Source organism: Leptodactylus fuscus, chromosome 11 (genome assembly GCF_031893055.1).
Source record: "Leptodactylus fuscus isolate aLepFus1 chromosome 11, aLepFus1.hap2, whole genome shotgun sequence".
Lineage (NCBI taxonomy): Eukaryota > Metazoa > Chordata > Amphibia > Anura > Leptodactylidae > Leptodactylus > Leptodactylus fuscus.
Window position 1 is genome coordinate 27,434,132 of NC_134275.1, and position 144,179 is coordinate 27,578,310.

At 42.1% G+C, this 144,179-nt stretch overlaps 1 protein-coding gene across 1 annotated transcript; it reads left to right on the plus strand.

The window, feature by feature from the left end:
• The first annotated feature begins 1,812 nt into the window (after positions 1-1,812).
• On the plus strand, positions 1,813-102,618 carry NR5A1 (nuclear receptor subfamily 5 group A member 1). The gene is made up of 6 exons (XM_075259382.1): positions 1,813-1,929; positions 24,249-24,390; positions 30,585-31,231; positions 60,760-60,879; positions 69,725-69,872; positions 102,371-102,618. The coding sequence occupies exons 1-6, from the start codon at positions 1,828-1,830 to the stop codon at positions 102,616-102,618; spliced, it is 1,407 nt and encodes a 468-aa protein (XP_075115483.1). The 5' UTR covers positions 1,813-1,827.
• The last annotated feature ends 41,561 nt before the right edge of the window (positions 102,619-144,179 follow it).

Genomic DNA, 144,179 nt, shown 5'->3' on the forward strand with positions numbered 1-144,179 from the left:
TAATATACATTATCTATCTATCTATCTATCTATCTATCTATCTATCTATCATCTATCCATCCATCCATCCATCCATCCATCCATCCATCCATCCATCCATCCATCTATCATCCAGCTAGTGTAAATAAACAATGCATAGTAGATACATGGTTAGACAGATAATATAAATTGTCTAGTATATATGAATTATCTAGTATACACTCAATTTGCATATCAAGTATGCATATCAATTTAATATACATAGATGAATATATATTCTAGATATGTCCTATTTGATAGCTAGAAAAATGATGGATACTAGACAGAAGAATAGCTTATATATACTGGATCAATGGATAGATATATAAATAATATAAATTATGTAGTATACATATGATCTATCATTCTGTCTATCTATTTATCTATCATCTATTTATTATTAAGCATTCATAGACAATGCATATTAGATAAATGGTTAGGTGTTATAAAATATCTATCATATATGGTCTATCATTCTATCTAATATACATTATCTATCTATCTATCTATCTATCTCTTTATTATTAAACATTGATGGACAATGTATACTATATAAATGAATAGGCAGATAAAGTAAGATGTCTAATATATATATATATATATATATATATATATATATATATATATATATATATATATATATTCTAGTATACACTCTGTATGTCCAATTAATATACATAGTAATATATTCTAAATGAATAAATAGATGAATAGACAAACAGATAATATAAATCATGTAGTAAGCATTATCTGTATACAAAATAGACAAATAGTGAATATTAGCACGATCCTACTTAATAGATATACAGAGAATATGTAGAGAGATAATGTATGTTAGATCTACAGATTGTGACACTATAACACTAGATATACTAGAGAAATAATGTATGATAGATGATGTATACTAAATAGGTAGTGTATACTGGATACATAGATACTATACGTTATCTGTCCATTTATCAAGCACAATAAGATATCTTCTGTCTATGTATACCAGGTAAACCTGTACTATAGACATACAATATATGTTACATAGATGATATCCAAAGAGGGCAAATTATCAAGTGTATATATATATATATATATATATATATATATATATATATATATATATATATATATATATATCCATATGTACATACACACATATACTACATATTATATATAGACACAGTATATATACATACACACAGGAATATCTACATGCATTCTCTCTCTCTCTATATACACTAATACATGTACAAATGACAAATCATTTCCCACCATTAATCGCATTGCAGTTTATTCTAGAACAGAATAATACATAAGCTGATATCTGCGGTATATGCGCGGTATTTCGGTTTCATCAATTCTGCACAAAGTATAAAATGTCTAAAATATAAGATGAAGAAATTGAATGAAAGTCTGGTGAAGATGGCAGGTAGGTTAGAGTCTGAGGGCTGAGGATTCTGGTTTGTGTAGATATGAGCAAGTCCTTAAGTAATGTACTTAAGTAAGATACTTTGTTACCAGGCTATATTAGGCAGATAACCTGCCCGGTAACTGCTGTCCAGAAGTAACTGGTGAGTAAAGGAGCTTATAGAAAGGTTGCGGTATTCCTTTAAGTAAAGCTGTCATTCTGCACAATGTGCATGTGCACTTGGATGTGAGCTGCTCCTGGTGTCACATTCCGGCACTGAATCTCCATGTAGACAGTGATGAATGCCAGGAGGCGTCATTGTTCTTAAGTCTGACGTGATTGATATCGGTCGTGGGTCGGTCGCTCGATTGATGTCCTTTGTGTCACACGCAGGAAGTCGCCACAGAAGAATGGATTACACCTACGACGAGGATCTGGACGAGCTGTGCCCAGTGTGTGGGGACAAAGTGTCTGGCTATCACTATGGGCTCCTCACCTGTGAGAGCTGTAAGGTAAGTACACACAGGGTATGGTTAATATGCGGTGCCGCAACTGCTTCATAGGTAGATATTATAGAGGGATAACACTATATAACATAGTGCTCAGTATATTAATGGATATTACAGGGTGTTTATTAGTAATACAGTATTAGTATATACAGTGCTCAGTATAATAATATATTACAGGGGGTAGTAATACAGTATTAGTATATACAGTGCTCAGTATAATAATATATCACAGGGGGTAGTAATACAGTATTACTATATACAGTGCTTGGTATATTAATAGATATCACACGCGGATAGTAATACAGTTTTAGTATATACAGTGCTCAGCATAATATTAGATATCACAGGAGATAGTAATATAATAATAGTATATACAGTGCTTGGTATAATAATGTATCACATTAGTATATACAGTGCTCAGTATAATAGATATCACAGGGGATAGTAATACAGTATTAGTATATACAGTGCTCAGTATAATAATATATCACAAAGGGTAGTAATACAGTATTGGTATATACAGTGCTTGGTATAATATATCACAGGGGATAGCAATACAGTACTAGTATATACAGTGCTTCGTATAATAGATATCACAGGGTAGTAATAAAGTATTAGTATATACAGTGCTTGGTAATACAGTATTAGTATATACAGTGCTTGGTATAATAATATATCACAGGGGATAGTAATACAGTACTAGTATACAGTGCTTGGGATAATAATAGATATCACAGGGTAGTAATAAAGTATTACTATGTACAGTGCTTGGTAATACAGATCACAGGGGGTTGGTTAGTAAAACATTACTAGTATATACAGTGCTTAGTATAATAATATATATCACAATGGGGTTTTTAGTAATACAGTACTAGTATATACAGTGCTCAGTGTATTAATTAATATATATATTACAGTATATAATATAAATCATGTTGATAGTAAAACAACACTAGTATATACAGTGCTCAATAAATCCATACATATTAAAGGGGATTGTAATACAACACTAGTTGATAAAGTGCTCAGTATATTCATTTATATCACAGAGGATAGTAATACAGGAATAGTATACACAGTGCTTGATATAATACTAGATATCATAGGGGGTTACTATCGTATAAATTGCTCAGTATAGCTATATATATATATATATATATATATATATATATATATACATATATATATATATATGGAAATAATAGTAATACAGTACTGATACAATTTTTGCTTAGTATAAAAATACACACCACAGTGATAGTATAGTTTGAATATATATATATATATATATATATATATATATATATATATATATATTACATGATATAATTAGAACATATAACATATAATATACAGGGAGTAGTAATTCACTACTGATATATACAGTGCTAAATATATTCATTTACATCACAGAGGATAGTAATACAGTACTGATATATGCTGTGCTCAGTATATTCATAGATATCACAGGGGATAGTAATACAGTACTAGTATATACAGTGCTTAGTATGATTGGGATATTAGTGATAGTAATACAGATTATTAGATACAGTGCTCAGAATATCCACATATTTCACAGGGGATAGTAATACAGTACTGATAAAGTGCTTAATATAATAATAGAAATCCTAGTGATAGTAATACAGAACTATTATATACAGTGCTCAGTATATCCAAATATCTAACAGGGGATAGTAACACAGCCCTGACATATACAGTACTCAGTTTAGATATCACAGGGGATTGGTTAGTAATACACTACCAGAATACACAGTGGTTGGTATAGTCATGCATACCACAAGAAATAGTAACACAGTAAATAATAGCAATCATAATAAAGTACTAGTGTATAGTGGTTGTTATATTCATATATATCATAGAGCTTAGTAATACAGTACTAGTATATATACAGTGCTTAGTATATTACTAGCTATCACAGAGGATAGTAATACAGTACTGATATACAATGCTTCATATATCTATCTATCTATCTATCTATCTATCTATCTATCTATCTATCTATCTATCACAAAGCATAGTGAAACAGTACTAGTATATACAGTACTCAGTATATCCATATATACCACAGAGGACAGTCATACAACACAATAAATATCAGGTGGAGATAGTAATACAGTAGTATATTCAGTATTACATAGTATATATATATATATATATATATATATATATATATATATATATATATATACAGCATTTCATAGCTAACAGGTGGAGATAGTAATACAATAATATATATAATAGTATTTAAAGTACTCAGTATATTCATATCTATCAGGTGTAGATAGTAATACAGTAGTATATACAAAACTGTACTTTTGTAGTTATCAGGTGTTGATAGTAGGTGTTAATACAATAGTAGTTGTGTAAGTAGTAGTTCTCACAGGGGTAGTAATACAGTATTATATACAATGCTCAGTATAATGTCAGTTCTCACAGGGGTAGTAATACAGTACAGTAATACCCCCAAATGTAAAGCACCATCCCCCAAATGTAAAGCACCATCCCCCAAATGTAAAGCACCATGGAATTAATGGTGCTATATAAATAAATAATAATAATAAAAATAATAATAATAGTAGTATATACAGTAGTATTTACAGTACTCAGTATATTCATACATATCAAGTGGAGATAGTAATACAGTAGTAGTGTATACAGTAGTATTTACAGTACTCAGTAATACAGTAGTAAATACAGAACTCAGTATATTCATAGATATCCAGTGGTAATAATAATAGTATATATAGTAAATCTGAAGGGTGGAGATGTCACTTTCCGGTCTAAATTTAAACCCTGTTTCACCTTTTTATTTAAAAAGTTTCAAGTGTGGCAAAAAAATTACAAAAAAATCCAATTTTTGTACAAAACCCATGCACATGAGGGCAACACAGTGGCTCAGTGGTTAGCACTGCAGCCTTGCAGCACTGGAGTCTTGAGTTCAAATCCTGCCAGGAACAACATCTGCATGGAGTTTGTATGTCTTCTCTTTGTTTGCGTGAATTTCCTCCCACACTCTAAAGACATACTGATAGGGAAAAATGTACATTGTGAGCTGTATATGGGGCTCACAATTTACACCCCCCCCCCAAAAAAAAACCCCAAAAAACAACCCATGCTACAAAAATTGTGAATTTCACGCTAGAACAATTGCGTCCAGTAAATATATATTACAGAGATTAGTAATACAACACTAATAGATCAATGCTCTGTGTATTTGTGTATTCATACGGTAGTTTTTCTATCTATCTATCTATCTATCTATCTATCTATCTATCTATCTATCCATCCATCCATCCATCCACCCAGTACTATTACATATAGTGCTCATGTATTAATAGAGATCACAGGCTTTAGTAATACAGTACTATAGTATGCAGTGCTGTAGTAATACAGTAATATTATATACAGTGCTCCGTATATTCAGTGGCATCATTAGGTCAAAGTAGTACTATATGCAGTATATTCATAGGTACCATAGGAGAAAGAAATACATGTACAGCATTAATTATTTTGATTGGGTAACATGGTGACTCAGTGGTTAGCACAGCAGCCTTGCAGTGCTGGAGTCCTGGGTATGAAGACAATCAGATACAACATCTGCAAGGAGTTTGTGTGTAGTCCCCATGTTTGCGTGGGTTTCCTCTGGGTACTCCAATTTCCTTCCATACTTCAAAGACAGATAATGGTAGGGAAATGTAGATTGTGAGCCCTATATTGGACGGTGACTAACAATGTCTGTAAAAGCGCTATATAAGTAAATATATAATATATTGGTTTCACAGGATTGATAACACAGTACAATAATACACAGGGATAGTAGTTTACTCATTGGTCTCACAGGAAAGATATTTATACAATACAATTTTATACAATGCTTCATCTGTTAATAGATGTGACGAAAATAGTAGTACAGTACTGTTATATACAATGCTCAGTAAAATAATAGATATCACAGCAATTATACAGTACTATCTTGTAAAATGCTCAATATAAGAATTAGTTTCCCAGGGGTAGTGATACAATACTAATACATACAATGCTCAGTACAATGTCAGTTCTCACAGGGGTAGTAATACAGTATTATTATATACAATGCTCAGTATAATGTCAGTTCTCACAGGGGTAGTAATACAGTATTATTATATACAATGCCCAGTATAATGTCAGTTCTCACAGGGGTAGTAATACAGTATTATTATATACAATGCTCAGTATAATGCTAGTTCTCACAGGGGTAGTAATACAGTATTATTATATACAATGCCCAGTATAATGATAGTTCTCACAGGGGTAGTTATACAGTATTATTATATACAATGCTCAGTTCAATGACCGTTCTCACAGGGGTAGTAATACAGTATTATTATATACAATGTCCAGTATAATGATAGTTCTCACAGGGGTAGTTATACAGTATTATTATATACAATGCTCAGTATAATGACCGTTCTCACAGGGGTTGTAATACAGTATTATTATATACAATGCTCAGTATAATGATAGTTCTAACAGGGGTAGTAATACAGTATTATTATATACAATGCTCAGTATAATGACCGTTCTCACAGGGGTAGTAATACAATATTATATACAATGCTCAGTATAATGTCAGTTCTCACAGGGGTAGTAATACAGTATTATATACAATGCTCAGTATAATGTCAGTTCTCACAGAGGTAGTAATACAGTAGTATTATATACAATGCTCAGTATAGTGACAGTTCTCACAGGGGTAGTAATACAGTAGTATTATATACAATGCTCAGTATAATGACCGTTCTCACAGGGGCAGTAATACAGTATTATATACAATGCTCAGTATAATGTCAGTTCTCACAGGGGTAGTAATACAGTATTATTATATACAATGCTCAGTATAATGATAGTTCTCACAGGGGTAGTAATACAGTATTATTATATACAATGCTCAGTATAATGTCAGTTCTCACAGGGGTAGTAATACAGTATTATATACAATGCTCAGTATAATGACAGTTCTCACAGGGGTAGTAATACAGTATTATTATATATAATGCTCAGTATAATGATAGTTCTCACAGGGGTAGTAGTACAGTATTATTATATACAATGCCCAGTATAATGATAGTTCTCACAGGGGTAGTAATACAGTATTATATACAATGCTCAGTATAGTGTCAGTTCTCACAGGAGTAGTAATACAGTATTATTATATACAATGCCCAGTATAATGACAGTTCTCACAGGGGTAGTAATACAGTATTATATACAATGCTCAGTATAATGATAGTTCTCACAGGGGTAGTAATACAGTATTATTATATACAATGCCCAGTATAACGATAGTTCTCACAGAGGTTGTAATACAGTATTATTATATATAATACTCAGTATAATGTCAGTTCTCATAGGGGGTAGTAATTAGAGATGAGCGAACACTAAAATGTTCGAGGTTCGAAATTCGATTCGAACAGCCGCTCACTGTTCGAGTGTTCGAATGGGTTTCGAACCCCATTATAGTCTATGGGGAACATAAACTCGTTAAGGGGGAAACCCAAATTCGTGTCTGGAGGGTCACCAAGTCCACTATGACACCCCAGGAAATGATACCAACACCCTGGAATGACACTGGGACAGCAGGGGAAGCATGTCTGGGGGCATAAAAGTCACTTTATTTCATGGAAATCCCTGTCAGTTTGCGATTTTCGCAAGCTAACTTTTCCCCATAGAAATGCATTGGCCAGTGCTGATTGGCCAGAGTACGGAACTCGACCAATCAGCGCTGGCTCTGCTGGAGGAGGCGGAGTCTAAGATAGCTCCACACCAGTCTCCATTCAGGTCCGACCTTAGACTCCGCCTCCTCCGGCAGAGCCAGCGCTGATTGGCCGAAGGCTGGCCAATGCATTCCTATGCGAATGCAGACTTAGCAGTGCTGAGTCAGTTTTGCTCAACTACACATCTGATGCACACTCGGCACTGCTACATCAGATGTAGCAATCTGATGTAGCAGAGCCGAGGGTGCACTAGAACCCCTGTGCAAACTCAGTTCACGCTAATAGAATGCATTGGCCAGCGCTGATTGGCCAATGCATTCTATTAGCCCGATGAAGTAGAGCTGAATGTGTGTGCTAAGCACACACATTCAGCACTGCTTCATCAAGCCAATACAATGCATTAGCCAGTGCTGATTGGCCAGAGTACGGAATTCGGCCAATCAGCGCTGGCCAATGCATTCTATTAGCCCGATGAAGTAGAGCTGAATGTGTGTGCTAAGCACACACATTCAGCTCTACTTCATCGGGCTAATAGAATGCATTGGCCAGCGCTGATTGGCCAGAGTACGGAACTCGACCAATCAGCGCTGGCTCTGCTGGAGGAGGCGGAGTCTAAGGTCGGACCTGAATGGAGACTGGTGTGGAGCGATCTTAGACTCCGCCTCCTCCAGCAGAGCCAGCGCTGATTGGCCGAATTCCGTACTCTGGCCAATCAGCACTGGCTAATGCATTGTATTGGCTTGATGAAGCAGTGCTGAATGTGTGTGCTTAGCACACACATTCAGCTCTACTTCATCGGGCTAATAGAATGCATTGGCCAATCAGCGCTGGCCAATGCATTCTATTAGCGTGAACTGAGTTTGCACAGGGGTTCTAGTGCACCCTCGGCTCTGCTACATCAGATTGCTACATCTGATGTAGCAGTGCCGAGAGTGCATCAGATGTGTAGTTGAGCAAAACTGACTCAGCACTGCTAAGTCTGCATTCGCATAGGAATGCATTGGCCAGCCTTCGGCCAATCAGCGCTGGCTCTGCCGGAGGAGGCGGAGTCTAAGGTCGGACCTGAATGGAGACTGGTGTGGAGCGACCTTAGACTCCGCCTCCTCCAGCAGAGCCAGCGCTGATTGGCCGAATTCCGTACTCTGGCCAATCAGCACTGGCTAATGCATTGTATTGGCTTGATGAAGCAGTGCTGAATGTGTGTGCTTAGCACACACATTCAGCTCTACTTCATCGGGCTAATAGAATGCATTGGCCAATCAGCGCTGGCCAATGCATTCTATTAGCGTGAACTGAGTTTGCACAGGGGTTCTAGTGCACCCTCGGCTCTGCTACATCAGATTGCTACATCTGATGTAGCAGTGCCGAGTGTGCATCAGATGTGTAGTTGAGCAAAACTGACTCAGCACTGCTAAGTCTCTGCATTCGCATAGGAATGCATTGGCCAGCCTTCGGCCAATCAGCGCTGGCTCTGCCGGAGGAGGCGGAGTCTAAGGTCGGACCTGAATGGAGACTGGTGTGGAGCGATCTTAGACTCCGCCTCCTCCAGCAGAGCCAGCGCTGATTGGCCAGAGTACGGAACTCGACCAAACAGCGCTGGCCAATGCATTCTATTAGCCCGATGAAGTAGAGCTGAATGTGTGTGCTTAGCACACACATTCAGCTCTACTTCATCAGGCTAATAGAATACATTGGCCAATCAGCGCTGGCCAATGCATTCTATTAGCTTGATGAAGCAGAGTGTGCACAAGGGTTCAAGCGCACCCTCGGCTCTGATGTAGCAGAGCTGAGGGTGCACAAGGGTTCAAGTGCACCCTCGGCTCTCCTACATCAGAGCCGAGGGTGCGCTTGAACCCTTGTGCAGCCTCGGCTCTGCTACATCAGAGCCGAGGGTGCGCTTGAACCCTTGTGCACACTCTGCTTCATCAAGCTAATAGAATGCATTGGCCAGCACTGATTGGCCAGAGTACGGAATTCGGCCAATCAGCGCTGGCCAATGCATCCCTATGGGAAAAAGTTTATCTCACAAAAATCACAATTACACACCCGATAGAGCCCCAAAAAGTTATTTTTAATAACATTCCCCCCTAAATAAAGGTTATCCCTAGCTATCCCTGCCTGTACAGCTATCCCTGTCTCATAGTCACAAAGTTCACATTCTCATATGACCCGGATTTGAAATCCACTATTCGTCTAAAATGGAGGTCACCTGATTTCGGCAGCCAATGACTTTTTCCAATTTTTTTCAATGCCCCCAGTGTCGTAGTTCCTGTCCCACCTCCCCTGCGCTGTTATTGGTGCAAAAAAGGCGCCAGGGAAGGTGGGAGGGGAATCGAATTTTGGCGCACTTTACCACGTGGTGTTCGATTCGATTCGAACATGGCGAACACCCTGATATCCGATCGAACATGTGTTCGATAGAACACTGTTCGCTCATCTCTAGTAGTAATACAGTATTATTATATATAATGCTCATTATAATGTCAGTTCTCACAGGGGTAGTAATACAGTATTATTATATACAACGCTCAGTATAATGATAATTCTCACAGGGGTAGTAATACAGTATTATTATATATAATGCTCAGTATAATGATAGTTCTCACAAGGGTAGTAATACAGTATTATTATATACAATGCTCAGTATAATGAAAGTTCTCACAGGGGTAGTAATACAGTATTATATACAATGCTCAGTATAATGATAGTTCTCACAGGGGTAGTAATACAGTATTATTATATACAATGCCCAGTATAATGATAGTTCTCACAGAGGTTGTAATACAGTATTATTATATATAATACTCAGTATAATGTCAGTTCTCATAGGGGGTAGTAATACAGTATTATATACAATGCTCAATATAATGATAGTTCTCACAGGGGTAGTAATACAGTACTATTATATACAATGCTCAGTATAATGTCAGTTCTCACAGGGGTAGTAATACAGTATTATTATATACAATGCTCAGTATAATGTCAGTTCTCACAGGGGTAGTAATACAGTACTATTACATACAATGCTCAGTATAATGTCAGTTCTCACAGGGGTAGTAATACAGTACTATTATATACAATGCTCAGTATAATGTCAGTTCTCACAGGGGTAGTAATACAGTATTATTATATACAATGCTCAGTATAATGACCGTTCTCACAGGGGTAGTAATACAGTACTATTATATACAATGCTCAGTATAATGTCAGTTCTCACAGGGGTAGTAATACAGTATTATTATATACAATGCTCAGTATAATGTCAGTTCTCACAGGGGTAGTAATACAGTACTATTATATACAATGCTCAGTATAATGTCAGGTCTCACAGGGGTAGTAATACAGTATTATTATATACAATGCTCAGTATAATGATAATTCTCACAGTGGTAGTAATACAGTATTATTATATACAATGCTCAGTATAATGATAGTTCTCACAGGGGTAGTAATACAGTATTATTATATACAATGCTCAGTATAATGACCGTTCTCACAGGGGTAGTAATACAGTACTATTATATACAATGCTCAGTATAATGTCAGTTCTCACAGGGGTAGTAATACAGTATTATTATATACAATGCTCAGTATAATGTCAGTTCTCACAGGGGTAGTAATACAGTACTATTATATACAATGCTCAGTATAATGTCAGGTCTCACAGGGGTAGTAATACAGTATTATTATATACAATGCTCAGTATAATGATAATTCTCACAGTGGTAGTAATACAGTATTATTATATACAATGCTCAGTATAATGATAATTCTCACAGAGGTAGTAATACAGTATTATTATATACAATGCTCAGTATAATGACAGTTCTCACAGAGGTAGTAATACAGTATTATTATATACAATGCTCAGTATAATGATAATTCTCACAGGGGTAGTAATACAGTGTTATTATATACAATGCTCAGCATAATGATAGTTCCCACAGGGGTAGTAATACAATATTATTATATACAATGCTCAGTATAATGACAGTTCTCACAGAGGTAGTAATACAGTATTATTATATACAATGCTCAGTATATTCTTTCAAGGTGGCAAATGTACAGTATTCAATATAGCCATATATATCACAGGGGAAAGTAATACAGTACTAATATATTCAATACTTGCTATATTATTAGGTCTGATTTGGGATAGTCATACAGTACTACTATATACAGTGCTTAGTATATCAATAGATACCACGGGGATAGTAATACAGTACTATTATACAGTATACTCAGTGTATTAATAGTAATCATAGAGGAATAGTGATACAGTACTATTTTATACAATCTTCAATATATTAATATATGTCAGAAAGGAATAGTAATACAGTACTATTATCTATAATAGTGTAATATAGTACTATTATATACAATTCTCAGTATATGAATATATATCACAGGGGATAGTAATACTTTACTAACATATACAATACTCTGTATATTAATAGATATCACAGGGGATAGTAATACAATACTATTGTATACAGTACTTAGTATAATATACAGTACTAATGTAGTATCACATTCAATATTCAGTATGATAGTAGGTTTCACAGAGAGAATAATATGGTAGTGTTATCCCCCTGGGGGAGGATATACTTAATTTATCATATGGCGCAGACCTTGTCATAAATTAGGCACATTCTCCAGCAGTCTGTGCACCGATACTGAATATACCAGATCATAGTTCTCAGTATGTAGTTTTGTTTCAGAGAGGATAATGATGTAATACTCAATATATTCATTGGTTTCCCATGGAGGTAGTAATACCATACCATTATATACAGCTCTCTGTATATCCATTGGTTGTACAGGGGGATAGTAATATAGCCCTATTTCATACTGTGGTTAGTGTATCAATTGGTTTTGCAGGAATTGTTGGTAATACAGACAAATTTCATACAGAGTCCAGTATATCTAGTGGTTTTACAGTAGGGATAGTAGTACGGTGGTATTGTATATTGTACTCAGTAGATTCATAGATATCACAGGGCGGATACTAATACCATACTATTATAACCTGTATTCAGCATATTGAAAGTTTTCACAGAGGATAGGTATACAATGCTATTGTATACAGTATTGTTTTATACAGTGATCTGTATATTCATTAATCTCACAGGGGGAGTAATAATATAGTACTGTTTTATATAGGACACAGTATCTGTTATGAGGTGGGGGTGGTAATATTATATGGGGGGTGCTATTATATGCATTTCTGAGTAAATTCATTGATTTTCTAGGAAAGATAGTAATAGTACTACTGCATACAGTGATCAGGATATTGGTTTCATAGGAGGGTAGGAACATAGTACTATTATGTGCCGTACTAAATACATCCATCTGTTATAGAAAAGATAGTAACAGTACTACTATATACAGTGCTCAGTATATCCATTGGTCTCACAGGGAATAGTAATACATTACTATTATATAACAATACTCAGTATTCTCAATGTTCTATGACGAAAGGGGTTAGTAATACAGTACCAGTATATTATATGCTCAGTAAATTCATATATTTCACAGGGGATAATGCAATATTCCAGTACATAGTGATCAGTTTATTTATATATTTCACAGGGAATCCTACAGTACTATCATATACAGTGCTCAGTATAGTCATATATTTCACAGGGGGTTAATATATAGTATATTCACTAGTTTCACAGAGGAATACTATACCATACGATCGTATGAAATCCTTGGTATATTTACTGGTTTCTCAGGGTGATGGTAATATAGGACTAGTAAATATATTTCTATTGGCTTCACAAGGGGCTAGTAACACAGTACTGTTATATACAGTACTCAGTATAGTCATAGGTTCTTATAGGAGAGAAGTAAAAGAGTGCTATTACATGTAGTGTTCTGTATATTCCTTGATATCCTAGGGGGTGATAGTAATATAGTACTGCTATATACGGTCTGTCTGACTATCTATGTAATTGTCTCAAAAAGAAGCAGTGTAAAATGTTTTACTTTAAGAGAAAACTGTGTGAATATGTAAGATCAGGTAATCGAGAACTCCATCCATTTTATTCATCTCTTTTATTCTTTTATTACCACTAATAATTTGAGCAGATTTTAGTAGACCCTGGTGGCAATCTCATGTACAAGTTCAATGAAAGATAGAAGGAAATTTTTTTTTTTCTTTTTTGTAGATTGTGAGCCCCATATAGGGATCACAATGTACATTTTTTTTCTAGCAGTATGTCTTTGCAGAATGAGAGGAAATCCACGCAAACAGGGGGAGAACATACAAACTCCTTGCAGATGGTGTTCCTGTCGGGATTCAAACCAGGACTCCACCAGCACTGCAAGTATTAAAAACTTGGTAGCTGGTACATTCCTGGTAGCCTTGAATTTCACATTGAATATAGTATAGGTTATGGTTATAGTCGTCTGCTTTGGAAGATTGACTTGAAATTGCACACACACGTGTATAAATATATATATATATATATATATATATATATATATATATTTATTTATTTTATATAGATCTACAGTCTGATCCTATATTCAGGATTATAAATAAAGCATGTGAATGTGATAAGCTTTTCTTAAATTGCATAAATGTTATTCCAGATTTTGGACTTTGCTGGTCATGGCCATACTACAATGCTCACATTTCACTAGGTTCTATTCTTCTGAGTGTTTTCAATGTCGCATTTTAATATTGGTATTGTTATATCAAGTATATATTAACACAATCTGAATGTAGGAATGTAGGGTACAGATGTAGCAGAGCTGAAATGGTCATATGTTTTGTTTGTGCAATGTTGTTGAGTGACTTATAGTAATTCAGGCAATTGAATGGGGCTGTGCTGCAATACCAAGCATAGCCTCTATGATCTGGGGCATAGCTATAGGTGCAGCAGTAGTAGTTGCCACTATTAACACTATTACCTCTTACCAATGACACATGGTGGGTAGGGGCCTCACTGTAGATTTTGCATTGGGATACTGGAGCTTTAAGCTATGCCTCTGCCTACAAAATGTAACAGGTTGTACTCAGCATTTATTGAAAGGACCACAGTGGTTACCCAAATGTTGTGGCCTCTCTAACCACTTGTTCTTTGGGGTTCCCAAACATCTCACCATAAGGGGAAGTTCACATGAGTTTTTTTGGATTGGAACCTGAGGCGGAGGCTGCCTTAGGTTCCGATTCAAAAGATGGGTAGCCTTGACTGAAAGCTGGTGCACTGCACCGGCATCCAGCCGCGCACTCCGCTCTGGATTAGGCTTCTTTTTACCAGGAGCTGGAAGAAACGGAACAAAATCCTGTAACATCCCTTTAAGATAATGCAATAAGAAAGCATAAGTAGTAATTGTAGAAGTACAGTATATCACCTCTAAATAATTGTTGTTGTAACTTCTATAGAGCAGATCACATGATAAAGGAGGCAAATGGGGTATGTGTTCGGGGTGCTGGTTATCAGGGAGGGCGCCAGTGAGACACTTTTATGTATTTAGCTGAGCTTGATGTAATGTATTAAGCCACTTTGGTTTGGCTGAAGATACACTTTTTTCTTGCTTTTTCGTTGCAGATTATATGTGTTTTTTTTTTGTTTGTTTGTTTTTTCTCCAGGTAAAGCCAGGAGTAGATTCAGCAGGAAGGTGAAGAATTAGTCCTTTCTTTATATTTTCTATTCTTATTGAATCTACTCCCAGCTTTGGTTCAAAAACTCAGAGCAAAATTTCCTCCACAAAAAAAGCAACAAAAAACTGAGTCTTCAGCCTTTAATGGATTAGCCCCAACTTGTAAACTAGTAATCTGGTATCACATTTGTCCCACTATTAGCATAGCGCAGCATATTTTCTTATACTGATATCATGAGAACTTGAATTTATGGTGAGGATATTTATATCTTGACCAAATGAATCCTCTTCTTTTTACACCGCCGCATTTCACTGCGGTATTGCTTTGACAGAATGCTGATCCAGGGCTTTCCTCTGACATGAATAGTACTCCCGAGCCATGGAATCTGTGGCAAAATCGAGCAGGATGAGGATTTTTTTCCACATCCTACTGCAATCTTTGCCTCCAATTGGAAACAATGGTAGGCAGATTCAGGGCAGAGCCTGCCCCCAAATAAACAGCAGATTCCTATATGTGAACATACCCTAATTGTTCTTCCGATTTTATGCCATTTGTAGTGTTCATATAATCATAGTCAATAGCATCTGCTATTATGTCTCAAACAATGATAATCACAAGGTCATATTCATTGCACTTATGATCTATTTGCATTGTATTATAATTGCTTCTATAATAGACAACATATAGGCATGTATACATACTAGAATTAATAACATTAGGCTTATGACATTTGCACACAATAATAATGGCACTATAAAAACACCTTTTAGTTAACGTAAGGCTAATTCATTTTCAATACTGATGTAGCTGTCAATGTGTGTCTTAGAAATTTTGTATTATTAAAGGGGTTATGAGGGCCACCTGTCACATGGATTCTAAGCGGGGGACAAGAAAATATCTTCTATTTCAACCTGCTCTCCTGACATTCCAATAGACAGATCAGTTCCTGATGCTTTTACTCAGAATACAACGGGTTGGTCACATGACAAACTATTGGATCGTCGGGAGAGCAGACATACATAGATGGCGTCCAGTTTGCAAGGATGCTTTCATAAATAAAAGCATTAATAGTTTAGTGAATAAATAAATCCCATCAATATTTGGTGTTACCTTTGTCCCTTTGGAGGAAGAGTCCTGGAAGTGATGATAGGGCCCCCGCAGAGCGCTGATCTTATCATCATCCAGTCTGTCTGGCATTACATGAAGAGACAGAAGGATTGGAGCAGCCTACATCCGCAGAAGATATGGGCTTAGTTGTCCAAGATGGCAGCAACAACTTCCCTGCCGAGTTCCTTCAAAAATTGTCTGCAAAAACTGAACTGATGGAAGGCAAAGGACAAAGGTCACACCAAATAATGATGGGATTTAAATCTCTGCTTTCTTCATTCGCTTCATTTTGTCTATTGACAAAAATAAACTATTTCTATAAGCATTCTTTGCAGCATTTTACTACACCTGCCTGAATCTTTTTTTTTCACAGCATGGTGCATAGTGTAGTATATAGACCCTTCTGGTGTTGTATATGCACTGCTGGAAATTTACCCCCCCCCCCCCCCAAACCTCCTTTAAGACTAAGGCCCCATGTTGCAGAAACTCAGCTTTTTTTTTTTTTTTTTCTGCAGGTTTTGGTACATTTTTTAATCCAAAGACAAGAATGAGTACAAAATTAATGAGAAATATATAAGAAGCTCATATACTTGTACCTTCTGCTCAATCCATTTCTGGCTGTGGCTCAAAAAACTGCAGCAAAATCTGCAACAAAAAAGTTGCATTTCCACAATATGGGGCCTTATCCTAAAGGGGTTATCCACCCTTGTAATATTGCTGGTCTATCCTTAGGATAAGCCATTAATATTAGATGTGCGAGGGTCCGACATCCAGGCTCCCCATCAACTAGCTGTTCCAGGACAACTCCCAGTAATGTTTATAGGCAGTGGCGGATCCAGGGTTTGCGGGGCCCTGGGCAATTGACTTTGGAGGGGCCCTACGTGCAGTGCGCCGCAGCAAATTAGGCCCCGCCCACTTTTATGTTGACTCCGCCAATTCTCATTCATTTTTCATGTGATTCCACACAGTATAATCCTCCTACAGTCACCCGTAAATTATATGTCCCCCCCTCCATCTCTCCCCATTTTAATATACACCCTTCATCTACCCCTAGTTTCATGTCCCCCCCTCTATCTCTGTCCCCAGTTTCATGCCACTCTCCCCCTTTATCTGCCCGGTTTCATGTCCCCCCCCCCCGTCTCTGCCCCAGTGTCATGCCGTTCTCCCTCCTTCATCTGCCCCAATGTCATGCCATTCTCCCCCCCTTCATCTGCCCCAGTGTCATGCCGCCACCCCCCCTTCATCTGCCCCAGTATCATGCCATTCTCCCCCCTTCATCTGCCTCAGTGTCATGCTGTTCTCCCCCCTTCATTTGCCCCAGTGTCATGCCGTTCTTTCCCCCTTCATTTGCCCCAGTGTCATGCCGTTCTCGCCCCTTCATTTGCCCCAGTGTCATGCCGTTCTCGCCCCTTCATCTTCCCCAGTGTCATGCTGTTCTCCCCCCTCCATCCACCCCAGTGTCATGCTGTTCTCCCCCCTTCATCTGCCTCAGTGTCATGCCGTTCTCCTCCCCTTCATTTGCCACAGTGTTATGCTGTTCTCCCCCCCTTCATTTGCCAGTGTCATGCCGTTCTCCCCCCTCAATCCGCCCCAGTGTCATGCCGTTCTCCCCCCCTCTATCTGCCCCAGTGTCATGCTGTTCTCCCCCCTCCATCTGCCCCAGTGTCATGCTGTTCTCCCCCCTCCATCTGCCCCAGTTTCATGCTGTTCTCCCCCCCTCCATCTGCCCCAGTGTCATGCTGTTCCCCCCCTCCCCTTCATTTGCCCCCCAGTTTCTTTGGGCCCCCTCCATCTCTGTCCCCAGTTTCATGCCGTTCTCTCCCCACCCCCTTCATCTTCCCCAGTGTCATGCCGTTCCCCCCCCCTCCACTTCATTTGCCCCCCCAGTTTCATGGGCCCCCTTCATTATGTTCCACCTTTATATTTAATACAAAACAAACACTTACACTCACCTTCTATCACTCACCTTCCATCGTTCCCCCGACGCTCCTCTCTCTCACTCCAGTGCAGTCACATACGCGATGCAGGAGCTGTGACCTCAGCTCCTGCTTAGCTGCGGCCCGGCTTGCGTGTGTAAGCGTGATGACGTCATCGCGCCTACACACGCAAGCCGGGCCGGAGCTTTAAAACAGGAGCTGAGCTCACAGCTCCTGCTTTAATCGCGATTCAGCTCATCGACGGGTGGACGCCGATGAGCTGAAATCGTGACAGGCAAGTGCCGGGGGGCCCCCAGAGGCTCTGCAGGCCCTGGCACTTGCCCGACTATGCCGAGGCTGACTGGGACCATTTTGTTAGGGCTGGGCCGCGGGGCCCCGCTAAGCGCGGGGCCCCGGGCAGTTGCCCGGCTCGCCCAGCCCTGGATCCGCCTCTGTTTATAGGCTGGGAGCCACTCTGCTCTCCAAAGAAAAGTACAGGACTGTCCCATAGACTTCAGGAGGATAGCACTGCTTTACTTAAAATTGGCACTATATTTTGTATGGCGATTGAGTTTGGCTCCTGGTATATAATGATTACTGGGAGTTGTGCTGTCTTAGAACAGCTGATCTGTGGGGTCCCAGGTGTTGGAACCCCGTTGACCTAAGGACTGGCCATCAATGTTATGAAGATGAATAACCCCTTTTAGCATAGTCATAGTTAGGCTTGCTATAGCACTGATAATGTTCATTTTATTGTCTTGTATCTAATCACTCAGGTGACATCCCCTTCCCCTGGCACCCAGCACCCATGCTCAGTACCTTTAGTGATTTCACATTGGAATATGGAATGAATATTCCATATATAGGACAATGCTTTTCTTGCACAGCCCAGGATTTGTACTGTATCAAATAGACCTGAGCATCTAGGAATAGCAGATTCTACTTGCAAGTTATCGTGTTGGGAGAAGGTTGTCATTTAGTCTCCTACATAAAGGGATCTGTTGTTTGTATGGAGCAGATCTGAAAAATTTGAAACAATGTTGATAGAAAAATCCACAGAGAACATTGTAACAACCGGGATGAATGTAACTGCATTGTGTGAATATGGGCTCCTGGGTGGCTAGTATGTGCACAATTATTGGGAGGCTGCGAGTGGATACAAAGATATTGTATGGAGACATGTCAAGAATGCAACTCAATGAAGGAAAAGAGGAAACAATATAGTGTTGTCGTAAATCTGTAGAAATCTGTGTTCACCTGACACATCCTCAGCTCAGACTATTAAATGCTACTTGTGAAATGGAAAATCGTGGTTAGTCTGAAGTCTGTGCTTTGTTTAGAACAATATATGTACAGTACAGTGCAATAATTTTAGGCAGTTGTGAAAAAATGCTGTAAAATAAAAATGCTTTCAGGAATAGAAGTGTTAATAGTTTATTTTTTAGTGATTAACAAAATGAACAAAAAAAAATGTAAATCCCATCAATATTTGGTGCAAACTTTGCCTTTTGGAGGAGTCCTGACAGTGATGATATGGCCCCAACAGAGCTCTGATCTCAACATCATCCAGTCTGTCTGGGATTACATGGTAAGGGGGGTATCGTCACTTCTTGGGGAGAGACCACCATATAGGTATGTGTAGACTTATTAAGCCTTTAGCACTCCACTTTGCAAGAGACTATGGAAGAATATGCAAATCTGTCTTCCATGATGTAATTAGGAAGTCAGGTGCCTCAGTGTTGCAAACCAATAGAGGGCGCTCACTGGAATGCGCAAGCCTGTCTTCCCTGATGTAATTAGGAAGACAGAATCTCAGTGAAAATAGCCCAATAAAGGCTGCTCCCTTTAACATCATGCTCAACCTTCCAAGAGGCCTTTGTTTTGCAATGATGCTGGGATTATTACCAGGTACAGTCTCTCAACTGAGGACGGCCGTTTCGATGTTATTGCATCTCGTCAGCTCGACAGAAAGATTGGAGATTGCCTACATTCACAGAAGATCTGTGCCGAGTTCCTTCAAAAACTGTCCTAAACAATTGATGTGTTTTCAAGGGGTTATCCAGGAATATGATATCTATTGCTTACATGGCCAAATTCAATCTAATTCAAATGAGTGGGGCTGGCTGCAATAGCAAACACAGCCTCTATACAATGTATGACAATGAGCTTGGTAGGTAATAAAAAGGCCGCGGCAATCAATATCAAAATCCCAGAAAACCCTTTTAAAGGCAAAGGCTGGTTCCACCAAATATTGATGGGATTTAGATTCCTTTTTTTGTTCATTCACTTAATTTGGTTAATTGTCAAAAATAGAGATTTCTGCTGAAAGCAGGACCTTATTTTGTCCTGTTTTGGTCCTTTAATTTCATTGAAATCAATGGAAGACAGATTAAAGTGGTAGTGCCGATATGGACACAGGTGTCTGATCACTCTGACTGACTTCTAGAAGCCCCAAAGATCAGGAAGATGGGGGACCAAAAGTACCCCTAAAATCTCCTAGTGAAAGCAGCATACTTGAATGACGCTTCATTCACTTTAGTGGGGCTGCCTATACCAGCACCACCTGAAGCCCCATAAAAATGAATGGAGAGAGAGTCATGCAAACACATTGGTACTGAATTCAAAAGGAAGCTTGGGGGGGGGGGGGGGCAGGTTCAGTCCTTTATCCTCCTGATCATTGGGGGACCCTTGGACGGGGGGGAGGTTCAGTCCTTTATCCTCCTGATCATTGGGGGACCTTGTGGTTGGACACATGTCTCTTGTCCTGTGAATAAAGGTTAAGAGTCCATAATGACAAAACCTGTAAAGACAGAAAGAGAACGTGGCATGGATTTGAGGTAGATTTTGTGAGTAGGCCTTTAACACTACTATTTTTGAATGACTAACACATTTTCACAGTTCTGTATATACATTTGAAGAAAAGGGCCTAGAAACCTGCGTAAAAGAGAATCTGCCCAGAGCAACAAATCACAGCGCAGGTTTCAGTTTTCAAGGACAGACTATGAAATGAAAGCTGTGCTGTGTTTGGTTGCCATGGACCAGAGTTGTAACTTGATACTGAGGAAACTGAATGTGAAATCTGTAATGGGATCCCATCCTGCCTTGTGCCATTTAGAATGGTGGTGTATTTTATGTGGCAGAAAGACCTTTGTGGTCTCCTCAGGGTCCACGCCAAGGTAGCAACTGGCACAGTTGCATCCCTTATGGCTGTGCCCCTGCTATGGACAACTTACACAATGTTTCTAAATTACCTCTGTACAAAGTGATGAAGTTAAAATGGATACAATATTGATATTGACTGCCAGTTCTCTTTTCAGGCAGCGGCATCATGTCCTTTGGTCACATAGTCTTACTGCAGCTCAGTCCCATTCAAATTAATGGGGCAGAGCTGCAATAGCCAAGCACAGCCACTATACAAGGTATAGCGCTGCCTGTACTTGGTAAATAGTTTAGAGACTGCAGCAATCAATATGTCTTCTCTAGCCTGGGGCTTCACGTGGCATAAATGCCATGGTTTGGCTGCGGCAGAATCACCGTGGCAAAAAAACCACAGTATTTTACAGTTGCTGCAAAGTGGATGGGATTCTAGCATATCCCATCCACATATTGCATATTTGCAGTTTTCAAAAGCATTTCAATTATACCTATGGAAACACCGGCGGTTTCCCTATAAGTATAATGGAGACAGAAAGTCCGCAGAGGAAGCCTCTGGTGGACTTTTTGTGAAAATAGCTGCTGGAAATATGGTACTGCATTGCCACTGTGGTTTTTCCTGCAGTGGCCTGTACGTGAGACCTTAGCCTTAAAGCGATTGCCTCATATTTTAATGCAGAAGCTGGCCTGTCAGATAATCACTACGAGTCCAGTGATATAAACCACATACAGTCAGGAAAGCTCCAGACCACCATACAGTTAAATTAATGGCACTCCATGTATGTCCTTCAGAGGGATAGTAGAGGAGATTTATAAAGACTGGCATATTCAACACTAGTCTTCATATGCCCTGCACCAGCGAAGGGTGTGCCTCATTTTTGACAATCCTATTGCCTCCTTATAAATCAGGAGCAGCCTTTGCATGCCCACGCGCCTGCACTTAACCCCTTAAGGACCCGGCCATTTTTTGGTTTCGCATTTTCGTTTTTCCCTCCTCACATTTCAAGAGCCATAACTTTTTCATTTTTCAGTTCACAGAGTCACATGATGGCTTATTGTTTGCGGGACAAATTGTACTTTGTAATGGCATCATTCAATATGCTGTGCAATGTACTGGGAAGCTGGAAAAAAATTCAGAATGAGGTGCAATTGGAGAAAAAATGCATTTGCGCCATTTTCTTATGGGTTTAATTTTTACAGCGTTCACTGTTTGGTACAAATGACATGTTACCTGTGTTCTACGTGTCAGTACGAACACGGTGATACCAAATTTATATAGTATTTGAAATGTTTTGATACTTTTAAAAAAATGATAAACTTTGCAAAATAGAAAAAAATTTTTGTGTCATCATGTTCTAACACCTGTAACTTTTTCATATTTCCATGTATGGAGCTGGTTGTGGTGTCTTTTTATGCGGGACAAGATGACGTTTCTATTGATACCATTTGGGGAAAGATCTGATGGTTTGATCACTTTTTATTCAATTTTTTATAGGAGGCAAAGTGTTGAAAAAAACGCTTTTTGGCGGTTTTTATTTTTTTTGCCGCTATGCCGTTCGCAGTACGGGATAAATGTTTTAATATTCTAATAGTTCGGGCATTTTGGAGCGCGGGGATACCTAATATGTTTATGTTTAATGTTCTTTAATTACTTTTATAGCTAATCTAGGGAAAGGGGGGTGATTTGAACTTTTGTATTTTTTTTATTTTTTTAATACTTTTAAAAACTTTTTTTTTTCTTCTGTTACATTTATGATCAGACCCCTTAGGTACCTTGAAACCTAGGGGGTCTGATCGCTCATACTATTCACTGCAATACTACAGTATTGCAGTGAATAGGAAAATCGCAGCACTTCTATTAGACGATGCCTCTGGCATCGTCTAATAGATCTCATGCAGAGACAAGCCTGGAAGCCTTCAATAGGCTTCCGGCTGTCATAGCAACCGATCACCGCCCTCATGTGACGTTCAGGAGGGCGGCGATCGGCGAAACATGGCGGCGCCCATGCCGCCGGCGCCGTTTACACACTGCGGTCACGTTTGACCGCAGTGTGTAAAGGGTTAACAGCAGCGATCGGCTCGGGCACCGACCGCTGCTGTTATTGGCAGGTCCTGGCTGTATGATACAGCCGGCATCTGCCGTGTATGGAGCGAGCTCAGCGTGTGAGCTCGCTCCATACATCCCCATGCGACCCATGACGTACAGTTACGTCAAGGGTCGCTAAGGGGTTAAATTTACACCAGCTCACAACTGATGTGAATTCCAAGTATCAATCAATAAACTGCCACAAATTATAGGAAATCTAATCCTCACCCAAAAAAATGGTGAGGGCAACAAAAAGCAGAGAAAGGACATTTTTATGCCAGATAAGGCTAGATTCACACTTGTTCCTGCTCTAATTCATTTGTATCCACCGTGGGACCCGAACCACGGAGAGCCCTTCTGCTAAAACAGTGGTTCCCCACAGACCCCATAGACTTCCCAGCAGAACTTTCCTCTCCTGCGATGAAGTCTCAGACGGAGACTGCAACACAGATGTGAACAAAGTCTAACTGGCATACAAGGTGTAATAAATCTGACTCAATATCTATCGACTTACCTTAATGGTCCTAGTATATGTAGACCTCAGAAGAGGAAAAACATCTATTCTGACTATTTCCATGTTATATCTGTTTTGGTACAGTGCTTGATTTTTCCTTTATTTTATTAGAATATGCCCTTCATACCCACTTGGTTTCTTTCCTTGTATAATCCAGGGCTTCTTCAAGAGGACTGTCCAAAATAACAAGCGGTATACGTGCACAGAAAACCAAAGCTGTAAAATAGACAAAACTCAAAGGAAGAGGTGTCCATACTGCCGTTTCCAAAAGTGTCTTAATGTAGGAATGCGACTGGAAGGTAAGAGGATTACACGTGGCCTGCACAGAGATTTATAGTATCCTACTAATATTATAAGTGTGAAAGTTTGTGTGTTTGGATGTTTGGATGTTTGTGAGTTTGGATGTTTGTTCCTCAATCACGCTAAAACGCCTGGACGGATTTGCGTGCAATTTTCCACAAACATAGTTTTCCCTTAGGATTGAGTCACAGGCTACTTTTGGTGCCACTAAACAACATGGCTTCCTAGCAGGAGACTCACAAAAGCAGGACTCCTAGCCCCAGCTATAGACTCACACACACTGCCTGGCATTTCCTGCCTCAACCTGTCTGCACACTCCTTACTGTCACCTCAGGAGTAGCCCTCACTCTACTCACTCACATTTACATATAGCTTTCCACTGTCTGTATCACTACATACACAATACAACACATCACATTGTCTGTATCACTACATACACAATACAACACATCACATTGTCTGTATCACTACATACACAATACAACACATCACATTGTCTGTATCACGACATACACAATACAACACATCACATTGTCTGTATTACGACATACACAATACAACACATCACATTGTCTGTATCACGACATACACAATACAACACATCACATTGTCTGTATCACGACATACACAATACAACACATCACATTGTCTGTATCACGACATTCACAATACAACACATCACATTGTCTGTATCACGACATACACAATACAACACATCACATTGTCTGTATCACGACATACACAATACAACACATCACATTGTCTGTATCACTACATACACAATATAACACATCACATCAGCTAGCTCACCAAACTTTTTAAAGCACTTTTACAGTTTCACACGTCTGTGTCCGCCCAATTCTCAAATCACCGCAGACGAAGTCGCGGGTAAAAGCTAGTATTATATAATTATTGGGATATTGTCAAAATGAGGTCCCAAATGTCTCAGAGTAGGGTTAGTTCTTGTCTTAGGTTCTTCAAACTATTAAAAATGGGGAAAAAGGTAACACCTGGTATTAATGGAAATTATGTATATATACTTTATTGAGCAGTGAGTTGGAACTCTCTTGGAAATCAATGATCTGTGTAAGGCTCCGTTCCCATGGAATAACGTGCCACTCATTCTGACACATAAACGTGTCAGAGTGAGAGCTTCAAACCAGAATCTCATTGACTTCAATGGGTGCCGTCTTATGCGCGCTACACATTGAAATCAATGGGTTAAAAAGCCGCCCATGAGGAATGAGCGGTGTGTTACTCCATGGCAACGGAGCCTAATATGGTGTATAGAGATGAGCGAACACTGTTCGGATCAGCCGATCCGAACAGCACGCTCCCATAGAAATGAATGGAAGCACCTGGCACGCAGACTTTGCCGGAGGCCGGCCGCTTAACCCCCAGCGTGCCGCCCGCTTCCATTCATTTCTATGGGATCGTGCTGTGAGCGTGCTGTTCGGAACGGCTGTTCCGAACAGTGTTCGCTCATCTCTAATGGTATAATATTTTATACCAACCCTATGCATACTGCTACATACCTTGTCTCATGGCGTCAATAGTGGGCATTTAGGCTACTTTTCTGGCTTAGAGGCTTAGAAAGATGATATGGTGGCATACATTTGGTGCAAGGCCCTTGTGCCAAATGTGTGCCACGCTCTATGCCTCACTCACCACATTACACGGGAACACCTAGGCCCGACAGATTCATTATAACTAAAGATGAGCGAGTAGTATTTGATCGAGTAGGTATTCGACCGAATACTACGGTATTCAAAATACTCGTACTCGATCGAATACTACTAGCTGTTCGAAGTTAAGATACGATGCAGAACCAGCGTTGATTGGCAGAATGCTATACAGTCGGCCAATCAACACTGGTTCTTCTCTTACCTTTAGAAGTCTTCTCCCTGCGCAGCGTCCCCGCGTCCTCTTCTGGCTCTGAATTCACTCTGCACTGTAAGCGGCCATTTTCTTGTAGTGCGGGCGTGCGCAGTTGGCTCTGCCTAGGCCCGATGCCTAGCAGAGTGAATTCAAGGCCGGAAGAGGACACGGGGACGCTGCGCAGGGAGAAAAATCCAACCCGACTCTCACTCATGGACTTGGTAAGTAGAATTTGATCGAATGTTGCATACCCCTGAAACGAGCATTTCCCCCCATAGACTATAATGGGGTTCGAAACCCGTTCGAACAGTCGAACAGTGTGCGGCTGGTCGAATCGGATTTCAAACCTCGAACATTTTAGTGTTCGCTCATCTCTAATTATAACCCAGCTTAGTTTTCTGGCGTGAGTTAAAATGAAAATCTACTCCAGTTCCTAAATCTCCATTCAGGCGCATGGAAGTGTAAGACTTAATTAAGACTGGCATACAGTACTCCAATCTTAATAAATCTACCCCATTGTTGGTATACAAAAAATGTATACTTAAAAGGAATGTCTTGCAGTCGCAGCATCAGAAATACTTGGATGGCTATGACTTTCCCGGTAGATTCTGCTGTTTGCTGGAGTTTCCGGGAGTTACCTCGATCTAATAATGGATGTCATTAATGAGTTAACCATTTTTATAATAAAAACTAGCACTTTGTACAGAAAGCAGCTAGAATTTCATGTTATCACTCCAGTTTAATTAGTTTGGTCTGCCGTGTGACCTTGAATGGTGAAAAGACAACAAAATGACTTCCTAGTTGTAGTCTCTGGCTGAATAGTCTGACAGGTTCACCATAGAATACAAACTAATTCTAATACTTACTAATGACTTTTGCAACAACTAAAAGCTGAATTGGTGACGCTACACGAAATGTATACGCCAAAGAGCACTTTGTTTCCCGCTCGAGATCTCCTTTTTATTATGGGTAGAAACAAATTGTGCTATGTACTATCTAAAGAAGTCAATGTACTGTATGTATCGGACATAACAAATCGGACATGACGTCTGGGCTAATGATAATGCCACAGGTGCCGTGATCCAAAATGAACTTTTAGTTGTGAATTGATGAAATTGGTGCTGCTCATACAAGAAAAGGTATTTACTACGTGACAGACATCTACACAACAGAATTATCAATTTTCTGTAGATGGAACAAGCAAGAAGTGTGAGAGATATATCTGGGGGAGAAGCTTCAGAACTGAAAACGTACTTACAAACATTAGAACCCGAAATTTAAAGACATTTGTTCCAGATACAATATTGAAATATCCCCAGAAAGCCTTCTCTCAAGTCCAGGGAGATGTTTCTTGTGCATCACGACCAAGTTGGGTCAATTGTATTTTTCATATTTGGTGAGCAGTGACAATTCTTCCTATATTTTACTAGACACCATATACCTATATAATAATCAGCTATCTATATATACTACAACAAGTATATACATTGGATACAAGCACTGCTAGACACAACTGGCAGTATATTCTCTCTTCTCAGAATAAAAGTATCAAGCCCATACAACATAAGATGATCATCTGGTCCTATCGGCCCTCATTAATTGACCATCTTTACCCCCCTGCCACAGAACAGAACTAGAATGAGGAGCTTTAGCTATAAATTGCAGTTATCAGGTTATACCTCCATAACTTGAATTCCATTTGCAGGATTTTCAAAGGGGAATTCTAGACTTAAAATATTGATGACTTATCCTAAAGATAGGTAACCTATATCAGATTAGTGACCCAACACTTGGCACCCCCACCAATCCTCTATTCTCAGCAGCTGATAGACAGAGAATGGAGCACCTTCTCTGTGTAGTAGCGGAACTTAGATATTCAAGTAAATAGGAGTTGCTCTGCAGTACGCTGATCTGGCCACTATACAGAGAACGGCGCTATATCCTTCCTGCTCCATTCTCTTTGTATCAGCTGCTGAGAGAAGCTGAGTGATGAGGATTGCTGAATGTCGGACCTTACTAATATTTTTAGCCCCAAAGCCACACACCAAATACCGAACTAATGGGGGATATTTGATGTCCTGTCCCTTTTTACCTCCTGCTTTGATGGCCCATTCTGGCTGGTCTATTCATTCACTAGAACAAGTAATTCATTCAATAAAATCTCTGCTTATTCTGGAGTCCAGTGACTGGCAGATTTCACTGTATGAGGGTATAAAAACAGTGATAACTGTCAATGAATAAATAGAATAACCCATTGAACTCTTAAATTCAGAAAAAGCAGAGGAATGAATAACTAACTCTGCTGAATCTTTCCCCATAACAATGTATCAATCTGGTTGGCTCATTTTGTGCTTGCCCATTAGATGGCATTTTCAACAGGATGAGTTCCTTTTAAATACAGAGACTCATTGCAACATGAAACATATTCAGATTGTCTCTGAATGGCTTGCTTCACTTTTATGGCAGATTTCATGTTATTACATTCCCTTCCTGTGCACTGAGGTCTCTCCCCTTCCTGTGTGGCTATTCTAGAATAGAATCTTTAGTCCCGATGTCATCCAACCAGACTTCCTCCTCCTTGGGATGTATGAGATATAGGGAAGTTCATTCTGCAGAGTTTGGCCGGGCCATGCAAAACTCCCACACAAGATGACACATTCTTGAATGTACACTAAGGAGTGTGAAACAGCTGCTTTATTCTTAGACACAAATAGTTAATACTCGTCTCCAAATTCTTTGGCTAACCTTTTGTATAATTCTTAATATATTGCAGAATTGTTGCCAGAATTGCTGATTTCTATTTTAAGAAGTGATTTGGGACTAGTCTTATTCAGCAGAAAACAGCTCTCAACCACTTGAATGGGAGCTGAGTGGCAGTACCCCAGCACGGCCACTACAAAATGTATGGAGCTGTTTGCTTCATACACTGTGTACATGTTGTGGCAGCTAAGAGGTGGAGGTGTCTGAGTGTCAGACCCCCACTGATCTGATATTGATGACCTATGCTAAGGAAATTAGCAGAATTTGCTGCTTAATTTTAAGCCAAAGTCAGGAGTGAATTAAACAGAAGAGCTTCATTTATATTTTCTATTTCTTTTTCAGCCACTTTGGCTCATAAAATCGCAGCAAAATCTTCAACAAAAAAAGCAGTGTTTCCGCAACATTTTTTTTTTTTTAACATTTTTTCAGTAATACCACGTTAGAATAGCTTTAAGAAAGGCTATTCTTAACCTACCTTTACAATTCTTCTCTGTGCTGCCATTTTGGTGATATTTCCGTTTTTTCCATGTGCAAATTAGTCTCCAGAAAGCACAGAGGGTGGTCCCCTGTGCTGTCTGAAGACTCTCCAGCGATGTCCTCCATCTTCTTTTTGAGATCGCCTCTTCACCGCGTCTTCATCTGAAAGCGCCGACTGCGCATGTCTATCGGACATTTTCCTGTGGCTGAATGGACAATCATGTAAGAGGCCACAGGAAAATGGCCGATGGACATGCGCAGTCAGCGTTTTTGGATGAAGTGGTGGTGAAGAGTTGGTCTCGAGAAGAAGATGGAGGGTATCACTGGAGAGTCTGCAGGCAGCACAGGGGAGGCCCCCTGTGCTGTTTTAGTACAGGGGGACCTCTCCCTGTGCTGTCTGGAGACTCATTTGCATATGGAGAAACGGAGGAATATCACCAAAACGGCATCGCGGAGAAGAATCCTAAAGGTAGGGGAAAAATAGCCTTTCTTAAGGCTATTCTGACGTGGTAGTATTGAAAAAAGGGATTCTAATGGTAGAATCCCTTTAAGATTAATTTACATGAGACAGAAACAAACCATATGTCTTTATGCACACAAAAATGAATTTGATGCAGATATTTCAAGAGTTTTTCCAATTGCAAAAAAATTGACAAGCTGCAAAATCCACAAAATCTACAAGTCAGTGACATGCACACGAGATTTTGAGAGTTTCTTTAAATTTGCTCATACTGAACTATTCTGTATATTTATCCCAGTTGTAAAGGAAAATAATGCTCCTATAACTAGAGAATAAAATATAATCCTATAGCTGTCTACAAAATCCATTTTCGTCTTGAACCATTTTTGATAAATCTTTATCACTCAATGGGATTTCTCAAAAATGTTTAAGGGGCTTTTCAGGTCCGAATGGATTAAACTCATAAAAGAGGTCATATTCGTCTTGCCGCTTCCTTGCCCGTTTCTGCACTTCCTGATATAGACATGTAAAAGTCACTTGACCACCCTTGATGATCCTTTTATATGTGTTGCTATGGATTCTCTAACATTGGCATTTTGTCTTTTTACTTTTCCATAGCTGTTCGTGCTGACCGAATGCGAGGAGGGCGAAACAAGTTTGGGCCCATGTATAAACGGGATCGTGCCTTAAAGCAGCAGAAAAAAGCCTTGATACGTGCAAATGGTATCAAGCTGGAAACCGTCCCACAGATTGTGCCCCCAGTGCAAAATGACTATACCATCCCCAGCAACATCCATACCATTCATCCTGTATCTAAAAATGTGCCATCAAACCCAGTGCCAATGACACCTGTTGAATACGATAGAGGTCCTTACGGAGCCCCACCATTGGGAATTACTATGCCTAATCATGCTCCTCTATCTGGCTACCACTATTCCTCATTCCAGAGCCGTGCCATCAAATCTGAATACCCAGACCACTACACAAACGTACACGAGCCAGCCCCGGCAGGACCTTATGTATACACCGAGCCCTATACCAGCACTTCTCCACCAGATATACCTGAAGTGATCCTTAAGTTATTACAACTGGAGCCAGATGAGCCTCAAGTAAAGGCGAGGATATTGTCGTGCCTGCAACAGGAACAGAACAAGAGCCGACATGAGAAACTCAGCATGTTCGGCTTAATGTGCAAAATGGCCGATCAGACTCTCTTCTCCATAGTGGAATGGGCTCGGAGTTGTATTTACTTTAAGGAGCTGGAGGTAATTTTTTTCTAATTATCTTATAACAACAGTTTGATGTAATTTTAATGATATCCAGTTTAGATAATTCAGATAACACATCATCTCAAGACTAGAGTGGTTATAAAGACCATATTTTACTCTGGAAGACCTGTCCAGTCCTGCTTTATCCACAACCCACTGGTTTGAATGTACAGTGTGTAATACTTAGTTTTCCCTGTGGATGTGGTTACCACATACACTAAAGCAGATCACTTGGTCTCCAGTAGGGGAATATTTAGTGATTTGCATCTCTAAGACTTTAATCACACCCATTTAATGGGTGATTGGAGACGTCGGTTTGCTTCTAGAGACCACTAAGCCATGGAGAAAAACAGAGCTTTTGGTACATTTTGCAGACCAAACACTTCTATTACAGTAAATTTCAAGGGTCTGCAAGAATCCCGGACAGCATCAATGTGCTGTCCCTTCAAGATGATGAAAAATGGTTTTTTTTTTCTTTTTTTAATGGTTTATGAGATATGTCGAAAAAAGCCAGGACTTTTTTTCTGTTACAAACCTCCCCCCACCCCCCCAAAAAAAGAGTATCCATCATGATTTTTACATTAGTATCAGTTCCATCTGAGTTCATTAGTCTATTAGCATCACCCTATAATGGATGACCGCAACGAACATTAATAACAGCAGTGTGAGCATAGCCTTAGCCAAAACAGAGATGGTCATCCATGGACAACACAGTTTTGGATTTGTTCCTCATCAGTACAGGATAGGGTTCTAATTAGTTGTGTGAGATACTCTAATGACTCTCCATGCAGAGATCCAGTAGGTAGGGGGTAAGTACTTCTGAAAAAAACATGGCAAAAGTTCTCCTCCAGAAGTAAGAAAACACTCAGGGGTGCGTCCTATGCAAATCTGTCCTGCTGATGTAATAAGTAGCACAGCTGAGATCTCTAAGCTTTGTACTGTGAAAAGGTATGCACCATCTCACGACCAGGAACAGGTAAGCAATGATTCTTAGGCTGTATTCCCATGGCCATTGATAAAAACAACCAAAAATGGACAAAATGGTACGCTTCTTCACAGACATTTTGCATCCATCTAGAACCCATTTTCACAGAGCCCGCATAGATATGACTCTAAGGTCAAAATGGACTATCATGAAAATGGACATGTGAATAGCTACATTGTAATCAATTGGAGAATTTTATTATCCCATCTATACCAGTGTAGTAATGTGGCACATATTTAGTGGTTCTATCTTGCTCCAAATGTGCGCCACATCTTCCATTCTGCACCTCACTCACTACTTTTTACGATGCAGGTGGAGTGAAGAGCGGGGTGGGTATGGGGAGGGAAAAGCTTAACCTGCCATATTTATTATAATTCATGCCAGTTTTCTGTTTTTTTTTAGGAAGTCCTAAATGGCATAGATCTACATTCTGGCACATGGGCGCAGCCTTTGTACAAAATCCGTCTTTTCGGGGGCCTATAGTAAGGCTGGTGTACTCAACGCCAGTCCTAATAAATCTGCCCCATTGTCTCCTAAAATCAGTTGGCACACAGCTGTTTTTGATCTTAGTGTGAATAAGGCCTTATTCAGTGACTGGAAGCAGAGATATCACAACCATCCGAAGTTTATAAAAAGTACAGACCCATTTTTTACACTGCCCATCCTTCTTATTTGTAAGGTTGACACATATACACAATAAGGTTTTGTGTGACAGAAAAGACAAGAAAACTAGAATTGCAAATTTTTCCATTCGGAAGGAAAGAAATGAATCTCCAAATCCATGGTGTAAATTGCTTGTCGCATGGCTTTAAAGGCAAGACATACACCATGTATTTTAGCTTTTATCACTGATTCATATTGAGACATAGTCTAGTCTGTACAGACCAGAGGCCAACACAATGACAAGACCCATGTAAGGTGACAAAACAATTTAGTTTGTCTGGGTTGAGGTAATGATTTAGTATTTATTATCACCAACAGGGTCCAGGTGTCAAAGCAATAACTAGTCCTGGGAGCTCCGAGTGTCACCCAGGAGATATAATTGAAAGATGGGACATTGAGAAATTGTGGATGAGGCTATTCCATCCACAGACGATCAATATTGGTCATGTACGGGCACATTTGGGAGCGACATTGGGGAATTGGCTAGTTGATCTTTTCGTTTTATGGTTGATTTTCCTTTCTGTAAAGTATACTCAGATTTACAACATTGTACTTTAATGGCTGAACCATCAATTTCTCATTTAGTTAATCTGTCTCATCCTTCACCAGACCAAAGACTTCAGACTATGTAGTAAACTTACTACAAAAATGTAATAAACTCATTTATATACTCCTATACATTTATACATAATGTACAGTATAGGCTTAAAGGGGTTTTCTCACCAACGCAACTCTCCCCTCTAGGTACAGAGGATGAGTTGTGTCAGGGATTCTTTAGTCCAAAACAAAGGTAGAGTTTATTTTCACTCAAAAAGTAACAAAAAGTAAGCAATGCAAAAATAAATACCTGCCCGGCTAGGCTCTAACTAAACAAAGAATAGGTTACCTCACCTGAAATCAAAAGTCAGTAGAATCATTCAGGACACAGTTCCAAAAATAAGGCCTTTCAGTTGGCTCTCCAGCCAAACTCTGCCCCCAGTCTGCTGCTGGAGCTGACTTCTTAAGCCTCCCTTGATGAGCAGACTCTCTGTAGCTGTGTCGCTGCCGTAACATCCCCAAAGTGTGGACTGGAGGGGGGTGGAATGACAGGTCCCACTATCAACCATTCCTAAAAATCCAGCCCAATACTGAGCATTTATCAAAATACTCAGCAGACGAAATTTGTCTGCTGAGAACAAACATTCCTTCTGGAGTTTTCTCATCTCACCCACCTTAGTAGTCTAGGTGAGATGTACATCACCTCCATTACCTGACCAGCCATCGGCTTACAGTTGCTAAAGTACAGCACATGGCTATCTCTGGGCATTCCACTGAAATAAATGGAGTGGGGGCACTGGAAGGTAATAGTGGATGGACCCCCATCTATTCTGTTGATACGTTGTTCAGAATGGCCAACAGGGGAGCAGGCAAAGCTCCTGGTGAGTCCATGTGCCAGGCTGGGCCACAGGCCATCGATATCTCTACAGGTACCCCAGTGACAAATCATCTTTCAGCTTTGCAGGAGGCCCGCAGCTGTATGAGCATGTATACCTGGCTCAATAACACGGCCCACAGGACAGAAACAATTTTCGTGGTGTCCTGCTGAAGGAATGTTTTCATCTTAGATAATTATGACGTATCTCACAGATATCTTATAAATTTGAAACAGCTGAAGGTCCCATCACTGGAAATTGAATCTATTGGGATTGCTATTCAGTGATTGCTTTTACCATTGTGATCAATGGAAAGAAACATACAAAAAGGTTTCTTGTGAAATCAACCATGAAGGATCAGACCACAGAACATTCTATTAGGGTTGGTTCACAATAGCGCTTGTATTCCGTCCGGAAGAAGTTTACATGGACACCCCTCGGACGGAATACAATCGCAATTGCAAATGATGTGCTGTCAAAGCACATGGACCCCATAGACTATAATGGACTCTGTGTACTTGCCGCCCACTGCCCGTTCGTCCGGACGGTGCACATCAAGCACACGGAGCCCATTATAATCTATGGGGTCAGTGTGCTTTGACAGCACGTCGCTTGCAATTGCGATTGTTTTCCATCCAGGGGGTGTTCATGTGGACTACTTCCGGATGGAATACAAGCGCTAGTGTGAACCAACCCTTAACCTCCACAGGCCAACTATGGTTGACATGTCATCCATAAAATAAATGTCATACATGAGTAATGTGTGACCATCTTAAAGGGTGCAACCATATTTCAATGTGTAGAATTATGAAAATATAAATTTAGAGATTTTATTTAAACTTCTTAGTGGTGACATCTTTTGTCTTGATCTGTAGCCAATAGATATGACCATGAATGCAAGAACTTTCCATGCTCTGGCACTTGTCAGCCATAATTTCCTTATTGTGGACAGGTTCTCAGGCAGGGGCACTACATGTACAAGAAGATAACCCAACCACAAATAGAGCTTCATGGCTGGGTTTCTGACAAAAGCTGGACCATAGAAAGGTTCCTGCATTCATGGTCGTATCCATTGGCAACCGATTAAGACAACAGAATGTCACCACTAAGATGGTTGGAGAAAATCTTTACTCTGCAAAATGTTATTGTTTGTATAAATTAAAACAAATGAATGAAATATACTTTCTCATGGTTTTCTAGATCTCTGTTTGCTGTCATTCAGTGTTTACTTCTAGTAGATACAAATTAGTCCATGGTCATGTGATATGCAGTCCAAAGGGCATGTGATGGACAGTCCATGGTCATGTGATATACAGTCCATGGTCATGTGATATGCAGTCCAAGGGCATGTGATATACAGTCCATGGTCATGTGATATGCAGTTCAAGGTCATGTGATATGCAGTCCATGGTCATGTGATATGCAGTCCAAGGGCATGTGATACACAGTCCATGGTCATGTGATATGCAGTCCAAGGGCATGTGATATGCAGTCCAAGGTCATGTAATATGCAGTCCAAGGTCATGTGATGGACACACAGGTGCACAGCTCGTTACTAGGCAGATGTCTGATTACTGAGCTGTGATTGTAATGTTGTAATGGATTGTAAAATATAGGTCATGTTTTATTTCTGTCTATTTTCATAGATCCCTCCATGGATCTCAACATTTTTCATTGTTTTCACCATCAGCTGTCTGAATGTAGCCTTAACTTACATTCGCATGACAATAAATGTCAGCCATGTAATGACCATTTTTTAATGGCCACAATAAATGTTATACAGGGGAATAAGGGCTATTCTCATGGTCGTTTTTATTTGATGGTCTGTTTCCACAGACTGTCAAAAAAGGTAATATATTCTATTTTTGTCCATTTTTGTTCATGGATTTTTTCATACACTCAGTTGTATGCGGAATCTCTGAAAACGGGCACCCCTTACGTCCAAAAAATGGATGTTTTTCACATTTGTTTTCACCATCGGTTGTGAATGTCGGTTTACAATGTGTCATCCAAAATATGGATTCTATAAACATTGAAAACTCTATGGCTACATTCACATGGTCGAGGAGCTAAATATCCATGAAAAAAACCTTTTTCATGGAAATCTTTCACCCATGGGGGTGCATATTACCTGATACATTTGAGTGTATGGAGGAATCCGTGTCTACGGTTAAAAATAAGGCATGACATGACAATGGACCATCAAAATAATGGTCACATTAATAGCCCCCATTCCCTGACATTGAATTTAATGCTGCTGTGTGGGCACATGGCCAATAGTCAATGTCATGTGAATGTAGCTTAAAAAATTCTTGCACGTTAAAAAAAAAAATAAAGCTAAGTTTAAATATTATTTTCCCACTTCTATGATACTGTATATAATAGGACTGGCAGCTTATGTTGTAGCTCCCAGTTCTCATGCACACACATGCATGGCGGACCAGTCTCCTCTTAAATATGCTGTGCGGCTCTGTGAATGGTCCTGTCATTATCTTATCTGACATATTGTGACAGAAGTTTATTTTGTGTGCTTCACACACTTAAAGAGCTTCTGTCTGTATACAGGAGTGGTGAGTGACAGCTGAAAGTGCAAACACTCCACACAAGAGCACATCCCCAGGCTAGGCAGGTTCCCAATCGCTGGAGGATTAAGGGCAAGTGAAGCATAGAGAATATTGTACTGTCCTGATCACAACAATAATACATCGTAACAACAAATCATTACCCCGGCACTAGGTAAACAGTAGCAGTTACTCATATACACACACATATATAAACAGTATATATATATATATATATATATATATATATATTTATTTAGAAAACACATCCCTGTTCTACAATGTCCCTTTAAGCTCTACTTAAAGGAAATATGCTGTAAGAAAATTAATTTTTGGGGATGATAATTTTAATTTTCCATGATATATATATATATATATATATATATATATATATATATATATATATAATGCTTGTGTGTTTGTTCCTCAGTCACACAAAAACTTCTGAACGAATTTGAGTGAAATTTGGCACATATATAGTTTGTAACCTCGATTAAAACATAGGTTACTTTTTATCCTGTTAAATGACATGGCTTCATGACTGTTATGAATTTATGTTCACATACTATATAACACTGCTCTTGGCAGCACCTTATCTCAGCTTCTGAGAAAGCCAGGGCTGTTATCTCTCTGTGTAAACACATGCAGCAGCAGGACAGCTTGAGAGCTGCCAAAATGGCAAACCATTGACGGCAGCAATTTGCTGAATATAGGCGGATCATCGACGCCAACAACCTGCAGACGAAGTCGCGGGCAGAGGCTAGTATATATATATATATATATTTTTATTTTATTTTATATTATGTTTTTAAGTTAAAATATTGCATTTCCAACTCTTGCCACAAAGCCTAAAATAGTCTGTCACTTCCTATTTGCATGGGCCATAGAAGTCTGGAGCAAAGTCTTTTGACTTATATGTAAGAGTTTTCTAGAAATGTTCTGTGATCTGTGTAGAGAGGGGAATACATACATTTTGAGCTTTACTTATTGTGACAGGTGGATTCTGTGTCTTATCTACACATTAGTGTGATCAAAAGTGTGCTGAGAGAGGTGGCTGTAAAGAATCTTCTACAAGAAATGTCAGCATATTATTTGGCTTAGTGGTTGTAAACTCCTCCAACATCTCAGTTATCATCTTCTATATATTCTTCCAATAGCTCTGGCCATCTGCAATATACCCATCCAACATTGATGATACTACCATTCATAAATCTTAGATGCCATCCTTTATAATTCCCTTTGATATGATCTTTGATACAATCCTCAAACATTTTAGCTATCATTATTCAGAATTTTCATGATTTATTTTTTTAATTTAGATATTAACATGTAAAAGAAAAATATACTCTTTAAAAAGTACGTGTAACATAAAACTTTAGGCAAAATTGACGCATTCCCTTTCACAGTCAAGCAGCGTCCTTGCTCTTGTAGGGAAACTGAGTCCTATGCTTTCCTAGGCAATGTGTCACCACTTTCCCTGGTTTGCTCACATGCCCCAACTGTACGTACAAAACTATTCACATTATTTTCAGTATATATGTACTGTCTATACCGAATGCGTCTATTTTGTCCTGGTTGGTATATTTTTCTTTTTCTTGCCGTATAGACTGTACCTGAGTGGGTTTCTAGTTTCATACGAAGGAATATGTTTTTTTTTTGTTTGTTTGTTTTTGGGTTGCATGGGGTTTTAAAACACTGGGAAAGATGCTGAACTCGTACAAACAGCGGTAATATGAGCAATAAAAAGACCCTCCAACTCTACGTAGAATGGAAAGATGGGCCGCAAGCACAATCCATTAGCAATGGTAACATACAAACTGAAGAGTTCATTCTGTGTCGAGCTCTTGACACCTCACTTCTTCTCCACCACTCTATGTGTGAAGCAGATGGCAAACACTTACATGAAATGACCATATGTTCAGGGTCTGAGAATGGGGATGTTTAGGCTCTTTATGTTGGCACTGCTGGTACAGCATGGGTTAATGAAGGCCCTAGTCCCAAGTGCTATTCATTGGTGTTGGGGCATTCAGAGAGTCCTTTCAGCTAATCTATGGTTTAACAAGGGAAGAGTTAATGTGTGATACAGTAGTTAAAGGATGAGTGCATGCCACGTGGCTCTTGGCAGCTGCCAATTGTAGCTATTCATGTAGTCAAAACTGTTTCCTTTTCAAACAAATTCTGTCAATCTTCAAGTGGAAAATGTTACTGTCATGCTCTCTCTCATTTTTAAAATTGTATGGTAGACAATAAGTATGGGTCTAAGTATGAGAAAAATCCCAAAAGATTAAATACAGTAGGGGTACATGGCAACTTTGGCTGCAACACACCTGATGTATTTCTAGCGACAGTTGTGCCCAGTCGAGGCATCTCACAAAACACAATGGGGTGAATTTATTAACCTATGTATGCTGGTTTTCTGGCATAGATTTGTATAATTGTAACACACCAATTCACCAAAGAAGTGCCACATCTCTCATTCTCCACCTCGCTCACCACATTTTGCAAAAAAAAAAAAAAAAAGTTTATTATAACTTGCACCAGAAAGCTAGTATGAATTATATCAGAAATCAATGCCAGTTCCTGAAGGGCTTAGATCTCCATCCTGATATACTAATAATAACTAATTCAGCCACTTCTCACACCAGTCAGGGACTTTATTAAGATTAGTGTTGGAAACCTCAGTCTTAATACATTCCTCCCAATGAGGCAGATTTACTGTCTAAAATGAAGACTAGACTAGACAGTCCTAAACTGTGTAGTTATCACAATAGCTGGTCTACCTTTAGACTGTCTAGTCTATCTTGACAGTACCTATTAGTTGGCTTAGTTTTCAACAATATGGCTGGCTCAGTGGTCACGCCATTACTGGGTTTCAGTGAGCTGCTGGGTCTTATAGGAACCCGATTAGTTCTGCACTATATACTAGGAAGCTGTATTCTGAAAAAAATAATTAATGTTAAGGCCCCCCTACAAAGGTCTATTATTACAAAAAAACAAAAAAGTAAAAAACTCAAATGAAAGAAGAAATTCAACAACCACACCCATCATGGATACCATTCTCACTCAAGTGACATAAAATTACGTGCCGTATACCAAAACCATAGTCTCCACACATAACCATGGTGCCGAGGGAAAACAATATAAAGAATTAACCTTTGTTTGCTATTAAAAAAAAAAAATTAAAAACAGACACTTCTCTCTTTCTTTAATATTTTCCCAGATATCAAAAAAATGCAAAAATGACAGTGACATAAAGTGAAGTCTTACTGAATGTATCACTGACAATACATGTAAACATTACTAGATTAACTTCAAATAGAGAGGAGATCCGCAACACTTGACTTTTATTCAAGGCTGGTCTTACACGACCATAGTTTTACACCGCAAATGGTCCGCAATTGTGGGTTTAAAATTGCGGACCATTTACGGTCCCATAGTTTTCTATGAGGCCTCTTACACAACCATAGATTTTGTCAGTGGTGTGGCGCGCCGCAACCGTGTTCCGGACTGTATATCGCATGTCCGTAATGGCCATGCTTTTACAGCACGGCACGGAAGGTAAAATAGAAGTTTATGGGCGCTTGCATTTTTGCGGATACACACAAAACATGTGTGTATTCGTAATTGTGGATAAGCCTAAGACCGTAAGACCAGCCTAAGAATTAACTTTTAATCCATTTGTTAAAATTAGTCAAAAAAACTTCTTGAAGTCCAGAAGTATGGATCGTGCACCTTGAACTGGCATCTGAATGCTGAGCTGCATATCAATATTCTTTTTTTTTTTAGACCCAATTGGACATAATGCAGTCTGATCTGCAGATGGCATGTTATAGAGCAGGAGGATCTGAGCAGATTGATTGAATAGGTTTGTTTGAAAAGATTCAGCATAAATTGTCATTTATCCATTAAAATAGATGAACTTTTTGAGTTAGGAAGTTGAGGAGGTAGTCCTAAATACTACGTACCATAGAATATGGTACAAAACAGCCGCATTGAAGCAGGGACAGCTAGCTTTGAGTTCAAGCAGGAAATCCGACTGGTGTACAGAATAGATTTTTCCTGTCTGGATTCCTCTATGTGCATGTGGTCTACAAGTATCAAAATGCATAGAGTTAAAAGCAAAATATGAGAATTCAATGACATAACATACTCCTCTATATATGGATTGGTAAAAAAAAAAAAAAACATGAAGAGAAAAATTTCTACAACTAGAATCTAGTTTCCATAGTTTTCTGGCATAAAAGTGTGACTTTGTTGGCAAAAAAAAGTTGGGATGCTGTGTAAATGTAAAGAAAACACATTTCATATAATCATATTTTATTCATACTGGAACATAGAACACGTCAGCAGGTGAAAGTTACACAATAGAATATAGAACGCACATATCAGAAGGTGAAAGCCACATGATAGAACATAGAACACATGTCATAAGGGGAAAGATAAGCGATAGAACATAGAACACATGACATAAGGTGAAAGTTACATGATAGAACATAGAACACATATCAGAAGATGAAAGCCCCATGATAGAACATAGAACACGTCAGAAGGTGAAAGTTACACAATAGAACATAGAACACGTCAGAAGGTGAAAGTTACACGATAGAACATAGAACACATTTCATAAGTAGAGAAGAGCGAACGGCGTTCGATTGAATTGGTATTTGATCGAATATCAGGCTGTTCGATATATTCGATTCCAATTGAATAACATGCGGCAAACGCAGTAAAAATTTGTATCCCCTCCCACCTTACCTGGCGCGTTTTTTGCACCAATAACTGTGCATGGGAGATGGGACAGGAACTACGACAACGTAGGCATTGAAAAAAAATTGGAAAAACCCATTGGCTGCTGAAAACATGTGACCTCTGATACATAAGAATAGTGTCGGCCATCTTCGTCTCATTATCGTTTTGAGTAATATGGAGTGCTTGTTCTCAGTGTGAGAAGCATAAAGTGAACCTGCCAATTATGCAGCAGGGTAGCAACAGGGGACGTGTGCGAGGACGTGGACATCCAGCTAAGTATCCAGTCCACAGTCCAGGTACTGGAGAGGGGCTGCCAGCAGTGCCCCTCGTCGGTAGCAGCAGGGGATGTGGGCGAGGGCATGGACGTGGAGATCCAGCTGGGTATCCAGTCCACAGTCCAGCAATAATGGTATGTCACACTTGAGTTGTGCCAAAACAAATGTTCATATTTTTATTTTTCTAAACGTTTTTCGGTATCAGAAGATACCTTCATCAGACTCTTAATAAAAGATGGAAGTAACATGAGAGGAATACTCCTGTATATTCAATGTGGTGGTAGCGAATTCTCCGCATGTAGACCAACAGTGTCCAATTGTGAAAGCAAAAAGACGGTCAGTATGACAGGACGTGGCACCAAACAAAATGCTGTAGCGCTATAGAAAAGGGCGCGTCAAGGGCCTGCAAAATAATTTTTAGGGCTCTTCCCAAGGGCCTGAAATCTAATTTTTTAGGGGTCACCGCAAGGGCCAAAAAAATAAAACACTGCTGCTGCATGGCTCTAGTCACCCCAAGAGCCATGTAGCAGCAGTGTTTTATTTTTTGGCCCTTGGGGTGACTAGAGCCTTGTAGCAGCAGTGTTTTATTTTTTGGCCCTTGGGTTGACTAGAGTCTTTAACCAGCAGTGTTTTAGGCCCTTTGGGTGAATTAAGACTTTAACCAGCAGAGTTTTAGTTTTTGGCCCTTGGGGTGACTCCTAAAAAATTAGAATTCAGACCCTTGAGGGTGAGCCCTAAAACATTAATTTTCAGGGCCTTTAAGTTAGTTCAGCCTTGCACCAGCGGAGTGTTAGGCCCTTGGGGTGAGTTGCGCCTTTCACCAGCAGAGTTTTTTGCCCTTGGGGTGAGTTGAGTCTTTAACCAGCAGTGTTTTTGGCCCTTGGAGTGAACTGAGCCTATAAACAGCAGTATTTTTGGCCCTTGGAGTGAACTTAGCCTTTAACCAGCAGTGTTTTTGGCCCTTGGGGTGAGTTGAGCCTTTAAACAGCAGAGATTTAGTTTTTGGCCCTTGGGGTGAGAAGAGCCTTTAACCAGCAGTGTTTTATTTTTTGGCCCTTGGGGTGACTAGAGCCTTTAACCAGCAGTGTTTTATTTTTTGACCCTTGGGGTAACTAGAGCCTTGCACCAGCAGTGTTTTATTTTTTTGCGCTTGGGGTGAGTAGAGCCATTAACCAGCTGTATTTTATTTTTTGGCCCTTGGGGTGACTAGAGCCTGGACTAGATCCCCAGCAATGTTTTAGGCCCTTTGGGTGAATTGAGCCTTTAAGCAGCAGTGTTTTATTTTTTGGCCCTTGGGGTGACTAAAGCCTTTAACCAGCAGTGTTTTATTTTTTGGCCCTTGGGGTGAGTAGAGCCATTAACCAGCAGTGTTTTATTTTTTGGCCCTTGGGGTGAGTAGAGCCATTAACTAGCAGTGTTTTATTTTTTGGCCCTTGGGGTGAGTAGAGCCTTTAACCAGCAGTGTTTTAGGCCCTTTGGGTGAATTGAGCCTTTAATCAGCAGAGTTTTCCTTTTTGGCCCTTGGGGTGACTCCTAAAAAATTAGAATTCAGACCCTTGAGGGTGAGCCCTAAAACATTAATTTTCAGGCCCTTGGGGTGAGCCCTAAAACATTAATTTTCAGGCCCTTGGGGGGAGCCCTAAAACATTAATTTTCAGGCCCTTGGGGGGAGCCCTAAAACATTAATTTTCAGGCCCTTGGGGGGAGCCCTAAAACATTAATTTTTTTTTTAAACTATTTATTTACAGTGAAGGTGGTGGTGTTGGAGGAGGATGTGTGGGCACAGACACATGGAACTGTGTCTCGTCAGTACTGTGGACGGGACATGCTGGTTGCGGGCCCACAATGTCTGCTATCCACCCTGGTTCCCGGTGCTCAGGCCTTGTCAGCACTACACCCTGCACCCCGCTTGATGTTGTGGCACTGCTGGCATCCCCTCTCCAGTATATAATTGAAGTCGAGCTACTGCAGCCTGGATCCCCAGCTGGATTTCCTCATCCTCGTCCACGCCCCCTTGAGCTACTGACGAGGGGCACTGCTGGCAGCCCCTCTCCAGTAGCTGGACTGTGGACTGGATCTCCAGCTGGATTTCCTCGTCCACGTCCTCGCCCCCTTGTGCTACTGATGAGGGGCACTGCTGGCAGTCCCTCTCCAGTACCTGGACTGTGGACTGGATCCCCAGCTGGATTTCCATGTCCATGTCCTTGCCCCCTTGTACTTCTGACAAGGGGCACTGCTGGCAGCCCCTCTCCAGTAGCTGGACTGTGGACTGGATCCCCAGCTGGATTTCCATGTCCACGTGCCCGCCCCCGTCCCTTGATGCTATTCTGGCACATCATTGGTAGGTTCAGTGTATGTGTACACTGTTACTGCAGTGTGCTCTGAAAAGAGCTGTTGATTGCAATGTTTTCCTGTCTAGCAGAAATTACAATCTCTTTCTCACCCTCAGTACAATCTCTCCCTATGTCTCCAAACCGCAACTGAGACGAATATGGCTGACACTATTCTTATGAATCCGAGGTCACCTGATTTCGCCAGCCAATGACTTTTTCCTTATTTTTTTATGCCTTCGTTTTCCTGCTTCCTGTGCCACCTTCCCTGCACAGTTATTGGTGGGGTATTCCGCGTGGTATTCGATTGGAATCGAATATGTCGAATACCTTAAAATTCTATCGAATATCTACTCGATCGAACGGTATTCGCTCATCTCTAGTGAAGACGCTTTCATTATATGCTTCAAGCACATCACAAATAAAGCAATACAGCCAAAGGTAAGGAACCAGCAAATTGTAGAGGTCTTTAAGGCTTAGATACCCTGATATCAGTAAACTAGTGTTTCCTAATGTAATGAATTGCAGTTGCTCATGTTAAACGGTGCAGAACACTGCTACATACAAGTGCAATATGTTTTATGTTCTATATATATTGAGTAAATGTGTCCCAGCAGAGCTTGAGACAGTGCCACATGGTTCAGTGACCTTACTGCCAGTATCAATGTCTTGAGATATAGCATGCGGGCTGAAACAGATTGAACTGGCCAGATATATTGTTTCATTTAAGCTCTAGTACGCCTGTCATTGTGCGCTTGACAAATAAGAGCACTAGGCAATGAGCACTCAGGACTGATTTTTAGCTTTTGTCACCTAATGGAGTATGACAGACCTTGCCGTCAGGAATAATAGTACAGGGATTTGCTTTTTGATAAGGCTAAACAGAAGGTTGGAAGTAACAATGCTGAACGGGTAAAAGGCCACTTAAGACATTGTACATACTACTAGCAGTGGATAACAGAACCTGACCTTATAACTATACAAGCAATATACAAAGTAAGAAAATAATGTTGAGATGATGACATTTCCGTGATTTTCAAGATCCGTGGCTGTAGTGTTCTGTATTGTATCTCAGCTCCTGTGACACAGCTTGGAGATTTCTCCTAGCTCTGAGACCTTCACCCTTAACACCATAGAGATAGAAGATTGGTTAGTGTTCTTTAACATATATAGCTCCTTTAATAGAGTCATACAGCCTCCATCCATTGCTGTTCAGGCTTCTTTGGGTTCTGTTCAAAGACATTGTTATCTAGAAGGCGTGGGGAGAATTTATTAAGACTAGCATTCTGCGCTCCAGTCTTAACCAAGTCCCCGGGCCTAAAATCTACACCAAATCTGTCCCATGCACCAGAATTGAAATTTGCAGTTTACAGTTACTTGTAATGCTTGATATGCTAATTAGGCTTCTTTAGTCAAGTGGGTGGTGTAGAGCAAAAAGCTCTGATTGGACAGTACTAGAAAGTTAGAATCATACCCCCTTTCCTGCTCCTGCCTGAGCCTACCCACTTGAACAACAGAGAATCTTATCTTATGATGAATCAAAACTAACTGCACCTATTACTCAGGTGAGAGCTAGAGAAAAAAATCCAGCTCTCCTGCAGTGGAGAGGAAAATTGGAGCTGGTGAGGATGGTGAAAAGCTTCTTTTTTCTGCAAAATATGGCTTCTGATTTAGTTTTTTAATGCCAGCAATCCTCCCATATTGTTTATGGTTATGACCGTAGATTTCCATTTTATTCATATCAATCCAAAATTATTTTCTTCTCTAGGTGTGGTTTGGCACTGGTACAATATGTTTTTTTGCCCCTAGGCTGGAAGAAGATGAGCTTGAAGCACAATTAAGTCCTCCTGAAACCTGTACGCCTTGCCTGACATCAACGCCTTCTCATTGTTGGCATTTTCTTTTTTTTTTCTCCTCATTTTCTGTCACCATTTTGCCAGTTTTGCAAACCAGTAATTGGCCACATAATCTGCAAAATAGTAAAATTGTGTGGCCAATTATTGCATTGCAAAACCGCAAAGTCTGGATACGTTATAAGGATACTCAACTGGCAGACCGCCAGCTGGCCGGTCACCTGCCACCAGGTACTTTCAATATGACAGCGGTCAGAAGAAAGATTCATTTCTGGTCCACTGTCCTCTAAACCCTGATATTTTACATTAGCAGCAGCAAAGATTGGCAATCCTTTCTGTTGCCTGCTTGTGTGCAAGGGCAATCGCTGATCCTTACTGTCGCTGATGTAAAGTATCAGTAATAGAAAGGGGCAATACTGTGGCTCAGTGGTTAGCACTGCAGCCTTTCAGCGCTGGAGCCCTGGGTTTGAATCCTGCCAAAGGACAACATCTTGCAAGTAGTTTTTGTGTTCTCCCCGTGTTTGCGTGGATTTCCTCCTATACCCCAAAGACATACTGATAGGGAAAAATGTACATTGTGAACCCTATATGATGCTCACAATCTACAATAAATACATAGATAAATAATCAGTACTGCATACAGCAGTTTGTAGAGTAACCTTTTTCCTGACCCCTTTTACTGTTGTTTGTTTGTGGATCACAAGGAGCTTTATACTGTGTGAGGAACTAATGTGGGAGGGGAAACAGTAGTTCTTTATAACTTATGGAGGTCTCTACTGGGGCATTATACTGTGTGGGGGGCACTAATGGCTCCTTAAGGAACCCCCCACACTCTATAAAGCTCCTTAATGATTCCACAAACAGTATATAGCTCTTTATTGCCCTCACACACAGTATAATGTCACATTAGAGCGCCTCCCTCACACGGTATAATTCCACATTAGTGCCCCTATACAGAATAATTCCACATTAGTACCGCCACACACAGTATTATGCCACATTAGTCCCCCCAACCACAGTATAAAGTCCTTAATGCGACCTGACTAATTAGTGACATTGACTCCATTTGACCACCAGGGAAGGTTAAATTCAAATGACATTTTTCCTAATTTTTCTTGTCTAACCCTGAGGTGCATCTTATTGTTCGAAAAAAACACCGAATGGTGCAAGGATGGCCAACAGCCTCTTCATAAACGTTCCTGTGCCAGTTTGCCCCTTTATGAAGACTGGCATATGATATACCAGTCTTAATAAATTTGCCTCATTACGAGCAAACAGTCTTAAGCACTTGGGTAGTAGTTTCAGTAGGTTGGCCGATATTTTCATATTCTACACTAAAAACTTTGGCCTGCGCTTTGGGTTGTCAACATGCATCATGTCAAGTCATTCAACTTTGTACCTTTGCAATGCAAATGTTGAATGTAGCAGATGATAATTAGATTGAACACAACCACAAAAATGACCCAATTTTGGGATGTTTTTTGGTGAAACTCAGATTTTTTTTTTATAGCTAGTAAATAGAGATCTGTCTTGACTTGATATGTGCCCAGATATGTGTATCACAAGATTGTTTTATGATATTACATCACAAAATGATATGCTCTATGCTTTTCTATGGTCACCCTTTCAAGGGCTTCTTTTAGCATGTCACAATATTCGTTTGATTTGTTTAAATGAAAAACTGGCGTCCTTAACCCAATTTAAGGTAAGATGGGTAGACACACTTGGAAGCATATGAGGACAATTGGAAATGAGACGATCATGGTGGTCCTAAAGATATAAGTGACTCAAGATACAAAAAAGGGAATTTTTTTGAAGAATTAATGGACAATACCAGTAGATTAGTATTTGCGGATTGGAGTGACAGATTTTCAAGGTTTATTCGTGACACTTTTTTTCAGTACTATCAACATGAGAGTCTATTAAGTTCAAGAAAAAAAAGCCATATATCATGTACAATTTTCGTTCTCGCATCTTTTTAAAACAAGTATCAGTAAGGTTTTTAAGGTTAGGGACAGAAGGTTGTATTCATTGTGTATCAGGACAGACGCACTGGGATATTATGAAGTTCTGCCACCATGTCACTCTCAATAGCCTGTATTTAATCTGTCTGAGGCTATTAACACTTCAAGCCTCCACTGAAAGGTTTCTTCTGATTTTTATTGGCAATATAATCCACACTTTAACTTGTATTTGCTATCCAAGCAACACCTACCTCTCACCCTATAATTGTGTGGTATATTTCCCACTTACATTGTGAGATTTTATTGTATTAGTACAGGGCATACTCTTGAATTAGGAAAAGGCAAGATTGTATCTAATATTTGCAACTGAATCCCACTAACACTTGAAAGAGCTGCAATTCCAGACGTAGCCTGTGGAAAAGAGTGGCGCTCTTTCTGCAAAACAAAATCAGAGAAGACTTTTTTGTTCTCGCCCTGGTTAAATGATATAACTAGAAATAGGAGAACCTCTCAAGATTCATTTCATGTTTGTGTTTGGTGTCTCGGGTCCCTGATTTGTTTCATGTCAAACCAGTTCGATATGAACCTGCATTCAATTGGCTTAAAACATAGTGTAGAATACTCTTAGGGCTCCTAGGAACCTATCTATAAAACACGGTGTATGACACTGTCAGGGCTCCTAGGAACCTATCTATAAAACATAGTGTATGACACTGTCAGGGCTCCTAGGAACCTATCTATAAAACATAGTATAGAACACTGCCAGGGCTCCTAGGAACCTATCTATAATACACAGTGTAGAACACTGTCAGGACTCCTAGGAACCTATCTATAAAACATAGTGTATGACACTGTCAGGGCTCCTAGGAACCTATCTATAAAACATAGTGTATGACACTGTCAGGGATCCTAGGAACCTATCTATAAAACATAGTGTAGAACACTGTCAGGACTCCTAGGAACCTATCTATAAAACATAGTGTATGACACTGTCAGGGCTCCTAGGAACCTATCTATAAAACATAGTGTATGACACTGTCAGGGATCCTAGGAACCTATCTATAAAACATAGTGTAGAACACTGTCAGGGCTCCTAGGAACCTATCTATAAAACATAGTATAGAATACTGTCAGGGATCCTAGGAACCTATCTATAAAACAGTGCAGGACACTATCAGGGCTCCTAAGAAACTATCTATTTCATTTCTAGCTTTCTGAGGCAGACATAGTCCAAGTGAAAAGTGACATTATTGTACTATACAGAGTGTAATAGGTGGAGGCCCAGGAGAGGTGTATAAACCCCCCCCCCCCCATTCATGCTCACTTCCCATTATCTCTTTGGTTCTCTTTGCTGCATCCAGTGGTCTCCAGGTGACCATTTGGTTCATCCGAGATTAATCTCCATTTATTTAGTTTTTGAAAAAACTGAACAATTTGGTATATTTGTGTTGAACTTGGCTCGGTACAAACCTATACACCCATCTCTAGATATAATAAGGTCAAAGATACACTTGATTGCTTTAACCCCTTCCTACCACATGGAATATATTACATCATGAAAACTATGCAGTTCTCACAGATTGACATAATAATATGTCATAATGATGGCACGGGTATTGCTCCATCCATGGCACATCAGTGGCAGTTGCCAGGTGTATTATATAGGTGTCACCCTGCTCTACTGTCTGTAACAATGGCTGAAATTCTGGATTCTCCCTCTTCTCTCGTGTTCACTGCTGGTTACCTGTATCATGGGGTGGCTTTACTGTGCTGTAAGTAATTAGCAGTGAACACTGGAAAAGAGGAGGAGGCAGAGTGCTGGTTATGACCATGTGACCCAGAGTTGGAACCAGCTCGGATCCCCTGGATTTGTTGCATGCAAAACCCCAGAGGAAGTGATGATAGATTCTCTGGTCAACCCCTTTAAATGCCCTGCTTTTTAAAAGCAAAAATTATGCAGATCACACGTGTTGGCAATGGGTTACTCATGACGACCCTACCCTTGGATAGGTGAGAGGCTTATATGGACCGATGTATATCTAAAAATGTGTAATATCTTTTTTTTTTATCATTCCTCTGTGTGTTGACGTTATTGGTATTTCAGTTATCTGCAAGTTTTAAGAAGACTCAGCTGAATAATTTCAGCTCTGCTACCTCTGTGTGGCTGGCTTGATGGAGTAAAAGAAAAAGTACAGATTCCATGTGGGTTAATATTTCATATTATTTTATTAAATACTGTTATCTTACCATACAGCGGCCTTGTCAATATATCCTGGAGGTTTTACCCATTAGTCATTGCAGTATTCATTGAGCCATTGATCACTGTTGTGCTCACAGCATATTCCTCAAGGGCTCCATTTCCATATCATTCCCTATCACTGTGCTGATCAGAATGGAAATTAATCAATTCGGATGTTCTCTCCTCAAGTTTCAATGAATTGTGTGTCACTTCCCTAACACCTCTGATACAAAATGCTCTCCTCGATCCATTAATCTGATACACTGCCTAGACCTCTAGCCAACCCTTGGATCTCGGAGGTGACAGGGTGCCATGCAATTTATTGTTTGGTACAGAATGAAACAGCGAAGCCCACCGTGCCTTGTGTCAAGGATCATCTATCATGAGAAGAGAAATTTATATGGTGGTGGCTTCAATGACAATACTATTCCATGTTTAATCATGAAGGGCTCTTTAATGCTCATTGCTCCATAAAGAGACACCATGACAACATGTGGTCATATATATAGTATATAGTATATTCGAGTGTAATAGTCACTTTGTAATTAGTATTCCTTACAATTATTTGATGTCATTTTGAGGTATTATTATTACTATTATTACTATTTTTAAAGGAGCTACAAAAATTATTTAAAGAGAGTCTACAACACCAAAGTATCTTCCAAACCAGTTATAGTATATGATGTTTTAGAGGAAAGTAATGGCATAGCAGAAATACGATTTTGGTGTGAAAGTGCAGAATGTGGCCGAGAAATGAACTTTTAATTCATATGTAAATTAAATGTTAGGTATACTTGGCGTGTGGCCAAACCTTTACCTGCACTCTGTCTACAAGGGAATTCTGGGATAACACCCTAACTAAGTATCCCCGCTTCTTCCTAACTCAGAGGTGGTAAAATAAAAACTAAAATATACTAATAAAAACACATCAAATAATAGATGAATAAACTCATATATAAAAAAACACAATATGAACCACTACCCTAGTGCACCAGCAGCAACAGGGACCATCTTTTGTGATGTAATTGAGCATACTAAAGGTAGGTATTATAGATTTGAAAACAGACCTTTGTTCTTGGTGTATATGTTTACCCTGCCCATCATCATCATATTTGGTATCCAGTTACCTGGCAGAGTGCAGGGATTATTTTGTGCCACCAAAAAAAGAGAAAAAGTTGGCCTAAATATAAAATAAAAAGTGAAATTTTGCAAGCATAACAGCTTAGTCTACAGAGGATTAAAAAGGTTTTCCGGACAGACCTATATACTTTTTAGCAGGGTTTAGAGTGATATCTGGGTGTCTCTGGTAGCTGCTGCATCCTCTGCATTTGTTTATGTGGTATAACTTCCTGCTGTGCAGATTCCTATGTAGCTTCTACACTAGTTCCCTCTCACTAAGTGTTAAGACTGTGCAGTAGGTTCGGTCTTGATATCAGGGTCGCAGCCTCTTCCACTGTGATTGTTCAGTCCAGCATGCATGGGGTCAATCCCCTTGCAGCCGATAGGCGTGGTCGGTCTGCTGACTGACACTGGTGTCAGCCTATCAGCATCTGGCGTGAACACCTGGGCTGATTGGTCCTGCCTTCCCTCCATATAAGGAGGTTGGTTTGGACGCTAGGTGCTCTAGCCTAAAGCGCAAATTCCACATGGTGCATGTCAGTGCAGTACTTTAGTTTGGCATAACTGCCCACCTAGCTAGCCTTAATCTCTATTGTTACATGTGCTGCGGCTGGGTGCTTGGCCCAGCACTATTATATGTTTCACAGTCTGTCAGTTACCTTAGGCATGCTGTTACCTGTGGTACTCCACAGCAGGTGGCTGTGGTGTGGGTGCGGTCTATTAAGCTGCTGGAAGCACCCGGTCATTGTTAGTTGTGTTGTTTAGTGGTGAAGTAACCACTAAGACTTTAGTATTCATTTAGCAGCTTCTCTGAGGAGTTATCAGAGAAGCACTTTAGTTAGTGGAGTAGCGTGACAGTGAAGTTAACTGTCGGGCTTGTTCACACTAGTACGCCCTGCAGTTCTGAGCTCAGTGTGCTCTGCAGGATATATTTATTATTTAGTTTTTTTTATATATGCTACCGACCGTAACACTCAGCTCCCCCTCCTCTCTCACTGTTACACTCCCCCTGCCTGTCTCACTAGCCTATCCCATCCATTGCTAGCCCCTCTTACCCCCTGTCTCCCTAACCTAGCGATCCCGCCCATTAATAGCCCCTCCCCATCTCCCTTATGATCCCACAAATTACTAGCCCCTCCCAATCTCCCCCCATCTCCCTAGCTAACCTATTATGCCCACTTCTATCAGAGAGAAAGAGGAGAGGAGTCGTTCCCAGACAGAGGAAGGCTTGGTAAATATTGATGGGAAGGGAAAGTAATGATGACGTTCCGTTTCGGAAGCAGTAAAATGGAACATGATCAGATTTTCAGAAAGTGTTCTTGGGGCGGTCACATGACTGCTCCAGGGATAAGGATAACTATAGATATTTATAGATTTCAAAGTATTCATTCATAGGTTTTCAAAATATGCTGTTAAAAACTGTAAATCTTGTCTGTCCGTATTACTTGAATGTATCTCCAGTGTATTTAATGAGATGCAGCTTAACACTGCTGTTCCCTGTCTTTTACTGCTAAGAAATGTCAGGGAGAAACCTATCACAAGCAGTAGACAGGAGAGAGCAAGTGTGAGCCTACATCTCATAGAACACACTGGAGATTTTGCACACAGCACTCACAGATAAACCTATCACTTGTTTTAATATTAGTCTATGCTGCACTACATAGAACTCTATCCTTCTGATTTCTTCCTACGTAGACACTCTCTAGCTCCCTACCAGACAACACATAATATGATCACATAGGTCAATTACAGCCCACAGTGTGTTGTCACCCATAGCATTGATTTTAGCTAATATAGCAGAGTCTTTTCCCCCAATATTGCTTATTTTTCTGGGAGATGCCATTGTGCTCCCTTTCAGCATTCCATCTAATTCCTCAGAGTTGTCGTAAGTTCGTGTATTGTTTTGCAATCTTCTATAAAATCCATTTGTACGTCTAAGGGATGAGCTTTAACCTATCTTTTTTAGCAGCTGCGTACATCTCATTTCATGAAACGCTGAATTACTTTGCTAATCATGGTTTTCACTACTTGACCTACTTCAGCATTTACACCTTCAACAAAACAAGAACATTTTATTCACTCGCGATAATTACATAGCAGCATCTGACTGCTATGTGTGGGATTGTGATGTGAACCTCTGTACACAACATAATATAAAGCCACTTGCGTGGAGAAAAGATGTCTATTGCACAATTAGCTTCCTCTGTATAGCCCTTCTGCATAGCTTGCCCTATAAGCAAAGGAATTTTTTTTAAAATTTCCTTGCACCCATTAATTTTTGTGGCTTAAAGAGTAGAAAATACTGCAGTGGTATAGGAAAAATCACTTAAATTGTTAATGAAACCTTTTAGTTATAGTCATTTACAGTATAAAAGCATGTTAAAGGGACTCAGGAAATTGCCTGAATTGGGAATCTTGTAACAAACATTGTATTCTGCAGAGCGCTGGCATTTCAGTGGAAAAATACCGTATATACTCGAGTATAAGCCGACCTGAATATAAGCCGAGGCTCCTAATTTTACCACAAAAAAACTGGGAAAACGTATTGATTTGAGTATAAGCCGAGGGGGGAAATGCAGCAGCTACTGGAAAATTTCAAAAATTAAAATGTTCGGCGTTTTTGGGTGCAGTAGTTGCTGGGTGCTGAGGAAGGGAAGGGGGTGTTTTGGTTGTCTGTCTTCCCCTTCCCTGAGCTTGAGGACTGTTTTTTCTTCCCTCACTTGGAATTCAGCCTGGTTGAATATAGGGTATCTGCAGTGCTCCTATTAACCCCTTCCCGACAGAACAGGAGCACTGCAGATCCCCTATATTCAGTAGACCGGGCACTTTCAGACACAGGGATACCTAATGTGTATGTCTTTCACAGTAATTTTCTACTTTCATATGTATTCTAGGGAAAGGAGGGATTTAGAACTTTTATTTTTCTAAAGCTTCTTGTTTTCCCCCACTATTTTATGGGAGATTCTATACATTGATATTCCGGCTGGTCATAGACCCCTGCCCTCCTAAAAAACAAAACTAAAAAAAAATATTTCTTTTTGCTGACTCGAGTATAAGCCGAGGGGGGCTTTTTCACCACAAAAACTGTGCTGAAAAATTCGGCTTATACTCGAGTATCTGGGTCATCTGGGTGGGTTCCTGCTGTTCTCCCTGCCTAGTTCAGCTTGATTGAAAAACTTCTCCTTATTAGAGTATAAGGAAATGCCTGTCACTTAATGAATATGGTGACATCAGTGATGACATCACAGGGATTCCCTGGCGGAGGGGGCTTGCAGACATCTGTATTTTCTCTGCATGTCTGTATTCATATCTGGGAAATTTAGTAGTGAAATCTTCTGCAGCAAAACCACCAAGAGTTACGCTAGGTTTCGGCTTTCTGTTCTTTCGTTCTTCTTGAAGACCCAAAAATGGAAAGATAACCTGCTTATAAAGCAGCAAACTGCAGATTCCATAGACTATAATGGGGCCCCTGAATGTTTAGTGTGCGCTAGTGTGAACCTAGCCTTAGGTGTTTTTGTCATAGCTGTGGAGTGAATTGGACTCTGGGCCAAATTAAGGTTTACTTGGAGTCTTCGGTTTCAGAATAAAATGACTCATTTTAATTACATTATAGAGATAATGACATTGTATGATTAATTACATGTAAATCATGTTACATATCTACTTTCATAGGAATTAATCACTAGTGTTAGATCTTTACTGCTTCTGACTGACCCTGGTGGTCGGCCAATTATGAAGGAGTCAAAGTCGGTTTGTGGAGAAATAGAGGAATATGAGTCAGTGGTTTGGCCTACTTGTTCCAGTGGCTTAGTAGTAGGAATCACTGCAGCCCTCCTGCTGCTTTCAATTTTGGCATTGAGTAAAACATCTAGTAAGGCTAAGGCCCCGCATAGCGAAAAGAAGCTAAAAAATGCTGCAAAAAAAAACGAAGTGAAAATGCGTTGTTTTTATTCCAGTGTTTTCTATTCAACATGTTTTAAAATTCACCTTTTAAATATATTAGAAAAATGTTTCTGCAGATAATATGAACAAGCTGCATTTTTACATAATGTGTGAATGACATTAATAGCGGCATTTTTTTTTCCACAACAGGCAAACACTGGAGAAAAAAAGCAGCGAAAACACTGTTTTTTTTCCCCACAGTGTTTTTTTTACATTGAGCTTTTGCTGCTTTTTTTCTCTGCAGTTTCTCCCCCTATTAAAAATACTGTATGTGGTAATGCTCGCGACTCCGCAGCTAAAACTAACTTGCTGTGGATGAGATTAAATGATGACATTTTGTTCACTTTGCTGGCACTTTCTGCAGCCGCTATAAAGGCTGTGTGTCACATTACAGAAAATATGATTTTTGGTTGCAGATTTTGCTGCATTTTTTGTGCAATGTGTGTATGGGATTATCCAGAATCCCAGAAGGTACTGTAAAATGCCGCGTTTTTTGCTGCAATGTTTTAGGCTGTGGCCAAAATGCTGCGTTTTCGCAATGTTGGGGCCCTGGCCTTAGTGACGAGTAAATACCAGTGGTAGGGTGCATTCACACTTCGGATACGCTGACTGATTCTGAACGTTAAAACACGTTCAGAATCAGCGCGTATAAAGCAGATCCCTTTCATTTCAATGGGAGCCGGCATACGAGCGCTCCTCATTGAAATGAATGGGCTGCATTTTTCTCTACGAGCGCTCCCATTGAAGTGAATGGGAAGTGTTTAGAAACGTTTGCGTGTACGGCTCGGAATGAGCCGAGCGCTTACGCCGTGTGAAGGGGCCCATAGAGAAAAAAGCAGCCCATTCATTTCAATAAACCACATTTGGCCAGCAGGCCAAACTACCACACACACGACAGGATAATTATAAAAATATATAAATTTTATTTAGACAAGTACATAAAAAGTAATAATAGATTGGAGGTAAAGAATGCATCAGCTATGGATGCAATGACATACAACTAGGCTTTCATAATGAAATATGCTTTGCATTTATAGTCAATACAATATTCAGTGAAAAGAGTTCCTCACCACATAAGAATGGACATCATTAGCTACATACAAATGGATGAAGATCCAAATCATTAGCACTTCTTACTAGAGGGCCAATACATTTATATTTGATATTGTAGACAAAAGAAAACATATGAACAACATTGAGCTTTTACCTGTAAGTATGTCATGCATAAGAACGCGCCCCGACGCGCGTTTCACCACGCAAGTGGCTTCGTCAGGGGGAAGTAGCTATGATAGCTACTTCCCCCTGACGAAGCCACTTGCGTGGTGAAACGCGCGTCGGGGCGCGTTCTTATGCATGACATACTTACAGGTAAAAGCTCAATGTTGTTCATATGTTTTCTTTTGTCTACAATATCAAATATAAATGTATTGGCCCTCTAGTAAGAAGTGCTAATGATTTGGATCTTCATCCATTTGTATGTAGCTAATGATGTCCATTCTTATGTGGTGAGGAACTCTTTTCACTGAATATTGTATTGACTATAAATGCAAAGCATATTTCATTATGAAAGCCTAGTTGTATGTCATTGCATCCATAGCTGATGCATTCTTTACCTCCAATCTATTATTACTTTTTATGTACTTGTCTAAATAAAATTTATATATTTTTATAATTATCCTGTCGTGTGTGTGGTAGTTTGGCCTGCTGGCCAAATGTGGTTTATTTAATAGTACTACCCAGTATTGCCCTATATTTTTTGTGCTACGTCCATTCATTTCAATGTGGAGCGCTCGTATGCCGGCTCCCATTGAAATGAATGGGATCTGCTTTATACGCGCTGATTCTGAACGTGTTTTAACGTTCAGAATCAGTCAGCATATCCGAAGTGTGAATGCACCTATAGCCAGTGCAATATATCAAATTAACAATGCGACTACTGTAGTATGGAACAATATTTAAACATTTGGGGCCCCACTTTTAATTTTGCCCAGGGCCCCACTTTGTCTAAAACCGGCCCTGACCACAGCATGCAGATGAAAGTTAGCAAAGTCTTTTCCACTATGTTGCTACTGTATATCACAGTGGGTTAGCCATTGGCGAGAATATAGCAGGCAATCCATTGTGACTATTTCGGGTAATATCAGCCAAAATGACTACAATTGAACAATGAGGCGTCAACATTCTTATGACGGTGCAGTGTATACCGAAGTTAGGCTCTATTCACACCTGACTTTAGTTAATAATGACTGTATCCACTATAATAGGGTGTCAAAGTTCTATTGGTTCGGGTTATACCAGTTTTTTCTTTCTGCTTTTTTTTTTTCCTTTTTTCCATAATACTAAGTTTTATTTCTTTTTGTTCTAGATAATAAATATTTGCTGTCTGTTATTAAAATTATGTAATATATAACTGGTTTACAAAACAGGTTTTAATATTAGAGACATATTGGTAATGTTGCCACAAAGGACAAACATCTATTCATGGCGGGACAATGTTTATTGTATTAGCTGCAAGTACACACAGTCAAAACTGTCATAATGTTCAATACGTCTATTCTTGTCTCACAAGGTTAGAAACTTAGCAATTGCAAGGAAAATGTCAGACAGAGCAGTACTGTAAGTTAGCTAAGTAACAATGAATTGGAAATGAAATGTGCAGCGAGAATGAAAGTTTAGGGAAGCAGAAACATTTCCGCGAGGCCTTGAATGCTCTATGGGATATGGATACTGGCTAGCGAAAGGGAGAAGTGGAAACTACACAAGGAAAAAGTAAAAAATGCTGTATGTTATAGAGTGTATGTTATACATCAGCCATCAGGAGACTGCATCCTCTAGCAGAATTAAAAAAATAAAAAAATAAAAAAAGTAAAATATTTAAAGAAATTATAAACCAAAACTCCACTTTCCCAATGTAAAAATCCTTTATTGTGTAACAATAAAACAAGCAATACATATTTGGTAAATGTAGATTGATGCAATTTTTTTCCTGCCATGATCCAGTACTATGAAGTCATACCCACAGGACAATATGTAAGAAAAAAACCAAACAATTTTACCTAAAATTATGGCAATAAAAGTACAGCATATTGTGCAAAGAGTAAGCGCTATATGGCTACGTTTACAAAAATAAGATTATTATGATAAATTATGAATTTGGAAGGTGGAGATGGAAAATATATAAAACTAGTAGAATACCTGCGGCTTCGCTCGCGGAAAATGTGTTTTATTATTGGTTATGCCAAAGTAAAATTTTCAGTGTTACACTAAAATTGACATTTTGAGAGTGCTACAGTAAATCTGAGTTTCCACTTTAAATTTTTATTATTTTGGCAATTTACTAATCAAAATGTATGCACCTTACACAAACATATAAAGGTTTGGCACGGGGCCCCGCCATTCCTAGTTATGCCACTGATTTACACCCAATTAACAACATAGTGCAGCCCTTCCCCCCTCCCTCCAGTGTAATTTATAAGCAGTTCATGGACAAAAGAGTAAAATTGGTTTCCAGTTACACAACTATCTATTGCAGTGCTTCAGTGATGAAAGCTCCCTGTATAGTAAGCAATAATGACAACTATGACAAACTATGAAGTAGTTTTCGCCTGACCAATATTGCTGCTCAGTAAGGCTGCTTGCAAACTACTGTAACACTACAGTCTCCGGATCGTGAATTCTACATTCTAGACTTCTATGGAGCCTGCAAAATTCACAGATTTATGCACGAAGAAGTCTATGGAACCACCAAATCCATGGCCGGAGGCTTGTGAAACATACCGTAGTGTGCAAGCAGCCACTAAAGATACCAGACATGTTTTGTCAGCGCATGCGTACATGTACATGTTTGATCCATATGTATGTATGCATGTGTGCATGCATGTGTGTATGGTTCGTGTATATGTATGCGTGTGTGTGTATGTACACGTGCGTGTGATCCATGTATATGCATGTGGGTGTGCATGCACATGTGTATGGTCCGTGTATATGTAAGCGTATGTGTGTGCGCGTGTGTGATCCACGTGTATGTATGTGGGTGTGCATGAACGTGTGTAGTCCATGTATGTATGTGTGTGTGTGTGTGTATGTGTGTGCACGTACGTGTGTGTATTTGTGTGTGTGCACACGTGTGATCCATATGTATGTATGCGTGTGTGCATGCATGTGTGTGTTCCGTGTATATGTATGCGTGGATGTGCGCGTCTGTGTGTACACGTGTGATCCATGTGTATGTATGTGGGTGTGCATACACGTGTGTATTCCATGTAAATGTGTGTGTGTGTGCGCAAGCTTGTGATCCATGTGTATGTATATATGTATGTGTGTGCACGTGCGTGTGATCCATGTGTATGCATGTGGGTGTGCATGCACGTGTGTATGGTCCGTGTATATGTAAGTGTATGTGTGTGTGTTTGTGCGCGTGTGTGATCCATGTGTATGTATGCAGGTGTGCATGCACGTGTGTAGTCCGTATGTGTGTGTGCGCACTTGTATGTGTGTGCATGTGTGTGATCCGTGTGTATGTTTACATGTGTAGTCAGTATATATGTCTGCGTGTGTGTGCACGTGCGTGTGTGTATTTGTGTGCGTGCACACGTGTAATCCATGTGTATGTGTGTATGCATGCATGTGTGTGGTCTGTGTATATGTATGCCTGTATGTGCACATGGGATTCATGTGTTTCTGCGTACACAGAGCAAGTGGCCGTGCATGTGGTAGTTATCCATGTGTGTAGTGTGCATCCATCTGAGTGTCTTTGCATGCGTTTGTGGTCTGTGCGTGTGTGTATGTGGTATTTGTGGGATGGTGTTGTGTGTGTCTAGAGTGGTCTGGTGTTTGTGTGGCGTGTTGTGGCATTTGTGTGGTGTTGTGCTTGTGGGTTGGTGTATGTGTGCTGTCTGTGTGCTATTTATATGGTGTTTGTGAAATGTTTGTGTGTTGTGTCTGGTGGTGCGGCCCCTTTAGCAGCGACTCTTTGGCACCGTCACTATAATCCGTCCCTGTCAATCACAGCTGTTGTTTTCCCCTCAACGCTTTCACTTTTCCCCATTATATGCATATGGCCTAAATTTAGGGGCCCCAATCTCATGACGGGGGGGACGCTAGCGAGATGTAACATGCGCAGTATTCTGCTCCTGTGGGTGGAGAGGGGGCATGCCAAATTTCAGCCAAATCGGGCGAGAACTGTGGATTTGTATTGAGCAGACTACTACAGAATTTGAGTTTTATATATATAGATTGAAAAAAATTGCTGAGCCTTAAAGACAAAACTACCCTTTGTTGTTAAAGGGTTAAATAATACTTTGCCTGCATAATACCAGTTCCCTAGTTAATGACATCGATTTACCGCTTATGCCCAATTCCTAATATTTAAAGTGCAATTTTATTCTAACATATTCCCAGTGATTTCTGATGACATCATACCTATCTTTCTAGGTCAGCGACCAGATGATTTTGCTGCAGAATTGCTGGAGTGAACTACTAGTGTTTGACCACATCTACAGGCAAATGCAACACAGCAAAGAGGAAAGCATCCTACTGGTGACCGGACAGGAGGTAAGAACCTAGACAATATATGTACTTATTAGAGATGAGCAAACAGTGAAATATTCGATATTCGTTTCGAATAGCCCTTCAATATTCGACTATTCGAACGAATATTGAATCCCATTATAGTCTATGGGGAAAAAATGCTCGTTTCAGGGGATCCCACTATTCAACTCAGGAGGGTCACCAAGTCCACTATGACTCCTCAGCAAATGATGACAACACCTCTGGAAAGCAACTGGGACAGCAGGGGAAGCATGCCTGGGGCATCTAACAAGCCCAAGTCACAGTTTTACCTCACTATCACAGCCTATCAACTACACACTTTCCACACTCAATACAACCTCTATGGAAAGTGGAAAAATACCTGGAAACATTCTTCCCAATTGTATGGACAGAAACCCAAATTTTACGCTAATGAAACCTTAACAAGCACCCCTTTAAAGGGGTATTTCCACGTCGCATACTCACCAGTCTTCACTGCTGTAAAATCTTCTTTCTTCCTGGTTTCTTGCATCATTTGGTGGGCGGGGTTTCACATGCAACCTGCCGTTTAGCTCCACCCCCAAATTAGCATGTAGCTCCACCCACCCATATTGGACTATGAAGTCCAGGCAGCAGCAACTCCATTCTGTGTTACATACAGAGACTGCCTGTCTCTGACATAATGAACACAATTGAATTAGCTAACTGGGAGAACAGAATACATGAAAGCAGCTCCTCTCCCCTATCTGAGAGCAGGGAGCTAGGTCACGTGGTGTAGACACAGGAATAGCTAGAAACACAGGCTGGCTCCCGTGCACTTAGCCCCTCCTCCCTCCCCCCCTGAGAGCAGCAGATACATCACTTGACTTTTGAGCTGATAAGTCAACAATGAATTGAATAAAGTAAGATAGTGGACAAACAAAGCAGTTTTGCTGAAGCAGTGTATTTAGGAAAGGTCTTACATCCACATTAACAAGCAGTATAGATAGGATCCTTGTGATGGGACAACCCCTTTAACTCTTAGTGTGTGTGTGTGTGTGTGTGTGTGTGTGTGTGTGTGTGTAGTACATCACAAGGCTGACAGACCCAACTCCAAATGCTGCAGCACAAGCAACCAGCAGTGAGCCTAAGATTGTCTCTTCTTCAAGTAAGACATAAGATTCTTTGGAACCAGAACAGGAAAACCCAGTGATTGCCATTGCAGCAGTGCCTAGGCCATTTTTCAGAGCAGTTCATTCAGAGATTGAATTGGAGAAAAATATGAACATTTACTGTGATCGAGTCTTCATGCACATTAGTGGGCATGGACAACCTAACGTAGAAGATTCTCATGCTGAGCTGGCCTCATTACTGAACAAGCAGGATAATCAGGGTTGGAAACAGCCATCAGATTTTACCGAAAGGAATCGCCCTGGGTTTGGAAAGAAGCCATCTAAATGTTGTACCTTTAATTGAGTTGAGCATTGCACCAGCAGAATGTTAGGCCCTTTGGGTGAGTTGAGCCTTTAACTAGCAGAGATTTACTTTTTGGCCCTTGGGGTGAGTTGAGCCTTGCACCAGCAGTGTTTTTTGCCCTTGTGGTGAGTTAATCCTTGCACCAGCAGTGTTTTTGGCCCTTGAGGTAAGTTGAGCCTTTAAACAGCAGTGTTTTGGGCCCTTGAGGTGAGTTGAGCCTTGCACCAGCAGTGTTTTTGGCCCTTGAGGTGAGTTGAGCCTTTAAATTGCAAAGATTTAGTTTTTGGCCCTTTGGGTGAGTTGAGCCTCTAACCAGCAGAGTTTGGGGGAATTAGGGTGGATTGAGCCTCTAACCAGCAGAGTTTGGGGGCATCAGGGTGGATTGAACCTCTAACCAGCAGAGTTTGGGGCAATTAGGGTGGATTGAGCCTCTAACCAGCAGAATTTGGGGGAATTAGGGTGGATTGAGCCTCTATTCAGCAGAGTTTGGGGGAATCAGGGTGGATTGAGCCTCTATTCAGCAGAGTTTGGGGGAATCAGGGTGGATTGAGCCTAGTAGAAGCAGAATTGTGCAACGCTGATGGTGGGGAGTATGAGGAGGAGAAGGAGGAATTGTAGAGGTTGAGTACACACATAAAACTTCATGTCGGGGTGCTTGACACTGTTGGACATGAAAATGATGGGTCTATCCAGTGGCTGTTCATTTTGATGAAAGTCAGCCGGTCAGCACTGTCAGCTGACAGCCGGCTGTGCTTATCCGTGATGATGCCACCAGCTGTGCTAAAGACCCTTTCTGATAGCATGCTGGCGGCAGGTCAGGAAAGGACCTCCAAGGCGCACAGTGCAAGTTCCAGCCACAAATCCAAGTTGGAGACCCAAAAAGTGTAGGGCGCAGAGGGATCGCAGAGGACTACATTGCTGAACTACATTGCTGAGCTGATGGCTGATCATGTACACTTTATTCCGAAGTTTCAAACAGCTTTTGCCAATAACCTGGCTGACAACTGGAAAAAATTGAGAAATAAATATAAAATTTTCAGAAAGCAATGGACATTAAAAATGATAAAACGAAGAGGCTTTATTCATCCCATCAACTTTGGAAAATTTACATACCGTAAGCCTTTGCTTTAGTTCTAACCATGCCAATGTTCTTTTTGGCACCACCAAATCCCACTAGTGTTTATTTGTGCCTCCACACAGTATAATGCCCTTTTAGTGGCCTCAGTGGTGTATAATGCCTCATTAGTGCCCCCCCTCCATTGTGGTCCCCACACAGTATAATTTCCTCCAGTGGCCACCATACAAGCAGCAAAGACAGGAGCTCAATAGTCAAGGAAAAGGATAGCTCCCTGCTTCACCATTGTAGACAAGCTCCTGCACCTGAGGCAGTGGGACTGCACCTGAAATCTGAGACTGTCCTACTGAGGACTATGTCTTCATTACCCCAACAATGAAATTGGGACAGTCTCCAAGGGTCACAATCACTGTATCCAATATAGACTTTGCATTTACAAATGATTCTGGAGCAACAGTCAATAACAGAGACTAACGCATAGGAACAATTGAAGATTCAGCCTGCCCCGCTCTGTAACCTGTTCACGCAAGAATCTTCTCTTATTTATCTCAAATACCATTATCTACTGGGAAAATATCATACTAAAGATAATGCACAAGACAAGTTCTTATATTCTGCAAGTATCCAATGGCTTTTTGGCCACCATACAGCCAAAAATGGCCTCTGTATCTTGGGATGTATCTTGGTTCTGGTGGCAGACTCCTTTTATTAACTCATACCATGTAGTCCAGTGGAGTCTAACCCCTTTTAAAAAGGGAACTTCATATAAGGTGGATTGGGATCACAGAGGGTGCAAGGAGAAAAGTGTGTTAAGTGTTTATTCACATTGGGTTGATCTTTGGGGTTCGGGGGCTAAGCCTGCTCTCCGTATAGTGATGTCACACTCGCTCTTTCCTGCCAGTGTAGTATGACATGGTTGGTAGATGCCTTCTTACCCATTTCAGTGCATGCTGTGGACATACAGCCCAGGCCGCAGCAGATGCTACTTGTTTAGTTTCATTTTTTTTTTTTTTTTTTTTTTTTTTTATGGGTTAGAGAATTGTTGCTGCACAAAAGGCACAAACAATGATCTTGCAGATAGATACAACATATCTACAAACACAGGCAGGGAGGGCTTTGTCACGGCTTTCACCAGCACTCAATAGGGGGACAGTGTGGCCAGGAGCGGCATATTTCTCAAGAGAAGAGACACATCCCCCATCTGTATTTACAGAAGGAGCTGTGAGAACAAGCTGCTGAAAGTAGTAGGTAACTAACGGCCAGTTCCCAGATATAGGTAATTCATTAGGTAGCCAGGAGGGGACCCTCTCATAATGGGTCAAGGAATTGTCTCCCAATTAGCATTGTTTACCCAATTCTCAGCATCCATTGCACATACGGTCACAGGCCTGTATTTTCACACAAGCTGCTATACAGCTAATGAAATCTGTGTGCATGTGAAGCAAAATTTGCTCTGCAGAGTGATGTAATACAGAAGTCAATACAAGGTGTTTTATCATAAGCATCCTCATCTAAGTGTCCAGGTGGTTTATATGATATAGGAACAAATGTGTTATATATATTTATATGATAGAGGGAGAGAAGCTGAGCTTTGTGATATACTGTATATAATAGAGGGAGAGAAGCTGAGCTCTGTGATGTATAGGTTTGTATGACAGGAGAGAAGCTGAGCTCTGTGATATATAGGGTTATATGATAGAGGGAGAGAAGCTGAGCTGTGTGATATATAGGGTTATATGATAGAGGAGAGAAGCTGAGCTCTGTGATATATCCTATTGTGTGTTTGGATGTTCGGATGTTTGTTCCTCAATCACAGAAAAACCGCTCCACCGATTTGGCTCAAATTTTCCACAAACATAGTTAATATACCCGATTGCACAATAGGCTACTTTTCGTCACAATAACGCACATACGTTTTTCCCAGGACCCCCACAAAACCCAAACTCACATCACTATCTCTACAATCTCACAAACTTTGGACCATAGCAAGCCCCAAAACTTCACATTCCTCTCTACAGCCTAGCCCCTAACCCCACACAATCACATTCACATATACTTCAGCACTTTTACACTAACCGTAACGATACTGCAGGAGCCGACCTGTTTCACTCTCTGGCCCAGCCATCTTTACCGACCCCCACCACTGGGAGGATCCGCGGCATCGTCCACCACACTACTCCACTGTCTTCACAGGAGCATGCGCACCTTACACACATAGACAACGTGTTGCCAGCACGCCACCATTTTGCGCCTACCGCTTACAGAGCAACACCCGGCCCACTGGCTCCAGGCCGCAACACTCCCCGACGCCACTCTCACCTCCCTGCTGTTGATGATCTATCCACCGGCCTACACAGCAACACCCGACCCACTGGCTCCAGGTCGCAACACTCCCCAATGCCACTCTCACCTCCCTGCTGTTTGCTTTTGATGATCTATCCACCGGCCCGACACTGGTAAGTGGCCATACCATTCTTGCATTGCCAGGACCTCTGGCCTGTATACTACGCAGGACCGACACCTTATGCTCCATAATAAACTTCCCCATCTCCCTCCGTAGCGTGTCTATCTACTTAGTCTCCTCCAAACACCTCTCACTAACTTGCACCGCACTTCACCCCGTTAGTATGGCCCATGCCGCTGATGTTCTTATGCCGCCTGCCATAGCCGCCGCTTATTGCCATAGCACCCCTGACTGGGCTCCGTTGCCGGCACACACCGTTCATTACAGCGCATGCCGGCGCTTTTGCTGTAGCAGGTGCCTGGGAGCCGCACGACCCACATGGCCTGCTTAACCCCCGTGATGTCCCCCATTGCTGCCCACATTCCCTACTCCGCCACCTTCTCGGAGCTGGACCGCGGCAAGCCGCTCGGCCGACATAGCCTGCTCACACCCCCGTCATGTCCCCCATGATGTTCCCCATTGTTGGCCACATTCCCTCCTCCACCGCCTTCTCTTACCTTACCGCGCCTCCGGTCTGTCCCCCGCTGCGCGTAGGCATCCTCCTCCTGATCTCCGCCGGCTGGTTACTATAGCAACCTCCGGGTCTCCCACGCCTCACACTCAGCTGCCTCTGTCCAGGCTGCTGCAGGCTATGCTACATAGCCTGCAATAGCACTGGCACAATTAGGCAATGCATTGCAATACATTAGTATTGCAATGCATTGCATTCTTTAGCACACCCCCTGCTGTTCTACAACCCTATTGTTGAAATACCTCTGTCCCAAACACAATATGTACACTTTCCACCACCGACGTATACCAGGTGAAATAAAAAATATTTTACATGCAAAAAGTCTCACGTATTCTCTAAATTACTACAAAAACAACATATCAACTTACATTTCATATCCCAGACCTTTTACACACTACTAAAACCTTGCCTTGCATTTACATACTTCTACAATCACCGCAGACGAAGTCGCGGGTACCAGCTAGTAGGGTTATATGATAGAGGTAGAGAAGCTGAGCTCTGTGATATAGGGTTATATGATAGAGGTAGAGAAGCTGATCTCTGTGATATTAGGTTTATATAATAGAGGAGAGAAGCTGAAAAAACACTTAGTTGCTTCATAGTAATGGCTTAGTTGTTTTTGAAGGGATTGTGAGGAGCATAAGGGTTGTAGTGTGTATGGGGCACAGAGTATATCTGCTAAAAAGGCGCTTGTATCAGTCACACCACGCAAGATACTTACTGACTTTTCAAAGTTATTATTAAGTAATGTGGACATTATGATAAAAATTTGCATATTAGGTATAAATTACAAAAATGCAAACCCATTTACCAGACGTTCATAGTAAGAGCATTAAATGTCACCTCAAACCCAACTAAAAAGCACTTGCTAAGACCTTAACTCTGGATAAGGCCATTATAGTTGTAGCACATGAAGCATTTTACTAATGTACAGTATGAAAAGCATGTTAAGTGATTCAGACGAAGATGTGAGAAAACAAGACATATTTTTATCCCCAGAAACTGCTCTGTTGTCTGGTATTGAAGCTTAAAGGGGCAGCCCAAGATTCCAAGTTTTTTGGATAATGAAGATCTCTCAATGGGGGTCAAACACCTGGACCATGCACTAATCAGCTGATCTGGCTGTAAATAGCTGGAAGCAGCTCCTACCTAAAGCTACTACCTAAAGAGGACCTTTCATTTCCTCATGCACATGTGGTTATATATAGAGATGAGCGAACAGTAAAATGTTCGAGGTTCGATATTCGTTTCGAGTAGCTCCTCAATATTCAACTACTCGAATCGAATATCGAACCCTATTATAGTCTATGGGGGGAAAATGCTTGTTTCAGGGGTAGGCAATGTTCGATCAAATTATACTTACCAAGTCCACGAGTGAGGGTCGGGCTGGATCCTCCGAGCAGTCCTCTCCTTTCAGCGTCCCCACGGCGTCTTCCGGCTCGTCATTCACTCTGCCAGGCATCGGGCCTGGGCAGAGCCCCCTGCGCATGCCCGCACTACAAGTGGACATGCGCAGTCGGCTGTGCCCAGGCCCGATGCCTGGCAGAGTGAATGATGAGCCGGAAGACGTTGTGGGGAAGGTGCACGGAGAAGACTTCTAAAAGTAGGAGAAGAACCAGCATTGATTGTCCGACTGTATAGCATTCGGCCAATCAATGCTGGTTCTGCTGTGAGGAAAGCCTCTCCCGAATAGTACCTATCCATAGGCTTGTACTGTGGGGAGCGTAGCAGTGGTGTTAAGGAACTGTAGCTCTGCCACCTTTCACCTTAAATAAGTGCTTATTTTAACTCTCTTTTGTACATATTTTCTTTTTCTGTCACTGTTGCTGTATCGATTTTGTATTTTTTTAAGAAGATGGATTAAAAACTAAAGTTTTATATGAATGAAGAGTGTTGCAGACCACTCCTCTCTTTATATTCTTCCAAACTGGCCCTTTATACTAGGTTCATACTAGTGTTCGGCTCTCCGTCATTTGGGTCAGATGGGGCCCGAAAGACAGAGCTGGTCCGCTAAGAAAGCGGATTCCATAGACTATAATGGGGTCCGCCAGGTGTCTTTCAGGTTTTCACTAGTTTTACACTGAGACGGGTGAAGAGAGAAATCCTCTGTGCATGATTTTTCTCTCTGCCGATTTTAGATGGAATTTGCCGCGGCTCCAATGCAGATGTGAACCTAGCCTTAGTTAAATATCTAAAATTCCTGTTGTTTCACTGGGTTTTTATTTTTTTTTACTTTTTGTATCTTACAAAACCAATGAACAAAGATAATAGTTAAAATAGTAAAAATAAACATAACTAGTAATAAAATAACTAACCCAAAAAAGATTAACTTAAAGCCAAAAATCTGTATTCTACTTAAGTTAAAAAAAAGAAATACCATTTTCTTCAATTTCTATACATACTTTAATTGTTCTACTAGAGGGTGCTATACGGGGTTTTATTTTTTTCACCTTAGGCTATTGTATTGCTGCTGCTTTAAGACAAAGGTGTATTCCTTCACTGTTCTGTCAAACTGATCTTTTATCCTTCCCCATGCTTTACCCTGCAGGCCAGTGTGCAAAGAGTGGCTACTATATATAAAACACGCTTATTATGTTAGTGCCTACAGCGCTGTACATTCTATAGTGGCTGTGCTTGGTATTGTATCTCATCCCCATTCATTTGAATGGGAACTAAGTTGCAGCATGGCCATGAATTCCCTGACATGAGAAAAGGAATTGGGGCTCAGTTCTGGAAAACCCCTTTAAAACACTGTAAGCCTAATAGGGATTTTAGATGGGTTATATGTATTTGTATGCTTGGTGCGATATATTGTACCACTGTTGTGTTGGACTTGGATGGTTTGCAGTTTAATAAAGGCTTCCATGCTAAACAAGTAAGATTTATTCAACAGCAGGCGCTTTGAAGATATAAATATAACTTTCAGCACTTCTGAAATGCAGAAGAGAAAAATGTAATAAACCTATTACTGGGTGTTGGTAGATATATGGGACTGCTCTTAAATCACAGGAATTCTGTATGTGCTATTGTATTCATCATTTATACAGTGTTCTGCCTGCACTGGTGTGGCTTTTCTCCAACTGTACATTTCAGATAGTCTTAAAGGGAGTCCAGAACCCAAAATATCAGCCCAGCCTCACAGACAGATAGGGTAGGGTCACCTTAATAAAAGTGCTTTCCGCTGGTGAATCGCTGCCTCCATTGCCGAGATATTGCTGTGTTTGTCAAATTAGCTCTTTGGAGCGATGAGGGTCTTGCCATAAAACCCCTTTAAAGCCACAAATTACTAGGTGGTTGCATGGAACTATAGTACACCGGTGTGCATGAGCACTAAAATAACAATATCTATTAATCTGTCTTTTAGATCGAAATGTCAACAATCACAGCCCAAGCGGGATCCACGCTCAACAACTTGGTCCTCAGAGCTCAAGATCTAGTCATTCTTCTACATTCCTTGCAGGTGGACAGACAAGAGTTTGTGTGCTTGAAATTTCTTATACTCTTCAGCCTTGGTGAGTATTACAGGATGCTACAAAATGCTTTAAGATCTCAGTAGTCAAATATAATTTGGAAAAAGCAACATTTGGAAGACTCATTTATTGGAGTATCGAAAAAAAAAGAGAAGCAAATTTCTTGTTGTAGTCCAATCCTGTTGCCTTTGTCATCTCTCATATAGTTCTGCCGTTCTTTGAATCCTCAACATGCTGAGGTATATTACAGTTTGTGAGAATGATTTATGTAACGTCTTGGGTATTTACTTGGTTTCATATAGCACTGCGGCAGAAGAAAAACTGCAAAAATGACCTAGCTCTAAGGGGTGGGAGAGATAGCAGTCACAACTGGGGCCTTATGCCTACGAGAGTGGTCGCACATAATAAGACACCAGTATTGTAAACAGCACTTGGTAGGTGGGAGCCTGACACACATTTTGCATTAGAGCCCAGATGCTTTAAGTGACACTTGGACCTGAAATTTTACCAAGTAGAGGCAACAATGACATGATGTAACATTGTTCCATGACATGACAGACATTATGGAATTGCAACTAGAGATGAGCAAGTAGTGTTCGATCGAGTAGGTGTTCGATCGAATACTATGGTATTTGAGATACTCGTACTTGATCGAACACTACTAGCTGTTCGAAGTTTAAGGTTCGATGCAGAACCAGTGTTGATTGGCAGAATGCTATACATTCTGCCAATCAACGCTGGTTCTTCTGTTACCTTTAGAAGTCTTCTCCATGCAGAGTCCCCGCGGTGTCTTCCAGCTGGAATTCACTCTGCCTAGGCATTCGAACCTCGGACATTTTAGTGTTTGCCCATCTCTAATTGCAACCACTGCTGTGGTATGTTTAAAGCTGGCACATCAGGCAATGTCTGCCATGTGGCCCAAGTCCACCAAATGAACTATTTCCCTCCAGTCTAGCATCAATGGTTAGACCAGCAGAAATGGTCCATAAGCTGCTATGTCATGGGGAGTATTCTGCCCTAGAAACATTCTGTTGTGTGGGAACCCAAAACATATACCTTCTCTCCATCCCACATGGGGCATTACTTACAGGGACTCGATGTAAAGTATGTACCAATATCTTCCAAATGTCATGGGCCATTTATACTGATGGCTTCTTATTTAGTATAAGTGCCCCATTGCCAATGGTAACCAGACCTGCTTGATGCTGCAGCTCCTGCTTATATCTTTGATATCAAGTTCATCATAATCTACTGGGGGAAAAAAAAAAAAAGAAAAGAAAAGGAATGAAAGCGCTGTATCTCTCAGGATTTATCATCATAGGCTGTGGGAGGACAGGGAGCAGATTACACAGCGCAGTCTAAACGGAGTCTACAGACAGTATGTGATAGCTCACTCACTACAAGTTAATAAGAACTGAGTAATAACTTTATCAAGAGCTGAAAAACACCCCAAAGCAAATAAAAAGAATAAAAAAAAAAAACCAAAACATTTGGACATTCTTTGGACCAGGCACTATAGTTAGGTGAATGTATTTGTGTACAGTTGTCCTAGAAATAAACTTATAAAAATAGCAAAATAAATCCTATAAATAAATAAATAAATAATGAAGATTAGGGATAGTGGGGAAAAATATTTTAAGAAATACAACTGTCAGGCTAGACAGATACATAGACACTTTGATAAGTCTGGCACAGTTTAGGACTATCTAGTCTAAAAATTGGACACTATTAGTAAATCTGCCCCCAGTGCCATTATTTTATGTAGTGGTGTCTTTTTCTACTTGCCTAGAGTGTTTTTTTGGTTCAAGGCTAAGGCCCCAACGTTGCGAAAATACAGCTTTTTTTTGTTGCAGATTTTGCTACGTTTTTTTGAGCCAAAGTCAAGAATGGCTGCAAAATGAATGGGAAATATATAGAAAGTTCTTATACTTCCCCCTTATGCTCCATACACTTCTGGATTTGGCTCAAAAAGGTGCAGCAAGAAGTGTAGCAAAAAATGTTGGCTATCCGCAATGTGGGGCCTCAGCCTAAAGCCCATGTAGCAAAACGCAGCAAAAAATTCGGCAGAAACGCATTGCATTGTTTTCTGCAGCATTTTTCATTGCATTTCCGCTGAGTTTTCCTATGTGGACTTTCTGCCCTTATTATACCTTACATTTTTTGCCGCAGCCTTTCCACATTAGCAAAAATGCTGCATTTTCCAATGTCAGGCTCAGTCTTTTGTTTTTCCAATCACAGAGTGTACTGGACGTAGCAATTTTTTTCCTATAAGAAAGCTGGCATAGAGGGATTGATAAATCTCCTCCATGAATTCTATGCAGTTTTTTACAAATCCAAAATAACTCAAAAAAGTAACTCCAAAGTGTCATCTGCGGTGATTTCATGTATTTTATTACTATTGTGTAATTCTCCATACAGATGGTACTAATCCCCGATGCTTCTAAACAGGTACATTTTATTGCATTTTTAAAAGGTGCACGATCAAAACTTACTGTATGTCCTATGCACAGGATAGGTAATAAGTAGAGATGAGCGAGTAGTATTCGATGGAGTAGGTATTCGATCGAATACTACGGTATTTGAAATACTCGTACTCGATTGAACACTACTAGCTGTTCGAAGTTAGGATTCGATGCAGAACCAGCGTTGATTGGCAGAATGCTATACATTGCCAATCAACACTGGTTCTTCTCTTACCTTTAAAAGTCTTCTCCCTGCGCAGCGTTCCCGCGTCCTCTTCCGGCTCTGAATTCACTCTGCCAGGCATCGGGCCTGGGCAGAGCCGACTGCGCATGCCCGCGCATGCGCAGTTGGCTCTGCCTAGGCCCGATGCCTAGCAGAGTGAATTCAAGGCCGGAGGAGGACGCGGGGACGGTGCGCAGGGAGAAGAATCCAGCCCGACCCTCACTCATGGACTTGGTAAGTAGAATTTGATCGAATGTTGCCTACCCCTGAAACGAGAATTTCCCCCCATAGATTATAATGGGGTTCGAAACCCATTCAAACAGTGTGCGGCTGTTCGAATCGGATTTCGAACCTCGAACATTTTAGTGTTCGCTCATCTCTACTAATAAGTATGGAATTTCTGGGAGTCCCACCAATTATGAGATCAGGGTTTGTGTTGTTACTTTCAACCATCAACTGATGTATCACTGAAGAATCTCATACTCTGTATTGCCATCATCTTCCTCAGTAAAGAGGAGTGGTGGGCAGCTTTGGGTGACATGCAGGGGTTGATGTGTCTGAGCAGCTGCCCACTATGCATGCCTAACCATCACGGTCACCAAATGTGGGACCCCAGAAATGAGACTTAGACACTATTATCCTGAGGATAGGTAATAGTGTCCGGGTCTGCGCCACACTCCACACCTTGCTTCCCTTTGGTCTTGGCCAGAAATAACTGGTAGTGCCTGCTCCTCCAATGAATGGCCTCAGTTGTCACCCACCTCAGCCTCTGATTGACTAAACAGGGATTTTTCAACCATTTCCTGCTGTGTTGGGACAGAAGCATGGCATACTGATCAGAGGATAATTTTTTTGTAATTTGTAGCCCCTCCACATATTTTTTTGTTATACCTGAGAAGCCCCTTTAATACTATAATGCTTTGTCTTTTACTATAGAGTTCCTATTTCAGTTTGAAAAAAAATTACTGGAACTAGAATTAACATTGACTATATATACAGTAAATGGATATATATCCATTTGCATCAGTTTTCTTCCCTTTCATGTATCTGTAAAATAGATCCATTAAAGGGATCCTATCATTGGATACCCTTTTATTCTGAGTAACATGTAGGAATAGCCTTAAGAAAGGCTATTCTTCTCCTACTTTTAGATGTCTTCTCCACGCCGCCCTGTTCAGTAGACATCTGGGTATTCTTTGGTATGCAAATGAGTTCTCTCGCAGCACTGGGGGTGTCCCCAATGCTGCGAGAGAAATCTCCAGTACCACCTCTGTCTTCTTCTGGAACGCCCTCTCCCTGTGTCTTCTTCCATCTTGGGTTTCATTCTTCTAGGCCTCAGGCAGAGCCCACGGTCACAAGAAAATGGTCGTTTACACCAGCTTACTGTGTAAGCGGCAACAAGAAAATGGCTACTTACACAGCTTACAGAGTAAGTGCCACTTTCTTGTGGCTGTGGGCATTTGCAGTCGGCTCTGCCCGAGGCCCGATGGCATAGCCGACTGCGTATGCCTAGAAGATTGAAATTCAGGAAGGAAGAAGACACAGGGAGAGGGCGTTCCAGAAGAAGATAGAGGTGGCACTGGAGATTTCTTTCACAGCATTGGGGACATCTCCAGTGCTGTTTGAGCACTGGGGACTGCCCCCAGTGCTGCGAGGGAACTCATTTGCATACCAAAGAAAACCCGGGTTTCTACGGAACGGCGCGGCGGAGAACACATCTAAAGGTAGGAGAAGAATAGCCTTTCTTAAGGCTATTCCTACGAAGTTAGTCAGAAAAAAGGATATCCAATGATAGGATCCCTTTAAACGGATGATGTGTGAATGACTGGTTAGCCTGGGCAAGAAGCATTCTAGGCAAACTGGATTCTATCAATGAGCTAGGTGAGTTTTCCAAGAAGTTTGGTCGAACCCAAGATTTTCAGGATGCATCATCCATGAATTATCAGACCCCAGTGTATAATGCATCATCCATGGTTTCTTCAGACCCGAGCGTATAATGCTTGGAAGACTCAAGGGAAACTGGTAAAAAATAAGCAGCTCATAAGTTTGCCTTTCCCCACCTCTCTGGGCTCCATTGCAGCATTTGGTCTTCTTTCCCATTTTGGGTTATGTCAGTGGCCCTGAGGTATCCCCCTGAAGCCTGTGACTGGGCCTTAGCAGTCACGTGAGGCACAATAATGTCATAACGCTTGCAAGGCAAGAACACTCCAGGAAAGATGAATGGACGCCACAACAGAGGCCCAGAAAAGAAAGTCTTATCTCACAAGGTTTGCCCATTGCTACTTGTTACATCCTCCAATGCTGAGGGGGTGAAGTATGACACAGGGTTTCTTTGAATCTCTGTGTCATACATTGCCCCCACACTCCTAGGCCCTGCTCGAGGACACAGCATGAGTCCACAATGTTCTGTAGTCAGTGCATTCTCCTCTGCTGCATCAGAATATACTGTACATCAGTAAGTGTACTTGCCTTCTTTCCCATTGTTTGTGTATATTTAATGGGGCAGATTTATTACGACTAGCACAGGGAACTAGTGAATTATGAAGAGGCTTTGGACAGAGATCTAACCCAGGATTTAGGAATTGGTGTAGATTTGACTATTATTCACACCAGAAAACTGATGTGAGTTGTAATAAATATGTCAGGCCGAGATATCCCTCCTCACAACCCACATTTACCGAAGCACAGAATGGGGGTTTCAGCACACGTTGGCGCAATAAAGAGCCTCGTGCCAAATGTGATAAATGTGATAAATTCCTCCCAATCTGCTCTTACTTTGTTGATCACCGTAAACTTGTTCCGCATACTGACCATATAGTATTAAAGAATAGGAATCTCAAACACAGCTGTGCCTTTAAGGTAAATATTTTTTAGTGGTATTTGCGGTGCAATATTTATGAATGTTTGTTCCAAAATAGACCATGTTTCCAACACTCTGTCCAAATCTGATTGTGAGGGGAACCACAGATACGGTGTCGGCACAACATTGCTGTTGATCCTCGTCTCGGAATTAGAGTAGCAGATAGATTGCAAAATGTACGTCACTCGGGTTCTATTAAGCCTGTCACTCCACGGGAACGAGAGATTTCTCATCGCCGCAGAGTCTCTGACCAATCCTGCTTAGACTATTTCACACATTTGTTTGCCTCGTAGACAAAATAGAATGAGATGGTCCGGGTCAAGTAGTATAAGGGTAAAGGATGGAAAATTTTCGCAGCTCCATTTATTCATTCTGCTTGATGAGTTCATTGCTTAATTCAAGTGGCTTATGGGGAGCGCAATTCAAGTTTTATCTTTTACACGTTTCATTGTTTTCAGAAATGTTTCAAATATCTTATGAACTTAAATGATAGTATGTATTATACTCCAGAGCTGCATTTATAAGTCTGCATAGTGCTAGGCTGAAATCTCCCAGGGTTCCTTGTTGGCTCAATCTCTGCACAATCTTCTGATAGGATTATCGGAAGTGTAATATTTACACCAGGCATTGTACAGTGATAAAATGTTACTTGTATAGCATAGAAGGTTATGTTCTCAATTATATTGGGACCTTCCATTGAGTTTTCTTTATATAATTCTAACTTATAGTTATAAATGATAATAATATTAGTTATAATTTTATAAGGGGAAATTGCTCACTGAGTTCTAACAAAAATAAGCAAGGTTGTCCTTCCATGTATTACAAGGACGTAGTGGCCGTAGTGGCAACAGAAAGTAAAATAACCTACCAATAGCAGCTTTCCAGAAAAATTAGAGGTTTTAGATTTACATCCAATCACATTTCAGATCAGAAGGTGTCAACTAGGGTTGAGCGAGCATGTTCAGAAAAGATCGGATTCCGATCGGCGATCGAGAAAATTTCACAATCGCGATCGGAATTCCGAACACGATCTTTTTAGGTGGGATCGAGATCGGTAGTATTTCCCACAATGCTTTGCTTAGCCTTCACACTGAGTATATAGTGTATACTCAGTGTGAAGGCTCCGCTGCAGTTCCATAGGAATGAATGGAAGCAGCCGGCACACAGCCTTAACCCCCGCGCGCCAGCTGCCTCCATTCATTCAAATGGGAGACTAAAGTAACATCTCTAGTAGCTACTTACCTCCAGAAATGGCTGCTCCGGTCCCAGTGTTCTTCTTCGCCTCGCTGCTGCTCTTCTCGCCTCGCTGCCCCCGCCTCCCAGGTTAGTGTTTAAAGAGCTAGGATGGCGGGGCTTGTGGCTTAGGAGAGTGTGGGTGGGTACAGGGCGGGGAGATGTGATGTCTCCCCTCCCAGTACCCGCCCACACTCTCCTAACCCGCCCACACTCTCCTAACCTGGGAGGCAGGGGGCAGCGAGGCAAGAAGAGCAGCGTGGAGCGGCAGTGGGGCGAAGAAGAACACCGGAGCTGCCATCTCTGCAGGTAAGTGGACACCAGGGGGGACTAAGGAGCCAGAGGATTAAAATAAAATCCTCTGGCTACTTAGTGATTCACTACACAGCGTGGATTCTAACAATTAAAGCGTTCAATTGTTAGATTCCATGCTGTATAGTGAATAGGATTGCTTTTAAAATCCGATCTCCGATTAATAAAAAAAATCCCATTGACTTGCATTGGGATCGGAATTGGGATCGAGATCGGGTTCGAATGAAAAATGATCGGAAATCGGATTTTAAAATTGATCCTGAAAAGTCAAGATCGGCTCAACCCCAGTGTCAACCTCAATGTTTGCATCACCGTTATCTTGTTAAAGGCTCTGTTGTGGCGTCCATTCTTTTTTCCTGCCTTACAAGCGTTAGGATCTAGAACAACCTATTGCCGGGTCACCGAGGCACTGCAGGTGTTTTCTCATAAGGCTGAAAGAAATAAATGTTTGTCATCAGAATTGGTCTAGCTCTCAATAAGAGAAATAAAAATAGTCTTCCAGTGATGCTACAATTCAATGGCTAACTGAAATAAAGGAAAGAATGTTATTCAGCAAGCTTTCAAGGCATCTTAGATCTCTTCATCTTAAAGTTGAATGCTTGCTGTTTAACCTCATTTCTTTCATTGCAGTTAGCCATTAGTAGGTATAAGACTATTACTGAGCGCATTAAGATGCAACAGTGAATGGTGAGGTGGAGTTTTGGAAACCCTTTGACAAATGTCATGGACATGAAGTGCAGAGCCAGTATATCTTTTCTGCAACTCTTTCACCTTACACAGAGCTTCATAGTTTCTTTAAAACTGGCAACAGTTGTGGATACAAGAGGATCTAGAGACTTTGGGTCACATTGCATTGCACACCCACTGGTGTAAAATAGTAGAAGAGTGATCCATAAGCCAACACATGATCTGCTCCGTTACAGTCTAAGTCCTATAGTGTATTGTATGAACTTGCTTCATAACAAATGGTCTCTGTTTTTGGGAAGGACGTGTGCTCTGCAGGCCTCTCCACTCTTGAGCTCAGCTTAGTAGGAACCTAAGCAGGGTCTTACATGTTATCTTGACCATCTTTCTCTCTCTAAGTTCTAGGTCACCTGCACCACCTTAGCTTGTCCAATTTGGTTGGGCCCGTCTCTCCTTAGGCCATTCTAAAGTCTACCATAATTCACACCTCAGAAGCTGTTTGACCTAACATGGTCCCTGGCAGTGCCCTGATTTCTCTGGCCGAGTTACTTATGCTTCACCTGACACAGTAGTGGGAATTTATCAATCCCTTTACATCAGTTTTCTGGTGTAGAGGGAAGATATTTTAGCATGCAGGACTCTTTCTTGTATAAAACATGCATCACAACCCCCTTTCTGAGCCTCATTTGCCAAATTGTGCACCTCTCCCAATATATTTATCATTACTCATGCAAATTTTCTGGCGTGAGTTATATTGGAAGTTATGGCACTTCCTAACAGAGCCTCTTTATAAATCAGTTGTGCCCTGCGCCAGTCATGACCTTTATTAAGACTGGTGGATGAAATCTGTCCCACTCTGTCTCTAGGCGCCAAACTGGTCAAGGATGATATTAAGGGTGTCTTCTACCTCTCGGTGAGCATAGTGCAACATTTTCTCACTGTTCCCTTTAATGTAAGAGTAGGGTTCCCAAGCAATGGACCCTGTGATTAATATACACTTGTTCTATATGTTATCTTACTATCTGAAGGCACATACAAAAGGTACAAAATGTTGTCAGGAGCAAAATAAACCACACAATAACAAACGCACAAAAACATTAAAAAGTTTGCCACTCATTGTGCACTCCATTACACTGTCAAACTTTTTTCTTTTGACATAAAAATCAATAATCCATTAAAAAAAACCAGTGCAAGAGTAACCGGAGGCATGTAAACATGCTGTAAACTTAGAAACAATTGTATTATAAACAAAGCCTTGTTCATGGAAGGCAAAGGACACGGTATTATCTGTCATCAGTATGTAGAAAAAAACTATAATGTTGTACGACTGAAACAAAGGAATATATATATTCAATAAAAGCATCACCTGGAGAAGCTTTGACTGCACCATACAGACGCAAATCCCTATTAGCTCTTAGCCTATAAAATGGTTCTTGTTAGCAATAGTTTGTAAAAAGTTCTTAAAGGGTAGATTATAATCCTTGGTTGTAGATAAAGGGGTTGTCTAATTTCAGACAAATATTGTTTGTATAATGTAAAGTTGTACAATTTTCCAATATACTTTCTGTATCAAATGTGGTTTGCTAGATCTTCGCTTGCTGTCATTCATTCTGCTTACGCTGGACTATAATGGGGTCCATTGGTTTTCTGCCTGAAAAATGTGAAAAGTCCCACATTTATCAAGCGGAATAGGGAACAGAATCCCCAAATGTAGAGCGAGTGCTAGTGTGAACCTAGCTTTAGTTCCAGTGGATAAACACCAGTCTATGGTCATGTGATGGACACATCAGAAAAGTAATGTGGAAAATCAGTGGTCACCTTCATAAAGTGTATTAAAGGATTTTAAAAGAGGACGGACATCTCCATTAAAGCCATGTTTTAGTTACATTAGAAGTGCATCATGGGCAATATCCAACAGTTGCAATTATCTGGTCTGTCTGTGTTTGTGCAGGTTTTCTTGAGGTCCTATAATATTCTTTCCACAGACATTTGCCATCTTATGTATTGGTGTCTGTGTGTGTCTGAGATCGGGAACTTAGATTGTGAGCTCCATTGTGGACAGGGTGTAATGTAATTTCAGGCATACTCATAAAATATCTATTGACTAAGATACTCATACATATGCCCACCTGATACATGTTCCTAAACAGGGGTAATAGGGATAGGTGAGAAGGCTGGTCGTCCTTGTCCACCCCCAACATCTGATACAAATCAATGTGTATTGCCAGACATAGTGATGACAGTCACAATGGTTCACACTAGCGATTGGGGATCTAAAAAACAAAGAGCTGGTCTGCTTACAAAAGCAGTTATTCACGGACACCATAGACTTTAATGCAGGACTTTTCTCCCTGTTGATTTTAGGTGGAATCTGTGGTGGATTCTCCTATAGAGATGTCAGCCTAGCCTTAGTTCATAGTGATATTCTGCTTGGAAATGTGTTCTTTTCATTTCCTGTAACTGTTGAGTACTGAACATTTCTGCTCCAGAGCCTTTATCTTAGGCAGTCACTTCCTGATAACATGGTCGTCAGTATATCTGAGAATTTCTCCAGGAGATTACAATTTATATCAACACAATTAATGGGATAATTCCTTTTTAACCACTTAGGGTTGTAGCCAATTGTGGCACTAATGTCTTAAACCAATGTTTTTCCTTACTGCATTCCTCCAATATCTATAACTATCATTGTACTGTACATACAGTATAAGGTGCTGTTCACATTTGCATGGCTGTATTTTTGTTAGTTATAACTAGAGATGAGTGAGTAGTATTCGATCGAGTAGGTATTCAATAGAATACTATGGTATTCAAAATACTCGTACTCATTCGAATACTATCGCTATTCGCAGTAAAGATCCGATTCAGAACCAGTGTTGATTGGCCCGACTGCTATACAGTGTATAGCATTCGGCAAATCAACGCTGGTTCTGCATCAGGCTCATCTTTGCTAGTCGGGAGAGCTGGCAGCTTGCTGTTATGCGGGAACTGACTTTTTCTCATAGGAATGCATTGACCAGCGTTGATTGACCAGTGTACAGCATTCGGCCAATCAATGCTGGTTCTGCTGGAGGCTCGTCTGTGAGCAGGCGGAGTCTAAGATCGAACCACAACAGTCTCCATTGTGGTCCGATCTTAGACTCCGCCTCACCACAGACGAGCCTCCTGAAGAACCAGCGTTGATTGACTGAATTGTATAGAATTCTGGTCAATGGTCAATGCATTCCTATGAGAAAACGTCAGCTCCTGTATAACTGCAAGCTGACAGCTCTCCCGATTAGCAAAGACGAGCCTGCTGCAGAACCAGCGTTGATTTGCCGAATACTATACAATGTATAGCATTTGGCCAATCAATGCTGGTTCTGCAGGACGAGTAAGAGCCAGTTCACATTAGCGCTTGCCTCCTGTCCGGAAGGAGTCCACAGGAGGACCCCCCCAAACAGAATATCAGCGCAACTGCAAGCGCTGTGCAGTTAAAGTGGATGGACCCCATAGACTATAATGGGTTCCATGCGCTTTAACTGCACAGTGCTCCTCCTAAACACTCTCCTGCTACTCGCGGACTTGGTGACTCTCCTTTAGTCAAATAGTGGTTTCCCCTGACACGAACATATTTTTTCCTATAGACTATAATGGGATTCAATATTTGTCGAGTAGTCGAATATTGAGGCTCTACTCGAAACGAATATCGAATCTCGAATATTTCACTACTTGCTCATCTTTAGTTATAACTGAACCAGATTAATTTGTCTAATAATAATAAATTTTATTTATATAGCATCAACATATTCCGCAGCGCTGTACAATTTGTAGGGTTCAAATACAGACAGAAAGATACATTACAAAGAAAGTCATTTCACACAATGAGACTGAGGGCCCTGCTCGCAAGAGCTTACAATCTATGAGGTAGAGGGGATGACACAAGAGGTAGCAGGGGCGGCATTGCTTATGCAGAGGTCAGAGGTATGATGAACCATTAAAGGGGTTTTCCAGAATAAAGTTGTATTTTTTAATTAGTCCAGGGGAGGTGAAAAAAACAGGAAAACCTTAGAAAATCCCATATTCTCCTGTTCCCAGTTCTCCAGTACCTTCCTGCGCTTTTTGGCTCTGCAGCTCCATTGGTGGGCTATGGAAGGGTCATTTGACTGCTGAGGTCAGCAGAAGGGACCTGGGACATCAAAGTTGGCGAGGAATTTTGCAAAAGAAGACCGCTGAGCAGCAGGATCGGACAGCGATGGAAGGCACCAGGGACAGGTGAGTATGGTGATTTCAAAATTTTTTTATACCTCCCCAGGCCTAATTAAAAAAACAAAAAAACAAACCTCCTTAACTTATAATAGCGTCTTTGAGTTTCTATTGTTCCTCCTACTATTTTGGTCAAATCTACTATGAAGTTTCAAAAAAAACAAACAAAAAAAAACAAACAAAACTTTTTACTCATTATTTTCATCATACAGTGTCAGGTTTCATACACACATCTAAGCGTACCATCCAATGCTCCTCTGAGGGGCCCGTTCCGTTCTGGTGAAAATTGAACAGGTCCTATTCTGCTCTGTGTCATCAGGACAGAACAGATAGGAACCCCCCCATAGAGGTGAGTGTATCTCGAAATGCACTCTGATGTCACTCCGAGGGTCATCCGACTGCATTCGGCTGCAAACTCTGCCCCATATCAGATGCACACTTGTTCGTGTGCATAGGGTCTAACGTAGCTTCTTAACGTTATACTACGGGTTTTTATGATTATGGTGACACCAAATTTCTTTGTACATATTTTGGGGACGTTTTGTAATTTTTATTAAATTTTAAACATTTTTGTTTGAAAAAAAAAAGGAATCTTACATGCGCAATATGAGGAATGGTTAAACGTCTTATCGCAGTGAATATTTTGTGTTTTGTTTGCTTATATGGCGACAGGGATTTTATTTTTTTATTTATTTTTACTGGATAATCTTTTGGATATTTCTTAATATATAAAATATAATATTTTCTACAAAGTATAAATATTTAAGTAGCAATTAATAAAAAAAAATTTTGGTATTTTTTTTAGGTATTTTTTTTAGGTACATAAAGAGAACACAATTATTTTATGTACTATTTACACTTATAGTGAAATAGTAAATTATATACTTTCAGATATTTTTTATTATACATTTTTATTGCATAAAATGCTAAAACAGTGGTAGAAACAAATGCCTATGTAGTATCCCCTCTTTTACTATCCCCATATACTGATGCAGTACATAAGTTATATCAATTAGAGTAAAAAAAAAAAAAAAAAAAAAACACTAGCAAGTTATAATTCCAATAATGTTCATAAACAGGATCAGGTCTACAGTGAGTCCACATTGAAGAAATTTTTTTGCTTTCTCTTCCTGTGATAGAACAGTACACCGGACATGAGAATGCAGATATGAACATAGCCTAGTATTCACCAGCAGATGGCAGGTAGCATTATATACAGACTGGTGAAACATGCAGAGGAGCAAAGCAAGAAGTGAGAGGAGGTATAATTCTTTCTTGTGAACATCTGCAGGGTACGTATACGTATGGATGCTTAAAGGGGCTATGACGTTATGTACACTTTTCCCCTTTCCAGTGATCAGGAGTATGGGGGACCATAAGCCACCTGAAATCATTCTTGTGAATGGAGCGCTAGCAAGACCGATGCTCCATTCACTGCTATGGAGCTGCCGGAACTGTAACCTCTGACAGTGTCCATAGCCCCATAAAAGTACACAGGCGCTCTATTAACAAAGAAATATTAAGGGAATTTTTGGGACCCTCTCCTTCTTTATTGATTACGGACTGGGAGTCAGGCTCCCATCGATTAGGGAAGGTAAGTATCAGTGTTTCTTATTTTTCTGCTCCTAAAGAGACCCCAGAGTATAATAATAGTACTTCTGGTTTTTACCAAACCAGTTCAATATGAAATTAAACGTGGTAAATAGAGATGAGCGAGTACTGAAATATTTGATATTTGTTTCGAGTAGCCCCTCAATATTTGACTATTCGACCGAATATCGAATCCCATTATAGTCTATGGGGAAAAAATGCTCATTTCAGGGGAAACCACAATTCGACTAATGAGAGTCACCAAGTCCACAATGACACCCCAGGAAATGATACTAACACCTCTGCAATGCAACTGGGACAGCAGGGGAAGCATGTCTGGGGGCATCTAACACACCCAAGTCCCAGGATTACCCCACTATCACAGCCTATCAACTAGACACTCCAAGCTCAAAATGGAAAGTGGAGAAAAACTTGGAAACCTTCTTTCCTCTACATTAGTATGGACAGAAAGACAAATTTTAAGCTAAAGAAACATTGGCATGCACCCCTTTAAATCACGAACCCATGACAACCACAGATCGCATGCGCAGTCGTCTCTGCCCAGGCCCGATGCCTGGCAGAGTGAATGACGAGCCGGAAGACGCCGCGGGGACGCTGCAAGGAGAAGACTGCATGGAGGAGCCAGCCCGACCCTCACTCGTGGACTTGGTAAGTGTAATTTGATTGAACGTTGCCTACCCCTGAAACGAGCATTTTCCCCCTATAGACTATAATAGGGTTCGATATTCGATTTGAGTAGTCAAATATTGAGGGGCTACTCGAAACGAATATCGAACCTCGAACATTTTACTGTTCGCTCATCTCTATTTTTTAAACCTCCCCTGGACCTCCACCTCTGAAGAGACTCCACAGTGTAATAATGTCACTTTTAACTTTGACATAACTTCATCTGTGTTTGACTTAGAGAGCTAGAAATGAATAGGTTCATAGGAACCCTAAGACTATTCTATGCAATGTTTAAGCCAACTTAAAGTCTGGTTCTAACATAACGAACCCAAAACCAATCTTCAGAGGTTTGTCCATATCTATCAATGACTTAAAAAGTCTGGACCATTTATAGTTTTTTGCTAAATTATTTCATCCATACTGAATACAGTGACCATTGCTTCCCTTGGTGGCATTACTATGAATGACACAACAACCATGTTGGGTGACATTCTGTCTATATGGAGAATGTGTTATACAGTAGTTTCTCATTGAAGCTCTATCTGGTGTAAACCTTTAGTAAGGTTTTACCAAGTTTTTTTTTTTTTTTTTTTTTTTTTCTATGATGTAACTTGATGGAACAATTTCTAAATAGGCCAATACTCATAAGAGCAAAGTCAGCAGAAATTATCCATTTTATTGGGACCAGCCAACTCTCCAACAACACATTGTGTTGGGGGATATAGACGCATCTGGCATGTTGAATCTTAATAATCCAGGACTTTGTTCTCAGGAAAGAAAAGCGGCCACCAGAGGTGCCTCCTGTTACCCCATCGAGTACACATATGCTCGTCCATAGCAAATGTGTAGAGGGGAAAAGGATGGCTATTGAAGAAGTATGGACACCTTTACACTATAGAAATTTAGTCTCCTGAGGATTTGTCAGCAGAATACCTCTTTAGCGGGAAATGGCTAATTATCCACTTGAAGCGTCACCGGGTGATACAAGATCAGTTAGTCAGAATACAATGAGTCAATTAAGAAAATAATGTATTACATCTAGCGCAATTCATGTGTGGGGAGAAACACTGCAAACAAAGTCTTAACAGGCATATTCATTAAATTGCTGATTGAAGTGAAGAATAATGGCCTCAGATTGACACATTATTCCTGCAAAGTGTGTGCATACATGTCTTTATTCTCCATATCCGGAAGGCACTCTCTGTAATTTACGTTGATTTATTTATTTTTTTAATCTAGAAATATGTTTAAAGAGTGTAATGTATTGTGTGACATAGGGGTTCATCTAGAGAGAGTTCCTGTGATTTGCGCCATCTCCTTATTAGAATGGCTGCCATGTAATACTGCATTTTTCTGGGGGTTTCAGTAGCCAGACTGCGGCCATCCGCTGATCGCTGTGCTGGCTGAATTTCAGAAGCATATTTTTTAAAGCAACTTGAGACACAAACTATAAAAATTGTATAACTTTATTAATAAATATCACATCAAACAATACATAAACAGACAAGGGAGACACACATAGGAAAAAAGATAAATTTCCCCATAGAGTAGCGGCGGAATACCAAAAACCCTCCCACCAGTCAAAGACTGAGTCTAACCCCAATATATAGTATAGAAATACAAGAACAATACGTCACAAAAAAGAGGAATATAATCCCCAATTAGATACTTAGTATTACATACCAATCATAGGCCAGGGGACTAATCTTCCCCAGTAAAGAGGCATCCCAAATAGGGTCACCTTAATACATACCCGTAGGTGTAGACATATTCTCCGTGGATACCAATGTATTAATGGAGAAAACAGCAGGGGGGACTCAGTCAGAGGCTGGTAGGACTGTGGGAAACGCCTGACGCGCGTTTCGCCTTCACTCGGCTTCGTCAGGAGGCTAAATAACACTAGACCAGAGCGCGGTATATATAACCAAAAATAAGCACAGATAATAAGAATCACCTGCTCAGCTAAGTTCCATTCGTCTCTCTCCCCCTGATCCGGCCGGTCGTCAACTGCGCATGACCGCGAGTCACCAATGACGTCATCACGTACGCGTAACGTGACGACGTCATTGTGCTCCAAAGATGTTTAAATAAAGTTTGGCCGGACGCGCACGCGTACACGCGCCTGCCACATATATTGTATATAAACGGCCACAAAGACGAACCGCCGTATAAGCAGAAAATAGCTGGGGCACAGAAGACAACGAACGAATATAATCACACTCAATGACTCAAGGTATCTAATAGAATGCACAATGTATAGGGGCATAAATACATAAATAATGCACAAAAATAACAAAATAATTACAAAACCTAAAATAAAAAATGTGTACAAATATAAATACCAAACACCAAAAATTCATAAATAAATACCTAATTAGTGTATAAATACATATTAAATATTAAAATAGTTAAACTGAATATAAGTAGTGTGAGATGATAAATTTATGTACTAATAATATACTAAAGTGTACAAAAAACAATATAAATATAAAGTGCACGTTATAAATACAATAATTAATATATATATATACAGTGATAATAATAAAGTGAATGAGTGAATAAAGGTGCGAAAAAAGTGCTAATAAAAAAATATATAAAAAAAAAAAAAAATAAAAAAAAAAAAATATTAATGAAAAATATTAGTAAAAAATAATAAATAAAAAATAAATAAAAATTGAAAAAAATATATATAATATAATAAAAAAAAATAATATATAAAGTAAATAAATAATAATAAATAAAAAAAGAAATAATAATAATAATAATAATAATAATAATAATAATTAATAATAATAATAATAATAAAAATAAATAATAAATAATAAATAACACATGAAAAACTAACCAAATAAATAAATACCACAAATACAATTATACATAAATGCCCACATTTAATATACATTTATAATAATCAACTGTACACCATTTAAAATCCAGCAAGAGCGGCGCCAGCAATGTCCAAACCACTGCAACCACAAGATCAGCGCCGACAACCACCGAACCAGGACATCAGGTAGATAGTAAAATGTCCGATGCATATCAATATGCTCTTATATCAAATATGTTCCAAATCTGTTTGTATTCAAAAAATAAAATTCAGCAGAGACGACGCCAGCAAAGATCCAAAACACCAAGGCAGCGGAATCGACACCTGACAACCACCGGACCAGGACAGCAGATAACCAATGGAACTTCTCATGTACGTAAATCTACAAAGACAACAACAATCAATGAACTAATACACACAAAACATACATAAAATTAAAACATACACAATAAAAAACCGCGATAGAAATCACAAAAAGGGCTTAAAACTAACCATTTCATTGAGACCTGCTGGAGTGGATGTATTTAATTCAACTATCCAGCGTGTTTCCTTGCGCAAAAGCGCTTTTCGTAAATCCCCACCTCTACTCCCCAAATGGACTCTGTCAATCCCTCGGACTTTAAATCCTCGAGGATCACTCTGGTGGAAGTCCCGAAAATGCCTGGGTACAGGCTGCAATTTCTCGAACTCCCTTGCACGTGCCGAAGCCACAATTTTGCCAACATGTTCAAGTACCCTAATTTTAAGTGCCCTAGTGGTCATTCCAATATAAATGAGTCCACATGGGCAAGTTGCATAGTAGATAACTCCCTCAGTGTTGCATGAGATATGTTGTACAATTTTGAATTCTCTGTCCCCCCCTGAGTTCGAAAAGGTGGAGGTGCGCAGCATGTACTTGCACGCTGCACAGTCTCCACAACAAAAAGAACCCCATGGAGGACCACGGCTCCCAAAAATATATTTTGATGTATTAGGAACATAATGACTGTTTGTCAGAATGTCCCTTAAATTCCTGGAGCGTTTCCATGTTATACAGGGATAAGATGGCAGGATCTGTGATAATTGTTGGTCTGTGTGTAAAACATTCCAATATTTGCCAACAATATCACGTATCATCTTCCACTGGCAATTGAACCTCGTAACCAGACGTACATCCTGGGAAGTAACCCCAGTGATGTTTTTCTTCCTCGGTTTGCTTACCAGTAATGAGTCTCTGGGAGTATTTCTTGCTCTCTGATATCCATCAATTACAGATTTATAGTGATATCCCCGATTAAAAAATCTCTTAGACAGATCTTCAGCTTGATGTTCAAATGTTGCATCATCGGAGCAGACTCGTTTCATTCTCAGGAATTGGCCGATGGGTATGGCTTTTTTAACTTTGGGATAATGAGAAGAGGTGGCATGAAGCAAGGCATTGGTGGATGTACCCTTTCTAAAGACATCTGTAGCAATGGATCCATCTCTTTTACGTTTAATAGATATGTCCAGAAAATCAACCTGATCATAACTAATGGTAGAAGTCAAATGAATATTACGGTCATTGCAGTTGAGTGCAGACAAAAAAGAATCTAGTTGTGACGTGGAGCCCTGCCAAATAAATAGCACATCATCGATGTACCTTGACCACAGCAGGACCCTCTCGTACCCCTCAATATGTTGAACCACTTCCCTCTCCCACAGCCCCAGGAACAAACTGGCATATGACGGGGCACAAACGGCCCCCATAGCTGTTCCCTGGAGCTGTAGGAAGAGGCGGTCCTTAAAAATGAAAAAATTATGTTTCAAAACAAAATCCAAAAGTTCCAAAATAAATACTGTTAAATCAGGATCAAAATTAAGAGAACGTAAAAAATAATCCGATGCTCGAAGGCCCTGACTGTGGTCAATAGATGTGTACAGGGACTCCACGTCACATGTCACCAGACACATATCGCTATCCAACTGCAATCCGTTCAGTCGACTCAAAATATCAGTCGAATCTCTCGTAAAGGATGGCAATAGTTCCACACATTGCTGCAGATAGTAATCAACAAATCTTCCAAGGTTCTCACAGAGGCCCCCAATCCCCGAGACGATAGGACGTCCCGGAGGATTGGAGGCACTGAATTTCAGAAGCAGTTGTCATGGTAAGACAAGTCCTTAAATTCTATTCCATGAGTGCGAAAATCACTGTACTCACTAGAAGAATTTAACTATTTAGCTCAGACCTGTATGCTACAATTGTGTAAGGACAACGTGACAATAATTTGTAAATTGAGATGAATTAGGTCTGTGGGTTTAAGAAGCAATGGTTAAAGGGGTTGTATATCCATTTTTTCAAAATAGTCACTAATATCAGATTGGGAAGGAGGGGGGGGGGAAGCAACACCCAGCACCTGCACGTTTATTGGCACATATGAACAGCTGATTGGTGGGGGGGTGCTGAATGTCTGATGCCCACCATCCCATACTGGAGCAGCATCAAAAGGCTAGATGTTTCCTTTAAAGGGGTTATTCAGCTTCCAAAAATTAATTGCAAATGTATCCACAGGAGTGCTAAATATTTACAGTTCCTATGTGCAGTCTTTGTTCGACTTTATTTTACTTGCTGATCCTTGTATCATTGTTCCTTCAATTCAGTGAATCTGTGGATAAACTACGTTTCCCATGATTCATCTGCCTGCTCTCAGTATCTGTGTACCCTTCCCTTCTCCACTCTCCCCTGCAATGAAATCAAGGAAATAAATCGCTCCCACATCCGAGGTCACATGATACAGTGATGTTTCATTTGCTGGATGAATTGCTCACTGGGATGGGTAGTTAGCTTGCAAACAAAATATCACCGCTGAGGGCAGTTACCTGAAAATTAATCAGATAAATGAAAAGAAAAGGTGCAATACTCACGTCACTGATTCCCTTCTCCCCCTGTTCTGTTGCCATTCAGTTTACCTGCTAATCTTTCCTTCCTGGTCCCTCTTGACAAATGGGAAATGGTCACTCAGCCAATTACTGACTGGCTGGCAGAGTCGCCATTTCCTATGTATTGTGACAGGACCAGGAAGAAGAAACCAGCAGACACTTGGTACTCACTGGAATGAGAAAGGCAGAGTCAGGTAAGTGGAACATAATATTCTCCCCACTTGTAAGAAAACCTTTTTAAAGGCACTAAGGCCCCCCCCCCCCCCTTATTGAAGAACTCATATAAGAAACATATTTGGTCTAACCTTCATAAAGTTATTGTAAGACTCAATCAGAATGTTGTAGGATAGACAGAGGTAGCGCACACTCCTCGTGTAGTGTGGTGCAGTGCAGCAGGATTCTCCAATCCAAGACCACGGCACTCACTTCATTAGATGCAGTGAAAAAGTTTTATTGTTGCAGTATAACAAATTTGCATAATTGTCCTCCAATGTATAATAACACTAGCCACAATAAATTATGTAAAGTTGGGTGGCGACATTTCAGTTACCAGAGCAACCTTTCTCAAGCCCACTTTGTAATGCAGAGGAGATATAGATTGCGGTAGAGCCATGTACGCCGGGGTTCATGTAGACACGAGGACAAAAAATTCCAGGAAAACAAATGCGCTGCTGTAGGTTAATAATCCTTTATTAGGTTAATGGCGACGCGTTTCGAAACCTAATCAGGTGTCTTCATCAGGTCACCTGGTGGTGCTAGTGGATAACAACCTAGCATGCTCCCAACCAGGAGTAATGTGAGAGTCTTGACGAGAGGGTGCATGGACCCTGGCATACGTGGCTCCACTGTCATCTATATCTCATCTACATTACAGAGTGGGCTTGAGAGAGGCTGCTCTGGCAACTGAAAAGTCACCACCCGACTCTGCATAATCATTTATTGTGGTTAATGTTATTCTACATTGGCAGAAAATTATGCAAATTTGTTATATTGCAACAATAAAACTTTTTCACTGTATCTAATGAAGTGAGCGCCATGCCTTTGCTACTGTCATTCAGAATGTTGGACCTAATAAAGTCATGATGTTAAAAGTTAGACAATGCAGTTTTTTTTTTTTTTTTTTTTTTTTGTGGTAGATTTTGTTGCGGCTGTGTTTTTTTGAGCCAAAGCCGGGAGAGGATATTTCCCCTTTCTTTTTAAGTCATTCTTGGCTTTGGCTCAAAAAAACGCAGCAAAATCTACAATAAAAAAAGTTGCAATTCAATTGCATAACCTAAAGGGGTTTTTCCATGAACATAACCGTATTTAAATTTGTAGGCCCTCCATACGGTAAGCTTAATCTGCTTAAAAAAGTGGTTACCTTCAAAAACCCGTGGACCCCATAGACCTGTGATGGTGAACCTATGGACACAAAGCCCTTTCTGTTGTCATGTGCGCTGTTGCCTTGCTCGCTCACTAACAGGGAATCCGGTACAGAATTCCCCATTAGTGAGCGATTGCTGCATTCAGCTGTATGTGTAAATGCATATATAGCTGAAAGCTGTCAGTGTAGGCTGCGGGTCCTTGTGACTATGGCCTACACTGACTGCAGAGTGTGACCTCTGCCCCGACGAAGGCGCGATGATGTACAGTCCTATGAAAAAGTTTGGGCACCCCTATTAATCTTAATCATTTTTAGTTCTAAATATTTTGGTATTTGCAACAGCCATTTCAGTTTGATATATCTAATAACTGATGGACACAGTAATATTTCAGGATTGAAATGAGGTTTATTGTACTAACAGAAAATGTGCAATATGCATTAAACCAAAATTTGACCGGTGCAAAAGTATGGGCACCTCAACAGAAAAGTGACATTAATATTTAGTAGATCCTCCTTTTGCAAAGATAACAGCCTCTAGTCGCTTCCTGTAGCTTTTAATCAGTTCCTGGATCCTGGATAAAGGTATTTTGGACAAACAATTCAAGTTCAGTTAAGTTAGATGGTCGCCGAGCATGGACAGCCCGCTTCAAATCATCCAACAGATGTTCAATGATATTCAGGTCTGGGGACTGGGATGGCCATTCCAGAACATTGTAATTGTTCCTCTGCATGAATGCCTGAGGATTTGGAGCGGTGTTTTGGATCATTGTCTTGCTGAAATATCCATCCCCGGCGTAACTTCAACTTCGTCACTGATTCTTGAACATTATTCTCAAGAATCTGCTGATACTGAGTGGAATCCATGCGACCCTCAACTTTAACAAGATTCCCGATGCCGGCATTGGCCACACAGCCCCAAAGCATGATGGACCCTCCACCAAATTTTACAGTGGGTAGCATGTGTTTTTCTTGGAATGCTGTTTCTTTTTGGACGCCATGCATAATGCCTTTTTTTATAACCAAACAACTCAATTTTTGTTTCCAAAATGAAGCTGCCTTGTCCAAATGTGCTTTTTCATACCTCAGGCAACTCTATTTGTGGCGTACGTGCAGAAACGGCTTCTTTCTCATCACTCTCCCATACAGCTTCTATTTGTGCAAAGTGTGCTGTATAGTTGACCGATGCACAGTGACACCATCTGCAGCAAGATGATGCTGCAGCTCTTTGGAGGTGGTCTGTGGATTGTCCTTGACTGTTCTCACCATTCTTCTTCTCTGCCTTTCTGATATTTTTCTTGGCCTGCCACTTCTGGGCTTAACAAGAACTGTCCCTGTGGTCTTCCATTTCCTTACTATGTTCCTCACAGTGGAAACTGACAGGTTAAATCTCTGAGACAACGTTTTGTATCCTTCCCCTGAACAACTATGTTGAACAATCTTTGTTTTCAGATCATTTGAGAGCGGGCTGTCCATGTTCGGCGACCATCAAACTTAACTGAACTTGAATTGTTTTGTAGAAAGAAATGGTCCAAAATACCTTCATCCAGGATCCAGGAACTGATTAAAAGCTACAGGAAGCGACTAGAGGCTGTTATCTTTGCAAAAGGAGGATGTACTAAATATTAATGTCACTTTTCTGTTGAGGTGCCCATATTTTTGCACTGGTCAAATTTTGGTTTAATGCATATTGCGCATTTTCTGTTAGTACAATAAACCTCATTTCAATCCTGAAATATTACTGTGTCCATCAGTTATTAGACATATCAAACTGAAATGGCCGTTGCAAACACCAAAATATTTAGAACTAAAAATGATTAAGATTAATAGGGGTGCCCAAACTTTTTCATAGGACTGTAAGTCATCAGTGTCTGCAATCAAAAGAATGCTCTTCATGGGGCTGCATACTATGTAAGTAGCAGATAATACTGTGTGGGGGCCTACTGTGGAGTATATAATACTGTGTGGGGGTCTACTGTGGAGCATATAATACTGTGTGAGGACTCACTGTGAAGTATATAATACTGTGTGTGCGGGGGACCTACTGTGGAGTATATATTCAAAAAAAGAAAAAGACATGGACTGCACATCCAAATCTTATATATTGATCTAGTGCTTCTCAGCAAATTCTACAATACTGAACATGAGGTTCTTAGTATACATATTGATCAAGGTGCATAAGCCCACTAGCCACTTCACGGCAACCTCTTTATAGTGGGTCCCTACTCTACTGCGTGCGGCTACTGTGGAGTATATAGCACTGTATGGGGACCACTGTGGAGTATATAAAACTGCATGGTGGCCTACTGTGGAGCATGTAATACTGTGTGGGGGCCTACTGTAGAGCATATAATACTGTATAGGGGCATACTGGGGAGTACTTAATACTGTGTGAGGACCCACTGTGGTGCATTTAACCCCTTCCCGACATGCGCCGTAATAGTACGGCGCATGTCGGGTCTGTAACTATGGCGACTGCCCGGGAGCCGGGCGGCCGCCATAGCCGCCGGGTGTCTACTGCTTTAAGCAGTAGACAACCGGCTTTAATGCCTCCGATCGGTCCGGGGATTAACCCCTCCGGCACCGCGATCAAAGGCGCCGGAGGCGCCATTTTCCCGGCGGCGCATGGGCGCCGCCATTTTGGCCGGGATCGCCGGCTCCTGGAGCATGCTCCAGGGCTGACGTCCCGTTGCCATGACAGCCGGGAGCCTTGTACAGGCTCCCAGGCTTGTCTGCAAATCCTCTCTTTTGCAGGCTGGTCTATGCAGCCTGCAAAAGAAAGGATGCTTTTTTTGCAATGCATTGCAATGCATTAGCATTGTAATGCATTGCATTAGTGATCAGACCCCCTGGGGTTCAACACCCCTAGGGGGTCTAATAAATGAAAAAAAAAAAAAAAGTTAAAAAAAAATATAAAAAAATATAAAAAGAATTAAAAGTTCAAATCACCCCCCTTTCCCTAGAACACATATAAAAGTAGTTAAAAACTGTGAAACATATACATGTTAGGTATCCCCGCGTCCGAAATCGCCCACTCTACAAATCTATAAAAATATTTTTCCTGTTCGGTAAACGCCGTAGCGGGAAAAATAGTCGAAAGTACCAAACCGCCGTTTTTTCACTGTTTTGATTCTGATAAAAATTTGAATAAAAAGTGATCAAAGCAATAACATTTCCCCGAAAATGGTAGAACTAAAAAGTACACCCGGCCCCGCAAAAAAAGATGCCCTATACATCCCTGTACACTGACGTATAAAAAAGTTACGGTCGTCGGAATATGGCGACTTTTAGAAAAAAATTTTTTTAACACAGTTTTGGAATTTTTTTTAGGGGTCAAAATGTAAATAAAACCATATAAATTTGGTATCCCTGGAACCATACCGAAACACAGAATATAGGGGACATGTCATTTTGGCTGCACAGTGAACGCCGTAAAACCAAAGCCCGTAAGAAAGTCGCAGAAATGCATTTTTTTCTTCAAATCCACCCCATTCTGAATATTTTTCCTGCTTCCCAGTACATTATATAGAATAATTAATGGTAGCATCATGAAGAAAAATTTGTCCTGCAAAAATTAAGACCTCATATGGCTCTGGGAGCGGAGAAATAAAAAAGTTATGGGGTTTTGAAGGAGGGGAGTCAAAAACGAAAAACGAAAATCAAAAAATGCCATCGGCGGGAAGGGGTTAATACTGTCTGGGGGCCCTACTGTGGAGTGTATATTAATGTGTGGGGCCAATGTGGAGCATATAATATTGTGTGGGGGGCCTTTTATGGAGTATATAATACTGTGCAAGGGCCACCCGTGGAACATATAATACTCTGGGGGCCACTATGGAGCACATTGTACTGTATGGGGGCCACTGTGGGGCAGATTGTACTGTCTGGGGCTCCCTCACTATTTATATCACACATTATCTGTTTATAGCAGAATTGATATTATTGCGAGCTGTAATAATATGAAACAGATCCTGTGCAATGTAAATATGAACATTAATTGTTCAAAAATACCAAATGCAAAGACCTTTACCTTTCTGTTCAAAGTTGTTTGTATCATTGAAAGCTTTGTAAAGCCCCATTCACACGACCATATTTTGTGGTATTAAGTAGAGATGAGCGAGTAGTATTCGATCGAGTAGGTATTCGATCGAATACTGCGGTATTCAAAATACTTGTACTCGATTGAGTACCACTCGCTATTCGAATGGAAAAGTTCGATGCAGAACCAGCATTGATTGGCCGAATGCTATACAGTCAGCCAATCAACGCTGGTTCTTCTCCTACCTTTAGAAGTCTTCTCCGTGCAGCTTCCCTGCGGCGTCTTCCGGCTCTGAATTCACTCTGCCAGGCATCAGGCCTGGGCAGAACCGACTGCGCATGTCCGCTTGTAGTGCGGGCATGCGCAGTCAGCTCTGCCCAGGCCCGATGCCTGGCAGAGTGAATTCAGAGCCGGAAGACGCCGTGGGGATGCTGCACGGAGAAAACTGCTCGGAGGATCCAACCCGACCCTCACTTGTGGACTTGGTAAGTATAATTTGATCGAACGTTGCCTACCCCTGAAACGAGCATTTTCCCCCCATAGACTATAATAGGGTTCGATATTCGATTCGAGTAGTCGAATATTGAGGGGCTACTCGAAACGAATATCAAATCTCGAACATTTTACTGTTCGCTCATCTCTAGTATTAAGGTTAAATTGCTTTGTTGGTACTTTGCGATATTTTAGTGGGTTTTGGTTTGCAGTTTGGGCACTCTGTTTCTAAAAGGTTCACCATCACTGCCATAGACTATAATGGGGTCCACAGGGTTTCTATCCGAAAAGGGTAAAAAATGGAAAGAGAAAAGCACTTGCAGTGCTTTTTTCCTCTGCATTTTCCAAGCACAGTGGTACGAGGCATGAGAAAAACAGTGGACATAAAGAAGAGATCTGCAGAGATGAGCAGCCACATTAGGACATTTTCTAGAGTATCCCATTTATCACCTATCCTAGCCTTTCTGTTGGGGGGCAATGATCTGCCTGTTTCTCCTCATTAACAGAACTGTGGTAGAGAAGACTTGTAACGCAGAACCCACTGAGTCAACAAGATGGAAGAGAGGAATAACAGTGCACATGCTTGACTGCCTCTCCATTTGCCATATGTGTTAAATCTGTTTGGTGGGAAAGCTGCTGCCCCCCAAACCAATAATATGGGAGATGTTGGGGCCTAGTCATTAGAAATATACCTTTGTGTAGCAATGCAAAGATTATTCTCATTATGGATGTGTATATCCTCCTGCATGTGCACTGGGGGGGGGGGGGGGCTCATTTGCCAGATTTATCTACAGAAACACAAGTGATATGTCTATTCTCTGGAATCATTGCTTAATGTTGCCCATTAAACCGTGATTGACATGTTCAGCCTCTGTCTGCATCACAACTGTCTATAGGCAAAATTGGCAGACCAGGGTCCACCTTTGCACTTGCAGCCTGATTTGCATATTCCTAAATAGATTATTACCTTTATATTGCTTAATCAGTATGTGGCCATGGAGGCATGTTTCTGATAGAATATTTTTAAAGGGATAGTGCTGTCAGAAAATGACCTATGCCCCACATAGTATCCCGCTTCCCAGTGGCCCATCACGCAGTACATGCACCTTAGTGACCCTCAGATAATGTTTCCCCGTGATCCCAGACACAAAATAATGCCCCTATGCACCTAATAATCCTCCCCACTGGACCCCAAACACCTAATAATGTTCTCCTGTGACCCTCAGATAAGTAATGTTGTTCAGTGGCTCCAAGGTAAGTAATAATATCCTCCAATTCTACAAGTAATAGTGGTCCAAGTGAACCCCTGACATCTAATAATGTCCCCAGTAGCCCCCTGACAAATATTGTCCGCCAGTGGCTCACTGCCAACTAATTCCCCCAGTGGCCCCACATTGTAGTTGTGTTATATAAATAAAAAACATTTACCCATCCTCGATTGCTGGATCTTTATGATCCTCCTCCTCTGCAAATCGATGCAGCAGGTCTTTATCAATAGAGCAGGTAGCTAAAGCCTTCTTGCTGCTCTGTTCTATTCTACTGCATCAGCATCTTAAAGATGCCAATGTAATTAAAAGGCATGCGGCCATTTCCCCATTGGATTGTCGCAGCATGTTGGTTGAGAATGATAAAGTCATTACGTAGAGAGGGGGATATATATATACTGTCACCTATGACTGGTGGATTCAATGTCTTACCTAGAAGTGAGGCGACTGCTGCAAAAAAATTTCTTACAGAAAATGGGTAGTCTCAGCACATAATTTTTTTTTTTTTTTTTTTTTGCCAGAGTCAGAAGTATAGCATTTAAATTTTTTAAAATGACATAAACCTTGATTTCAAAAATAGGTCATTTTCTGGCAACACGTTCCCTTTTAAGTCGGTCTGCAGGTATTCAGCATGCAAACTGTTTTGTTGCTAAGTTCAATCCATTTATTTATTTATTTTTACAATATAAAGTACGGCTAGCATCCCTGAATACTGTAAGGTTTATTGTTCCTGTGTCCTCATTGAGCTTGTCTGTATCACATTCTGAAAGTACCGTCTTCAATAGTAGTGTCCACCATGTACACACAAGCTCTATATACACTATCCAAACAATAGGCGCAAATGTCATGTTTGGTAACATTCTTGATAAATCCATTTATACTGCTCCTTCCCTCACCTCTGCACATTCAGCGCCGCTGCAGACTCAGCTGCACAGAGCTGGGTTTCATCTCACGTTCACGATGCTATTGCTTTGATGGAGAGAATTTCCACATTTCCCACACAATCAAAGCGAATGCATTGACTGGAGAGGCTTCTATTTGTGCCGCTAAATAGATTTCTCTCCTGAGCAGGTAAAGTGTTTTAATTAATATTGGAGCTTCTCAAAACAGCAATATTTATGAAGATCGCTCAGGTAAGCATCCATTCTGTAGAAGGACTTAATAGAGCTTTAATGGGTTGACCTGTCATTCGATTTCATGTCTTGCATTCATAGAGCAGTCACTGCAGAAGGGGAGAAAGGGCTTTTTATAAGCCAGCATATTCCCTTAACCATTTCCAAGTTATCAACAGCTTCTGCTAAACAAAGGCAGTTCTGAATGAGGAGAACACTTGAGGGCATAGAAATAATCCGAGGCACGTCTGTATGTGTGATTGGTTCCATTGTGACACGACCAACCGCTTGCTGCCTCCGTATGAAGTGAGTCAACGTTATTTAGCCAACATTCTTTGTGGCTTGGCAGAATGAAAAGATTATTCAGATATTCAATTAAACTCTGAATAGGGTCTCTCTGAGAATCAGGTGAGTTAGACAACGACATTGACATTCATCAATGCAGTGTCTTTATGGTTATTATGAAATAACCTCAGGAACATGGAGATGTGTGGCTTTTATTTAGCAAAATGTTTCCGTGTAGCAGTGGAAAAAAAAAATTCTTGAGTGCGACAGAAGTTGGATTTCGAAAAAAAAAATAAAAAATAACAACCTCCCCAGCCTCATGTTAGACACAGAGAGCGGGGAATGTGCTTTGTAAATATAGCAGATAAATATAACTCTTAACCCTTTAGGTTTATGATAAATGGCTCTTGACTTCTACTGGTTATTGTTAGACATAACAACCTACATAATGTGCATCTAAATGGGCACATATCCTTCATGTTCTTATGACCAGCGCCGGCTTCAAGATTTTACAACATTTTGTATTTATTCGGAAATTAAAGGGAACCTGTCACATGACTTTTCCATCATTAACTAGCCCCAGCATGTGATCGCCTTTCCTATGGTGCCCATAGTCAAAGGGGATTGGGGAGCAGCTTCATCTAGTCATGCAGTCATCACATTAAAATCACAGCCTCTGAGGCCATCAGGTATAGGGTATCAGGTGCACATCAGACAGTGAGGGACATGTCAGGGTGATGAAGATGGTCCCTGTCCTTTGTGACTATTAGGGTATATTTACTTATTCATAAGTTTTTAAAAGCTTATATAAAGACTTATTATACATAAGAAATGTCAGTATTTGATGCTGTACATGCTGGGCTCAGTTTAGGGTGGAAAAACACCTGACAGGTTTCTTTAAGTTTAAAGCATCAGGTGATTTCTGCTGCCCTAATTCTTGTGAGCAGGGTATCAGAGAGAGAGAGAAGCTGAGCTCTGTGATGTATAGGGTTATATGACAGAGGGAGAGAAGCTGAGGTCTGTGATGTATAGGTTTATATGATAGAGGGAGAGAAGCTGAGCTCTGTGATGTATAAGGTTATATGATGGAGAGAAGCTGAGCTCTGTGATGTATAAGGTTATATGATGGAGAGAAGCTGAGTTCTGTGATATATAGGGTTATACGATAGAAGGAGAGAAGCTAAGCTCTGTGATGTATAGGTTTATATGATAGAGGGAGAGAAGCTGAGCTCTGTGATATATAGGTTTATATGATAGAGGGAGAGACGCTGATCTCTGTGATGTATAGGTTTATATGATAGAAGAGAGAAGCTGAGCTCTGTGATATATAGGTTTATATGATAGAGGGAGAGAAGCTGAGCTCTGTGATATATAGGGTTATATGATAGAGGGAGAGAAGCTGAGCTCTGTATAGCTCTGTATAGGTTTATATGATTGAAGAGAGAAGCTGAGCTCTGTGATATATAGGGTTATATGAAAAGCTTAGCTCCAAGATCAATAAAAAAGGGTACATCTGTTATAATACAAAAAAAACCCTTTACACAGAGTGTAATGGGTGACAGAATATGGCTATATATATATATATATATATATATATATATATATATATATATATATATATATATTCTATATAAATTTAGCATTTTCTTGATCATGGTAACCTACAAAACAAACACGTAATTTTTACTGTACAGTGGATGGGTAGAATCAATTTAAAAAAGTGCAGTGTTTTTCCAATTCCCTTCTCCACTCCCATTTATATTTTTATATTTTTAAAATTTCAGAGTAAATTGTAAGAAATATGAATGGTTCAATTAGAAAACACATTTAAGACCATAGAAAACAATCCACTATATGCTTCTGCATATATAGAGCTGAGCCCTTTCCATACCTACCAGGTACAGCTAACAGCCACAAATGTTGTCAAGGACAGTGATAAAAAAAAGAAAAAAATCTCATCGCCCCCTTTCCTTAGATCACATCTAAACTAAATAGAAAAACATTAGGTAACCCCATGTCCGAAAATGGCCGAATTTTTAAAGTGTAAACCTATTTATCTCATGTGGTGAGTGCTGTAGGGTCAACATTTCTAAATGTCTTACTTTTTTCACCATTTCACCTAAAAAATAAAATGAAAAGTGCTGAAAGCATCAGACATTCCCAAAATGATATCAATAAAAACATTTGTTTGCAAAAAAATTATTTTTACACAGCAGCTTACACAGAAACCTAAACAAAGTTTTATATGGTTTTAAATTCTATAATTTTGGTATAACTGTGATTGTACTGACCCCCAGATTATAGGGAATGTGCCATTTTTACCACACATTGAATTCAATAAAATTTAAGCCTGTAAGAAAATACCACAATTGCAGTTTTTGTTCCCAAATCCAATCTGTTCTGAATTTTTCACATATTACCAATGCATTGTACAGAATGTTAAATGTCGCCATTAAGAAGTACAGACTGTCCCGCAAATAAATAAATAAAATAAATAAACCCTCATACAGCTATGTGATCAAAAAGTAAAAATTTATGGCTTTTTTGGAATAGGGGAGGCAAAAACAAAACACAAAATTGGGTTAATAAATATGTGAAAACCATATCATTGTCAGTTAAATAATCTGGTAAATTGATATGAATTGTTCATATTTTTAATATCTATCCCCTTTTATCATTCAGCGTGACTCAGCTTTAGCTGTAATAATTAGATGAATTTGCAACCTACAAAAGATTGGAGACCTCTTGTGTAGGCAAAATAATAGGCATTAGTTGAGCAAGTATTAACGTGGAAGGATAAGTGTGGGGGACTCATCTTCCATTCCTCTATTCAGTTGTGGAAGAAGAATTTTTGCCGCCACATGTGTTTAGAAAAATTGATAAACAATAACAGTGCTCTATTGATCAGCATAGCTTTTTATCATACTCTGAACGGAAATGCTTTGAAAAAAAATTCCTTGTTCTATAAAATAGCATTTCTTCATATGAAAAAGACCAGTTTATTCTCATCATTGCCAGGAATGTTTCCGATTTCATTATGATTGCTACTATTTTCAGCAGTCCTGGTTATGCATATTTGTATGGATTTTTCAGCATTTTGCCCCCTGAGCAGCCTGGTCATGGGTATTTTAAAATCCTAGATTTTGGTCATTTCAGCTGACAATGGAGTATATAAAGCCAGCCATACACATTGGGGGAAAGTATTATCCAATCTCTGCATCTACATGTTAGATTTCCAGCTGCTCATCATGGTTGATATAGAGGAATCAGTGAAAATCTACTGTGCATGTGCTGGCTGGATATTTTCAGATGGCTGTCGGTCAAAAATATCAATGTTTTGCATGATTAGTCACTTTTTTATTATTATTTTTTGTTTGCTATTCCATCCCCCCAACTGGTCAGTGTGTATAGTTATCCATCTTATTCTGTTTAACTTCTTCCCTGAGGAGCTGAACCAGTGCCCTGGATGGACTTGAAATGTAAAGATAAAAAAAAATAAAAAATCTTTATGTGTAAAAAAATAAAATAGAATTCAAGATCCAAAACATTCTTTTTTTAAAAAAATGTTTTTAAATAAATATTTGAAAATTGCAGAACTATTAAATCATAAAAGTAAAGATCCCATATGGTGTCTATCTTAATGGGGAAAAAAATCAACCCTGATATTTGTTTACATTCCTCTAAAAAAAAAAAAAGGGGAAAAAAAGCAAAACTTGTATGTAGAAAGGAAAGGGATGGGAAGCTGGCATCATCCTTGGAAATAGATATAAGTATATCAATAAAGCTGTCAAGGCCATGACTGAACCAGAGTAGGCCATGGTGAAGTATCTTCTAAAGAGAGCTAATGGATGTCTTGAATAGTACTAGAAGAGAAACATTCAAAGTGAATGGTAGATCATTAATGTAATTAATGTAAATGATGCTATATTTATTGATGGTTATTATTGTTTTTATAATCGACAGATGAAAAGTTCTTGGAAAACCATAGTTTAGCGAAGAGTGCTCAAGAGAAGGTCAACTCTGCCCTCCTGGAATACACAATCTGCCACTATCCCCATTGTACAGACAAGTATCGTCTACTTCTTCTAAGGTTAGCTGAAATTCGATCCATCAGTATGCAAGCAGAAGAGTATCTTTACCACAAGCACCTTAGCGGGGAAGTACCCTGCAACAACTTACTAATTGAAATGCTCCATGCTAAGCGAGCTTGAGAGGCCCCATTCAGAAGTGACTCTATAGTAAAGCCTTCAAGGGATTGCTCTGCTTAAACAAACCAGGGACTCTGCAAAGAGTGAGATCATTTTTATCAATGCTGCCTGTCCAGAAAAGAAAAAAAAATCTTTGGTGATGTATTTAACCTATAGTATTGGAAAGTTTCAGATTTATTTTAATATAATTGTGGCTCTTTACTGAGTGTTCTATTATATGTAATGGCTTTGATGCCGTTATTTGTTGTGTTTTTGTTCATGACAATCGAAATGCTTCTTAATAATGTGAAAAAAAAACCAAGAAAAAAAAACAAAAAACAGCTACATGTGTGGGTGACCTGTAGGTATGTTTATTTAATATAGTCGTAAGATACCATTTTATTATTTTACCTATGTCTAAAGTTAAGCCATATTGGTCTGGCTTGGTGGCCAAATCCATTTTATTCAGATATGTTGTGAATGTGTTAATAGTTCTGCCCAATACGTCGAAAGCACATATTTTAAAGGATCCAACAAATAAAAGACTATTGTATTAAATATACTGGGTAACTTTTTTTTTCTTGAATAAGTCTAATATTTTAAAAAAAAGTTTTTTTAAAAAAATAATGCCATCAGATCTTTGCACATATTGCTATGAGAAGTGACTGTCTGTTTTTTTCATCACGATGTAAAGGTAGTAATGTAATCTGGTATTTTCTTGTTATATGATGTAACATAGTATTTTATCTGCTGCCTGAGGTAAAAATGGAATGTTTCCTCCACTCTGAGAAAAATAAGTGTCCTGCTCAATCTTCTTCAATGTTCATGAAATTGGGTGATCATTTGTGACCAGTCCTCCATTTACTTACAAAGGACTGACTGAGTTCACTGCAGTATAAAAATACATCAAATGTATCCCAGTTGATGATAAATCTGTTTCACATACAGAAAAGTAACCTTTCCTCGGTTGCAACACTTGAAGCTCTATTTTCCTGAAAACCTCAGTTTCTTTCATTCAGAATTCAAGGTCCTTGCAAGATGAATCTGGTGCAGCATAAAGAAAGAATATATATTAAGATATTTGAACCATTATTCTGGAGTACTTTGCAACATTTTAACCGCCAAACACTCACATTACAAAAAACACCTTGAAAATATGACTTTTTATATTGCAGATTTAGGATATAAATTGGGTGCCGTATATCTACGTTAATCCCTCTCTGCATTGCCGCTTTCATAACTTTTTTTAATTTTATGTCAAAAGAGACCTTGTTAGTTTGTGGGTATATGACTTTTTGATCAGTTTTTATAACTTTTTGACAGGGGAGATGATTAGAAAACATGAATTTGATGGATTCTTATGGATATGGCGATACCAATTGTATTGTTTTTTACATTAACAAGGTAAAAAAAGGCAATTTGTACATCCCATTGTAAAACCACTTAGTGTGCTGCAGTTAGAATTGACTGCAGCGTATAAGGGGTTAAAGGGCAAGCGTGCTATCTAATCGATAATGGGGTTGGGAGTGATATCATGAACAAGTCCATGGTACACCATCTACTGGGGTTATCTGACGTGAAAAGAACAAGAAAATAAAATTTATAAAATATATATTTTATATTTTATAAAATATAAAAAAAAAATAATAAATCATTCTCCTCTCCCTGCATATTGTCAGCTGCATGTATTCACCTGTAAACACCGGATAAAGTGAATGCTGCAGGTCTAGTTAGCTCCAATATAATCAGTGATTTCTCAAAATCTAAGTAGAGTACAGACATTTGCTTGGTCTTGTAAATCTAAAATTCTTGGGTTTAAGATAAGACCGGGAACTCTAGCTCCCACAGATTTGGAGTTAGAGATGTTTAAAGTGACTGCTCCTGATAAACTGTTATGTTTGCGCCTGTTAATCTGTAAAATATCCATTTGTTAAGGGTTGGTTTTTTTGTGGGGGGTTACCCCAATATACATACAAACTGCCACTATTGTAACAATCTGACTAACACAAATCGAATCTAATACTCATGGACCAGATATCATTTCTTTAATGCTTTGCTATTTTTCTTGAAATAGTTATATAAAAAACCCAAAACTTAACACAATGCTGAAATTTTTACCAATCTCTTTTATAATTAAGCAGTGATCAGTAAAATGACTGGAAAAAAAACAATGCTGGGGACAAATAAAAGGGGCACGAGGAAATACTTGTGCAACTAGTAGCAATTAGAATGTGAATGGCAACAACAATACTACTACTTGACTTTGATGGCACTACCAGTATCTACAAGGTTGTTTTACCTCCTGAGAATGAAGTAGTCAGTGGCATGGCATAACTAGGAATAGCAGGGACCCGTGGCGAACTTTTGACATGCCCCCCCCCCCCGACCGACACGGAAGACATCGACCGACCCCCTCCTACACATTTCTGCGCGTTCTATTATCCCTCATAGTGGCCCCTGCACACAGTATTATGTCCCTTAGTGGCCCGAAAAGACCCCCGAGCATAATTATAGCAGCGGTAGCAGCTGTCACCGGGCCCCTAATGTCCCAGGCCCTGTGGCAGCTGCCTCCGCTGCTATGGCGGTAGTTATGCCACTGGAAGTAGTCATTTTTGACTACTTAGCTTCCTCATTTCCATCACAGAAATATATTGCATGCAAGAGGGATGTGATCCTCCTCTAATGTCATAACAGGTAATTTACCGCAGAGCCTTCCTGGACTGTCAACTGAAGTCTCCATCATCTTCACTGACACATATTCTTGGCACTGATGTGGCACCTGCTGAGAAATCTATTTCTCCTAGTCAGAGCAGTCATTCTCTTTTTGATGAAATGGATGAGAACAGTCTGTACTTTTTTTGCAAGTAGAGGAGTCAGAGGTGGGAGAGGAAGACATGACTGTTGGTTACAAATGCAGTAGTGGCAAGGAATGTGGTACTACTACCGGTAGTACTTAGCAGTAGAGATGAGCGAATACCGTTCAATCAAGTAGGTATTCGATCGAATACCAGGCTATTCGACATATTCGATTGTGAACGAATACCATGCGGTAAACGCAGTAAAACTTTGTATTACCTCCCACCTTCCCTGGCGCTTTTTTTGCACCAATAACTGTGCAGGGGAGGTGGGACAGGAAAGAGGAAAATGTAGGCATAAAAAAAAAATAGGAAAAAGCCATTGGCTGACGAAATCAGGTGACATCGGATTTATAAGAATAGTGTCAGCCATGCTCATGTCATTTGCGGCTTGGAGAGATAGGGACAGACATTGTGCTGAGGGTCAGAGAAAAATTTTAGCTTCTGCTAGGCAGGAAATATTCAGCAACACTGCTTGAAGAATTTATAAACACTATCAGCTTATAGGCTCATCCTGCAGAAATTTCTGAAAACCACTTTTTAGGGCTGAAATTCCGTACCTCTGGTATCTCTTCTCTCTATCTTATAAAAATGAATTCTGGTCTGTCCGTCTGTCCGTCTGTCTGTCTGTCTGTTCTCTAATGCGAACCAAACGACTGGACCGATCTTCACCAAATTTGGTACAGAGATACTTCAGATATCCGGGAAGGTTTAAGACAAGACTCCAACTCGCTTGGATGTACCGTTGCTGAGATACAGCATTCCAAACACAGTGCCCCCCCCCTTAGCCAATACAAACCTGCAAGTCTTTCACTCATATTCCAACTGCAATACACACGGTCACTCCACATGCACAATACAACACTGATATCCAAACTGAGATACACGCATCAGAGGATTAGATACACAGATCAGCACACAGTATCACACGCCAGAGGATTAGATACACGGGTCTGCACACAGTCCCACACACCAAAGGATTAAATACGCACTTCTGCACACAGTTCCACACACTGAAGGATTTGATACGTGCATCTGCACACGGTTCCACATGCCGAAGGATTAGATACAGGCGTCTACACAGAGTTCCACACTCCAGAGGATTAGATACGCACGTCTGCACACATTTGTACACCCCATAGGATTAAATACACGCGTCTGCAAAGAGTACCACATGCCGTAGGATTAGATACACGCGTCTACACACAGTTCCACACTCCAGAGGATTAGATACGCGCGTCTGCAAACAGTTGTACATGCCATAGGATTAGATACACGCATCTGCACACAGTACCACATGCAGTAGGATTAGATACGCGCGTCTACACATAGTTCCACACGCCGAAAGATTAGATACGCGCCTCTTCACACAATACCACACAGGGGAGGATTAGATACGTGTGTGTGCACACAGTACCACACTTTGGAGGATTAGATACATGCCTCTGCACACAGTACCACAAGCCAGAGAATTAGATACGCGTCTCAGCACACAGTATCACACAGGGGAGGATTAGATATGCGCGTCTGCACACAGTACCACACGGGGGAGGATTAGATACGCGCATCTACACACAGTACCACATGCCATAGGATTAGATACGCGCATCTGCACACAGGACCTCATGCCGGGGGATTGGATACGCGCGTCTACACACAGTTCCACACGCCGTAGGATTAGATACGCACCTCTTCACACAATACCACACAGGGGAGGATTAGATACACGTGTCTTTACACAGTTGTACTTGCCATATGATTAGATACACGCGTCTGCACACAGTCCCACACACCAGAGGATTAAATACGCACTTCTGTACACAGTTCCACACACTGAAGGATTTGATACGTGCATCTGCACATGGTTCCACATGCCAAAGGATTAGATACAGGCGTCTACACACAGTTCCACACTCCAGAGGATTAGATACGCGCATCTGCACACAGTTGTACACGCCATAGGATTAGATATGCGCGTCTGAACACAGTACCACATGCAGTAGGATTAGATACGCGCATCTACACATAGTTCCACACGCCAAAGGATTAGATACGCGCCTCTTCACACAATACCACACAGGGGAAGATTAGATACGTGTGTATGCACACAGTATCACACTTTGGAGGATTAGATACATGCCTCTGCACACAGTACCACAAGCTAGAGAATTAGATACACGTCTCAGCACACAGTATCACACGGGGGAGGATTAGATACGCGCGTCTACACACAGTACCACATGCCGTAGGATTAGATACGCGCGTCTGCACACAGTACCACATGCCGGGGGATTGGATACGCGCGTCTACACACAGTTCCACACACCGTAGGATTAGATACGCGCCTTTTCACATAATACCACACAGGGGAGGATTAGCTACACGTGTCTTCACACAGTTGTACACGCCATAGGATTAGATACACGCGTCTGCACACAGTACCACATGCCGTAGGATTAGATACGCGCATCTACACACAGTACCACATGCCGTAGGATTAGATACACGTGTCTGCACACAGTACCACATGCCGTAGGATTAGATACACGTGCGTCTACACACAGTTCCACACGCCGTAGGATTAGATACGCGCCTCTTCACACAATACCACACAGGGGAGGATTAAATACGCGCGTCTGCACACAGTACCACACGCCAGAGGATTAGATAAGCGTGTCTGCACACAGTACCAAATTACATAGGATTAGATACGCGCATCTGCACACAGTACCACATGCCGTAGGATTAGATACCCACGTCAACACACAGTTCCACATGCCGTAGGATTAGATACGCCCCTCTTCACACAATACCATACGGGAAGGATTAGATATGTGCATCTGCACAAAGTACCACACCAACAAGGATTGGATACTTGCATCTAAACACAGTACTACACGGAGAAGGATTAGATACAGCTTTACTCCAGGTATCCATAACAGCTGATCACAGGTTTTTCACTGACATCCAAAATAAGATACACATAATCACATGACGCTTATGGACATACACACAAACCACATACAAAATACAACAGTGCAAAATTGGACAATTCTTATGGGGCCACTACACAAACATAAAATGTAATATACCCGTGCGAAGCCAGGTCCTCCCTCAAGTATAGTATATACTTGGGCTGAAGCAACAGAATGGTCCTGACACTCTAAACACTGCTGGGGTAAGTCACAACTCCAAGATAGGGGTGAAAGAATTACTACTGGGGGTGGCAGGGCTGAATTGGCACAAAGGGGCACACAAAAAAGAACTCTGCTTGTGGGCTGAAGCAACAGAATGGGGCATAAACGTAAAATGCAGGGGCCCCAATCTATCTATAACTCAAAAGAAAGCATAGACACGCAGGTTTTATCATGAAGTTACAAGTAGAAGAGTGGCCCAGCAAGTGACAGTTAGGGTTCATTGTGTACACTCTATGCCACAAAAAAGGCTAACTGGGGGGTATACTTGCACCCCCTCGCAAAATCACCCAAACCTCAGCTGGAGGAAGCCTCCACTCACCCCAAGGGCCTAAAACCCTGCATGTACAAGGCAAATAAATGACCCCAAGGGCCTGACACTATGATGGTGTTAGGCTCCAGTCACAGAATGGGGCATAAACTTGAAATGCAGGTGCATAAATCTAACTAGAACTCCACTCACCCCAAGGGCCACAGGTCCAACTTCTACACCAAATACGTGTAAGGTGCAGAGGGATCAGAGGGGACAGGGCTGTGGTTGGCCAGGTACTCACGCAACATACGCCTATACTTTTCCCTTCTGGTGACAACTAGGCCCCTCAGTGGCGGTAGTTTGGCCAGGGGGGTATATTAACGTGTCCTGCACCTTGGAGAGTGTTCCCCTGGTGGTTGTGGACCAGATAGCAGTTGTTAGCCTCTTGGAGGAAATCTCCTCTCTGCCGCCAGCGAGGGTTGACGGAAACATTTCCATCATATTCTGCACCCGATGCATGTGGCAATCATTTATGTGATTGTTCCTCTCCCCTACCAGAACGAAAGACGAGATGCTATTTTTATACCGGGGTCGAGGATTGCAAAAATCGAGTATTGGTTGCTCTCCATGATGTGAACAATGCCTTTGTCTCTGGAAAAGCAGCCCAACATGAGGTCAGCCATGTGTGCCAGAGTGTTACTTGGCATGACTTTGCTGCCCCCACAGGAAGGTTCACTCTCCATTTCCTCCACTTTCAACTCCCCTTCACACCATCCACGCTGAAGCAATGGGATGCACTGAACTTCCCCGCTAGCCTCGCGTGGGACAGTGACATCAAATGCCACTTCATCCTCCTCCTCTTCATCCAACGGTGAGAAGATGACAGGAGTGTGCTCTGAATGTTTTCTGGCTAGCAGCAGCTACTTTAGACTTACGAAAATGGCCACACTTTCACCAGTATATCAGGCACAATGGGGTAGGTTTTTAAAAATCTTTCCACCAACAACTAGAAAATGTGGGCCATGTGTGGACCGTGTTTGAGTCTGGCAAGCTCCAGAGCAGCTACTAGGTTACGGCCATTATCACACACGACCATGCCTGGACCCAGGTGCATTGGCGAGAAAGACATTGCCGTTTCATCTAGGATGGCATCCCTCACCTCGAGGGCAGTGTGTTTTCTGTTGGCCAAGCTGATGAGCTTCAGCACAACCTGCTGACATCTCCACACGCCAGTGCTGTAGGTGGGGGTCGATGTTGCAGAGGAGGAGTAGGCTTTCTGAGAACCCCTGGCATGAATTTTGGGCTGGGAGAGGAGATAGGCCACCCCAGTTTGCGAGCTGGGCCCAGCCTCCACTACATTCACCCAGCCTGTCATTATAGAGAAGCAGCGTCCCTGACCACAGGCGCTTGTCCATGTTTCGGTGGTCAAGTGGACCTTAGAGCAAAGCGCGGAACTCAGGGCCCGACTGATGTTATGGGACACCAAGATAAGTAGTGACGGCTAGGGGCAGCATAGCGAGGTGCTGCAGCTGCCATCAGGTCACGGAAGGCCTGAGTCTCCACTAGCATAAACACCCACATCTCCAGGGCCAGCAGTTTTGAGATGAGGCCGTTGAAGGCTTGGGCATGTGGGTGGGTTGCGCTTTACTTCTGCCTGCAATGAAACACCTGGGAGATGGGGAGTTGCTGGGAAGAGGCGCATGATGGTGCAGGAAAAGAGGCAGATGAGGGTGAACTCCCCAAAGTGTCAGAGGCAGATGTGGAGGTGTTCAGGCTGGTGGTCTGGACTGCAGTACCAGCACTGGAAACAGTGGAAGAGACAGTGTCGGCAACACCGGCTGACGATTGTCCTGCATTTGCTCTCTTCCACTGAGCCCAGTGCTTGCCTTACATATGACGGTGCATGGCTGAGGTGGTTGGTTGCTTTTCTCAGAGGCCCTATTCAGTTTTGAGTTGCACAGTGTGCAAAACGCACTCAGTTTGTCCTCCATGCATACGTTGCAAAATCTACACAACATCGAGGGAGGTGGCCAACATGGGTGAGTGGCCTTGTTGGCTCTGGCCTGGCTTCTGTGGAGCAGCTGTCCTGTGCCTCTGGACATGCCTCTGCCTCTAGCCACCTTTGTTAGTGCTCTGCTTGCCTCCACATCTACACTGCTATCCCCGCTAGACATCACCCCTGTCCAGGTCAGGTTAGTGACCTCGTCATACACCACCTCCTCTTGTAATTCCTTTATAGGCTCCTCCTCCTGCTCACCGCACAAGCTCACGCTGTTTGCCTACCCTGATGTCACCTGTGTCTCGTCATCGTCACTGAGGATGGGTTGCTGGTCCACAACAACAAAATCACCAGGAGATGGCGGATGCTCCAGTGTTTGGGCATCAAGACACACAAAGTCGTCTGTTAGCTCCTGGGATTCATGAAGTGGTTGGACAGAGTGAGGGACAGTTAAAGGACCTTAAAACATCTCCTGGGAGGGGAGAAAGATGGGATGACTCTGTTGGGAAGATTGGGCATGTTGGGAGGAAGGAGGGGCAGACTCTTGGGTATGAACACGACTGGAGGTAGTGGCTGTATGGCTGGTGGAAAAGCAGCTGGAAGCATTATCTGCTAGCCCTTGTAACACCTGTTCCTGGTGCTTAGGCCTGGTCTGCGTTGTACCCTGCACCCTGCTTAACGTTGCCATCAAGCCAGGGATTGTGGATGAGCACAATGCTTGCTGCCCCTCACCAGTAGGCATTACATCTGCAGTAGGTTGACCGCGACCTCGGCCCCCAGCTGGACTTCCTGGGCATCAGGACAAAGAAATTATTCTGGTAGCTCCTGGGAGGGGGCAAGGGTGGGACGATTCTGCTGGGAAGATTGGGCATGTTGAGAGGAAAGAGGGGTATTGTGTATGAACACGACTGGAGGTAGTGGCTGACTGGCTGGTGGAAAAGCAGCTGGAAGCATTATCTTCTAGCCCTTGTAACACCTGTTCCTGGTGGTCAGACCTGGTCTGCGTTGTACCCTGCACCCTGCTTAACGTTGCTATCAAGCCAGGGATTGTGGATGAGCACAGTGCTGGCTGCCCCTCACCAGTAGGCATTGCATCCGCAGTAGCTTGATCGTGGCCTGGGCCCCCAGCTGGATTTCCTGGGTATCAGGACAAAGAAATTATTCTGGTAGCTCCTGGAGGGGGCAAGGGTGGGATGACTCGGCTAGGAAGATTGGGCATGTTAGGAGGAAGGAGGGTTAGACTCTTGGGTATGAACACGACTGGAGGTAGTGGCTGACTGGCTGGTGGAAAAGCCACTGGAAACATCCACTAGCCATTGTAACACCTGTTCCTGGTGCTCGGGCCTCGTCAGCGTTGTAGTCTGCGTCCTGCTTAACACAGCTATCAAGTCAGGAATTGTGATGAGCACATGCTAATGTTTCTTTAGGTTTAAATTTGTGTTTCTGTCCATATTAATGTAGAGGAAAGAAGGTTTCCAAGTATTTTTCCACTTTCCATAGAGGTTCTATTGAGTGTGGTAAGTGTCTAGTTGATAGGCTGTGATAGTGGGGTAATACTGAGACTTGGGCGTGTTAGATGCACCCATGAATGCTTCCCCTGCTGTGCCAGTTGCATTCCAGAGGTGTTGGCATCATTTGCTGAAGTGTCATAGTGGACTCGGTGACCAATCACAAATCAATCCGTCTTTGTTTACACGGTCTTCAGACTGGTTAATACAAATTGTTTAGAGAATGACTCATCAAAGTACAGCTCAATACTCATTACTCATTTAGTTTGCCTCATCATAGGCCTGTGTAAAAGAACCCTCACACTGAGACACAGGATATTAAGGAGTGAGGGGCAACACGGTGGCTCAGTGGTGGCTCTTCTGGTTTTAAATGGCACACATGCTCAGTCGGCTCTGCCATTGGGCAGAGCAGACTGTGTATGCCTGTGGTCATTTTCTTGTGGCCGCTTAAACATTACGCAGGCATGAATGCCATTTAAAGACGGAAGAAACCATCGGAAGAACACGCAGCAGAGAGGGTGTTCCAGAGGAAGAAGAGGCCATTGCTGGAGAGTTTTCTGTTAGCTTGCTGTTTGAGTACAGAGGACCGTCCTCAGTGCTGCAAGAAAACTCATTTGCATACTGATGAAAACCAAGAATGGTGGGGCGGAGAAGACATCTAAAGGTAGGAGAAGAATAGCCTTTTTTAAGACTATTCCTACGTGTTAGGGAGAAAAAAAATAGTTTTAATGATTGAATCCTTTTAAATGGCAAAAATAATTTTGTGATCTGTATTATATTTACGTGTGTTTGTTCCTGGGCATCTTTGTCACTGGTTGCTATAGTAAGAATTGGTATTGGCATGAATGTCTAAGTGAAGAGGAGGAGAACATGGCCTTTGCACTGAGATTTGCTACATGAATCATGCCTCTTAGAAACAAACGAGAACAAACATACTGAATACAAGTTAGATATCCAAAAATGCCTGAACATGTAAAGAATAACCCCCAGAATGTGTTAAATTTCGACATCACCATGATCAGGTCATACCGATACACAAAAATGGATAGCACTTCATTTGGATGCACAGTGGGTACAGTACAAGCAAAATCCATATGAAATTAGTGCAAATGCATTTTCTTTCTAGTACACACCTTTCTGGATTTTTTCTGGCTTCTCACTACATCAGATTATAGCCATTGTGAAGTACAATTTTGTCCCACAAAAGGATAAATGGTCCTAGGAAAATGGTCTTATTAGCTGCATGAGGGATTTTTATCTACCTTTTGCTGTCATCACTAGAGATGAGCGAAGTTTTGAAAAATTCTATTCTGATTCTTTGCTGGATTTTGCCAAAAAATTTGATTCTATCCGAATTAATTTGTAGTGAATAGAGTTAAAAAACAGCTATTTCCTGGCTGCAGAGAGCCTGTATAGTGGTGTAGAACACTGTGCAGTAACACACATAGAGAGTCTGCTGTGGTAGTCAAACAATACAGTGTCAGTATGACACGCACATGACAGGCTTCTCTCTTAGAACCGCTGCACACTTCACGTATTTGGCCAGTTACTGGGCCAAAACTGACCAACTAACTCACTTCACAAGTATGAACTCTTACGTGTCGATATTAGTGCCAGGTATAAAGAACCGTGCAGAGGCCCAAGATCCTACTGTAGCATGAAAGTGCGCACTCCTTTGAGACCCTTGTCTGGCTGATTCCACACAAATGTCTACAGAACCTTTTCTAGTAAACGCTTATACTGTAAGAGCCCTCCCTGACAGAGTGGAGAGAGCGTCATAGTGACATGATGACATAGTGTGGAGGTGGCAGCAATGTGAGGAGGCCACAGAGTGCCAAAGTGATATTATGTGGAGGTAGCAGCAGCCTTAGGAGGCCATACAGTGACCCATTGGCAGAGACTAGAAATGGCAGCAGCATGAGGAGGACTTACCTTGACCCAGTGGCAGAGTTGGGAGATGGCAGCAATGTAAGAAGGCCATACATTGTTAACATAATGTGAAGGTAGCAGCAGCCTTAGGAGGCCATACAGTGACCCAGTGACAGAGTGGGGAGGTGGGTGGCACAAACAGTACCCGCTGACGAAGGTGGCTGTAAGAAGGAGCACTTGGCATCAGATGTGTGGTATCAGGCAGGTGGCAGCATCAGAATAGTAGCTGAGGTAGGTAGCCAGAAGAAACCGGTCTCTTTTGTCAAGGTTTGAGTGAGGCAGCGTGGATCATTTAATCTGATGCATCAGGCATTGATGGGTGGAACTCCTGGCTGATCCATGCCTGATTCATCTTCACAAAGGTCAGCCTCTTCAAATTTTGGGTAAACAAGTGAGTTCTCCTTGGGATTAAATCTGGCCCCACTGCACTAAATACCAGCTCTGATGCCATACTACTGGCTGGGCAGGGCAGCTTTTACAGGGCAAACTCTGCCAGTTGCAGTCACAAATCCAGTTTGGCTGCCCAGTAGTCCAGCAGATCTTCCATGATAGGTGGCAAAGTGCACTCTAAGTGTAACCCCTGCTAGGGGTAAAGTAACAGCAGAAGGCAACACTGTACAGACAAAAAGCACCAACTAAGTATCAATGTATAAATAACACAAAAAATTCTTTTGATTTTAAATCTAAATTTATTGTTACAAAAATGTTTTTAATTGTAAAAAATATTGGTATCAGGAAAACACAAACACATAAAAACATTTAAAAACACACAACAAGAGTGGAGGTCGCACTGGACTGAGCAGCTCCAGCAGGTGTATAATCTGCTAGTGGTGTAGGGGATGAAAACAGCCACAATAAATGTGTGTATAGAGAGGCCCAGTATTTTGTATATATAAATGTAAATAGGCTCCTATTGCCCACAATATCACAAAATCAGGGCACTTAATTGAAAAAATATATCTGTAGCATTGCAAAGATCATACCCCCATCACCACTATATAGTAAGCGCATATAAGGTAACAGAACCAATGTAAAGTTACACACACACATGCCAGTATTACATAAGCCAACCAACATAGGACAAAATGTGAAGCATATATATAAATCACTGCTCACCAGCTGCGACCTCCACTCTGAGCCACGACGGACCGTTTCGCCCCTGCTTCTTCAGGGGGCTACAGAATGGAGGCAGGAGGGGAAGCTTTTATAGGGTACACAATAGTAATTAATGGCGCCATTAATTCATTCAGGTGCGGCTCCCGCATCACAATGGTGCGAGAGCATCACATGACAATGCTTGAGCTAATCAAAACAGTAGGAGTGTCCAAAGGGGACACACATACAGCATGTATAGAAGGGAAAACCACAGCCACCGCACATATAAACCAAGAGCAATATCTTATATACGCCTGTGTATAGCCACCAGAGAAAAAGAAAAAAAAAAAAAAAAGTGAACTATGGATGATGTTAATATACACAAAAGGTTTTTCAAAAAGATATGAACTATTGTTACAATACTACATATAAGATAAAAAGAGGTAACCCAGCAAGGTTTTTTTCAAGATAAATGTGATAAAGGTGCAAGAAAAAAAAAAAAATGTGAAAAGTCAAGTGAAATATGCACTCGAATAAAACAATTGTGAAAACGTGAATTGAAGATGCCAATGAAATTTAATAAGACGATGGCAATAAAGTGAATCAAATAAGTGACAATATAATAAAAAAACCATGGCGACTCCTGAACATACCATCAATTGGGACCGACAACTAGAATTGGATTACAAAAAATGGGAATCAGATATACAAGATGGCAAGATGAAAAAATACCAGCGTGATTTATCTGACTTAACAGAGAACAGGATTTATAAATGGAAAATGCGGGAGTTATCTGATCGTACCCGCTCCAATTCAGTGATTTCCAATGGAAGTAATACTACTCAATACTCTACATCTAGTTCCAGGAGCACAGATGGTAAACCCCAAAACTATACACGTCGTTTTGTGAATAAACGCAAACATAATGAGCAGAATGATGAACCGTCTGAGCTGAAGGTAATTAATCTGTCCAATCATTCTTTATCAGATGCACAAATCTCGGTACTATCATTGGGACTCACCTTTTGTCCCACTGCACCCCTTGACAAATTTACAGCCATAAAAGATGTTTTTCTTTTTGCTAGGAAATTATTGCTTAAAAAACATTTTTTTTAAAGAGGACATGACTTCTTGTTTCACAGCCCAAGAAGAACTGGAGGCACTCCAGATTTTAGAAGAACTCCTCGCAGAACAACTGGAACAGCAGGTGAGTACATTTCCTCCCAACATAGCCAGGAAATCCACCACATTCCCGCCCTTGAATTTAAGTCCGCATGTAGATATTTTTGTGAGATCTATGTGTGATGTCATCATGTCGATTCCTGCACATAAAAAATATGACAATCTAACAGGGTCACAGAGAACAGCCTTGAAAGAATTGAAGAATATGAAAGATGTGGTGATTAAACCAGCAGACAAGGGTGGGAATGTGGTGGTCTGGCCAGTTTTGGCTTATGAAAAAGAGGCATTTTGCCAATTAAACAACAGCAGATGTTATAAGAGGTTAGAACGGGATCCAACAACTACCTTTAGGAAGGAAATTGAAAATATTCTAAGGAAAGCTTTGAGTGAAAACCTTATCACACAAAAAGTATATGATGGCTTAATGGTAGAACATCCCATAATACCGACTATTTATTTCCTTCCAAAGGTACATAAGAACAGTCTCAATCCACCTGGGAGACCCATTGTTTCTGGGAGAGGTGGATTGTGTGAACCGATTTGTAAATTCCTTGATTATTACCTCAAACCAATCGTACTCACCTTGCCATCATATATAAAGGATTCAACGGAGGTTCTGCAGCGGATTGAGGATATTACTCTGGAGGATGATATGTATTTGGTCACAGCAGATGTGGAATCGTTGTACACCTCCATTGACCATTCCTTGGGTATGCAAGCGATCAGGTTCTATTTGAGATCAAGTGGCATGGAAGCTGAGCTGATGGATCTTCTTCTTATACTATTGGAGTATGTCCTCAATCACAATTTTTTTGTTTTCAAGGACCGCCTCTTTCTCCAGATCCAAGGAGTGGCTATGGGGGCGGCTTGTGCCCCCTCTTACGCCAATCTCTTCCTTGGATTCTGGGAGAGGGAGGCGGTTGATCATACTTACCAGCATGGGGGACAGGTTTTGTCCTGGATGCGTTTTATTGATGATATCATCTTTGTTTGGCAGGGTACCAGACATCACCTGGATGAATTCTTGATGGAACTAAACAATAACACGCTGAATATTAAACTTACCTACAATATCTCTCAGAAGGAAGTTGATTTTTTAGATCTAAAAATTAGTGTAGATGATACAGGAAATCTACATACTACTATCTTCTGTAAGGAAACCAGTGTGAACGCGTTCCTGCATGCTAACTCAGCTCATCCCTATCATGTCATAAGAGCAATACCGACTGGACAATTTCTCAGGGCTAAACGTATCTGTGACTTACCTGACAAATTTGAAGAAGAATCCAACCTTCTGCGACAACGATTTTTGTCTCGGGGCTATCAACCCAGTGATATCGAAAGGGGATATAACCGAGCAGTGGAGGAACCTAGGAGTAATCTCCTCAACTTCAAAAAACGGCCACGAGTAGGAAATCAGATACGGTTTATTACCAACTACAATAACAGGTGGAAAGATCTACGTAATGCTATGTCCAGATTTTGGCCGATTCTAAAACAGGACAAGACACTTGAAAAGATCTTGCCATCAGAACCCCTAATGGTAGCAAAACCCTAGGGGATCACCTTGTCCGAAGCCACTACGTCCCTCCACCATCAAGATTTATCTTTTCTAGCAAAGGTCCGAAATGGGGCTCCTCTGAGTGTGGTCACTGTACAGCATGCAAATTTATGATAAGAACAGACTCCTTTCAGGACTCACAAGGATCTCGCCAATATAAGATAGTACACAGTATGAATTGCCGCAGTGAGGGTGTTGTATACCATCTGACGTGCCCCTGCGGACAAATCTATATTGGTATGACCACACGCCAATTACGTGTACGAATATTGGAACATATCCGTGACATCAGGAGGGCTCAGGATCTAAATGATGTATCTTTGCAACTGAACATAAAACCTGTTGCGAAACATTTCCGTGACCACCACATGGGGAATGTCCGCATAGAGGTAAGTTCAATTGACAAAGTACATTTGGGTGTACGTGGGGGGGACATTAAGAAGAGGTTGTTACAATTGGAAACTAAGTGGATAACAATGTTGCAAACTGTATCACCTAAGGGATTAAATGATAAGGTGGGCTTTGGATGCTTCCTTTAATATAGGTTATTCATTCTCTGGCTTTTATTGTTTTTGAATGATTTATGTGATGTTTTGTATTGTACCTTTTGGGGAGGGGGGCCTTTTATTGGGGTCTGTTTGGAGCTTATTTTGACGCAGTAAAGTGTAAATATTATGTTTTTTTTCTCATGTAAATAAATAAAACATTCTTTTCAGTGTTTCTGCCATGAGACGGAAGGGATCACATATGTGGAGAGTTGCAGCCATCGTTCTCTACCATCGGAGCCTTCTACATATGGACTCCATATTTGTAGATTTGCAATAAAAAGAATGAATTTTTTTTTTTTTAATTTTTTTTTTAAATTTTTCCAAATTTATTTTTTATTTTTTAAATATTTTGTTTACCTATACAGACATACGTTTATTTTTTGCACTTTCACTATTTATTATATTGTCACTTATTTGATTCACTTTATTGCCATCGTCTTATTAAATTTCATTGGCATCTTCAATTCACGTTTTCACAATTGTTTTATTCAAGTGCATATTTCACTTGACTTTTCACATTTTTTTTTTTTTTTTTCTTGCACCTTTATCACATTTATCTTGAAAAAAACCTTGCTGGGTTACCTCTTTTTATCTTATATGTAGTATTGTAACAATAGTTCATATCTTTTTGAAAAACCTTTTGTGTATATTAACATCATCCATAGTTCACTTTTTTTTTTTTTTCTTTTTCTCTGGTGGCTATACACAGGCGTATATAAGATATTGCTCTTGGTTTATATGTGCGGTGGCTGTGGTTTTCCCTTCTATACATGCTGTATGTGTGTCCCCTTTGGACACTCCTACTGTTTTGATTAGCTCAAGCATTGTCATGTGATGCTCTCGCACCATTGTGATGCGGGAGCCGCACCTGAATGAATTAATGGCACCATTAATTACTATTGTGTACCCTATAAAAGCTTCCCCTCCTGCCTCCATTCTGTAGCCCCCTGAAGAAGCAGGGGCGAAACGGTCCGTCGGGGCTCAGAGTGGAGGTCGCAGCTGGTGAACAGTGATTTATGTATATGCTTCACATTTTGTCCTATGTAGGTTGGCTTATGTAATACTGGCATGTGTGTGTGTAACTTTACATTGGTTCTGTTACCTTATATGCTCTTACTATATAGTGGTGATGTGGGTATGATCTTTGCAATGCTACAGATATATTTTTTCAATTAAGTGCCCTGATCTTGTGATATTGTGGGCAATAGGAGCCTATTTACATTTATATATACAAAATACTGGGCCTCTCTATACACACATTTATTGTGGCTGTTTTCATCCCCTACACCACAAGCAGATTATACACCTGCTGGAGCTGCTCAGTCCAGTGCGACCTCCACTCTTGTTGTGTGTTTTTAAATGTTTTTATGTGTTTGTGTTTTCCTGATACCAATATTTTTTACAATTAAAAACATTTTTGTAACAATAAATTTAGATTTAAAATCAAAAGAATTTTTTTGTGTTATTTATACATTGATACTTAGTTGGTGCTTTGAGTTTTTGCGGGTATCTTTGTTTTTTATCTAGTATTGAGATTGCTTTGGGTTTAACACTGTACAGACACCCTGGATTACCTATCCCAGCCCTACCTGCTTCTTTGTGCCCCTGCCACCTAGGGGAGGAGCTACAGAGGATTGGGGGAGAAGGGGATTGTGGGTCAAGGAAAAGCAGGAAGGAGATGAGGGGACCGCATGGTTGGGAGAGCAGAGAGTCCAGCACCTGCAGACACAGGGCAGAGCTCCAGGGACAGTCCTGCCAGCACAGCAGCTAAGACCAGGAGAGGAGGTCACCCTGCAGCTAAACAGCTCTACAACTTGGCTCTGGAGAGACCCCTTGTCTCATCACACAGGCGGACCCTGCCCCACTCCACCAGGACTTGATTGCTGCAGACCCGAGCAGAATTCTGGAAGTGGATGCACCTATGTGTCTGGGAGTTGTGAGTAGCCACTGCTGAACTGTGTTATAGAGTTGTTGTGGGAACTATTTCTGAGGACAGTAATCCTAAGTGCACCAACGGTTCCAGCAAGCGTGCCAACACCAGCGGCAACAGGGCCCCAACTGATGAAGTGAGTTACTTATGTTGCTGCAGCTTTATTAGGGGAGATTTGGTACATGCAGCTAGCTATGTGCCACACATGCCAACTTATCTGTGTGAGAGAATTATGTACTATGTGTGGGTCATTGTATATTAACCCTGTGTTCTCCAGAGTTTAGAGTATTAGGGGATCCATTTATACTATTATATCTGCCAGGCCTGGCATGCATTTATAGCTCATGGTTACAAAGGAGCAACTGCTGGATTGTTTATGTGTTATGTTATATGCTATTTTACCTTTCTACTTTTGCAATTTGTTCTCCTGAGCACACTCCTATTTACTTCTATCCCAATAAATTTACCCCCTATTTCTGTGAGTGTGTACTGAGCTTAGACTGAGCGCATGCTGTATATGGACCCAGGGGGGATAAGGGGCCCCACCCCACCCGGGATAACTAAACCAAATCTTACACCTAGGAAATAAGGCACAGACTTAATAAGGGTTAAATGGGGGTCGGCCACAGCTTTATTATTGAAAATAGACATGTCAGCAGAAACCTGTTGCCCCAAGATAGAAATTAAGGGGGAGGGGGGCGCGCCACAAGGAATGCCCAGGCACCGCTAGCGGTGTGCATGTCTGTTGTATCCAGCGGGTGGCGCGCCTTATCCGGAATGAAGTAAGGGGAGGGGACAAGGTCCTGCCGATCATGCCACCGGAGACCGGTGTAACCCTACACCGGGGTCCGACCCCCCCTCCTGAAGCATAAAGAGAGCACGGTCAATGCCATCCTGTATGCTCGACAAGAATATGTCGAGGCCTATGTCCGAAAGGTGAACCCCATCCCTGCGTAGCAAACTGCTGTTGTCCCCCTCCAATTGCCTGTGCCGTACGACGACACCACCCCGGGACCTCACATGACGGGATACACGCAGGTTAAGGAGCCGGCGAGCCCTTTCCAGAGCGGCCAGATCCCGCGCATCCCTCCAGCGGGCCCTAGGGACTATCTCCGACCAGACCATGACAAGATTATGAAAGAAGGCAGGGAAACGGTCAAAGTCAGAACGAATCAGTGATATCAGCTCCGACAAACGAATGGAACCCAAATCGTTTCCTCCAGCATGTAGCACCAGCACCACAGGGGCCTGGGAGGAACCGGCAATCGAAACAACTTGCGGTAAAATCTGCAACCAGCTCAAACCCCGAACTCCGTGCCACCGGAGCTCGGCATGTTCAAATCCAAGCTGTAGACCACCTGGGCGAACAGCAGCACGTCGCGCTGCCCAGAAAACATATGAATGGCCCAGAATCCAAACGATAGGGTAAGTGTCTAAAGAAAATACAAACGGAAGATGTTAGTATAGATCAAAAACAAGTTCCTTTTTTTTTTTTTTTTTTTTTTTTTTTTTGTATATATCTACCTATATATAGAGGAAAAACAAGAGGGAAAAATTAACTACATGGTGAGCAAACCCGGGCGCACTTACCGACGGTAACAGTTGGAGCACCATCTTCCGATGCGCTTGACCTCCTCCTCAGTGAGGCCAGCCGCATCAGCCGCGGTGGCGGCACCAATGCGGAAGGAATGCGTGCCGAACTCCGCCGGGGGGACCCCCGCGAATGTCAGGCAACGTTTGAATAAAGATTCAAATTGGAAGCGCGTGAAAAAAGACCCGTCGTTATAAACCAAAAACTGGGGGGAAGGCGGGCGGACAGCGGCAAATTGACGCACAACCGCAACCGGGCACAGGGGGCCGTCTATACGAGATATAGACAACCACGTGCCCTGCCCGTAAACGTCGGTCTTAGAACGCTTCACACAGACACGTAGGGAATCCTGGAAGATGACCACATCATCCCCCGCTAAACCACCCTGTACAAAACACGACGGAGCTACCAATTCACCCACGCGAAGCGCACCAAAAAAGGCGAGGCAAAAGGCACAACTCAGCAACGCTGCCTCGAAGGAAGATAAACAAACCGACGAGGAAGCGTCAACCAATCGCCGCAAAAGAAAAAAGGAAACTGGCCTGCGACAATCAACAGGTCGCGGCGCCTTCTTCCAACCCCTCAAAATAAGTTGAAAGGCAAACTCCTTGGTCACGTCCGGGAAACCCAGCAGTTTTAAACCAAAGGCTACCCCGGACACACGCCGAGCCGCCGTAACTCCGTCAGATCGCAAACGAGACAGAAAAGCGTAGGTAAGCTCGCGGCAGCATTCAACATCAAGCAAACGGTCAGGAGAAGCAAAGGATAACCATTCACACCACGCCTTACCGTGCGCTGTCCAAGTCGCTGGGGTGACCGAATACCGAATCAACGGAGTTAAGGGTGAAGGACCACGTCCCATAGTAAGGGGCGGCACGGGGAGCCCTCCAAATCCGCCTCCGGGTGTAAGTCTCTGAAGCGACCCAACTGCGAACGAGAAAGAGAATCAGCAACCATGTTAACAACACCGGGAACATGCCTAGCCTTAAAAACTACATTATACTGCAAACATCTGAGGACCAAACGCCGCAACAAGGCTAGGACCGGCAACGAACTAGAAGAAAGGCTATTAATCGCTGACACAGCACTCTCGTTGTCGCACCAAAACAAAATGCGTTTGGGAACAACTCCAATAAAGTCAAATTGCGGGTGAGGCCCAGGGACGACCAAACCGGAGGCCACACGGAGAAAGACCAGTGCGAGCCAAAAACCGCACCGTAGCCCACCGCACCCGAAGCGTCGGTGAAAAGCTGAAGGTCCGAATTAGTCAACTCACCCTCTGGGAAACAGGAAAGGCCAGAATAATCCAATAAAAAGGACTTCCAGACCTTCAAATCATCCCGCAGGACTTTAGTAATCCGGACATAATGGTGCGGAAGGCGGACTCCAGAAGTAGCCATAGCCAGGCGGCGGGAAAACCCCCGCCCCATCGGGAAAATACGACACGCAAAGGTCAGTTGACCCAGCAGGGACTGCAAACGGGACAACGGAACTTTGCGGGAACCTAGGCAGAAGTCCACATCCGCACACAGCCGGGACAGCTTGTCCTGCGGGAGATGAAGGAGCATACGCTCCGTGTCAATGCCAATGCCCAAAAAGGAAAGAGACATAACAGGACCCTCAATCTTATCCCGAGCCAAAGGGACGCCAAAATAAGCGGCAAAATAGCGAAAAGTATCCAGCAAATACTGACAAGTAGGAGCCCTAGACGGGCCAACGAAAAGAAAATCGTCCAAATAATGTATCACCGATGAAGCGCCAGATTCCTGCCGAACAACCCATTCCAAAAAGGTACTAAACATTTCAAAATAACGGCAGGAAATCGAGCACCCCATGGGTAAACACGTATCATAGTAAAAGAAACCCCCGAACTGACAACCCAACAAATGGTAACAATCAGGATGTACCGGCAACAGACGGAAGGCAGACTCGATGTCCGACTTTGCCAAGACCGCACCCCGACCAGCTTTCACCACCAGCGAGACGGCTCTGTCAAATGACACGTAGGACACCGCTGACTCTTCCTTTGGTATGCCGTCGTTCACAGACTCCCCGGGGGGAAAAGAAAGATGGTGAATCAAACGATACTTCCCTGCCTCCTTTTTGGGGACCAGACCCAAAGGGGACACCCTAAAATTCGGAAAAGGAGGCTCAGCAAAAGGGCCAGCCCTGCGAACCAGCTCAACCTCCTTAGAAATCTTTTCCTGAGCTACTAATACGTCCTTTTGAACTGAACGCAAATTATCAACCAACAAAACATTAGAACAAGGAACATGAGGTATGTAAAAACCGAAAGTAAACCCATCAAGGAGCAGACCTGCCTCCTCCTTCCTGGGGTACTGGTCTAGCCAAGGGCGCATCTTTAGCACGCTCACCGGAGTCCTCGGGTTTACCCGAGCCGGCCTTGGTAGCCTTTCCCCGCTTGGCGCAACGAAGGGCTGAGTGGGCGCCGTCACATATGGAGCATTCATACTTAAAACGACATGACGCGAAAAACCGGCAGTGCCCCTCATTGAACATCCAGCAGGCTCCAGGCCTGCGAGAGGCCGCAGAGGGGGCAGAAGCCCCCCCTGCGGCCCCGGATGGAAAGGGGGGAGCCGCGGGCTTTGGCGTCAGCATGAGCTGAATCCATATGTCCGTCGCCTTAGAAGCCCAACCAACTTCCGGCTGCAGCGCCAGCCGCCGGCGGAATTCTTTGTCGTACTTCCACCAAGCGGAGCCACCATACAATTTGTGAGCGGAAAAAATGATATCAAGATAAATAAACAGCTCCGCTGCAACTACTGAACCAGATTGACAAAGAATACATGAAAAAATCGAGAAGGCTTGTAACCAATTGGCAAAGGTCTTAGCCACTTTAGGCTTTTTATTGTCACCTCTGCCAAAACTCCACTCCTTATCAACAGTAACATGATCAGGGGATAGCAATGACCATATATCGATATATTCACCACTAATAATTTTCTCTCTCAGCTCCAGTGGCACATGCGTACCAAGAGGAGCAACCCTACAAAAATAGGTGTCCCTGAATCGCAGACCAGAGGGAGGAGCAACCGGCTCAGGCCGCGGCAAAACCGCCCCTGGAGAAGCAAGAGAAGGAGTCCTACCCTCCAACTGTGAAATCATGGATTTTAGCACATCAAGCATGTCGCCTCTCGGACCCGGCGACTGGGGAAGACCAAGCCCTCGAACAGGCCAACTCACCGGATGGTAACACGAGCGGTTGCACTGACACGGCCAGGGGTGGAGGCTGCGGAGCTGGTACTGGAGCTGGAGCTGCAGCTGCTACTGCAGGCACGGCCGGAGTGCCCTGGGCAGACACAGATTCCCCTCTCCCACTCCGCCTCTGGGATCTCCTGCTATATCTCGAGCGACGCAAACGATAGGAACCCCGAGAGGAAGACGACGAGCACGACCCAGAACGATCATAATCGTAACCCCTAGACCGCCTCCCCCGATGCCGATGACCCCCGCGAGCCCCTCCTACCACGCCTGCGACGCGAGCGAGATGAACTACGCGAACGCAGTGAGCGATCACTGGCCCGCGACTACATACTATCCGCCCCCGAACCGCGATAAGAATGGGTACTAGACTCACGGAAACGGCTGGAAGAAGAACGGCGCGGGAACTGAGGAGTGCCTGGGACATACTCAGTATCAAAGAACTCCTCGTCACTCCCCTGAAACATAACCGGTGACGAGGGGGCCGGGCCAGCCGTGGGTTGGGGAACCGCCGCATCTGAGGGGGCCAAAACTATGGGCGCAGCGGAAGGGGCTGGAGCTATATCAATTCCACCAATGCTGGTGGTGCAGAACCGCGCCCAAACCACCTTGCCAACCTGCCAGGAGGCAGAGGCATGGGTTCTATGGGGGGAGATAACAAAGGGGGGGGCAGAAACCCCAAGCTGGGCAGAATCAACTGCAGCACTGGGCCCAGCCGTAATTGTAGGTGCTGGTAGCACCATAGACTCAGCCGAGGGGGGAGGGACTAGAACCCCCACGGCCTGAGTGACAGCCGCTGAGTGTGCAGGCCGGCGCCGGGACCCAGCGGCCGCACTGCCACGCACACTTACAGCACGCCGCCCGGTACGTGCCTGAGCCCGGGCGGCGCGAGAAGCAGCCGAAGCGGCCCCCCGTGACGGAGCCCTGCTCCGAACACTGGGGGCCGGACTAGGAGAGAGCCGGTCGGGAGGTCTCGCTGCCTTGCTAGGGTGGGTGCAGACCGCCCGACCCGGCACAGAGGAGGCTGATGCCTGGCCTGGCGCCCCGCTCGTATTGAGCAGGGACGCCAGCCAGTCAGTCCCTTCCTCACTCACCTTGCGGTGCAGCAGCTCCAGGAGCTGCTGACGCTGGGTGTCTTCGGCCATCGCGCTGGGAACCTCCTTCGACGCTGGCGGGGATCCGAAAGGAAGTCCCCGCACGGCGCCGAAGGTTAAGAAGGGGACGGAGCGTGGCTCCACCCCCCCCTCCAGCGTGCGCATCACCACGGCGACGTCAGACGCCGGGAGGAGAGCAGAGGGGAGGGGGGGAGGACGCATGTACGCAAAACGCGCACAGTCAGAGCCCGGGCCGCTTAGGCAACAGCCCAGACCTAAGGCAGAGGTTTCCCCTAGTCAACCCCTGGCAGAAGAGGACAACCCTTCTGCCTTCCTACAGAGCTCCGAGAAAGATTCGGGTGGAGGCACTGCGCAATAGCAAATTTAAAGATACACACACCCTTCCTATAGAGTGAGGTCTGAAGGAGTGTTACATAAGTATGCCACCACCTACTGGTTCAGGTTCTGCTCTGTGTCTAGCTGCTGCTGAGCAGAAATCAAAGATTCTAGGCTCAGGCTGCTGCTTATGGAGCTGATACTGCTGCGGCAACTGCCATGGCAAGTGCTTGGGTGAGTGCTTGGGGCCCAGCGGGTTGGACATGTGAGAGGATACATGCAGATAGGCAGCGGCCAACTTGCTACATAGGATGTCTCTATAGTAGTTCAGTTTGTCCTCCCTTTCAGAAGGTGTAAAAAAAAAAGGCCCACAATTTTGCCTTGTAGTGGGAGTCTATCATGGTGGAAAGCCAGTAGTTACTAGAGATGAGCGAACACTAAAATGTTCGAGGTTCGAAATTCGATTCGAACAGCCGCTCAATGTTCGTGTGTTCGAACGGGTTTCGAACCCCATTATAGTCTATGGGGAACAGATACTCGTTAAGGGGGAAACCCAAATCCGTGTCTGGAGGGTCACCAAGTCCACTATGACAACCCAGGAAATGATGCCAACACCTCTGGAATGACACTGGGACAGCAGGGGAAGCATGTCTGGGGGCATCTAACACACCAAAGACCCTCTATTACCCCAACATCACAGCCTAACAACTACACACTTTACACACTCAATACCACCTCTCTGACAGTAGGAAAACACCTTGAAACATGTGTATTTGACACTTGCAGTGAGGAGAGCTTGTCACCAGCAGTGAATTTGGCCCTTGTAGTAAGTTGAGGTTGGCACCAACATTTGTTTTGAAAATCAGGGTGGATTGAGCCTCTAAACAGCCCAGTTTGGGCAAATTCATGGTGGAGGGAGACTCTAAAAACCCCCAGTTTGGACCAATTCATGGTGGAGGGAGCCTCTAAAAACCCCAGTTTGGACCAATTCATGGTGGAGGGAGCCTCTAAACAGCCCAGTTTGGGCAAATTCATGGTGGAGGGAGCCTCTGAAAACCCCAGTTTGGACCAATTCATGGTGGAGGGAGCCTCTAAAAACCCCAGTTTGGACCAATTCATGGTGGAGGGAGCCTCTAAACAGCCCAGTTTGGGCAAATTCATGGTGGAGGGAGCCTCTAAACAGCCCAGTTTGGGCAAATTCATGGTGGAGGGAGCCTCTAAAAACCCCAGTTTGGACCAATTCATGGTGGAGGGAGCCTCTAAAAACCCCAGTTTGGACCAATTCATGGTGGAGGGAGCCTCTAAACAGCCCAGTTTGGGCAAATTCATGGTGGAGGGAGCCTCTGAAAACCCCAGTTTGGACCAATTCATGGTGGAGGGAGCCTCTAAAAACCCCAGTTTGGACCAATTCATGGTGGAGGGAGCCTCTAAACAGCCCAGTTTGGGCAAATTCATGGTGGAGGGAGCCTCTAAACAGCCCAGTTTGGGCAAATTCATGGTGGAGGGAGCCTCTAAAAACCCCAGTTTGGACCAATTCATGGTGGAGGGAGCCTCTAAAAACCCCAGTTTGGACCAATTCATGGTGGAGGGAGCCTCTAAAAACCCCAGTTTGGACCAATTCATGGTGGAGGGAGCCTCTAAAAACCCCAGTTTGGACCAATTCATGGTGGAGGGAGCCTCTAACCAGCCCAGTTTGGGCAAATTCATGGTGGAGGGAGCCTCTAAAAACCCCAGTTTGGACCAATTCATGGTGGAGGGAGCCTCTAAAAACCCCAGTTTGGACCAATTCATGGTGGAGGGAGCTTCTAAACAGCCCAGTTTGGACCAATTCATGGTGGAGGGAGCCTCTAAAAACCCCAGTTTGGACCAATTCATGGTGGAGGGAGCTTCTAAAAACCCCAGTTTGGACCAATTCATGGTGGAGGGAGCCTCTAAAAACCCCAGTTTGGACCAATTCATGGTGGAGGGAGCCTCTAAAAACCCCAGTTTGGACCAATTCATGGTGGAGGGAGCCTCTAAAAACCCCAGTTTGGACCAATTCATGGTGGAGGGAGCCTCTAAACAGCCCAGTTTGGGCAAATTCATGGTGGAGGGAGCCTCTAACCAGCCCAGTTTGGACCAATTCATGGTGGAGGGAGCCTCTAAAAACCCCAGTTTGGACCAATTCATGGTGGAGGGAGCCTCTAAACAGCCCAGTTTGGACCAATTCATGGTGGAGAGAGCCTCTAAAAACCCCAGTTTGGACCAATTCATGGTGGAGGGAGCCTCTAAACAGCCCAGTTTGGGCAAATTCATGGTGGAGGGAGCCTCTAACCAGCCCAGTTTGGACCAATTCATGGTGGAGGGAGCCTCTAAAAACCCCAGTTTGGACCAATTCATGGTGGAGGGAGCCTCTAAACAGCCCAGTTTGGACCAATTCATGGTGGAGGGAGCCTCTAAAAACCCCAGTTTGGACCAATTCATGGTGGAGGGAGCCGCTAAACAGCCCAGTTTGGACCAATTCATGGTGGAGGGAGCCTCTAACCAGCAGAGTTGGTGGAAATCAGGGTGGAGGGAGCCTCTAACCAGCAGAGTTGTGGGAAAGCAGGGTGGAGGGAGCCTCTAACCAGCAGAGTTGGTGGAAATCAGGGTGGAGGGAGCCTCTAACCAGCAGAGTTGTGGGAAAGCAGGGTGGATGGAGCCTCTAACTAGCAGAGTTGTGGGAAAGCAGGGTGGAGGGAGCCTCTAACCAGCAGAGTTGGTGGAAATCAGGGTGGAGGGAGCCTCTAACCAGCAGAGTTGGTGGAAATCAGGGTGGAGGGAGCCTCTAACCAGCAGAGTTGTGGGAAAGCAGGGTGGAGGGAGCCTCTAACCAGCAGAGTTGGTGGAAATCAGGTTGGAGGGAGCCTCTAACCAGCAGAGTTGTGGGAAAGCAGGGTGGAGGGAGCCTCTAACCAGCAGAGTTGTGGGAAAGCAGGGTGGAGGGAGCCTCTAACCAGCAGAGTTGGTGGAAATCAGGGTGGAGGGTGCCTCTAACCAGCAGAGTTGGGGGAAATCAGGGTGGAGGGAGCCTAGTATTAGCAGAATTGTGCAACGCTTATGGTGGATGAGTATGAGGATGCGGAGGAATTGGAGAGGTTGAGTACAGACATGGAGTTTCATGTTGGGGTGCTTTACACAGGTGGGCACAAAAATGAAGGCTCTATCCAGTGGTGGTTCATTTTTATCAAAGTGAGCCAGTCGGCACTCTCAGCTGACAGACGGGTGCGCTTGTCAGTGATGATGCCACCGGCTGCACTGAACACCCTCTCAGATAGGACGCTGGCGGCAGGACAGGACAGCACCTCCAAGGCATATAGGGCAAGTTCAAGCCACAGGTCCAACTTCGACACCCAATACGTGTAGGCGCAGAGGGGTCGGAGAGGACAGGGCTGTGGTCGGAAAGGTATTCCCGCAACATGCGCCTATACTTCTCACGCCTGGTGACACTAGGACCCTCCGTGGCGGCACTTTGGCGAGGGGGTGCCATCAAGGTGTCCCAGACCTTAGACAGTGTGCCCCTCGTTTGTGTGGACCGGTGAGAACTTGGTTGCCTACTGGAGGAACTGCCCTCCCTGCCGCCAACGTCACATGCTGGAAACATCTCCATCATATTCTGCACCAATTGCCTGTGGCAAGCATTGATGCGATTGGCCCTCCCCTCTACCGGAATAAAAGACAAGATGTTGTTTTTATACCGGGGGTCAAGGATAGCAAAGATCCAGTACTGGTTGTCCTCCATGATTTTGACAATACGCTTGTCGGTTGTAAAGCACCCCAACATGAACTCAGCCATGTCTGCCACAGTGTTAGTTGGCATGACTCCTCTGGCCCCACCGGAAAGTTCAATCTCCATTTCCTCCTCATCCTCCATGTCTACCCATCCGCGCTGCAACAATCATCACATCATCGGACAACTCTTCTTCCTCCTCCTCCTCCTCCTCCATTAAACGCAGTGAAGCGGACAGATGTGTGGACCTACTCTCCAGCTGTGACGGATCGGATGCTATCCCTAACTCCTCTGTGTGATCTAAGTTATCCCTGATGTCAATCAGGGATTCTCTCAGAACACACAAGAGCGGGATTGTAAGGCTCACCATCGCATCCTCAGAGCTCACCCTCCTTGTGGACTCCTCAAAGACCCGTAGGATGTCACAAAGGTCTCTCATCCATGGCCACTCATGGATGTGAAACTGAGGCAGCTGACTTTGTGGCACCCTAGGGTTTTGTAGCTGGTATTCCATCAAAGGTCTCTGCTGCTGAACCACTCTATTCAACATCTGAAACGTTGAGTTCCAGCGTGTGGGGACGTCGCACAAAAGCCAGTGTTGTGGCACATGCAGGTGTTGCTGGAGAGATTTTAAGCTAGCAGTGGCTACTGTCGACTTGCGAAAGTGGGCGCACATGCGCCGCACTTTCACCAGTAGCTCTGGAACATTGGGGTAGCTCTTTAGGAAACGTTGCACCACTAGGTTGAAGACGTGGGCCAGGCATGGAACATGTTGGAGTCCGGCAAGCTCCAGAGCTGCTACCAGGTTCCGGCCGTTATCACAAACGACCATGCCTGGGCCCAGGTGCAGCGGCTCAAACCATATTGCCGTCTCATCGAGGAGGGCATCCCTCACCTCGGAGGCAGTGTGCTGTCTGTCCCCCAAGCTGATCAGCTTCAGCACAGCCTGCTGACGTCTACCAACGCCAGTGCTGCAACGTTTCCAACTCGTAGCTGGGGTCAATCTAACAGCGGAGGAGGAGGCGGTGGTGGAGGAGGAGGCGGTGGCGGAGGAGGAGGCGGTAGAGGAGGAGGAGGAGGGGGGTGTTCTTCTCGTGTCCCTGCCAGGAATGTTAGGCGGGGAGACGAGGTACACCGGGCCAGTTTGGGAAGTAGTCCCAGCCTCAACTACATTCACCCAGTGTGCCGTCAGTGAAATGTAGCGTCCCTGTCCGCATGCACTTGTCCACGCGTCGGTGGTCAAGTGGACCTTTGTGCAAAGCGCGGAACTAAGGGCCCGCCTGATGTTGAGTGACACGTGCTGGTGCAAGGCGGGGACGGCACACCGGGAGAAGTAGTGACGGCTAGGGACGGCATAGCGAGGTGCCGCAGTTGCCATCAGGTCCAGGAAGGCGGGAGTTTCAACAAGCCGGAACGCCAACATCTCCTGGGCCAGCAGTTTAGCGATGTTGGCGTTCAAGGCTTGCGCGTGTGGGTGGTTAGCAGTGTATTTCTGCCGCCGCTCCAATGTCTGAGAGATGGTGGGTTGTTGTAAAGAAGCGCCTGATGGTGCCTTTGATGGTGCAGGAGAAGGAGATAAGACAGGAACAGGGGAGGATGAGGGAGAAGTCAACAAAGTGGCGGAGGCAGATGAAGTGGTGTCCTGGCTCGTCCTCTGGAGTGCATCGCCAGCACAGTCAGCAGTGGCAGTGGCAGAGGCAGAGGCAGTGGCAGAGGCAGTGGCAGTGGCGTGAACGGCAGGCGGCCTTTGTCCTGCCGTTGCTGCCTGCCACTGATTCCAGTGCTTGGATTCCAAATGACGGCGCATTGAAGTGGTGGACAGGTTGCTCTTCTCAGAGACCCTAATCAATTTCGAGAGGCAAATTGTGCAGACAACACTATATCTGTCCTCGGCGCATTCCTTGAAAAAACTCCACACCTTCGAGAAACGTGCCCTCGAGGTGGGAGTTTTTCGGGGCTGGGTACGAACTGGAACATCTTGGGAGATTCCGGGTGTGGCCTGGCTTCGCCTAAGCTGCTGACCTCTGCCTCTGCCTCTAGCTACCCTTTTTGGTGCTGCACCTGCCTCAACATCCACACTACTTTCCCCGCTTGACATCCCCCCTGTCCAGGTCGGGTCAGTGTCCTCATCATCCACCACTTCCTCTTCCAACTCCTGTCTCATCTCCTCCTCCCGCACAATGCGCTTGTCAACTGGATGCCCTGACGGCAACTGCGTCACATCATCGTCGATGAGGGTGGGTTGCTGGTCATCCACCACCAAATCGAACGGAGATGGAGGAGACTCTAGTGTTTGAGCATCTGGACACAGATGCTCCTCTGTTAGGTTCGTGGAATCGTGACGTGGAGAGGCAGGTTGAGGGACAATGAAAGGAGCGGAGAACAGCTCTGGGGAGCAGGGACAGTTGGGGTTATTGTTCTGTGAAGCTTGGGAATTTTGGGAGGAAGGAGGACAAGACTGTTGGGTAATAGGAGGAGAGGAGGCAGAGTCTGACTGGCTGCTGGACAATGTGCTGTAAGCGTTCTCTGACAGCCATTGCAAGACCTGTTCCTGGTTCTCGGGCCTACTAAGGTTTGTACCCTGCAGTTTAGTTAATGTGGCAAGCAACCCTGGCACTGTGGAGTGGCGCAATGCTTGCTGCCCCACAGGAGTAGGCACGGGACGCCCTGTGGCTTCACTGCTACCTTGCTCCCCAGAACCATTCCCCCGACCTCGCCCACGGCCTCGTCTACGTCCCTTTCCGGGAGCCTTGCGCATTTTGAATTCCCAGTTAGAAATTGGCACTATATACCAGTAGCAAAAATTGTGGGTGCACGTAACCCCAATATATTCTTTGAATTCCCAGTCAGACAATGGCACTATATACCAGTAGCAAGAAATGAGGGTATTTATAACCCCAATATATTCTTTGAATTACCAGTCAGAAACTGGCACTATATGGCAGTAGCAAGAAATGAGGGTATTTGTAACCCCAATATATTCTTTGAATTCCCAGTCAGACAATGGCACTATATACCAGTAGCAAGAAATGAGGGTATTTGTAACCCCAATATATTCTTTGAATTACCAGTCAGAAACTGGCATTATATGGCAGTAGCAAGAAATGAGGGTATTTGTAACCCCAATATATTCTTTGAATTCCCAGTCAGACAATGGCACTATATACCAGTAGCAAGAAATGAGGGTATTTATAACCCCAATATATTCTTTGAATTCCCAGTCAGACAATGGCACTATATACCAGTAGCAAGAAATGAGGGTATTTATAACCCCAATATATTCTTTGAATTACCAGTCAGAAACTGGCACTATATGGCAGTAGCAAGAAATGAGGGTATTTGTAACCCCAATATATTCTTTGAATTCCCAGTCAGACAATGGCACTATATACCAGTAGCAAGAAATGAGGGTATTTGTAACCCCAATATATTCTTTGAATTCCCAGTCAGACAATGGCACTATATACCAGTAGCAAAAATTGTGGGTGCACGTAACCCCAATATATTCTTTGAATTACCAGTCAGACAATGGCACTATATACCAGTAGCAAAAATTGTGGGTGCACGTAACCCCAATATATTCTTTGAATTCCCAGTCAGACAATGGCACTATATACCAGTAGCAAGAAATGAGGGTATTTATAACCCCAATATATTCTTTGAATTCCCAGTCAGACAATGGTACTATATACCAGTAGCAAGAAATGAGGGTATTTGTAACCCCAATATATTCTTTGAATTCCCAGTCAGACAATGGCACTATATACCAGTAGCAAGAAATGAGGGTATTTGTAACCCCAATATATATATTTGAATTCCCAGTCAGACAATGGCACTATATACCAGTAGCAAGAAATGAGGGTATTTGTAACCCCAATATATTCTTTGAATTCCCAGTGAGACAATGGCACTATATACCAGTAGCAAAAATTGTGGGTGCACGTAACCCCAATATATTCTTTGAATTACCAGTCAGAAACTGGCACTATATGGCAGTAGCAAGAAATGAGGGTATTTGTAACCCCAATATATTCTTTGAATTCCCAGTCAGACAATGGCACTATATACCAGTAGCAAGAAATGAGGGTATTTGTAACCCCAATATATTCTTTGAATTCCCAGTCAGACAATGGCACTATATACCAGTAGCAAGAAATGAGGGTATTTGTAACCCCAATATATTCTTTGAATTCCCAGTCAGACAATGGCACTATATACCAGTAGCAAAAATTGTGGGTGCACGTAACCCCAATATATTCTTTGAATTACCAGTCAGAAACTGGCACTATATGGCAGTAGCAAGAAATGAGGGTATTTGTAACCCCAATATATTCTTTGAATTCCCAGTCAGACAATGGCACTATATACCAGTAGACAGAAATGAGGGTATTTGTAACCCCAATATATTGTTTGAATTCCCAGTCAGACAATGGCACTATATACCAGTAGCAAAAATTGTGGGTGCACGTAACCCCAATATATTCTTTGAATTACCAGTCAGAAACTGGCACTATATGGCAGTAGCAAGAAATGAGGGTATTTGTAACCCCAATATATTCTTTGAATTCCCAGTCAGACAATGGCACTATATACCAGTAGCAAGAAATGAGGGTATTTATAACCCCAATATATTCTTTGAATTCCCAGTCAGACAATGGCACTATATACCAGTAGCAAGAAATGAGGGTATTTGTAACCCCAATATATTCTTTGAATTCCCAGTCAGACAATGGCACTATATACCAGTAGCAAGAAATGAGGGTATTTGTAACCCCAATATATTCTTTGAATTCCCAGTCAGACAATGGCACTATATACCAGTAGCAAGAAATGAGGGTATTTGTAACCCCAATATATTCTTTGAATTCCCAGTCAGACAATGGCACTATATACCAGTAGCAAGAAATGAGGGTATTTGTAACCCCAATATATATATTTGAATTCCCAGTCAGACAATGGCACTATATACCAGTAGCAAGAAATGAGGGTATTTGTAACCCCAATATATTCTTTGAATTCCCAGTGAGACAATGGCACTATATACCAGTAGCAAAAATTGTGGGTGCACGTAACCCCAATATATTCTTTGATTTACCAGTCAGAAACTGGCACTATATGGCAGTAGCAAGAAATGAGGGTATTTGTAACCCCAATATATTCTTTGAATTCCCAGTCAGACAATGGCACTATATACCAGTAGCAAGAAATGAGGGTATTTGTAACCCCAATATATTCTTTGAATTCCCAGTCAGACAATGGCACTATATACCAGTAGCAAGAAATGAGGGTATTTGTAACCCCAATATATTCTTTGAATTCCCAGTCAGACAATGGCACTATATACCAGTAGCAAAAATTGTGGGTGCACGTAACCCCAATATATTCTTTGAATTACCAGTCAGAAACTGGCACTATATGGCAGTAGCAAGAAATGAGGGTATTTGTAACCCCAATATATTCTTTGAATTCCCAGTCAGACAATGGCACTATATACCAGTAGCAAGAAATGACGGTATTTATAACCCCAATATATTCTTTGAATTACCAGTCAGAAACTGGCACTATATGGCAGTAGCAAGAAATGAGGGTATTTGTAACCCCAATATATTCTTTGAATTACCAGTCAGAAACTGGCACTATATGGCAGTAGCAAGAAATGAGGGTATTTATAACCCCAATATATTCTTTGAATTCCCAGTCAGACAATGGCACTATATACCAGTAGCAAAAATTGTGGGTGCACGTAACCCCAATATATTCTTTGAATTCCCAGTCAGACAATGGCACTATATGGCAGTAGCAAAAATAGTGGGTGTATATAGCCCCAATTCTATTGCTAGGGGACTTGCAGGGTATTTCTGGGGTGAAGGTGGGGGGGCACACCGTTGGAACGGGTATCGGGGGTATATATCGGGTATACGGGAATACACTGACAGTGTATTCCATTCAGGATCCTGGGAAAGCTGGGTTGCGGCGATTGAGCCCGTCAGTGCCACGTTACACTGACAAGCTTCTCCCTGGAATTTAGCTCTTATAAGAACTGTTGGTTGTCTTCTCCTTCCTATCCTAGCCTGTCCCTGCCTACCCAGAATCTAAGCCCTAGCTAACTGGACGGAAACCTCCGTCCCCGGTGAATTGCAAGCTCAGAATGACGCGAAGCTGGGCGTCGCTGTTCTTTTAAATTAGAGGTCACATGTTTTCGGCAGCCAATGGGTTTTTCCTACTTTTTTCAACGTCACCGGTGTCGTAGTTCCTGTCCCACCTACCCTGCGCTGTTATTGGAGCAAAAAAGGCGCCAGGGAAGGTGGGAGGGGAATCGAGTAATGGCGCACTTTACCACGCGGTGTTCGATTCGATTCGAACATACCGAACAGCCTAATATCCGATCGAACATGAGTTCGATAGAACACTGTTCGCTCATCTCTAGTAGTTACCCCTCTGCCAAATGGTGACCATTTGGCTGTCACTGCACAAGCAAGTGAGCATGCATTGGGCCATTTGCGCAAGTCACTCCGAGGGAATCCTTGCATCCATCTCCACTGCATACTGCCACAGTGTCTCTGGGTCATCTGCCTCATCCTGCTTATCTCCCTCTTGCTGTTCCACCTGCTTCTGCTCCTCCTGTTACCCGTGTAGAAAAAACACCCATTTGGCTACACATTTCTTGTGTTCCAAAGTCCTCCTCCTCCAGTTCAGCCTCCACAGGGCTCATGTGGCTGTGAGAGGTAGGTGACACATCTCCCATCCCCTGACCAGCCAGATTTTAAAGCATCTTTTCCAGAATATGAATCAGTGGAATGATGTTGTTCTTCCACTAGTTCTGGCAACTGACTAATAAAGTGGCCTACTCAAAGGGAATGCGCAAATGAGGGTACAAGGCCTGCTCCCGGGCCATGCCAACTGAGGGTTGTGTCTAATGAACTTGCCAACTCTTGGCTGGTGCGTCTGATGTGACTTGAGGAGTTTTTAGTTTTTTTTTCCTTCAGCACAATGCATGGACCTGGAAATTTCTCTTTGAAAAATGATAGTGGTTTTTGAAGCGGTTTTTGGAAAATATAATATACTTCCAGTATAATGGCGGTGAGTCCTGCAATATGTATTACAGTTTTTGCTATTAACAACACTGCAACCACCTCAAATTCTTCTTTAACCCCTTAAGGCTATTTCACATAACTGTAAATCAGGGAATGTGGTTATTTGCCGCATCCCCACATACAGGTACATGATGAAGACTGAGCAGGCTTAGAAGTAGAGTCCGCGCAATCATCACGGGAGCCCATCTGTATCTGACAGCCAAGCTCCCGCTGCAACAGCAGGGGTGGTGATAAGACTGATCCCCATTGTTTAACCTTTAAGATGCAGCGGTCAATAGCAACTGTGGCATCTTAGGAGTTTCTAAAGGAAATTGAAAGTATTGGGCGCCATTGGGAGTGGGTGTTAGCTGTAACTGACAGCTAACAACCTGCTCCTTACCCCTCCATCAAGGCTCCACTCCAATGATTTTTTGTAACCCCTTGAATGCTGCGGTAAAACATAACCATGGCATCCAAGGGGTTCTGCCATCCAAAATGTCACCTCGGGCACCCCCTGCGGTGAGATAGGGGGTGCCTTATATGTATTTTCTGTAGCCCGGGGTCTGGTCAGTGACCCCAGGCTGCCTGCAGCCACCACATGCCTGGTTGATCCTGCTGCGAAGTGAGAAAGTCAGCCTATGCTGCAATACACTTATAGACTGTAATACACTTAGACTGCAATACACTTGTATTGCAGTCTATACTTCTGAACTATGGGACATCAGTGGGACATCATTTCTTTTTTTTTTTTCCAATGTTTTTTTTTTACTTTTTAGTGAAGTGTATGAAAAAATAAATAAATTAATCATGCAAAGAAATAATGATTTTTGCCATCTCACCTTAAAAATAAATGCTATAAAAAGTGATCAAAATTCACATTACCACAAAACCAATTGGCACCCTAGTACCAATAGAAAGCACAGATTGTCCCAGAAAAAAATAAGCCTTCAACCATCTCTGTTGAGTTGCTACATATCTCAGAAGATGGTGATGCAAAAATAATATATTTTTTTCCCCAATTGTTTTTTTTCTTCAGAATTAGTAATTAGTAGAGATGAGCGAACGGCGTTCGATCGAATTGGTGTTCGATCGAATATCAGGCTGTTCGAGATATTCGATTCTAATCAAATGCCACGCAGCAAACGCACTAAAAATTTGTATCCCCTACCACCTTCCCTGGCGCTTTTTTTGCACCAATAACTGTGCAGGGGAGGTGGGACAGGAACTACGACAACGTAGGCATCGAAAAAAGTAATTCCCTGGCTAAATCAGGTGACCTCCACTTTATATGAATGGTGGATTTCAGATTCGGTTCATATGAGACTGTGAACTATGTGACTGTGAGACAGGGATAGATGTACTGGTAGGGGTAGCTAGGAATTAGCTTTATTTAGGTAGGAATGTTACTCAAACAGCTCTTTGGGGCTCTATCTCGTGGCAGCCCATTATATGCTAGTCGGGATCCCTGTCAGCTTGCGTTATGCGGGAGCTGACTTTTTCTCATAGGAATGCATTGACCAGCGTTGATTGGCCGAATGCCATACAGTGTACAGCATTCGGCCAATCAACGCTGGTTCTGCCAAAGGAGACGGAGTCTAAGATCGGTCCACAGCAGTCTCCATTGTGGTCCGATCTCAGGTATAGCAAAGTTGTCACCTAAAGGGCCTCAATCTCTGCTGGTAACTTGGCTTATGGGCCTCTAACTTAATTTGGAAGGGCTCACGTTAAGGGCCAGAAAAGGGAATTTTGGAAGGTCTTGCCACATCACACACACACACACACACATCCACAATGACAGTTAAGGGTGGGTACTGTTGGATTTCCCATTCTCTATTCCATCTGTGGTTGTCATTGGCAATGTGATTTAAAGGGGTGCTTGTTAAGGTTTCATTAGAGCAAAATTTGGGTTCTTGTCCATCCAATTGGGGAGGAAAAAAGGTTTCCAGGTATTTCTCCACTTTCATAGGGGTTCTACTGAGTTTGGAAAGTGTCTAGTTGATAGGCTGTGATAGTGGGGTAAAACAGGGACTTTGTCGTGTTAGATGCCCCCAGGCATGCTTCCCCTGCTGTCCCAGTTGCATTCCAGGGTGTTGGCATCATTTCCTGGGGTGTCATAGTGGACTTGGTGACCCTCCTGAGTCGAATAGTGGTTCCCCCTAAACGAGTATTTATTCCCCATAGACTATAATGGGGTTCGATGTTTGATCGAACAGTCGAGTATTGAGCAGCTACTCGAATCGAACTTCGAACATTTCACTGTTCGCTCATCTCTACTCTTGATACAATCATTGAGGTATATAGTTTCTAAAATGGGGTCACTTTTTGGGGGGTTCCATTTTATTGGTACTTAATGGACTGTGCGAATGCGCCATGGCACCTTATCCCCTTCCCGACATCCGCCGTAATAGTACCTGTGTGCGCACCATGCCCTGCGAGTGTCAGCCATATGTTACGGCTGACAATGCCCTGTAACACCCGTGGTCGGAACCGGGTCCGATCGCGGATGTTAACCCCTGAGATGCCGGTGGTCAAACATGACCGCCGGCATCTCAGGGGTTTCGGCATATAATAGTGCCGATCGGCACCCCCCGTGACGGTTTCGGGGGGGTGCCGGTGTTGGTAGTGGGCAGTCCAGGGTCTGATCAGTGACCCCGGGTCTGTCCCATCAATTCCCCCTCCATGTACCTGGTTGATCCTGCCAAAATGGAAGCTGTCAGCCCCGTGCGTGTGCACAGGGCTGAGAACTTCCTGTACACTGCAATACACGTGTATTGCAGCGTACCTCTAGGTAAGCAGAGATCAGAAGATCACTGCTTCAATCCCCCATGGGGACAGAAAAAAAAAGTTATAAAAAAGTAAAAATAAAAAAGTTTTAATAAATTAGAAATAAATAAAGCCCCAAAAATCCCATTTTCCCATATAAAATGTTTTATTATGTAAAACGGCGAACATCATAAAAAAAAACAACGTAGAAAACCGCACAAAATAATGATTATTCACCATTATTCACCTTTCCCTTACAAAATGTTCAATAAAAAGTAATTAAATGGTCAGATGAAAACCAAAATGGTACCAATAAAAAGCAGAGGTCATCCCTCAAAAAATAAGCTCTCAACCAGCTCTGTCTAGCGAAAAATAAAAATGTTATGCCTTTCAGAAGATGGCGATGCAAAAATAATAGATTTTTCCCCCTAAATTGAATTTTATTCTGCACAAATAGCAACGCATTAAGAAATAATATCACTAAGGTATCGCCATAATCGTACCAACCCGCAGAATAGAGGTAACATGTTACTTATGCTGTACGCTGCACGGGAAAAAAAATAAATGCTAAAAAGCAATGCTAGAATTGATGTTTCCTTTTACATCCCGTCCAGAAAGAGTTAATAAAATGTAGTCAATAAGTTACAGGCCCCAAAATGGTGGCATTGAAAAGTACATCTAATACCGCAAACACCAAGCCCTCATATGGCCACATTGCTAGAAAATAAAAATAAAAATCTAGCTTGTACAATGTGAAGACAAAAAACCCAAAAGTCGCCAAATCATTAGGACATAAGTGGCTGTGACTAGAAGGAAATGTATAAGCTGTGCGAGCGTTTTCAGGGGACACCCCATATTTAGAGCTTATGAGAGAGAATACATCAGCGCTGATCCCCCAGAATGCCGCTCTTCCCCATCCGTGTCATAGGAGCTAGTGGGAAAATAGAATGGAATTTGGTGTACCCAAATTAGTCCACACAACTTACATATTCACTTCAGGATTACTAATGCTCACTACATCACTTGATAAATTCTTTGAGGGGTGCGGTTTTCAAAACGGGGTCACTTTCTAGAGGTTTCCACTGTTTTGATTCCTCAAGGGCTTTGTAAATGCGATATGGTTCCTGAAACTGATCACATCCAGATCTGCCCTCTAAAAGCTCCCTGGCACGCCTTCCCTTCTGCGTATCGCTGTGCGTCCACATTTTAGTTTACACCCACAAGTGGGGTACTATGGTAGTCGGGAGAACTTGCATAACAAATTGTGGGATGCGTTTTCTCCTTTAACCCCTTGTGAATGTACAAATTCTAGGGCTAAACGAAAATATTAGTAAAATAAAATCAAATTTGAAAATTTCACCTCCATTTTGTATTAATTCCTGTTAAGCACTTATAGGGTTAAAATACTAGGTATATGTTGCTTTGGCTTATTTAAGGGGTGCAGTTTTGAAAATGGGGTGATTTATGGGGGGTTTTAATACAAGGGTCTTTCAAAACCCATTCATAACTGGATTAGTCCCTTAAAAAAACTGGGTTTTACAAATTTCTTGAAAATTTTGAACATTGTTGTTTCACTTGTAAACCTTATAATGTCCGTAAAAAATAAAAGGGTGACTAAAGTTTGATGCCGACATAAAGCAGAGATCTGGGACATGAGATTTATGATATAATTTTGGCGGTCTGACTATCTGTATGCAATGCACATCATTTCAAACTTTATAAAGTGCATATTTTTAAAAATTTCCACCAAATTTCCTATTTTTTCATAATTAAACACAAAACATATCAACCAATATTTACTACTAACATGAAGTATAATGTGTTACGAAAAAACAATCTCAAAATCACTTTGGTAAGTTAACCCTTTCGCTGCCAGGCACGTACACTGTACGTGCTCCCAAGGTGGCCCTTCAGTAGTGGAGGACGTACTTAGTACGTCCTCCCTACTAATGCCGAAATCTCTGGACTGCATCAACATATCTTGATTAGAGATGAGCGAACACTAAAATGTTCGAGGTTCGAAATTCGAATCGAACAGCTGCTCACTGTTCGTGTGTTCGAACGGGTTTCGAACCCCATTATAGTCTATGGGGAACATATACTCGTTAAGGGGGAAACCCAAATCCGTGTCTGGAGGGTCACCAAGTCCACTATGACACCCCAGGAAATGATGCCAACACCTCTGGAATGACACTGGGACAGCAGGGGAAGCATGTCTGGGGGTATCTAACACACCAAAGACCCTCTATTACCCCAACATCACAGCCTAACAACTACACACTTTACACACTCAATACCACCTCTCTGACAGTAGGAAAACACCTTGAAACGTGTATTTGGCACTTGCAGTGAGGAGAGCTTGTCACCAGCAGTGAATTTGGCCCTTGTAGTAAGTTGAGGTTGGAACCAACATTTGTTTTGAAAATCAGGGTGGATTGAGCCTCTAACCAGCAGAGTTTGGGCAAATTCATGGTGGAGGGAGCCTCTAAATACCCCAGTTTGGACCAATTCATGGTGGAGGGAGCCTCTAAAAACCCCAGTTTGGACCAATTCATGGTGGAGGGAGCCTCTAACCAGCCCAGTTTGGGCAAATTCATGGTGGAGGGAGCCTCTAAAAACCCCAGTTTGGACCAATTCATGGTGGAGGGAGCCTCTAAAAACCCCAGTTTGGACCAATTCATGGTGGAGGGAGCCTCTAAACAGCCCAGTTTGGGCAAATTCATGGTGGAGGGAGCCTCTGAAAACCCCAGTTTGGACCAATTCATGGTGGAGGGAGCCTCTAAAAACCCCAGTTTGGACCAATTCATGGTGGAGGAAGCCTCTAAAAACCTCAGTTTGGACCAATTCATGGTGGAGGGAGCCTCTAACCAGCCCAGTTTGGACCAATTCATGGTGGAGGGAGCCTCTAAAAAACCCAGTTTGGACCAATTCATGGTGGAGGGAGCCTCTAAAAACCTCAGTTTGGACCAATTCATGGTGGAGGGAGCCTCTAAACAGCCCAATTTGGGCAAATTCATGGTGGAGGGAGCCTCTAAAAACCCCAGTTTGGACCAATTCATGGTGGAGGGAGCCTCTAAAACCCCCAGTTTGGGCAAATTCATGGTGGAGGGAGCCTCTAAAAACCCCAGTTTGGACCAATTCATGGTGGAGGGAGCCTCTAAAAACCCCAGTTTGGACTAATTCATGGTGGAGGGAGCCTCTAAAAACCCCAGTTTGGACCAATTCATGGTGGAGGGAGCCTCTAACCAGGCCAGTTTGGACCAATTCATGGTGGAGGGAGCCTCTAAAAACCCCAGTTTGGACCAATTCATGGTGGAGGGAGCCTCTAAGCAGCCCAGTTTGGGCAACTTCATGGTAGAGGGAGCCTCTAAAAACCCAAGTTTGGACCTATTCATGGTGGAGGGAGCCTCTAAAAACCCCAGTTTGGACCAATTCATGGTGGAGGGAGACTCTAAAAACCACAGTTTGGACCAATTCATGGTGGAGGGAGCCTCTAAAAACCCCAGTTTGGACCAATTCATGGTGGAGGGAGCCTCTAAAAAACCCACTTTGGACCAATTCATGGTGGGGGGAGCCTCTAAAAACCCCAGTTTGGACCAATTCATGATGGAGGGAGCCTCTAAAAACCCCAGTTTGGACCAATTCATGGTGGAGGGAGCCTCTAAAAACCCCAGTTTGGACCAATTCATGGTGGAGGGAGCCTC

Excerpts from the sequence above, each read along its gene's own strand:
- NR5A1 (XM_075259382.1), top strand. The coding sequence starts at position 1,828 with ATGGATTACACCTACGACGAGGATCTGGACGAGCTGTGCCCAGTGTGT. Across the intron at positions 24,391-30,584 it reads TGTAGGAATGCGACTGGAAG|CTGTTCGTGCTGACCGAATG; the intron begins GTAAGAGGATTA and ends ACTTTTCCATAG. Across the intron at positions 31,232-60,759 it reads TTTACTTTAAGGAGCTGGAG|GTCAGCGACCAGATGATTTT; the intron begins GTAATTTTTTTC and ends CTATCTTTCTAG.